At 36.8% G+C, this 121896-nt stretch overlaps 3 protein-coding genes across 4 annotated transcripts; 1 reads left to right on the top strand and 2 right to left on the bottom strand.

Annotated features, from left to right (window-relative positions):
* Window positions 1-490: 490 nt before the first annotated feature.
* LOC129777078 (splicing factor ESS-2 homolog) lies at window positions 491-2326 on the bottom strand. The gene is made up of 3 exons (XM_055783143.1): window positions 2081-2326; window positions 1870-2023; window positions 491-1754 (listed from the first exon to the last, which is right to left on the bottom strand). The coding sequence occupies exons 1-3, from the start codon at window positions 2213-2215 to the stop codon at window positions 553-555; spliced, it is 1491 nt and encodes a 496-aa protein (XP_055639118.1). The 5' UTR covers window positions 2216-2326; the 3' UTR covers window positions 491-552.
* Window positions 2327-19365: 17039 nt separating this feature from the next.
* LOC129774608 (T-box transcription factor TBX1) lies at window positions 19366-119415 on the bottom strand. Of its 2 annotated transcripts, none has more exons than XM_055778375.1 (7): window positions 118548-119415; window positions 94664-95201; window positions 94433-94589; window positions 94135-94302; window positions 35293-35360; window positions 20622-20686; window positions 19366-20071 (listed from the first exon to the last, which is right to left on the bottom strand). In XM_055778375.1, exons 1-7 carry the CDS (start codon window positions 118786-118788, stop codon window positions 19560-19562), a joined length of 1749 nt encoding a protein of 582 aa, XP_055634350.1. In that variant the 5' UTR covers window positions 118789-119415; the 3' UTR covers window positions 19366-19559. The 2 variants fall into 2 exon arrangements, with proteins under 2 accessions (XP_055634350.1, XP_055634349.1); XM_055778374.1 differs by having other exon boundaries at window positions 19366-20074.
* LOC129774607 (hexamerin-1.1-like) lies at window positions 25652-27950 on the top strand. Its single transcript, XM_055778373.1, has one exon. The coding sequence runs from the start codon at window positions 25662-25664 to the stop codon at window positions 27777-27779; it is 2118 nt and encodes a 705-aa protein (XP_055634348.1). The 5' UTR covers window positions 25652-25661; the 3' UTR covers window positions 27780-27950.
* Window positions 119416-121896: the final 2481 nt, after the last annotated feature.

Below are 121896 nucleotides of genomic sequence, written 5' to 3' on the forward strand. Positions count from 1 at the left end.
GTACATATTTCTCAGGTCCTCGTACTTCAGAGCAGATGCACAAGAAATACTCGACGGAGTTATGGATGTTACAGGGGTCACATGGTTGGTGGAAAGGTCCCCTTTTGAAGCCTTGTGAAAACGAGTAGTGTCCAGTCCTCAGTCTTGACAGTACCCGCTGCTCCCTCATTGTCTTGACATCTTTAAACCTGGTGTTGAAACCTATTTTGACTTTCAACGCAAAAAATAACTGCGAGCCACCTTTCAACTCCAAAAAGGTGCGAAAGGAGTTGGTGATCCACACAAATTTAACGTCGTCCAGTGGCACGGACAATTCCAGCAAATCGAACCGCTTCGTTACCTGCAATGCTATTGTGTCCAGGAATCCATACGAGGATAGTGTCAGGCAATAGGTACTTCTTGACCACTTGACGACTAGCAGCGGCTTTGTTGATGGAATTTAGTCTCTGCAATGCATCATCATGAGCTAAAGACATCCAGATATTAAAAATACATTCAGTGAAAAAAAAAAAATTAATCTTTATTGAATGCTATGTACATCTTTTCAATGTATTAAAAGAAATCAGAGGCTTTTTGTCGCTTGGCTGTAGAAGGAATATACAGCAGATTATCAGTCAACGTTACAGACGTTCCGGTGGAATTTGTTTTGTTACTGTCGCTTTTGTTCACATTACTGTTGGACGAAGATCCGGCAACAATCGGAGTCTTCTTTCGTACAATTCCCGCCGGTGAAGGTGTCGTTCTGGATATACCAATAGGTCTGGGTGTCTTAAGCGTAGATGCCATACTAGGGCTTCTCATCGGACTGGGAGTGTTTATAAAGCCCAGCTTACTTGAAGCTAATTTTCTTGCCGCTGGAGACATGCTTGCTAGCCGATCAAATGTATTTCGTATTGCTGGCGAAGCAATGTTCCTGCGCGCAGCCTCTATTGCTTTAGCTTTCTTTGAACGTGACTGTTCGGCTACCTTTTCTGCTAGCTGAAGAGCCAGGTTTTCTCGTTTTGATGTCTCCGCTATTCTGAACGATGACCCTGCTGTAGACGGATGTAACGGAGTGTCTCCGCCATCCAGGCGGAAAGGAGTTCCTTCAATTTCACCCCAAGTGAACAAGGGGCTGTCAGTAATCCCCGGACAGGGCGAGGGACTCTTCACGAAGCTGAAACCCCGAATATCGGGTGTGAAGGATGCTTCGATCAGTTTTCCGTCAACACCAATCTTTTCCGGAAGGCATTTAGCTTGTGATTTAGCCGCTTCGGTAATGGCTTGTTTGCTTTCCTGGTCATTAAAAGGGTTCACTCTAAGTCTTGTGTTGCTATGTTCGATCTCCTGTTTCTTGTTCGCCAACTCTATCTCCTCTTTCCGACTGATAGCAACCCCATCCGGAATATACATGATATAATTCTTGTTCTTGTATGTCCACATATCCAATTGCTTAGGTTTTTCTTTGTTATCAAATTGACTTTCTATGCTTGGCAACGCTAAACTTCTGCTCATACTATCCATGGTGGTTTTCTCTGCCTCATAGAGGACGGAGAATTTTTGCCTCAATTTTTTATCCGCTGCTTCTATTATCTCTTGGAAGCTATCGTTATCTTCGCTGGTAAAATTTTGTAGAAAACTATCCAGCGAGTGTTTATCCGCGAGGGATTTGCTACTTTTGTTGGTTTTAACACTTGTTGTCGATCGTATGGAGGGAGGTTCGTCTGGTCCAAGCGAAGCGCTTGGGAGTGGTGTTTCGAAGGTCGCTGGACTTGCTAGAATTAATAAGAAAATGAAATTCAATCATTAGAATTCCCCTGTTTAATATATATAATTCGAAATTGGATGATACATTCATTCCGTAATTGGATTTGTGAAGAAGGTACTTACGTTCCCGAACAAGTGGTGACTTCGAATTATATTTAGAGAATATTTGCCTCAGCTTTATAATATCGTTGCTAGCCACGGCATCCAGGTATTCGTTCTGGGCTTTGAGCTTTTGTAGATCCGGAAAGAAATCCCTCTGAATAATTTTGGCCATTTCCTGTACATGAAGAAAAATGAGCAATCGCATTACACTTTACTATTTACATCAACATACCTCCAGATAAGTTTCCTCGTTGAGTATCACTTTATTCTCCTTCTTCGTTTTTGGAACAGCTGGTTTTTTGAAAACGACCATTGCTTTATCTAATTCCTTCATCGCAAGGAGAGCTTTTTCACCAGGTTTGGCCATGTTTACGATGTGTATCCGAATTTGTCTCAGGTTGGTGATACGATTTGTTTTGTTTCTGATTTGACAGCAAAAGTTAGTACACTGAAGGAAATGTGCGCTACAACACTGCTATCTGTTTCGCGCTAGAAGTACTTGAATGTACAGTAGAATGTGAAATATTTCACTCGTATTGAATGTGAGGTTTAGGCCATGTTCTCAATGAAGCCGGGCGTCAGCGTGACATGGGCGTGTGACGCTTACAATTAATCGTGTGTTCTTACCGATGTGTTCACACTAGGCTGACGTGCCGTGAGCGAGCTTTTGGCGTGTTGCTGGTGTGCAAACGAAAACATTTCACGTCGGCGATATTTGTACTTCTCCATTTCTCTCTTGCGTATATGTGTATGTTGTAGTGACATAATTTATAACAGCACGCATGTGGGAGGTGTTCTGACCCGGGGTTTTGACTAGAGATGTGCCATCCGCTCATGAGCTGTTCCGAAGAATCGATTCTTTGAAGTGAGTTGACGCGGAACAGCTCGCAAAAAAAATCAAACAGCTCTTCAGCTCACTTTGATGATGATGAAGGAGAGAAAAGAGCTGTAGAATTGAAGAGAGTGTGTGAGCTGTAAGATTCAAATGAACTGACCGTCTCTCGCTCTTCGTGTTAAGACATCAGTTTAGTTTCATTTGTCCCTCGTCTTTTCAACTGTTCTATTCGCGTTGACGGCATTGAGCTTTGTTTACCAGTTTAGGGGGCGCCAAAAATAATAATTGGCTCTCAGGCAGAATGAACACGTTTTTAAAATTCAAATTATTAATGAAAATTAACTTCTGTGTATCAAATGAGTATTCTATTTCAATGAAAAACACTTTGTTTGCAGGCGGTGCAAAAATCTCATAAGATTTTTTTTTTTTTTGAAGAAAACTTTCTATTGTAATGTAAAGCCTCAGTAAAAATGTCGGAAATGTTGTACTCGCCGAGTCTGTTGTAAATAATAGTCTGGAATACGTGTTTCAAGTAATTAATAATATGGTGTGAAAAATTTAATTTGAATTTTAACATTTTCAAACTGGCTTCGTGGCTATCGAGTTTGGGACCCAAATTGAAAGTCGGCACTGACAACTGAGCTGAAGAGCTGTTCATAAAGAACAGCTCATTTAGATGAGCTGATATGATCAGAGCTGTTCATCATGATGAGCTGATTTGCACACCTCTAGTTTTGACCCGGGGTTTTGACTCGGATATGTTCAAAGGTGCTGTTATATTTTAAAACAAAACCAAATTACATTTTTTCATTCAAAAACCCTCGTGGCGTTTACAGTTTTTTTTAAATTTATATTTAAGTATATATTTTAGTTCTAATAAAGGCACGTTAGCGCCGTTTGCGTCGTAACACAAAATGATTATCTATCGTTTTGCGAGTAAAGTAATCGAAGCGCATGACAAATTCGAATTACAGATACATTCGCTGAATGCAGATATGTTTCCCGTGTGCTTTTTATTAGGGTCGAAACCACTCGATTTGAGGGTTTATTATATGGAAAATATATATCCATTGTTGTGCTGCTGTATGCCAAAAAATAATATTTGATAGGCTCCTTTAGTGTTAACTCTCCTGGGTCGGGATTCTATTGCTTCTCTTTAAAAAAAAAAAATAAATAAATAAAACTAAAGTCTCTGGTAGCCAGTGGCGTCGAGTGAAGCTTTTGCACCCGGGGTGAAAGAGTTGATTTGAAAAGAGTCTGCGTCGCACCCGGGGCGGAAGAGCCGAAAATGAACTCAAAATCGATCTTAGTCGAGACCAGTATTTCAGTAAATGACATAAACGCGAACGCTGATGCGAATCATCATCACAAAATTAAACAGTTAGATCTCTACATTCCAGACTTTGGGCCTGATCACGAACATCACTGCCACGTACGTTTTCACGTCACTCACTTAATCTTTTTGTGTCTATCATCATTGTCACGAACAGTTGCGTGTAAAAATGAACTCCGTGAAGTGAAAGTGTGAAGCATAATTTCGGACGTTTGAACGTTATGTAGGTAAAATTAATACAGCGTATGAGATAATATTCCATTTTATTAATCGTATATTTTAGAATGACAAGTTTGCAATTATACCTCGATGATTAACTTGCTGAATCAAATGCTGGCTCAAAGATGAGGAGGAATACTTGGTTGCTCGGGAATAATGTAGTTGTTGAACATATGGGAATGTAATTTTACGCTAGAGAGAAAACATGACTATTATGTTTAATAATCGAAATCTCGCATACTCTTGTACTTAGCTCTGTCTTACTCGTATGAATAGTGAGAAATATTTGAAATCATATTTTATGAACCGTTTCTACAATTTTGATGCATAATAATATCTTCTATATCTTAGAACACACCCGAGTTTATCAACTTCACGATCAGTATAGTCTGAACTACTCCCATATGAGATTCTGAATTTTAATCCTCTTATCCTTCCCATTCTCGTGTAGTTTGATATACGGGACATGAGGTTTGATTTAATTATTTAAACAGAAACTGGTCAGAAGCATAATCCTCATAGAAAACATCTGATGGGTTTCAAGGAATTTGACAAAAGCGGAAATTGATTCAGATTTTCTTTAGACGGATATCAAAATTATGTAAGAAGAACTAGAGAAGAATTTGAAAACATTACCTTGTGAATGATTTGCAATGATAGACTCATTTTCTCTTTGTTTGAAACTGGTTATCACTTTTTTAATACTCTTTCATTCAAAGTATGTCTTCAAGCAATACCGTTGAAAATATCTATAACATAAAGAGTTATAATTATCGTCCTGATTCTGGCCTAGTCCGCCAATTGTGAATGTTTAAATTGCAAAAAACTAGCTCTGCAATGCTGGAAAATCTTTACAGTTATTATTTTATATTCAAAATATCAACAAATTAATATTATACATAATCAATCATAATGATCGTATTTGGGCCAGTGGCCTCCATTGCCATTTTATAGTGTTGAAACTCTCTCTTAGTCTAATCCTAAAAACAGAAACAAAAAATTTCTGTTCATTCAGTACAACCGGAAGTAGACCTTCGCCATGTTTCAATGGGCCTACGAGAACTACATTTTTAATCCTTAATTACATCCCATAGTGCATTTACCGAATCTAAATAAACAAATTTACGTCCTCTGGATACGTCAGAATTTTGTTCTAAAAATTCCACCAGGTGGGTAAATTGCTGTTTGTTTATCTTTTGTTTCTTAAACAGGACAAGACAAGATTCAAAATTTTAGCAAAAAAGCTAAATAAATACGGAATTAAACTTACTCCATTCCGCGTGACTAGCTTTCACCATCTAAAACACAAGTGACAAATATACCCGTTTTTTCCGTGACATGACAGTATCGTGGCATTCATAATAACACCTAGTTCATCAAAGTTGTCACGACGGATGAACTCTTCTGGATTCTACACACACGGTGACAGCCGTAATAAGGTTGTATACAATTCACTTCGTTTTCACCGTGAAGTGACGTTCGTGATCAGGCCCTTTATCGTATGCGTGATAATGTTTGCACCATCTAACAAATAAGGTTCTAGTTTCACCTGTGCATACAACCTTTGGTTTTCTTTGCTTGTACGTCAGACAAGGACAGACAAGGTCTATCGACGGTGAACATTCTCTTACGTACATTCTATCGACGTGTCAAATTCCAGAACCGATCGCTATACTAGTCCTCTCCCGGTAGAAGAAGTGGCGGACGAGCATAAACACGTGTATCTGACCAAGCATCCAGTTAGCGTTTATAGAGATCTGAATAAAACACTCCGTTTATATTTAATACAATTATTTATTTTTCCGACTTCGTATTCGGCACAACCGTTCACTTTCAGTCTCTTCTCTTTTCTGCCCGTTTATGTATCTCGCCCGCATACTTCCCTCTCACTAATTGCCATTCATGCTTCCCCGCCTGAACCAAGGTTCGTCGAATTATCCAAGGTACGTCAATTGGCAAAACCCTACAGCGTTGTGGTGTTAACTTGGTGTTCATTCCAGAAGGTGACAAAGTAAACACGGAGGTTAAAATCCGGATTTCAAGTAAGTATGTTCTTTCAAGGATCAAAGAGCAGTACGGCCCGAAGACAAGTGTTGCATTTCAACAAGATGGGGCTCCGCGCAACACCTCGAACCGCACTCAGAAGTGGTTGCAGAAACATCTGTCATTCTGGGGAAGAATATGTGGCCGCCATCCAGCCCCGATCCTCATTCACTGTATTCCCCAGTAAGGCGCTTCATGAAAGCCAAATCTGTTTTAAACTACATCCGAGTACAGTAAGCCAGACTACATAAAAATCCAGACCACATTATGAAGACCAGCCATGCGCTCCGGTAGCGTATGGAGGTTCGGGACACAGAAGGTATGGTGTCACTGTCTACCGGATATCTACCGGGAAATGTAAACAAATCGTGTGTTTTCTAATTGTATTTTTGAGAGCCGTTTTTTCATCAATTCTATTGCAGTTTATGAAACATTCAAATACGATGAGGTAGAGCCGAATTTTTGTGCTCCCGTGGCCAAGTGGTTAGCGTCAAAACCTAACATGCCGGGGGTTCGGGTTCGATTCCCGTTCTGGTCGGGGGAATTTTTCGTAAAAGAACTTTCCTCCGACTTGCACTGTGGTCACGCGTATTCTAGAGCTTGCCACTCAGAATGCATTCAAGGCGTGTTATTTGGCATAGAAATCTAGTAAAGTACTAGTACTAGTAAAATACTAGTAAAAATGACGCAAGTAATATTACGTTGAGACGGTGAAGTTCCTCTAGGAACGTTGGTGCCATTTAAGAAGAAGAAGAAGAGTCGAATTTACTGAAACGGTTTTCCCCTCATAAACCATTGTTTCATTTTCTGATACATAATACAGAACCGAAAAAGTTTACCTTCTTTGAGATTAGAATACTCGAATGCAGTTATAAAATTTTAAACATTGAATGAAAATCGTTTTGAAATGTTGTCTCATGGTCAAAACATATAGTGCTGACCCTTATGTAATCCCTACTAAAACAACTTCAGAATCTTTTTACTAGAGCTTATGAAAAGTGGACCTGAAAAGTTGGACAAATTACCATAACAGTAATTGCCTATGTTAGTGATACTGAAAACTATGATTATAACTGTCGCTCGATTTGCATCGTCGTTCTTGATTACAAATAAGGATATTAACCAGAAATATCGTAACCTTACATCGAAGACGGGTTAAACCCGGTACCTCGAATGGCTTCAACGGCTTAGGAAAGAGATTGAGCCGTTGATAACCAACCGTGGCAGAATTTTTTGTATCAACGCGTTGTATCTCCTTCCACCAAGTAAAATTGCCCTCAACGACCAAACGATTTCCCCCGGCAGCGAAATTGAAAATATCTGCCAGGCCCACAATACATTACATGTTGCATTTCCTCCCAATAATGCCTCCTGAAAAACGCGAAAAAATCATTACTAGACACTATTTTCGCTCACGATTTTTTAACCACTTGTAGAAAACTCGTTACACTTTTACAGAATATTCAATTGATCAAAAAAAAAAAAAAGATTTTTATAGATTATTTTGTTACTGAAGATGTGTTCATTTTTCCCACCGCAGAGAGAGTGCCATTTTATACAGCAAAAAAAGACGTTTGTAACGTTGCTGATTTATATATTCCAACCTTATTAGTTCAGCAAGACATTCTACTTTCGTTTAATGTTAACCATTATTAAAATTCAATTTATCATTCGTGCTAAACTGCTTGTTCAAATCCACCACTTTTTACTTTCCGTTTTGTTTATATTTGCTTCATATAAACTCGCTTTAAAACTCAGCTTCGATGTCCCGAATTACAGCAAATGGAAATTCGATCGATGATTCATATTGTTTCAAACTCTCAAAAACATCTTTTTTTTTTGAATAAATTAAAAAAAAAGAAATCGAAATTGTTAAGAATACTGGCGCTGTACGCTTCATTATGGGTTTCTGCTCATCGTGATCTTCATTTCTATGGGTATCCTCCAGCTTCCGCTTTAGGGTTCGGGGATTCGGATACGCCTTACCTGACTCAACGATATCGTCAGGCGTTGGATTGGGCATTCTTTTCGACGGGCGCTCCGAATTTCCCCAAACGTGTTACTGATCAACGATAGATGCCTTCTTCATCGATGACTACAACAGTATCACTCCCACTGTGAACTGAACTGTGAATTTCTAGAGCCGATACTTTGGCTCTAGCTTCGCTATTTCGTCGTTCCTCAGCATCACAGAGTAGCTTACCTCTATATCGGAAGGGTTAGCTGCGCTTATCCGCATAATGCTTTCTTCTCCTTTCGTGAAATCGAGGGTTTCATGATCTGTGAATATGGGCAGCCGCAGGCAAAAAAGATAAAGATAAAACTTGTCCACTTATCCAATGATCAATGGCTCCAGTTGTGCTTAAGGATACACTCTGCTGATTCCAAACCTCTCGTGGCGAAACATATACAGCCCTATTCTGTATTCCGACGGATTTCCATTTCGTTCGAAACCGCTATTTCGTTCGAGTTGTAATTTCGCATTCCCTATTTCGAACGTTCTGCCCATTTAATGTTCGAATAGAAGCAGATTGAACAAAATGCAAAAACAACTCGAACGGAATACAGAATGGAATTTTATCAAGTCGTTTATCAATATTTCGAATCGATCGAAATACAGAATAGGGGTGATAATCTTTGGCATATTATTCCTATCTCTGTAACTGTTGGTGTAAGTGCATGGGTAAGAGATGCACAAAACTAGCGCGTCTTGTGTCGAATAATGAATAATGAATATGCCCGAAGACATCGGCACCGGCCACTAGGTGGCACTATTTTTATGGGCGAAGGTCGACGGTTACCTAGTACCTAAGTACGGGCCTAGGGGGTATTTCCGGGACCTTAGCGGAATGCCCAGAAACGTAAGAACCGGGACTTCAATAGAATCCTTTGTACCGAACGGTTGTGTGGAGATCAACCAAGTGTCGCGCCAAAAGAAAAGTAACCGCGAATAGCCGCGTAACTAAAGGCGGTTTCGAGAAAGAAGTTTGGTGGTGCGATTTCGCGAGTGCTCGCGATTAAAGCAAAGGTTCGCGAGTGTTTCAAGGAGATCTTTTCGACGTCAGAGAGGGACCAGAGACGCCACTGTCCGTCGTCTATACGCTACTTTGACCCAGCTTCCCGGGAAAACGACAGGTGAGTGTAGGCTAAGGAAGTGGGTGAAAAGTAACGTGATTACACGTGTGGGTGTTTCCCAGACCGTAGTCCGATTCGTTTACCAGCCCTGAGGTGTGATTCAGGGAGTTTTGTGTGTGCCACGAGGCACCCCAAGCTGACAAATTACATCTCTTTGGAATTGCATAGCAAATGGTCCTGAAAGAAAAGCGTCCACATACACCAAACCCATCTATTTTGCCACGAAGATATTTCCTCAATGATTCCATTCCGGTAGAGAGATTCAAAATAAACTGAATTTTCTCTGCCGACGAACTCACACCAAAAGCGTTTACCTCGAAACCAAAGGTCTCAAGTTTCTCGGCTTCGAAGACATACTAACTTGTGTTCAGAAATAATGTTATTCTTCCCAACACCGCTAACAGTCGGTGAAGTCGCCTATCATACTCTTCTCTCGTCCTGCTCGAAACAACGAAGCTCGATATAATGATATGCAGACGTTTGTTCAATCGTGATTGAGCTTTGGACTCTCTAAGTTTATCCAGGAAGAATTCGATGACTGAGAATGGATCATGCTTCTTCTGGATGGTTTCATTTGGATGTTTCATATTGGTATATATTCTGACATCATCCCTACTCCTTTGCACTATCACCATGGGTGATATAAACTCACCCGGGCCTCCAACTCTGGCGGAGCATTTCTTCTATTATGTCGTCAGCCTTTCTCTCTAAAGCGGCAGGGATCCTCAAACAGGCGAGTAGGGCCAATGGATAGCTTCACTTGGATACCAAGAAATGTTGGAAACATTTTGATTGGAATATTTAAATCCTGAAGAACATTACGCCCGATTTTTAAAAGCCGTAATTCCTCCGACGTTCGCTTGCTGAGAAGCGATTTCTCTGCACTCTCGGTTACAAAAAAATCGACATAGTTTTTGGCTTGTTGTAGTGGCATAAGCTTCAAATTCACGGTCACATTGGTATCTCTTCCTGAAGATTTTGGCTCTTTTGTTATCAGTTGATTCCAGACATTTTCCGTAACGGAATTAATGGAAGATTCAGAATTAATAACAATATTTATCGGTACTGTATTGATCTGGCATATTACATAGTTGTTATGTAGGGCACATGATCTCAACTAATTTGGCACATACACTGAAATTCAACTGTTTATTTCAATTAATGTTATTAGAGGTTTACATTTTGCATAATCGAAAAAAACGAAATCATTCTACCTTCGCGGTGTCGTAAGCAGTTGAGCGGCGTGGGATATCTTCCTTTCAGTATTCCGATTCATTCACCGATTTTGCCTCACCCACCCCGATAGCTCGAATCACGCCTCGATTGACAAGTTCCACGTTGTCCGGCACCTCGGCCGCACCTATTGGCGTAGTGTCCTCGATGAGCGAAGTTACACATCGCTCCACGGGCGAAAAATTCTTGGAAATCTAGAAATTTGAAATTTATAAAAAATAATTGTATTGAAAAAAAGTTTTACATGCATATGTTCTTGGTTGTTTGAATATAGAAGAAGAATTAATTTTTGTACATTTGTGAAACATCTCAATAAGTGGATTTAAGTAACATTCTGAAAGTAAAAAAACTTAAAAGTTAGTGGTTTAAGGTGTTATTATTATTATAATCAGAAATTGCATAATTAACTCGAACTTCAAGCTCTCTAACTAGTCTACAATTTGTTCTTCAACATCCAACTCCTATCTTTATAATTTAATTTCGATGCAATATCATCTTAAAAAGTGCCTGGTGAGTCTTCAATTAGAATCTTTCAAAATCACGATTTTTACTCCACTGATCTGATAATAGCAAATTATCATTCACCTCAACGTTGAAGTGTTACATTTTTTCTTGAAATAAGTCATATTTGAAAATAATTTATTTGAACTGCATAGTATAGAGTCTAAAATTGTATATAATCGAATTCGACCTGTATTCTTCCTCAAGTTGTAATAATGGAATGGAGGAAAATCTTAATCTGCATTTTTGTGCCAAACGCTTTATAGTGTATAAGAGTATGAAATTTAAAAAAAAGCTTTATATTTTTTTCTATCAAGTACAATGAGCTCGAATTTTATACGGATTTTTTTGTGATAAATTCTACAAACTTTATACATACCAGTCAAACCGATCATTCTTTAAACTAGTTTTATTAAGCATTTACGTAATACATGCAATCACACAACAACTATGGATCGATTGGAATTACATCCTAATACTTGACGAGATATTTATATTCTCCACAAAAGCAGACTTATTATAGAACTTCGTATCGATCGTTAGTAGTGATTTCACCAAAATTCCTGATAATGGTTTGAATATTTATATATTCACTGATTAGAAAAATGAAATTTGACTTCAGCAATTTGTAACATTTTCATAATAACATTTTACAATATTTCATTATGTCCTACGGACCTACATGATAGTTCTGTGGGAGGTCTTACTAGTAATATCGATTAGCTGAACTCTCAAAATTCGATGTAGAACTTATACAGCCAGTTGTACCATCCACAAGGTCCAATTTCTCTGTATCCCAGCGGGAATCCTTTTCGAGTTCGGCTTTTAATGATGTGTCGGGACCTCTCATAGCAAAATGTCATAAGAAAAAAATACATGCATTATGTGTGACTCACTCACATGCACATTTTTTTTCCATTTTCTACTTTCCATAATCGAAGGGTTAGAAATACTTGAAGGATATCCTCGTGTAGACGACATTTTTTGACACCACTTCACTTTCGTTTTACACCGCTCTTCTCTGCAGATGCACATTTCTTCTTTCTCGCCTCTTGCGATCTGCGTGTGGGTTATGCTTCGGGAAAATTTATTACCCATTTCCCATTTTCGGAGGCATGAATTTGTAGCAATGTGGCCTGAACATTTCTTTCACTCTCCTCATTCGGGAGCAGCCGAAAGAGCTTGAACCTAATAATGAATGCTGGTTTAATGTGTCGGGTCAGTCTTAGGAGCAATGGTTGTTCGTTGGGAAGATGTTCCCGGGAGCATGACAAATGGCCCGAATAAATGTGTCAAAATAAACCATAAATAATGCGCGTTGCTGCATACCCAGCAGTAGGTTTGTTTTCTAATCGTGGTTGTCACAACTTTAGGTGTTGAAAGTCAATATCGTTTATTTGGTTGGGGCAAACTGACAGTGGAAGTAATTTCCTCTTTCCCAAATGTGGATATTTCCACTGAGCTCTGAATAGTTTTCATGACGTTTTCCTAAATGTCTTGTATGCAATTGGAAATTTGTAAGTTCCATTTCTTCTTTCATTATATTTTTGGTGACAAGAAACTCTAGTGTCTTGTGCTTGAGACTAATTCTACAATTATTGATTTTCGAAAAAAAATGTTTGAATACTAAAATACAGATCTCTGAGTTGTGAAAATGAAGTTGAGAAAACATGCCACTGAAAGAATCGTCACTACTATTTATCTAAAAAAAACTGTTCTATTGTTATCTTTGACATCAAAACTAATCAATGTCGGAACATTTTTGATACGATGTTTTGTCGCTATGGACATATTCAATATTATGAAAAGGTGTTTACTATTCCACTACATAGAGGAAATTCTAAGTTTGTTTCTAACATAAGCGCAACGAGGCAGATTATGCTCGAATATGGTTTCCCAACAAAACTTATTAAGCTGATTCGTGCGATCCTTGACTGTTTCACATCAAGCGTCCTCAGGATAGCGGGCGAAATATCAGACTCGTTTGTGAAGTTAGATGGTCTGAAACAAGGTGACGGATTCTCGAACAACCTGTTTAATAAACTTCGGAAGGTGTAGTACGGAGAGCAGGCGTGCAAAAGAGTGGTACCATGGTACCGTAGAACCTAAGTGGAGGCCTTTAGCCGTTTACCACTTTGATCGCTCCGTCACCCAGATCTGAGAGACGGGTGTATTTCCTGGGAGGCCCCGTCACCCAGATGTGGGTGACACTTTCCTCGTTGAATTTAAACAGGATTTTCAAACGGAATTTGTAGAATAGGTACTCAAATGTAAATATGGGATATGTAGAATAATAAAAAAATCAAAAACATGAAAATATAGTTTTTGTACTATACTTTTAAACGGTTTTATTTAGCATGACCTATTGTAGGTATGTTTGTATGTTTATCTGTAGGGTTGTCCCACATCAATAAAAATTTAACCCCTCTTTCTTTTGACCGATTGATCTGAAATTTGGAACACGCCTTTAACTCTGCTGTCGTTATAAAACTGCGTATTCCATGACCTTGAAAATCCAAGATAGCGGCTGCTACAAAATGCCGGACTACATATTTTATCAAAACCCCATCAACCAAATGAAAGGCTTGACTAGTATCGAACGAAAACGGGTTTGACTAGTAGAACATACTTATTTGTGAAAATGCAAATCCAAAATGGCGACATATGTTTTTATTTCAAAACCCCATCAATATGGATATCAAATGAAAAGACCTGACTAGTGACATTAGCTCATGAAAAATCCAAATTCAAAATGGCCCATTACTTTTATTTATACAACTCCCGTATAGAGCGATCACCCCGAATCAGTCGGCTGCTGACCCGACCCTCTACGATTTTTTTGAAACTTGGTACAAATTATGGAAACCACCAAATATTATAATTTTCATTATTATAAGACCAATCTAAATTACGACTGTTTTTTTTAAAAGGGCGTAATCAAAGTGATTGATCTTTCTTTCAAAAAATTGTAACTCAAAAACCAGATGTCTGATTAAAATATGATGCTCGACAAAGTTATTGGAAAATCAATAAACCGTTACATTTTAAATGTACTGTTAAAAAATCATTCTCAAAAATTAAAGTTAATATTAAATTTTTTTGTGTATCTTTATGTCGTCTATAGTCGTCTATAGTGTCTATAGTTCCAGGTCTTCACTTTATATAGTTCCTCAATATTCGAATCGGGGACCGATGAGATAATACTCGAAACATTTCTTCGAGCGCTTCGCACTATTTCGTCGTGACTACTTCCCTCGCTTTCAGATTTACTATTACGCCTTCCGGTGAACATTTTGGAATGAAATAAACACATGGCGTCTAAGAAGAAACTTTTTGGCAGAGATCGAAATACTTGGAATCACAGGAAATAGATCTCTTGACATGAATGTAAACACAATCTAAACGTATTTATGAAGCTTGAAGTGAAGAACAGATTTGTGCTTCATGCATATTTCTGTTGTTGTGCTGCTCTCTCCTAGCGTTGTATTAGCAGCGTTTCCACCATTTTACGAATTTACAAGGCCTGGAGAATTAATTCTGTACTCTAAAAGTAAAATTGCTCCGAAAGGAAATCACAGTTTCAGAAAACGAACATGGTTTGGTGGACAAAAATTGGATGTCCTAAAAATATTTGACGATTCACTCGCATTTTCTACATTTCGGTTCCGATCGGTTTGATCAAACATCGTGGCGGCATTTTATTGAATGATAATATGCGGAAACTTTATTGAATGATAATATGCGGAAAATTCATTCAATGATAATATGCAATCTAAATTAAGAAAGACTATGTATAAACATCATCAAACACATCATGAATGAATATGAATGAGTATTTTTCATACTTCATGATTTTTCTCTACAATGAATATTTTTTGAAGAAAAAGTACAGATGAGAAAGATTTTTCTTCTTCTGGTACAGATTAAAATGTGGCAACGCTGCTTGTTACTTGTCTTTTCTTCTCGTTTTTTCTACCAAGCGGAAAGAACAATGAAAACGAATCACGTGGAAAGCCGGCTCTGGGCGAAAGTGTTAAGAGGGATGCTAGGGGGATTGTACTCATAATCAACTCTACCAAAACGAGGTACACGGCTGCTGGTAGAGAGTGTAGTAGTTTGTAGTAGTTCGTCGACGGTTTCTTTGCATATTAACCCATGCTTTCTTCATTTCTTCTACATTCTTCACCACTTCAGGTCGTTTTGAAAGGTGACCCTTCATACTGGCCCAGTATTTCTCTATTGTCGCAGTTCCGGAGTGTCGTGAGCCTTCGGGAGACGGAGAAGCCGCTTTTGGAGACGCTCTTCCAAAAACACCTGTCCATTTATGGTGCTTGCGGTAACGAAAGGTGTATGTCACTTTCCGCAAGTACAAATCGCTTGCCAAATTAAGAACTTATTGGCGAACTTCGACATCTTCTGTGTCCGGAGGTTCTCGGGAACATCCATCTTTTTTTTGGCATTCACGTGAAGTTTTCCTGGAATCTGGTTGTAGTTCTCCCTCACATATGTCTCGTCATCCATTACGCTGCAGTGTGATTTCGTGAATTTCTGATCGTAGAACTTCCTCGCACGGATTTTTGCAACCGTATTCCGTTTCTCGTCACGGTTTGGCAACTTCTGAACCATAAACGTACGTAGTCCAGCTCGAGTGTTGATATTCTGGACGAAAGTTTTGCTCACATGCTACTTTTTAGCCATATCTCGAACTGAGATGTTCGGTTTTCATTTAAAGGCCCCATCCACACGTTTGTGTTCGTTCTCGTTGACCTGACGGCTTTATTCTCCGCTTCGGATCAACAGTTCTTCGAATCGTTTTATGACTCCAGACACCGTGGAATTCGCGATATTTTTTCCGATGGCACGATGTGACAGATCCTTATTCTCGAAATACAAAACTGTCATTTCGTCGCAATTTTGACAGCTTTTGAGCACCTGATGAAATGTAAATAATGAGTGTAAAATATTTACACTGTAAATAATACACATTGAACTATGTCTACGCAAATTTTCAATTAATTTTACTCAACAGATCAAAGGTTAGAGCAATTTGAGTGTGTCCGGATTTTAAACGGTACACCCTTTACTGCGATGGTGTTGGATGGAGATACTTATGAAGAGGTCGATGAATATTGGCGCACTCGTAACGTGTGACAATGATGTAAAGAGGCGGATAGCCGCTGTGAACATGGCATTTTACGGATTGTGTAGCCAGCTGAGGTTCCCCAGCATGTAACTCCACACAATATACGCGCTGTATGAGATGCGGTTTTACGGCCACGGAGCGTGGACGCTGGAGGAAGCCGATCGGTGGGTGCTTGAAACAAAAGCATCCCGGAAAGGTAAAAAATTTGAAGATGCAAAATTGGAGAAACTTCTTCATGGGAATTCAAGTCAAGCACAACAAGAACTAGGTTCGATATGAATTGTTACCATGACCATCAACCAAGATCGACGTCCAAGCTACACATCCAATGTTTGAAAGTCATGCGGTGTATTTTGTGGGGCTAACTTGAACACATAAAATCCGGACATGAAAATCTTGTTGGGGTTTGAAAATGCGCTTCATTTTTCATAGTTCAAAGTAACAGGTATAGAATAGTAGGTATTACGATTATTGTAAGACCATTTTCCAATATTTCTTCTTACTATTGACCATTGCTAAGTTTTGCTAGCTTTGGAGCGGACAAACCGGGATTTTCGTTCGATGTTCTATACACTCTCAAGCTATGAGTGAAATATTTGGAAAAATTACTCAAAAATGCCTTAATCCTTTGTGGTCATATTTAATTTTGATGGGTGTCGTACTGGTTGGAATTAATTTTCCTTGCGAGAGCAGTGATCGCGAGCACGCTAATAATCTTTTGTTTATACCGAGTACCGGGAATAGGTTCACTAGAAATCAAGATTTGTTCGAAAAAAATGTGAACTGATACATGGTTGAATAAAGTATAAGATAAGAATGGTTCCATGTTGTGGTGACTGAGAGCAGACATACGAACGGAGCGGTAGAAAATGTTTGGTGGTTGTAAACCACGCCCGGCCAAAAGGAAATGATCCGCCCTCTCAAACTACTCGGTGAGCTCGAGGCAGATCTATGGAACAAGGTGCGCCCATTCGCTAACTAAGAAAAGAATTGAATATTATTTCTGATTTGCGAGGAAATATATTACTCTATTACATAGAATACAGATTCGATACAGAAAAGTAAATTCTCATTCATTATTTTTCATTTTAGAAGTATGCTGATTTTATTCTGAAAAAGCATTAGCAAAGCATTTCGTAGACGCTTGGAGCGTAAAACGTAATGAATGTAATGAATATAGTAAAAAATATGTAATGAAGTATTGAAATTGTGGTTAATCGTCTTATTTTTGCATAGTTTTTAGATGGATACAGAGTGACATTTTGACCAACCTAGCAGTATGTTAAGCGCCTTGAATTACACCAGCTTGAGAGTTTGGCAGTTCTCGCGGGTTACAGTGGTCGCAAATTGCATTTTGACATGTTTGACGCTGTCAAATGCTGTGTATTAGTATACGGATGCCCTGAGGGTGTTGTAAACAGCCAAACGACCGCAAAGGGCAGCTTTATAATGTGTTCGGTTTTGTTCATGTTGAACTATTTCAACAATTTGAAACCAGGAGCTCGCTACCAAACACAACTAATGCGTGTGGGTCGAGCATTGAAGGAAATACGACCGCAATATGACCAAAGAAATGGATGTTGATTATGATGATTTTGCCGCATGTAAACGCACGGCCACAAGGTTCTCAACTCGTTGAATTCTACCTGGGCACACTTAAATCGGGCGTCCTACCCCACCAACCACATCATTCAGATATCGTTCCTTTTGATTACCATTTGTTCCGATTGATGACGCATGGTCTGGCTGGGCAGCTCTTCTGTTACGATGCGAACTAAAGCTGGGTAGATTCGTTGATCGCTTTGAAAGATCAGCAGATCTTCAAACGAGAAAATTGTACGCTGAGTAATACTTGCAAAAATGAGGCCATTATATCAATAATATCTGAACGACTTTAAAAGGATAGGATGCGCAGACGCATACACAGACATGGTGGACGGTGTCAGTTTACCGGCAACATCCAAGAAGCTGGAGTGCGCAAGTTTCTTGTGACGTGGTACGTATCAGTGACCCTGAGAGTCCAAATGCAGTGTAATTTGATAGCGAATGTTTCTTCTTTCAGTTGTTTTAGTTTGAGACGATTTGTGAAACCGTGGAATGAAATACCTGTAAACTGAAATATCGATATTTTTGAAATTTTGAAAGTGCAATGAAAAATGATGGAATCATGAGATGGAAATGCATTCTTACGATCAGATGTTTTCTAAATTGTACTGCAGTTTTCAGATTTATTTACTTGTTCTGGAGGAAAACAAAGATTCTACGTACTCATCGTGTCGATGTATTGTGCTAGTTAAAATACGATTCGGTGTCAGAAGTGGATCTTTAGAATCCCGCTTGGCGGATACAATATTCAGGTAAAGGATGGGCGTCGGACAAAGTTATCTCGACAGAGATGCATGGCCACCATTTCGATGTGCCTCACTAGGCAACAATCCGTCCAACCCTAACGGAAGAACTGTCACTCATACTCAGATTACTATTACCGGCATATCGCATCCTACTTCGACGTGACAAAAAATGCGGTAAACCAGAAAGGCACATTATGATTGACACTGATGCTCCTTCACCGTGGAATCTAGCGGGGAAACACAATGCCAGGGAACGCGGCACCAGACAGAGCATTTGGCATCTGGTTACAGTCATTCGCACCAAAACGAAGCGCGGCCGATCGGTTCACATTTGAGCATAACAAACAAGCGCTTGCCTGCGTTTGAGCCAATCAATTACAGCTTGACAGCACGTGTGCACTTGCGCCTGTAGACATTCCGGTTGCCCAGATCGTGCGTGCTAAGTTCACTTCTCACGACCCCTCACGCGACACGAGAGCAGGATTCTCAGCTAAGTGTCACGGTTGAGGTAATGAACACTAATTAAAGGCTGATTCTTGCTAATTAGTGTAGATGTGCTAGTGGGAGAGAGTTCAATGAGCACGGGAAGATGAATTCAAATTTTACATAATTTTATTCGCGCCATCTTTGAATGATCATCCATCATTTATTTACGAACATTTCAGAATCCTTATAGTTGCGGATATTTTCACACTAGAACAAATGGTTTCATACTAAATCGTCGTTTATTGCATCCAGAAATGTATTATAAATAAGGGAGGAATAAATTACAAAATACAATCTACATATGGCACTTCGATTTTGTATCTTTTGCATTGTTTACTATCCTATATAAGAGAGAAGATTTCTTGGCACTTCATATGTTTTAGTTTGGCTTATTTACAATCTTTGGTTGTGTAGCGACATTATCGCGTCTGCTTATCTTTGCACGAAATCTATACAGCCGTTGTTTTGTCTCATCAGCTGATGGTGACTTGGGTTTGGGGTACCATAGAAACCCTGGTAGTGACCGGTGTAGGTGGCGCTTGTCGCCATTGAATGACCCGTGTGAAGCGGTGGTGAAGTGGATGAAGCCATTTTGTATTTGTCGTACTTGTCGAACGAACTCACATACGACCCATGATGTGTGGACAGTGGACTGTGGGCATGGTGATGATGGTGGTGGTAAATGGGACCAAATCCGCTAGCTTCCGTTGCATACGGCTGGGTTAACATCGGGGGATTATTGTGCGGACTGATGGCGTACGGAGAGAGGCCACCGGAATGGCTCAGTAATGATGATTGGAAGACACTTGCACCGGTTAGGCAGCTGGAGCCGGCGGTTGTCGGTATGGTTCCATTGCTGTTGGTGGTGTTGGGGGATAACGATGGGCCTGTCATCGATGCTGCACTCGTTGGCGTCATCGTCGAGGGATTCGCTTGCTCGCCGTCTTCTGGAAAACAGATCAAAAGCAAATCTGTCAGTTATATTACCCATTAAATGTAAGCACGAGTGGTTAAGTTATATGTGAGATGGGAAGAGTTTTTATTGGAAAAAAGGTTTCTCTTTATGAGAAGTATGGTTGGAAGAAAACGTGTAAAGGCAAAGGTGGAAGAATAGAGCAGTTTTATGTTTTCACAAGTAAGGCATGAAAAAGAGTGAAAAACCGAGAAAACACTTAATAAAATCCTTAATGCATTAACGGATTTAAGTCTGTCAACAATGTGGTGTACAGTGAAATATACTACCATTTGTTGAAGGAAAAACTTGGTGACAAGAACAGCATTACAAATAAGTTTGAGATACTTTGGCTTAAAGCTATGGCTACAATGAATGTAACATAAAATTTTCTCAGTTTCAAGACGAAAGATCTTTTAGAAAAGTGTAAACTATCGCTTCTGATAAAATAATTATTCAAGTTTCCAATAATAAATATCTCAATTTCTATACAAATGTAAAGAAATGTTCAAAGCGGTAATAGGGATACATAGCTTACTCACTTTTATAGCCAGTTCCAGGATCATTCTTCACCCGTTCATTCATCGATGATATTCTTTCTTGGGAGCTGCAAAAAGTAGAGAGAACATAGATTAGGTGCGATTATTAACCTACTTGTATGCCACATGTGTTTAATTCGCTGTAGTTTTTATTCTTGCCTTAGAACGAGTTTGACAACACTCACTTGCAGGCTGTTTTAAATGTACTCTATGAGCTCTATAAATGCCCTCGTGCTTGAATACACTTGTCTGATGCAGAACTGGTTCTAGAGGCTTGTCGTACACGGTACTTGCTACCCTGATTGTGTTACATCGATGGTTTATGTTCCCCAGAAACGCTTTTTCGATAATCTGTCGTAAGTCAGTTTAATCAAAAATACCAAACGTTTCGTTTTCTCATATAACGTTTATCTAAGGAGACTTTTTGCATTTTTAAACATTTCATCAGATAAACATGTTTAAGGTGGTTGCGCGGCTGCAGCCGCTATAGTCGCCACATTTTTCGGAGAAAAATCATTTTCCAAGATGTGCATAAATAAACGAACTCTGAATTTGATTTACCGATTGTTTATGTTCGATTTTGTGTTCCACTTGTGAAACGTCATGAGGCGTTTTTTTCTGTTTCTCATGGTACTCGTTATAAACTGCATGCTATGGGAACGCACGAAAATTGTGTTTTTCTCGTTTTTTTACGTGAAACCAGATGAAGCGAATCATAACTTACAGATTGTTTAGAGGTTCGTGAAGTCAGTTTTTTGGATTCAGCGAAAATCGCTGTCGTTTCGAATGGACGAAGATGTTCGTTTGTTTGTTTACTAACAGCTAGCGGAGCGAGATTCTTTGAGAAAGAAGTGGGTCGAAGCTACGGATGAATGAAAAGGTGTGTCATTGGGGCACGGGAGTATTGTGCGCACGTACTCCAAATATGGGGCTTCATTGAATGTATTATCTTAATAGTAGTGTATAGAAATAAGAAAATAGGTGATAATATTCGCATTAGAGTCATTAGAGTCATGACACATTCATTTAACATCTTCGTACACTTGAAATAAAAAAAAAGATCAATCTGTTTGCTCGAAATCGTCTCAATAGTATTCAAAATTACTTTTACTCTACAATACTGATGATGGTTGTGTTAAAAAATGTCGTTAATTTAGGTTTGCTTTACCTGTGAATTCACATCCCTACATCTTGGAGCTTAGCGATATGGAAATGTTTCGCGGAATCAAGCGAAGCGGGGAGAAGCGTGGCCACAGTGTAATCACTTTTGCGAAAACCTCTAAAAAGTTTTACACATTGTTCGGAGCTCAAATGTTTTACATTACAAAATTACAGGCATGAAAGTTAAGATATCATGTGGACGAAAAAGAAGTTCAACAGTTTTCTGAATACATTGCTATATTTCCCGAATCAGGAAATGTATCACCCTCTAGTTTGAAACAGAAACATAGCTCCGTATCATTTACTGTAATGATTTATGGCTACCAAAGATTAGTTTTTTACTCAAAAATTCTTAATTTCAATTATAATTTACTCAAATACAAAAAAAAAATCTAGATTTGAAAATACCATATTATGTAAAGTATTATGTAATGTGTTCTTTCAAATGCCGTCAATAAACATGTTTTATGTTTTGCTCAAAAAGAATGACAAATGGATGAAAAAGCGTTTTTTTGGGGAACAAATATCAATAACATTAAGTAGAATTGATATATTGATAAGTTCAGCATCGCAAAATGTTTGTCTTAGTAAGTTCTAAAAATCTTCTGAAGACTACTTGCATCTAAAATTTGCAATATAAAAGATAGAGCAGAAACCCGTTTTTTCATGGTGACCCTAACGCAACTTAGAAATAAAGCGCTATATCGGTTATTTCAATAGATAGATAAAAAACTTCATTCTTCAAAGTTGCTCAAAATAACTGTGACTACAACATTGTTGAACTATGTTTATCTCTATCTATAAAGATAAGAAAGTTAGATCTTTTATTTCATCGAAAATTTTGGTCACCCTATTTTTGACAACATGAAAATGAGCGCTCTATCATATGTAACAACTTTGTCGAAGACAGTTTTTGTATAGAGAAAAACTTTCGAGCTCTAGATGCTTATTTCCACTTAAATGCACTTCCTGGACTATCGTGCATTGCATTTGGTACATAACACACAACAGCCATTTAGGCGTAAGAGTATTCCTTATGTACTCCCATTATCTAGTTAGACCACCGGGCCGCAGGGACAGTTGATATGATCATTGTTGTGTTATTAATAGAACAGCAGCTCGATATTGTATGAATGGATCGATCTCCATCGCTGATGATTGTTGCGTAGGCGTAGCTATTCTGTAACAACACAAAGATGGTCAATAAGGGCCCTGAGTTCTGAACTCACGATCGATCGCTTACTAAGCGAACGCGCAACCAATGTGGTTACGAAGACCTTCAAACTTACGGTTTTGTTTGTAGACTCGATATGACGTACAGATACAGCTCTCATAGATAGCATCAAACCTCAATAGTTGCTGGTGAGTCCAGCTCGTCATTGTTAGTTTGTTCATCATCACCTTTGGCAATGAACTTTCAAGTCTGGGAGCTGTCCAAAATCCATCTTCATGTACGTTTTGTCATCCATCAGCATGCATCCTTGTTCTTCGTCATAACCTTGTTGTACAACTTCCGAGCGCGCCTTTTGTCCACCAGGATTTGTTTCAGCGTCCTGTTTGGTTGTTTGGACTTATCGATCACTTCAATTTCATTACTGTCGATCTGAACTCGTGGTGGGAAGTTTGCATCATTTTCTGGAGTCCCTTTTTCTCATGTACTTAGTTTTCGACGCGTTGGTGACAAGACCTATCCGTCTGTCTTTAACCTTTGCTCTGATGTATCGAATCAGTTATCCTATTGAAAGTTCATGCAACAAAGTCAATGCCATCGGCGAAACCAATAATTTAGAAGCACTTTAAAAAGATCGTGCCATTCGTTCTTTTATCTGCTCTTCTTACAAACAGGAAAGTTTATTACCATGTCGTAAACCCCTTTCAAATTCAAAGCGACCCGAAATTGGCTTATCGAACCTGCGGATCCACGAAGATCTGGTCCGTGATAGCATGGGCACTAGAGTGCCAATGAAAATGGTCATCTCAATTTCAAAAAGTTACCCCATAAAAAATGTTCACCACCTCGAAAAAACACCCTATGCAACATATCAGCTCAATCGGACTTAAGGAAGAGTGGCGCAAAGCGGTCAATGTTGGAGTTTTTTGAAAATCGAAAAATCACCCGGAAAATCGCGGTTTTCAAAAAAAAAAGTTTTGATGCCAAATGTCTTAAAATTGCATGAAACGTCGAGATCTAGTGTCATCTCGAAAAAAAATATGTCGAAAATCGGCATTCTGGGATTTTTTTCGGGATACGAAACGAAAAGTATGGTTTTGGGAGCTATAAAAATAGTTAACTCGATTTTTCATACGGAACTTGCTACGAAATGTTGATTTGCACGCCAGTATAACCTATGCAAAATATTAGCTCATTCGGAGACTTCATTTACTGGTGTCGCAGACGTTGACATTTGAGTTTTTTTTGAAAAACACAAATTTATCGAAAATCGAGGTTTTCAAAAAAAAGTTTGATGCCAAATGTCTTAAAATTGCATTAATTGTCGAGATTTACAGTTAACTCGAATTTTTTTTTGCAAAATCGATTTTTTTTAGTAATCCGTAAATCTCGAAGTGTCATGCAATTTTAAGACATTTGGAATAATTTTTTTTCTTAAAAACCCTGATTTCCGGTGATTTATTAACGTCTGCGGCGCCAGTATTGCCCCTTGAGCCGTTATACGAAGAGGGATGGCCGGCGGCAATATGGGATACTACCTTGTACGTGGCGCTCAACTGTGTAATTGCGCGGTAGTTAACGCAATCCTACTTGCGTTGCCACAATACCTTCCATTCGTTCCTCCGGTAGTAACTGCTCCTCCCAAAATTTCACTCAGTGAAGCGCTCTTATCATTGCATCAACACCATATTCTAACAATTCGTAAGGTAGTTGATCAACTCCAACTGTTTAGTTGTTCTTTAGTCGTACAATCTCTTACTCAACTTCTTGAAGATCGGGGGTATTCGGTCATCTTCTGCGCGTACCTCTGGTACGTTACCATGACGCCTTCGTCTTCTGTCTCCTGTCATATTCTTTTCGTGAAAACGTTCATCTGTTGGATTTATCTTCTAAAATACACAATGTTTTGTTTAATTGATTTTAACTTCCGAATGCCTCAGAATTTTGCGTACTCACACCTTTCGTTATATTCACTCTTAACGTTTTTATTACGGAACAACGAAATCGTATTGAGAATTTGTCGAGTTTTTAACTGCTGTTTCATATCCATATCCTGCAAACGAGCCGTCTCTGGTATTTTTAAAATGGTGCTTGGTACAGGAATGACGTTGTTATTGCATTGAATTGATACTAATGACGAAAACTTGATTCGTTACAACAGACAAAAGTACAACAAATTATGTGTAAAGCTCGGTCAAATTCGAAACATGAATGCTGAGACCCACTGTCAATGCCGTGTAGAATAATACGGGATTAGACGGTGTTATCTGTTATGAAGGGTGTTATCTAGATCAAACTACCGCATGGAAACGCTATGAGAAAATAATTGAATCCATTTTGACGAAATGCCCAACATTGGATGATTGTGTGCCTCGTAGTAAGTGCAAGAACAAAATTATATTGAATATATGCATGATTACGAACCAGTGGTAAAATCGATGCGTTCGAATCATACTACGAAATTGAGACGATAATGCCGAATATTTGAACTCTACCGATTGCGCCTCACCTCACCTGGTGACTGTCCATTATCGTTCAGAAACAAATGTTTTCGTTTTTAACGCAGAAAAAAAATTCACCCACAGGATTCAATAACATGCAACCAGCATCATCTGTCGAGAGATGCATTACGTTTGTTATCACCAGCATTCGGCGATTACAATTGTGCATAAAAACCCGCGCTACTGTCTCGTCCAGCATCAGTCACAACGATGAGATCGTTCGCTGCTCTTGTTTTAGCGATCACCCTCGGGGTTGCGTCCGCTGCGTTCCTGCCGACAACTAGCCAGGTGAAATACCCCGAAAAGGAATGGCTGCATAAACAGGAGGACCTGCTGCTACTTTTCCGTCATTTGTATCAGAAGGATTGGAATCCACAGCTGGTTGCCTACACAAAGAACTTCAAGGTACAGAGCAACTACCAGTTGTACAGTAATGTGGATGCTGTCAAGGAATTCTACTCTTACTACGAACATGGAATGCTGCCGAAAGGAGAAGTGTTCTCGATCTTCGAAGAGGTACACCGTGAGCAGGCGATCGCTCTGTTCCATCTGTTCTATTACGCGAAGGATTGGGATACCTTTTACAAAACTGCCGCCTGGGCTCGCTATCACCTGAACGAAGGTATGTTTGTTTACAGTTTGTCCGTAGCCGTGGCCCACAGAGAAGATACGTCTGGGTTTATCCTACCTGCACCTTACGAGATCAGCCCATACCACTATATCAATGCAGAGGTTATCCAAAAAGCACAGCAATACAAGATGCAGGGATACTACGGAATGAAAAAAGTTGATGGTGTCTATACCGCTGTCATTCCAACCAATTACACCGGCTGGTATATACACACTAACTCAGAGCAGAAGATTTCTTACTTCACCGAGGACATTGGTCTGAATGCTTACTATTACTACTTCCACATTGATTATCCATTCTGGCTGGGTGGCAAGGAATTCAGTTTGTATAAGGATCGACGCGGTGAGTTGTATCTGTATGAGCATCAACAGATCTTGGCTCGCTACTATCTAGAGTGTCTGTCGAACGATCTTGGTCACATTCCGGAAGTGTCATGGTATTGGCCGGTCAAAACCGGCTACTATCCAGATTTGCAGTACTATAATGGTCATGCTTTCCCGAGTCGTAACAACTATTACCAAGCGAACCAGGAGCATAACTATTACGACATTCAAGTAATCGATGACTATGAGCATCGCATCCGTGAAGTCATTGATCGTGGTTTCCTACAGACGCCCGATGGCAAGAAAATCAATTTCGCTACTCCCGAGGCCATCGATTATCTTGGAAATCTGATTCAAGGTAACCCTGACAGTTACGACAGCCGCTACTACAAATACATCAGCATGTTTGCTCGGATCCTTATGGGTGCTTCCGTTGAACCTACCGAAACCCATAAAATCATCCCAAGTGTTCTGGAACATTACGAATCATCTATGCGTGATCCTGTTTTCTACCAAATCTACAAGCGCATCATCCGATATTATTATCAACTAAAAAATCATTTCCAACCGTATACATACGAGCAGCTATACTTCCCCGGAGTGAAAATTGAAGATGTGGTTGTTGACAAGCTTGTTACATACTTTGACCGATTCGATGTGGACATAACCAATGCCATCGATATTGAACCAGAGCCTGTGGAAGAAGGCAAGTATAACGAGTTCGGTGAGATTGAGTACAAACCCGATCCTGTTATAATCAAGGCTCGCACTATCCGTCTGAACCACAAACCATTCAGCTACAAGTTGAGTGTTTCTTCGGATAAGGCCACCAAGTCCGTGGTTCGAGTGTATATTGGACCTAAATACGATGAGTATGGATCGCAGTACAATTTGAATACCAATCGTGAAAACTTCTACGAACTGGATTACTTCATCTATGATCTTGTACAGGGCAAGAACGTCATCACTCGCAATTCAGTGAACTTTTACGGCTATGTTAAGGATCGTACCTCTTTCTACGAGCTATATAAGAAAGTGATGCTTGGATACAAGGGCGACCAGAAGTTTGCACTGGACGTCTCCGAGGCTCACTGTGGCTTCCCAAGTCGCTTAATGTTGCCGAAGGGTAAGAAGGGTGGAATGCTGTTCCAGTTCTTCTTCGTGATCTCGCCCTATCACGGCTCTGAAGTTGCTCAGTATTCCGGATATGACACTTGTGGCGTTGGATCTGGCGCTCGATACTTGGATAAGTTGCCATTCGGTTACCCGTTGGATCGCAAGATCGACGAGACTTATTTCTACGTGCCGAACATGTTCTTCGAGGATGTGGTCATCTTCCACAAGAAGGAGGTTGATATCAACACCGTCGTGTAAACAAGAGGAACCAGCGGGCTTATAACTCTCATCGATTGCGCCGATCTGTTGATTTAGACATTTAGTCTACGAATTGAGGTTTTCCACATCGTTCGATCCTGGGAAACCCAAATTCGTTTATGCTAATGTGATATTGTTTGTAATAAAAATGACCGTATGAAAAGAAAAACACGTTCATGAGTTTCTTTCATGTAGGGAACACTTTCGATTTTAAGCACTGCTCCCGATTCAATTATAGAACATGTTTTATTTACGCGGTGAGGCCAGGGGGGATCGCTAGTTTATTCGAAGGTTCGTACGCAGCGAGATGAGGTCCGGCTCATCAAGCGCGAGCTGAATGCAATTGTTTATTTATGTTTCCAATTAAAGATTTCGAGCGTTTTTTTGAAGTCAGCTTGCCGATGATGATAGCGAAGAAATTACGGAATGGACACCAACTGTTGATCGGGAAGGTAAGGGTCAGCGTTAATTTGTTTCTCAATTGTGTAATACGATAGTGCTGTGGGGGAATAATGTCTTGAAAGAGTGTATGTGTGAATAATTCACCTTTGAATAAAATCAACTTTAATTGTCGTTTTTAATATGATGTAATGTTTTTCCCTTTCAATTTTGAATTCAAAGACAAGCAATGATGAGAATAAATCACATAATATTGAATTGTGAATTCTATGATTTTACCTAAGAATACAAAAGTGTTAATTCCAGTATATTTTTAATGTTAATTAAAATTAATTAAGTGTTAATTCCAAGATATTTTTAAATTATGGTATTCAAGAAATTATTCATTTCCGTTTGATGATTCTAGAACAAGTTCTTTCGCATGTATATTACAAAGTTCGAATGTTATCACGAGTTACACGAGTTACAAACAGCGATACGATGTTTAAAGTTTTCGATTGCATTTTTCAATTTAGTGGCTTCTATGACATATATTCCGCATTTTATCATAGCGCGATATTGTCCTTAACACATTGAGCCCCGGATTGTTTTTGCTGCACTTTCCATTCAATCTGCATCGACAACATTATCAAAATATCAATTTCGGCCCCCGCTCTCAAAGATATTTATTGTATAAAAAAATAGTCAGAGTTTCGCCTAAGAAGTAGTCACATATCGTAAAACATCCGAAATCGAGCCTTGTTCTTTTTGATTTCCTTACTTTGTAATGGTCAGTCTCAGCGATCAATGTTTTTCTAACGAAAAGATCAACGTCCGTCCCTACGGACTGACACGGGGCTCAACGTGTTAATTTACTATTAGCGCAGCCAAGGCCGTTACAACAGCTCACACGAAATTATCGCTTTATGGAGCTGGACAGGTTGATCTTGAATATGCTCTCTCTCAATTGTGACAACTTTGTTTTTCAACAATTCCATTCAATGCGAAATATGCTTCGAATATACCGGGTCGATGCAGAGTGATGTTAAAAATAGACCAATCAGAAGGTACATTTCGTTCAAAATAGTCAATATGGTTAAGTTCTAGCGCCAATTGGATTTTGTATGTTTGAAAAATCAAATCTTCGCACATAAATGTACACAAAAATCTCTAACTATTTCGATCAACGTGTTACAGAGAATTTTGGAGAGCTTCCCTCACAAAGAAAGCTACCAGCAAATATTGTTCGATTTATCGAAGATATATTTGTTCAATAGTTTAAAAGCTTACGAGGGCAGTCCGATAAGCACTTGTGGCCTTAGCCTACAAAAAAAAAAAAAAAAAAATTTGGAAAAGTGGCGATTTATTTCTGAACATAGTCTCCTTTTAGCTCGATACACTTGACCCAGCGATGCTCCAACTTCATTAATCCTTCCGAAAAATACGTTTCCTCGAGGCCTGAAAAGCGTTTTCTCGAGGCCTCCGGGGCGGCGATGACCTCCTCATTCGACTTTTTCAAGTTTGAAAACAAAAAAAAGTCGCGCGGGGCCAAATCTGGAGAAAACGGTAGATGGGGCAGTAGTTCGTAAGCAATTCGACCAATTTGTCCGTGGCGACGGCGGAATTTTCATTTTTCCATTTTACTAAAATCCGCGAACACGACCGCTTCCACACACGGTCAAAACCTAACTACGAGTCTGATTCAGCTGAAATTTTGACAGTAGCCGTTTACGAGAATGTTATACACGACAAGTAATCTCTCTTGCGATACTGACACCATCGGGCAATGAGGCTAAGTATTTATCGGACCGCCCACGTAAAAGAGGAAGTCCATCAAAGCCAACTTCTAGAAGTGATATGGCTGTCATATTAGAAGCTAATCAAAATCGAGGTTTGTCAGCGTCTAAAATTTCATAACAAATAGGGAGTGTTCTATCCATGTGTCACTTCAATCGATTTCATAAACTAGATTTTAAGAGTCGAGTAGCACTTAACACATTAAGGACCGCACGTTTTGGGGCAAACTTTAACGCCTCATTTTTTGCGGATTTCACGAAAGAGATCGTTTCCTTCGATGTGGATGAGACGAAGGCGAGCCATCGGTTAAGCCATCGCGAGCCATCGGTTGACAAACCAAGGATTGAACCTTCAAGTGTAGAAAACACGGGTTATTTCGTGATCCATCCGTAACAGATGGAATGCGAAATACGAGAAATCTCGTGAGCGGTCCGCAATGTGTTAAGTAACCATGAAGAAATTCCAAATGAAATCGACAAATGACAAAACATGAGTATTTTAGGAGTTAAGTTGAAAAACATTTGAAGACATGTGGGTTAATACAAAACGTAGCGATATTAAAAAATCTTTTTTTTATCTTAATACAAACTTTTAAAAGTTTTCGAAGTAGAATTGAAATCCCAACAAGTTAACAGTAAACAAGTTAAGTATTATGGTACAACTTGCCCAATTGAAAAGTTACGCTTGATTCAAACAATTCCCAATTGCTGTGGAAAACCCATATTTACCCAAACCCAACCGGAATACTAACGTTCATTCGAATCAAAAAGACATCGTGCACAAATTACGTAACGCGAAAAATCCGGATTTTGGAATCCCTCCCCCTTACATATTGCAATTTCCTATCTCTAATACACAGCAAGTAACGCAACCTCCCCCCTTTTGCGTTACGTAATTTGTGCACGACGCCAAATACGTGTTTTTAAAATCTGCATTTTTGTGACGATTGAATTTGGAATTGCTCCATGGCTATCAGAGAAAAAACATTTAAAAACGGCTGAAGTGGGACCAACATCAAATTAATTGGACAATTGATGACTGGAAGAAGGTACTTTGGTCAGAGGAAACTAAAATACAATTTGGGTCTGATGGTATAGCACGCCAATGACGACGAACTGGTGAAAGTCTGAAAAAGGAGCGTTTGAAGCCAACAGTCTTGGGGGGAGGTGAATTACTGCAACACCATAATTCGCAAAATGCCTCATCTATTTTTTATAGTTCAGTCATAGTTTGGGGCTTGATGGCATCGGGTGGGGTCGGAGAACTCGAAACCATTGACGGAGTAATGACAAAAGCAGTTATTAGGACATCCTGAAGTCAAAGGTCCCTAGAAGTTCGCAGAACCTGAAGCTTGGTCGTCGGTACATATTCCAGAAAGATGGAGTTCCGAAGTATACTTCGGAGCTGGTCAAAATGGTTTACGGAAGGGAAAATCAAAATTTCGGAGTTGCCAGCACAATTTTCTGACCTTAACTCTATAGAACATTTGTGGTCTATTTTGAAAGTTGAGATTTAAGAGAAGAGCAATTCCAAATGAAATCGACAAATGATAAAACATGAGTATTTTTGATTCGAATAGTCTATAACTCTTTCTAGGACACTATTTCGGTACGACTCATACTTTTTGATATATAAATCATCAAAGATTTTTCTTACTAAAACCGCTTCGCCCTTATCAAAAGTTACTTCCTTTCAAAAAAAATCCCAATTGCTGTGGAAAACTCATATTTCCTCCAACCCAAATAAAATACAAACTTTCATCTGAATCAAAAATATATGTTTTCAAAATCTGTATTTTTAGGACGATTTCATTTCCGATTTCAGAATTTATCCAGATTCTCTCAGGAGGTGACAGACGATCATATTTGATGAAAATTTTTCAATATTTCAACAATAACAGAGTTACAGAACTTTTTTTTCGGACTCTGTTACTTCAAACTGGCTCTACATACGCTACGGAAGACGATTCTGATGCTTTCATTTGAAAGATGAGAAAATTTGGTACATGATATAGTAGTGGAACAATTAAATTAGTGAATTTTAATAACATTTTGGAAGTGAAACACTTAAAAGTTAATAATTTTTAATGTGTTATTATTAATTTTATCCTAAAAATTCATATTAAACTAGATTGTTTCTATCAATTAAAATGAAGTTCTTTAATCGCTCCACAATTCGATCTTTGACGCACAACTTTTATCTTTCTTAATTTCAATATTCAAACAATTCATGGTGAAAATTCAAACAAAATCTTCAAAAATCACGTTTTTTACCCCACTGTACATGTAATAGCCGCTTGAACTTCACCTTAACGTTGAAAGGTTACATTTCTTCCTGAAATAAGCCATATTTGAAATATAAAAAATATTTTTTTCCAAACTGAATATAATCGAGTCCAAAATTGTATATAATCGAATCACATATAATCGAGTCTGTATATAATCGAGTCCGACCTGTACTGTATTCTATTAGTCAAAGCATTTAATTTGATATCAATATTGAGGGGATTGCAAAAAATACATAGTCGACCATTTTGTGGCGGCGACCTTTTCGAATTTATGTTGTTCATAGTGTAGTGCATTCTCCAAATCAAGTCATTCAACCATTTTTTTTTATGGCGGTCAACTTGAATTTTTCAGGATCATGGAATACGCAGTTTTAAAAGAACAGTAGAGTCAAATGTATGTTCCAAATTTCAGATCAATCATTCAACAGGAACGTGGTCAATTTTCTATTAATGGAGAATAACCCAACAAACATTCAAACATACACAGAAACAGGTCAAGCTGAATGAAAGTTGTTTGGGGGCTGCGGCCATCTTGAAATTGGATTTTTCATTATCTACTATGTTCTACTAGTCGAGAACTTTCTTTTGATACATTTTTGGGCATTTTTCACAAATAACTGTGTTCTACTAGTCAAGCCTGTTCATTTGATACCCATATTGATGGGGTTCTGTGAAAATAGGTAATCCGCCATTTTATAGTGACCGCCATATTAGATTTGCATTTTTAATAAATAACTGTATTCTACTAGTCAAGCCCTTTCATTTGATACCCATATTGATGGGGTTATGAAAAACATCTATATGGCACCATCTTGCGGTGGCGGCCATTTTGGATTTGCATTTTTCATAAATAACTGTGTTCTACTATTCAAGCCCTTTCATTTGATACCCATATTGATGAGGTTCTGAGAAAATATGAAATCCGCCATTTTGTAGTGACCGCCATCTTGGATTTGCATTTTTCATAAATAACTGTGTTCTACTAGTCAAGCCCTTTCGTTTGATACCCATATTGATGGGGTTCTGGAAAAATATGTAATCCGCCATTTTGTAGTGGCCGCTATCTTGGATTTGCCTTTTTTTTTAAATAACTGCATTACTGCACTAATCAAACCCTTTCTTTTGATACCCATACGCTATTCAATATAGAATTATTATACAAATTATTCAAAATTTCCGAAAATTAAAAATTAATCGAATCCCGGATAATCAAGTCTCCGGATAATCGAGTCCGACCTGTGTTTGTTTTTTATAGCTTACATCGTTTCGGGACCAAGGGCGCCCTGTTTTTTTATATATTTTCCTGAAAGCTGAGGTTTTTTTCATATAATATAACCGAATACCAGAGGTGTTATTTTTCGTTTATAAGTTATGATTTTTCGAAGTTAACATGTTTTCAGTTTTCGTTCAACATTTCTATGCGACTAGACTGGATGTATGTGACTATAATCGAATTATTTGGCAAATGTGTAATTTTTTTCAAAAAACTAGCTTTAATTTGATATAGTAAAGTAGTAGTTCAAAAGTAATAAATTTTTGAAGAAAGTCATTTTTGGGAAAAAAAGGGGAAAATGATTACAATCGGGTAACTTTGAAAAATCATAACTCAAAAACGAAAAAAAATGCCTCCCTGGTTTCGAGATATGTTATGTGAAAAATCCTCAGCTTTCCAGAAAAAATATAAAAAACTATAGCGCCTTTGGTCCCGAAACTACGAAAACAATAAAAAACGAATACAATCAATAATAACGAGAGCAAAATTCAAATTTTCTGCAGCTATTGTTTTTTTTTCAAAAGAGACCATTGTCTGATGGGCTTAAATTTGATATGTCGATCATTTGAATCGGTCTAGAAGTTCAAAAGTTATGAATTTTTGAAAAAAGTGGAAATGGTCACCCTAACAAAAAAATAAAAAAATACGGGTCTCACAATTTGCGATAAAGAACAAAACTACCACTTTTGACGAAAATCTGAGAACCACTATATCGGTTTGGCATGGAATGGCTGTATAAATAATTTTGACTCCAAATTAAAAATACATCCATAATTTATCAAATACAATCATGTCAATACAATCATGTCAATCATGTCAATACAATTATTAAACTTGAAATTATAACATCCAGAACAAAGGGAACGTTAACAACCCACCAGGATATTGTTTATGCGTGTTTTCTCTTCGGCGAACCACAACTTCAGGTGTCAAAAACCAACGGAAACTCTATAACGAATATCATAAATAACTTAAAGACATTAAAATATGCCTTCTCCAACGACTGCACGGGATGAGACATGGGAGCAGGAACTAAGGTTCGGGAACAAAAATGCTACCGTCTGAGTGTGTGGGGGTAGAAATTGTGTTATTTACTGCCCTCCCGAGAGGGGAATGTGAGTCTCATGAGTGCATTTCGTCTAGCGCATTCATACAATGAATGCGCAACTCTGCAGGCGTGTGCTGCGAAGACGACGATTGCAGCATCCAAATTGTAATACATAAATATGGGTGCTCTTAATGAGTTGATCCGACCCGCCGAATGATTGTGTTTATTGAGTCAGCTTGACCGTTAAAACAAACACGGTGACAGCGGCTGTCAAACATGGAGCTCCCTTCAGACAGTCGCACCCGTTTATGGGACCCCCGCCGATGGATGGAGCCGGAATGTTGCCTCAAGATATTCCACTGAATGAAGGGTGAAGATTTTTCCGCACTCATCGCTATTCGCCAAGAGTTTGAATAAAAAAAACATATCAATATCGTAAACTCAGACCGGTCCGGAAAAAAAAGGTTTTTTGAGGCGGTGTAATGATGCCAATTAACACGCTTTATTGCCCAATTAAGTGTCGGGTTTGTTTTGATAGTAAACTGGTCGGATTGTACGAGCGCATATCCTGTAGTAAACACTTGACGAATCGATTTATTTTTATTGACGTGGGAATAACATGTTTTTCTTAATGTTCTGGTTTGAATCCATTGTGTTTGCTGAATTTTCTATACAAATCGAGTATTTCTTTTACCATTAAGGATTTAAGACTACTGTAATAAATACTTACTCCTCATTGGTTTCATTGTCCCGGAATCCTTTCGCAAATGGATTGCTCACTATCTTAAGCTGGGTTACCTGTAGAAAAAACAGAATAATGAGAAGACTTTAACTCTTTTGTTCAAATTTGAAGGAAACAGAGTAATATATTTAGAATTAATACGCCACTTGGAATACATCGAGTAAAGCTGAAACTTGAAACTTATACACTTGTTAGTAAATATCGAAGTGGCCTTTAACGACTGTCTTGTCCAACTGAACCATAGCGCCAGGCCACGAACGTTGCTCGTGGCGATCAAGTCTGTTGTGGAGACATAGTAGAGTAAGTAAAAGTGGCTTTTGAGGTTCCTGATTAAAGGTTCATCAACAATAACTCAAAATGATATTATATATTATATCAAAATTTGAATAAGATAGGAGTTGTGTGTCAAATAACGAAATGAAGAGCAGTTACATAACTTAAGTTTGGTTGATAGAAACAATTAAGCTTGTATCTATTTTTGGGAGAAAATTGATTTTAGTCTTCATTTTTGCGACTTTTAGTCTTCGGGCTGGATCGTCCCAGCATGAAAACGTCTAGGAAAACACTAATCATCAAGTCTTCCACTCCTAAAATGTTACTCCATTCCACTAATTTCAATGTTTCACAACTGTATCATGCACCAATTTTTATTATCTTTCAGAAGGAAACAAACAAAATCATTATGGATTACGTACTTTTTGAATTAGAATCAGTTTAAGGCGGCCCATAGACGTTTAATATTATGGCGCAATATTTTGGTTTGTCCAATATAGTTGATCGTCTAGGAGCAATATTGAAGCCCCTAGACGAACAATTATCTTGCACAAACCAAAATATTCAATATTATTTATCAATAATATTGAACGTTTATGGGCCGCTTAAGGCTTGCAGAGCCCAAAAAACACAAGAAAGTTCAATTGAGATTCAATCATACGCATAGAAGGACTTTTCATCAAATTTGATCGTCTATTACCTTCTGAAAGATTGCGGGTATGTTGTCTTTATTTTGTGTGAAATTCGACGCAACCAACATGTTCTTCGTAGCCGTATTACGGTTAAATCGTAGAGAATGAAGTCACAGAGAAACATTTTTGGTGAATTCTGAAAATCTGACGTTCTAAAATCTAACTTAAAATGCAAAAACCTTCAAAACACAAATCGAAAAATTAAATACGAAAATCCAAGCTAGAATCCTTGAGTTAGAAATCTAAGATGCTAAAATCAAAAAATGTGAGTCACTAAAGTTTAAAACCCAATAGAAAAACTTTAAAACACAGATGTTCTAAAATTTTAAATCCAAAGATTTTCAGGTTTAAAAATTTAGTGATCCAAATATCTTAAAATAGAATTTGAAAATCCAACAACTAAAATATCTAAAATCAAAAACTATAAAACTCGAAAATCCAAAATCCAAAAATTTTTACACCAAAAATAAAAAGTTTAAATCGGAAACTAGAAATCCAAAAATCTAAAATCTGGAATCTTAAAATAAAAAATCCAGTAAAGTCTAATCCAATTTCTAGAAAATAATTATCTAAATACTAAAAGTTAAAAAAACAAAAACCGAGATTTTAGAATCCAGAAAAATTAAATCCAGAAATTAAAAATCTGGAAATTGAAAATTTTATTGAAAACCCAAAATCCAAAATTCGAAAATACTTCAACCAAAAATTAAAAGTTCGAAATCCAAAAAACTAAAATAAATCTAAAAAAATATCTTTGAAGCTGTAGAGTCAAGAATTTGAGATCCAGCAATCTAAAATGAGGTATCTAAAACTCAAGAAAAAAAAATCTTGAGCACCAGCTTCAGTGCGGTGTACAATGTGAACACTAAGCAGATGAGCTGGGAATTATAACACCTATCAGAAATCTAAAACCAATCTGAAAGCCATGAATATGATATTCAATAAAATCCAATAAATCTCTAATGCAGATACAGTAGAACTCCGATTATCCACGAGCGAGATGATCCGCGGTGCAGTACATCTGCGAAAGCGAGTCCCACAGTAACAGTTCGGCTGAAAAATTTGTATGGTAACACAGTAAAACAATTTTTTTTGCAAAATTCAATTTTATTATTCAACATAATTGCCTTCGAGGGCGATACAGCGATTATAGCGATCTTGCAACTTTTCGATACCACTTTCATAGTACTCTTTCGGTTTTTCCAAAATAGGCCTCAGTTTCGGTAATCACTTCATCATTGGTCTTAAATTTCTTGCCAGCGAGCATTCTCTTCAGGTCTGCGAACATAAAATAGTCGCTGGGGCCAGATACGGTGGATGCGGAAGCTGATTTGTTATTTTCCCATGTTTTTCACAATAACAAAAGTTGCTTCACTCTCAATGCTGTAACCCACAAATCTATCGGCCGATTGCTGTCATATTTTGACACGTATCCATGGCGTAAAATGGTGCTTTTTGATAGTCATGTAAATTTTTGCAAGAGGTGCCATCTAGACGTCAACCTTATGAAATTTTCAGCCGAACTGTTAATTCTATGAACCTTCTCTAAATTTGTCAATGAGTAGTAGGTTTTCGTTCTTTTGTTTTGGTCATGACTTTTACATTTTTTGACAACTGGTGTACACGAAGTTATAGATGGGTAGTTTAATGATTCATGTATTGATAAAACATAGTTTTCATGCTGAAATATCTTTTTGTGTTTGTACCTCATTTTTATTCATTTATTGTGTTATCGGCGATTTTCGTGATCCGCGGTGAGCTTGCCCGACTGTTCCGCGGATAGTCGGGGTTCTATTGTATCTAAAATTTTAGAATCTAATATACGAAAATCTAAAGTTCAAAAAATGGAATCTTAATTACAGGAATTCAAAATCTAAAACGTGAAATTCAACGTGCAACTGACATATTGTAAATCATTAATGATTTTTCGCAAGTTAATAAACATCTAAAATACATAAATTAAAATCTATGTATCCAAAAATCTAAAAATGTTAAATCCAAATAAATGTATTTCGCACATCGTTTATTTTTCACAAGCCGTAAGTCGTTCGTTATATTGTTATAAATCCAAAAATCCTAGATCCTAAAATCTATAACCAAAATACAAAAATGTAGAAACCAAAAATACAAAATCTGAAATATAAAAATATAATATGTAGAATATTTTAGAATTCGTGACGTGGTTAAAAATATATCCTCAGCCCGTTTTATTCAACATATATTGTCCTGGTTGCCTTCTCAGTTTGCTTATGAATAGCTGTTATTAATCTTCGGTGCCGTGCGCTCTCATCTATATAAGGTACACCGGGACAAGTTGAAGTACGGTGAAAGTTAAAACGGAAACCACAACTTTTACTAGGAATGATGGATTGACGTGATAAAAATATATAAAGTAAACATTATCTTTCAACCCACCTTATGACAGCCATTACCAGAATATTGGAATTCCTTAATGCATTAATTTTCCTCGTTCCGTGAAATCAAAACAATCATTTTTGCGCGCTGACTCAACACTGATTTTTTGAAATATCGTACGAAGAAACTTCAAACATATGAATACGTAGACGTGAGACAAGTCAAATTTGTTAATTTTGCATCTAGGGGTCGTTCAAATATTACGTAACGCAATTTGTTTACTATTTTAGGTTCCCTCTTCCCTACAAAACATGTAACAAATGGTCATTTGCAAAAAAAAATTAGACTTATTTGGATTTATTTCTAAACATGTTTCCACATGGCATCCCATCCTCCTTTTGTGAGTGTGTTACGTAATATTTGAATATTAGTGACCGTTTTGAGAAGCTCCACTCTGACATGAAAATGTCTAAAGTAGTATTCTTAATGTTATTGTTTCGTATATTAATTCCTGGTACTAGTTTCCATTTTGCGTGTATCAGATTACTCCCCCACCTCTCACGTGTACCAAAACAATTTTTCCAATTGTTTATATGTAATTCCTTCAATTCAATTAATAAATTTAAAAAGAAATTAAAACAATATCCCAAATCAATGACCAATGTTTTCGTAATATAGATCGTTCAACCATGTATCGTTGTATGCTTGCCAGTACCCTATTTTGTGAACTTAAAGTTCCATGTTTATTTGTTTTTTTTTTCTATTATATGTTTTGTCCTCCTATTTCATGAATCCATTAAAAAAATGTTATTTTTCACTGGGGTCCATACATTTTTGTTCTTTATGTTTTTGTCCACTCACCACGTTTCTAAATGTTTGTTTGTGTCCTTTTTTTTAAATAACTGGAGCCCAACTCTAGGATCCTCAAATGAGAGTATCTTCGAGATGGGGGTGATTGGAGGGTAAAAAAAATCATTTGTAGATAGTTCGAGAAGTGAAACCACACATTACATTCATGATAGTTCCGCGTTTCAACTTATCCCGCTCTACGGGACAAGTTAAAGCAATGCATATGGAAGCTAAACATTTTAAAAATTGATATTTTTCGAAACATTCAGTGTGAATTCCTATTTCTTGTCAAAAGTCATCCTTCATACCTTGTGTATGTTGCAAACATATCTCAATTTAGCGATTTAGTGATATTTTAAAATAACTTTCAAGTTAAACTTCGAAAAAATCGTTTCAATTTACCCTGGTGTACCTGAAATGACTTTATCCCGATGGTGATCAATGTTGTGTTGGTTTGTTTATCTATTGCAGATAGTTTCAAACATTTTAAAATAATCCTACAGAGAGTTAAAGAAAAAGCGTCTATAGATAATTGTATGTTGAAAAGTTAAATTCATCCTATTTCTCCGAAAAATATGAAGTGCTTCAAGCAGTATACCACGTTTAGATTTTAAGATATTGCGATTCGACAAAGTCATCACGTATGCTCTGTATAATAATTCAACTCATTTCGAAAGCGATTAACTGGATAGCTGATGATAGTCTTACTGCTGTTGGTCTAAAGATACAGCGCTAAGATGGAAAACACTAAATGTTAGTGTAATAAAATGAAAGAAAACAAATTTAAAATTATCACGTTTGCTTTTCACATAGGATTTTAAAAATAATCAAAATAAATATTTTGCCTCATCGGAAATCGGATCATTGTATCCTGCCACAACAATACCTTCCGCCGCCTTCCGATGACATTTTGTTAGAAAGGGAGAGTATTCATCGTTAGTCGCTATTTGTAACGGATCACGATATTTTTAGTGCATAATTTATATTGAATTGAATCATGTTTGATCCATCCTTGATTACAATGCCAATCACCAACAAATATCTGTAAATTCACATTACGCGAATTGGTTTGTGAAGTTTTCGCAAATATTGCGAATAATCACAAACATCATCATTCGCTTAGCAAGCGTACTACAACACTTGGTATACATGTTGTATTACATTCGATACTAAAAATATTTACTAAAAGTTTATTTTGCGAAATAATAAAAAAAAAATGAAAAATGTACATACAGTCACTCCGAGTGAATAAACCGATTTTTTTTATCATTTGTTATTCATTGAATATTAACGAAAGTTTGTGTAGTCTTCAAACACGGAAATTTTTACCTAGTCTCATAAATCCAGCTTACATTCAAATATACTTGAATGTTAGAATAGATAAGATAAGAAATGAAGAATTTCGCTCGGAAATATTACTATGTGGTCACCAGTGACGTCGAGTGAAGCTTTCGCACCCGGGGCGGAAGAGTTGATTTGCACCCCCTCGCCCCACGCCGGAAACAAAATTTTCATATTTATTCAGTGTATTCATACAAATTCGACTTATTCTGCACCCCTAAAATCGTGTACCCGGAGGCGGCCCCCCCCTCCGCACCCCCCAGTCGATGCCACATCTTAATGACACCGTGCACCAGAGTTAATCGTTTCCAATAAATCATCATAATATTTTACTCTATTTCACGAGCCTCAAAAACATATAATGAGATCTGAACATTTTTCATCTTTCCGTGATGGCTCAATAAATTTACGACACCGTACGACTTGGGACTGTCACCCGTCTGAAACCGTTGAGCTCTTCACTGTGAAATTCAAATCCACCGACGGAACGAACACACATTAGAGACCGCTTAGCTCTCCCGCAAGAACGCATGTTACGCTACTTAATGTCTCCAATTTATCTTTTTTATTTAGTAATATCTGTCAAACTGTGCCACATTTGGTGTGTCTAGTGGAATTAAGCATATTGTAAGATGTTTCCAACATGAATTTTCGCTAATATTTCATGTAATATTCAGTGTAAAATTTGAATCATAATCGAAGGCATTGAAAATAAATAAAAGAAGCGGTTTGTAGTTATCCTCCATTTATCCTCCGTGCTGTTGTAAGGTTTTGGAGGATAACTACAGATTCATGGAGGATGAGAGTTTGGTATGTCTTAGATGAGTGTTTGGCATCTCAAATTATAGATTTTTTGCTCCTCTTTCCAACAATGTATAGAAAGTATCGTATTTTTCCATACTTTCCCGGAAAAATTACAAAAACGCATTGGGCAAACGGAGGATAACTACAGATTCATGAAGGATGAGAGTTTCATATGTCGTAGATGAGTGTTTGGCATGTCAAATTGTAGGTTTTTTGCTCCTCTTTCCAACAATGTATAGAAAGTATCGTATTTTTCCATACTTTCCCAGAAAAATTTCAAAAACGCATTGGGCAAACGGAGGATAACTACAGATTCATGAAGGATGAGAGTTTGGTATGTCGTAGATGAGTGTTTGGCATCTCAAATTATAGATTTTTTGCTCCTCTTTCCAACAATGTATAGAAAGTATCGTATTTTTACATACTTTCCCGGAAAAATTACAAAAACGCATCGGGCAAACGGAGGATAACTACAGATTCATGAAGGATGAGAGTTTGGTATGTCGTAGATGAGTGTTTGGCATCTCAAATTATAGATTTTTTGCTCCTCTTTCCAACAATGTATAGAAAGTATCGTATTTTTCCATACTTTCCCGGAAAAATTACAAAAACGCATCGGGCAAACGGAGGATAACTACAGATTCATGAAGGATGAGAGTTTTGTATGTCCTAGATAATTGTTTGGCATGTCAAATTGTAGATTTTTTACTCCTCTTTCCAACAATGTATAGAAAGTATCGTATTTTTCCATACTTTCCCGGAAAAATTACAAAAACGCATCGGGCAAACGGAGGATAACTACAGATTCATGAAGGATGAGAGTTTGGTATGTCGTAGATGAGTGTTTGGCATCTCAAATTATAGATTTTTTGCTCCTCTTTCCAACAATGTATAGAAAGTATCGTATTTTTCCATACTTTCCCGGAAAAATTACAAAAACGCATCGGGCAAACGGAGGATAACTACAGATTCATGAAGGATGAGAGTTTTGTATGTCCTAGATAAGTGTTTGGCATGTCAAATTGTAGATTTTTTACTCCTCTTTCCAACAATGTATAGAAAGTATCGTATTTTTCCATACTTTCCCGGAAAAATTACAAAAACGCATCGGGAAAACGGAGGATAACTACAGATTCATGAAGGATGAGAGTTTGGTATGTCGTAGATGAGTGTTTGGCATCTCAAATTATAGATTTTTTGCTCCTCTTTCCAACAATGTATAGAAAGATTCGTATTTTTCCATACCTTCCCGGAAAAATTACAAAAACGCATCGGGCAAACGGAGGATAACTACAGATTCATGAAGGATGAGAGTTTTGTATGTCGTAGATGAGTGTTTGGCATCTCAAATTATAGATTTTTTGCTCCTCTTTCCAACAATGTATAGAAAGTATCGTATTTTTCCATACTTTCCCGGAAAAATTACAAAAACGCATCGGGCAAACGGAGGATAACTACAGATTCATGAAGGATGAGAGTTTTGTATGTCCTAAATAAGTGTTTGGCATGTCAAATTGTAGATTTTTTACTCCTCTTTCCAACAATGTATAGAAAGTATTGTATTTTTCCATACTTTCCCGGAAAAATTACAAAAACGCATCGGGCAAACGGAGGATAACTACAGATTCATGAAGGATGAGAGTTTTGTATGTCCTAGATAAGTGTTTGGCATGTCAAATTGTAGATTTTTTACTCCTCTTTCCAACAATGTATAGAAAGATTCGTATTTTTCCATACTTTCCCGGAAAAATTACAAAAACGCATCGGGCAAACGGAGGATAACTACAGATTCATGAAGGATGAGAGTTTTGTATGTCGTAGATGAGTGTTTGGCATCTCAAATTATAGATTTTTTGCTCCTCTTTCCAACAATGTATAGAAAGTATCGTATTTTTCCATACTTTCCCGGAAAAATTACAAAAACGCATCGGGCAAACGGAGGATAACTACAGATTCATGAAGGATGAGAGTTTTGTATGTCCTAGATAAGTGTTTGGCATGTCAAATTGTAGATTTTTACTCCTCTTTCCAACAATGTATAGAAAGTATCGTATTTTTCCATACTTTCCCGGAAAAATTACAAAAACGCATCGGGCAAACGGAGGATAACTACAGATTCATGAAGGATGAGAGTTTTGTATGTCGTAGATGAGTGTTTGGCATCTCAAATTATAGATTTTTTGCTCCTCTTTCCAACAATGTATAGAAAGTATCGTATTTTTCCAAACTTTCCCGGAAAAATTACAAAAACGCATCGGGCAAACGGAGTATAACTACAGATTCATGAAGGATGAGAGTTTTGTATGTCCTAGATAAGTGTTTGGCATGTCAAATTGTAGATTTTTTACTCCTCTTTCCAACAATGTATAGAAAGTATCGTATTTTTCCATACTTTCCCGGAAAAATTACAAAAACGCATCGGGCAAACGGAGGATAACTACAGATTCATGAAGGATGAGAGTTTTGTATGTCGTAGATGAGTGTTTGGCATCTCAAATTATAGATTTTTTGCTCCTCTTTCCAACAATGTATAGAAAGTATCGTATTTTTCCATACTTTCCCGGAAAAATTACAAAAACGCATCGGGCAAACGGAGGATAACTACAGATTCATGAAGGATGAGAGTTTTGTAAGTCCTAGATAAGTGTTTGGCATGTCAAATTATAGGTTTTTTGCTCCTCTTTCCAACAATGTATATAACGTACCGTATTTTTCTATACTTTCCCGGAAAAATTACGAAAACGCATCGGGCAAACGGAGGATAACTACAGATTTATCAAAAACAAGAGTTTAGCTCATCGCATTTTTATAAAATGGACATCAATCGATAGATTTAGTCACAAGGGTTCCAAATATATATATATTGTCAAGCAAATTACTAAGCATTGTGATAAAAGTTTACAAAATGTGTTCATACTCTAGTAAATCAGAAGCAGGGCCGCACTAAGGGGAAAAGTAAAAGTAGAATCATTTTATGGAAAAACATGAACCAATATTCGCTGCATACGAGTCAAAGCCAAATTTCATGTAAATTCAGACTACTAAACAGAAATATAAAACTATGTAATACATAGAAATAGGGGAAATATGATTTGTATGAAGAAGTTACACAAAATTTTAGAGGAAGAGAGTTACGTAAGAGGTATGGTCCAGTTCTCAGATTCAAATGATAGAGGAGATCACGCACTACAAATCTGCATCATCAAACTCAATATTTTCGTGGAACATCAGAAAAAAATTCGGAAATATGTTTTTCATTCTTTCGATTTTTCAAGAAATCGATCCACTAAATTTCGGGGGATGAGAGTTACGTTAGAGGTATGGTCCAGTTCTCAGATTCAAATAATAGAGGAGATCAAGCACTACAAATCTGCATCATCAAACTCAAGATTTACGTGTGATATCAGAAAAAAAAATCTAAAATATGTTTTTCATTCTTTTGACTTTTCATGAGATCGATCCACCAAATTTCGGGGGATGAGAGTTACGTAAGAGGTATGGTCCAGTTCTCAGATTCAAATGATAGAGGAGATCACGCACTACAAATCTACATCATCAAACTCAAGATTTTCGTGTGATATCAGAGAAAAATTCTAAAATATATTTTTCATTCTTTCGGTTTTTCAAGAAATCGATCCACTAAATTTCGGAGGATGAGAGTTACGTTAGAGGTATGGTCCATTTCTCAGATTCAAATAATAGAGGAGATCAAGCACTACAAATCTGCATCATCAAACTCAATATTTTCGTGGAACATTAGAAAAAAAATCGAAAATATGTTTTTCATTCTTTCGATTTTTCATGAAATCGATCCACCCACTAAATTTCGGGGGATGAGAGTTACGTAAGAGGTATGGTTCAGTTCTTATATTCTTATGATAGAGGAGATCAAGCACTACAAACCTGCATCATCAAACTCAAGATTTACGTGTGATATCAGAAAAAAAATCTAAAATATGTTTTTCATTCTTTTGACTTTTCATGAGATCGATCCACCAAATTTCGGGGGATGAGAGTTACGTAAGAGGTATGGTCCAGTTCTCAGATTCAAATGATAGAGGAGATCACGCACTACAAATCTACATCATCAAACTCAAGATTTTCGTGTGATATCAGAGAAAAATTCTAAAATATATTTTTCATTCTTTCGGTTTTTCAAGAAATCGATCCACTAAATTTCGGAGGATGAGAGTTACGTTAGAGGTATGGTCCAGTTCTCAGATTCAAATAATAGAGGAGATCAAGCACTACAAATCTGCATCATCAAACTCAATATTTTCGTGGAACATCAGAAAAAAATCGAAAATATGTTTTTCATTCTTTCGATTTTTCATGAAATCGAACCACCCACTAAATTTCGGGGGATGAGAGTTACGTAAGAGATATGGTTCAGTGCTTATATTCTTATGATAGAGGAGTTCAAGCACTACAAACCTGCATCATCAAACTCAAGATTTTCGTGTGATATCAGAGAAAAATTCTAAAATATATTTTTCATTCTTTCGGTTTTTCAAGAAATCGATCCACTAAATTTCGGAGGATGAGAGTTACGTTAGAGGTATGGTCCAGTTCTCAGATTCAAATAATAGAGGAGATCAAGCACTACAAATCTGCATCATCAAACTCAATATTTTCGTGGAACATCAGAAAAAAAATCGAAAATATGTTTTTCATTCTTTCGATTTTTCATGAAATCGATCCACCCACTAAATTTCGGGGGATGAGAGTTACGTAAGAGGTATGGTTCAGTTCTTATATTCTTATGATAGAGGAGATCAAGCACTACAAACCTGCATCATCAAACTCAAGATTTACGTGTTATATCAGAAAAAAAATCTAAAATATGTTTTTCATTCTTTTGACTTTTCATGAGATCGATCCACCAAATTTCGGGGGATGAGAGTTACGTAAGAGGTATGGTCCAGTTCTCAGATTCAAATGATAGAGGAGATCACGCACTACAAATCTACATCATCAAACTCAAGATTTTCGTGTGATATCAGAGAAAAATTCTAAAATATATTTTTCATTCTTTCGGTTTTTCAAGAAATCGATCCACTAAATTTCGGGGGATGAGAGTTACGTAAGAGGTATGGTCCAGTTCTTAGATTCAAATAATAGAGGAGATTATACACTACAAATATGCATCATCAAACTCAGGATTTACGTTTGAAATAAAAAAAAATCGAATATATGTTTTTCATTCTTTCGATTTTCATGAATTCGATCTACTAAAATTTTGGGGAGGGGAGTTACGTAAGAGGAATGGTCCAGTTCTTAGATTCAAATGATATAGGAGATCACGCACTACAAATCTGCATCATCAAACTAGAGATTTTCGTGTGATATCAGAAAAAAATTCAAAAATATGTTTTTCATTCTTTCGATTTTTCATGAGATCGATCCACCAAATTACGGGGGATGAGAGTTACGTAAAAGGTATGGTCCAGTCCTTAGATTCAAATGATAGAGGAGATCAAGCACTACAAATCTGCATCATCAAACTCAATATTTTCGTGGAACATTAGAAAAAAATCGAAAATATGTTTTCCATTCTTTCGATTTTTCATGAGATCGATCCACCAAATTACGGGGGATGAGAGTTACGTAAGAGGTATGGTCCAATCCTTAGATTCAAATGATAGAGGAGATCAAACACTACAAATCTGCATCATCAAACTCAATATTTTCGTGGAACATTAGAAAAAAATTCGCAAATATGTTTTTCATTCTTTCGATTTTTCATGAAATCGATCCACTAAAATTTGAAGGATGAGAGTTACGTAAGAGGTATGGTTCATTTCTTATATTCTTATGATAGAGGAGATCAAGCACTACAATCCTGCATCATCAAAGTCAAGATTTACGTGTGATATCAGAAAAAAAATCTAAAATATGTTTTTCATTCTTTTGACTTTTCATGAGATCGATCCACCAAATTTCGGGGGATGAGAGTTACGTAAGAGGTATGGTTCAGTTCTTATATTCTTATGATAGAGGAGATCAAGCACTACAAACCTGCATCATCAAACTCAAGATTTACGTGTGATATCAGAAAAAAAATCTAAAATATGTTTTTCATTCTTTTGACTTTTCATGAGATCGATCCACCAAATTTCGGGGGATGAGAGTTACGTAAGAGGTATGGTCCAGTTCTCAGATTCAAATGATAGAGGAGATCACGCACTACAAATCTACATCATCAAACTCAAGATTTTCGTGTGATATCAGAGAAAAATTCTAAAATATATTTTTCATTCTTTCGGTTTTTCAAGAAATCGATCCACTAAATTTCGGAGGATGAGAGTTACGTTAGAGGTATGGTCCAGTTCTCAGATTCAAATAATAGAGGAGATCAAGCACTACAAATCTGCATCATCAAACTCAATATTTTCGTGGAACATCAGAAAAAAAATCGAAAATATGTTTTTCATTCTTTCGATTTTTCATGAAATCGATCCACCCACTAAATTTCGGGGGATGAGAGTTACGTAAGAGATATGGTTCAGTGCTTATATTCTTATGATAGAGGAGATCAAGCACTACAAACCTGCATCATCAAACTCAAGATTTACGTGTGATATCAGAAAAAAAATCTAAAATATGTTTTTCATTCTTTTGACTTTTCATGAGATCGATCCACCAAATTTCGGGGGATGAGAGTTACGTAAGAGGTATGGTTCAGTTCTTATATTCTTATGATAGAGGAGATCACGCACTACAAACCTGCATCATCAAACTCAAGATTTACGTGTGATATCAGAAAAAAATTCAAAAACATGTTTTACATTCTTTCGATTTTTCATGAAATCGATCCACCCACTAAATTTCGGGGGATGAGAGTTACGTAAGGGGTATGGTCCAGTTCTTATATTCTTATGATAGAGGAGATCAAGCACTACAAACCTGCATCATCAAACTCAAGATAAACGTGTGATATCAGAAAAAAAAATCGAAAATATATTTATCATTCTTTCGATTTTTCATAAAATTGATCCACTAAATTACGTGGGATGAGAGTTACGTAAGGGGTATGGTCCAGTTCTTATATTCCTATGATAAAGGAGATCAAGCACTACAAACCTGCATCATCAAACTCAAGATTTACGTGTGATATCAGAAAAAAAATCTAAAATATGTTTTTCATTCTTTTGACTTTTCATGAGATCGATCCACCAAATTTCGGGGGATGAGAGTTACGTAAGAGGTATGGTCCAGTTCTCAGATTCAAATGATAGAGGAGATCACACACTACAAATCTGCATCATCAAACTCAATATTTTCGTGGAACATCAGAAAAAAAATCGAAAATATGTTTTTCATTCTTTCGATTTTTCATGAAATCGATCCACCCACTAAATTTCGGGGGATGAGAGTTACGTAAGAGATATGGTTCAGTTCTTATATTCTTATGATAGAGGAGATCAAGCACTACAAACCTGCATCATCAAACTCAAGATTTACGTGTGATATCAGAAAAAAAATCTAAAATATGTTTTTCATTCTTTTGACTTTTCATGAGATCGATCCACCAAATTTCGGGGGATGAGAGTTACGTAAGAGGTATGGTTCAGTTCTTATATTCTTATGATAGAGGAGATCAAGCACTACAAACCTGCATCATCAAACTCAAGATTTACGTGTGATATCAGAAAAAAATTCAAAAACATGTTTTACATTCTTTCGATTTTTCATGAAATCGATCCACCCACTAAATTTCGGGGGATGAGAGTTACGTAAGGGGTATGGTCCAGTTCTTATATTCTTATGATAGAGGAAATCAAGCACTACAAATCTGCATCATCAAACTCAAGATAAACGTGTGATATCAGAAAAAAAAATCGAAAATATATTTATCATTCTTTCGATTTTTCATAAAATTGATCCACTAAATTACGTGGGATGAGAGTTACTTAAGGGGTATGGTCCAGTTCTTATATTCCTATGATAGAGGAGATCAAGCACTACAAACCTGCATCATCAAACTCAAGATTTACGTGTGATATCAGAAAAAAAATCTAAAATATGTTTTTCATTCTTTTGACTTTTCATGAGATCGATCCACCAAATTTCGGGGGATGAGAGTTACGTAAGAGGTATGGTTCAGTTCTTATATTCTTATGATAGAGGAGATCAAGCACTACAAACCTGCATCATCAAACTCAAGATTTACGTGTGATATCAGAAAAAAATTCAAAAACATGTTTTACATTCTTTTGATTTATCATGAGATCGATCCACCAAATTGCGGGGGATGAGAGTTACGTAAGAGGTATGGTCCAGTTCTCAGATTCAAATGATAGAGGAGATCACGCACTACAAATCTACATCATCAAACTCAAGATTTTCGTGTGATATCAGAGAAAAATTCTAAAATATATTTTTCATTCTTTCGGTTTTTCATGAAATCGATCCACTAAATTACGTGGGATGAGAGTTACGTAAGGGGTATGGTCCAGTTCTTATATTCTTATGATAGAGGAGATCAAGCACTACAAACCTGCATCATCAAACTCAAGATTTACGTGTGATATCAGAAAAAAAATCTAAAATATGTTTTACATTCTTTTGACTTTTCATGAGATCGATCCACCAAATTTCGGGGGATGAGAGTTACGTAAAAGGTATGGTCCAGTTCTCAGATTCAAATGATAGAGGAGATCACGCACTACAAATCTGCATCATCAAACTCAATATTTTCGTGGAACATCAGAAAAAAAATCTAAAATATGTTTTACATTCTTTTGACTTTTCATGAGATCGATCCACTAAATTTCGGGGGATGAGAGTTACGTAAGAGGTATGGTTCAGTTCTTATATTCTTATGATAGAGGAGATCAAGCACTACAAACCTGCATCATCAAACTCAAGATTTACGTGTGATATCAGAAAAAAATCTAAAATATGTTTTTCATTCTTTTGACTTTTCATGAGATCGATCCACCAAATTTCGGGGGATGAGAGTTACATAAGAGGTATGGTTCAGTTCTTATATTCCTATAATAGAGCAGATCAAGCACTACAAACCTGCATAATCAAACACAAGAATGTCATGTGATATCAGAAAAAAATTCGGAAATATAATATTCATTCTTTCGATTTTTCATGAAATCGATTCTTAGATTCGAATGATAGAGTAGATCACGCATCGCAAAAAAAAATTATATTCGGGAACATAGGGCCCTATTCCAGAAAACGAGACGAGCAGACGAGCGCTCGTCTCGTTTGTTTTCATATTCCAGAATCCGAGCTCGACTAAAAACAGACGAGTAGCTCGTCTGGCTCGACGACCGTTTGGCCGCGCTCGTCGATGAATCAGTCGAATCGTCTAGTTTGTTTGATGTGTTTGTTCACCTTGTTGATTGAAAACATCGGTATTCTTCTGCTCCGCCTTTATCTTCAAAAATTGTTTCACGACTAAACTAGTATTGCATAAGCAATGTATGTTTTCAACTGCAACCATCAAATTCAATTCAGTAATTGCAAGATTTTACAGATTTTCAAATGGACCTCTCCCAAACAACACAACCAAATGTAAACATTGAACTCATCCAGGGATGCTAGATGATTGTTTTGCATATATGAACACGGCACGAAAAGGGTCTTCACATATTGAACGAAAATGAGTAATTCAAAACAACTACTTTATTGGAAATACGTATATATAGATTTAAAACATTTCTTGATAAATCGTTGATTAGGTGAACAAACATTGCCCCCAATAAATCCATAATAACAAAACGTCTGATGATAACACACAACCATATGCTCGAGGAAAAATATTAATGAAACCAAAAGATATATGAAACTTATTCCTTTTTGTTGTTTTTTTTTTAATATTTTGGCACTGAGAAAAGAGTATCGATTGATCAATTTTAAAACTGTTTGTTGTTTTTCTCAAAACAAAAACATGTCTTCTTATCTGACTTCACTGATCATACTGAGAAAAACTGATTTCTCATGAATTTGATCCACTAAATTTTTGAAGGATGAAAGTAACGTAAGAGTTATGGTCCAGTTCTTATATTCAATCTGCATATTTATTCGTGTAATATCAGGGAAAAAATCGAAAACATGTTTTTTATTCTGACCTATTCGACAAATAAAATTAAAAACATTTTGATTGTTTCTATTCGCCAAAAACAAGGAAAATGACACATTCTCCATTTATAACTTACTTTTCGAACAGAAGCAAATCGAACGAAACGCAAAAACAACTCGAACGAAAATCGGATTTCTGAAGTAACATTTCTGTTAGTATTGTAAGACTATTTGTTGTTGCAAATAAAATAACTTAGGTACTTAAGGACATTAGAGCTTTGAAATAAAAAGACGATTCGTAATATTTATTAAACATAATTTTACAAGCTTATTCGTTGAATTGATAATCCAGTGATCCAGTTCATTTCCTCGGGGTGATCCACAACGGTACATGAAAAAAAGAAATATTAGAAAAATTTAATGAAATAATAAATCAATATTATCAAAAACATAACATTAAATATTAACGTTTTAGAAAGCATTCTCGTATAAAAAAATTATTTCCAAATGATTTTTGATAGACCGCGAGATATAGAACTAGTTTTTGAAATTTCCAAATTCGAATCGATACTTTATTCGATAGTTTTTCATACCGCGACTGAAGAGGTTTCGTTATAGGTTGTCTTGAAGTAACCGAAGGACTTCCTCTTATATTTAAAACGATAACTATTTATAACGCGACCGAAGAGGTTTCATCATGGGTTGCCTCGAAAGGAACCGGAGGAATTCCTCTTATATTTGAATCGATATTTATTTATTACGCGACCGAAGAGGTTTCGTCATGGGTTACCTCGAAAGGAACCGGAGGAATTCCTCTTATATTTGAATCGATATTTATTTATTACGCGACCGAAGAGGTTTCGTCATGGGTTACCTCGGAAGGAACCGGAGGAATTCCTCTTATATTTGAATCGATATTTATTTATTACGCGACCGAAGAGGTTTCGTCATGGGTTACCTCGAGAGGAACCGGAGGAATTCCTCTTATATTTGAATCAATATTTATTTATTACGCGACCGAAGAGGTTTCGTCATGGGTTACCTCGGAAGGAACCGGAGGAATTCCTCTTATATTTGAATCAATATTTATTTATTACGCGACCGAAGAGGTTTCGTCATGGGATACCTCGGAAGGAACCGGAGGAATTACTTTTATATTTGAATCGATATTTATTTATTACGCGACCGAAGAGGTTTCGTCATGGGTTACCTCGGAAGGAACCGGAGGAATTCCTCTTATATTTGAATCAATATTTATTTATTACGCGACCGAAGAGGTTTCGTCATGGGTTACCTCGAAAGGAACCGGAGGAATTCCTCTTATATTTGAATCGATATTTATTTATTACGCGACCGAAGAGGTTTCGTCATGGGTTACCTCGAAAGGAACCGGAGGAATTCCTCTTATATTTGAATCAATATATATTTATTACGCGACCGAAGAGGTTTCGTCATGGGTTACCTCGGAAGGAACCGGAGGAATTCCTCTTATATTTGAATCAATATTTATTTATTACGCGACCGAAGAGGTTTCATCATGGGTTACCTCGGAAGGAACCGGAGGAATTCCTCTTATATTTGAATCGATATTTATTTATTACGCGACCGAAGAGGTTTCGTCATGGGTTACCTCGGAAGGAACCGGAGGAATTCCTCTTATATTTGAATCAATATTTATTTATTACGCGACCGAAGAGGTTTCGTCATGGGTTACCTCGAAAGGAACCGGAGGAATTCCTCTTATATTTGAATCAATATTTATTTATTACGCGACCGAAGAGGTTTCGTCATGGGTTACCTCGGAAGGAACCGGAGGAATTCCTCTTATATTTGAATCGATATTTATTTATTACGCGACCGAAGAGGTTTCGTCATGGGTTACCTCGGAGGGAACCGGAGGAATTCCTCTTATATTTGAATCGATATTTATTTATTACTCGACCGAAGAGGTTTCGTCATGGGTTACCTCGAAAGGAACCGGAGGAATTCCTCTTATATTTGAATCGATATTTATTTATTACGCGACCGAAGAGGTTTCGTCATGGGTTACCTCGAAAGGAACCGGAGGAATTCATCTTATATTTGAATCAATATTTATTTATTACGCGACCGAAGAGGTTTCGTCATGGGTTACCTCGGATGTAACCGGAGGAATTCCTCTTATATTTGAATCGATATTTATTTATTACGCGACCGAAGAGGTTTCGTCATGTGCTACCTCGAAAGGAACCGGAGGAATTCCTCTTATATTTTAAACGATAATTACTTATAACGCGACCGAAGAGGTTTCGTCATGGGTTGCCTCGAAAGGAACCGGAGCAATTCCTCTTATATTTAAATCGATAATTACTTATAACGCGACCGAAGAGGTTTCGTCATGAGTTGCCTCGAAAGGAACCGGAGGAATCCCTCTTATATTTTAAACGATAATTACTTATAACGCAACCGAAGAGGTTTCGTCATGGGTTGCCTCGAAAGGAACCGGAGGAATTCCTCTTATATTTTAAAAGATAATTACTTATAACGCGACCGAAGAGGTTTCGTCATGGGTTGCCTCGAAAGGAACCGGAGGAATTCCCCTTATATTTAAATCGATAATTACTTATAACGCGACCGAAGAGGTTTCGTCATGGATTGCCTCAAAAGGAACCGGAGGAATCCCTCTTATATTATAAACGATAATTACTCATAACGCGACCGAAGAGGTTTCGTCATGGGTTGCCTCGAAAGGAACCGGAGGAATTCCTCCTATATTTAAATCGATAATTACTTATAACGCGACCGAAGAGGTTTCGTCATGGGTTGCCTCAAAAGGAACCGGAGGATTCCCTCTTATATTTTAAACGATAATTACTTAAAACGCGACCGAAGAGGTTTCGTCATGGGTTGCCTCGAAAGGAACCGGAGGAATCCCTCTTATATTTTAAAAGATAATTACTTATTACGCGACCGAAGAGGTTTCGTCATGGGTTGCCTCGAAAGGAACCGGAGGAATTCCTCTTATATTTAAATCGATAATTACTTATAACGCGACCGAAGAGGTTTCGTCATGGGTTGCCTCGAAAGGAACCGGAGGAATCCCTCTTATATATTAAACAATAATTACTTATAACGCGACCGAAGAGGTTTCGTCATGGGTTGCCTCGAAAGGAACCGGAGGAATCCCTCTTTTATATTAAACGATAATTACTTATAACGCGACCGAAGAGGTTTCGTCATGGGTTGCCTCGAAAGGAACCGGAGGAATCCCTCTTATATTTAAATCGATAATTACTTATAACGCGACCGAAGAGGTTTCGTCATGGGTTGCCTCGAAAGGAACCGGAGGAATTCCTCTTATATTTAAATCGATAATTACTTATAACGCGACCGAAGAGGTTTCGTCATGGGTTGCCTCGAAAGGAACCGGAGGAATCCCTCTTTTATATTAATCGATAATTACTTATAACGCGACCGAAGAGGTTTCGTCATGGGTTGCCTCGAAAGGAACCGGAGGAATTCCTCTTATATTTAAATCGATAATTACTTATAACGCGACCGAAGAGGTTTCGTCATGGGTTGCCTCGAATGGAACCGGAGGAATTCCTCTTATATTTAAATCGATAATTACTTATAACGCGACCGAAGAGGTTTCGTCATGGGTTGCCTCGAAAGGAACCGGAGGAATCCCTCTTTTATATTAAACGATAATTACTTATAACGCGACCGAAGAGGTTTCGTAATGGGTTGCCTCGAAAGGAACCGGAGGAATCCCTCTTATATTTAAATCGATAATTACTTATAACGCGACCGAAGAGGTTTCGTCATGGGTTGCCTCGAAAGGAACCGGAGGAATTCTTCTTATATTTAAATCGATAATTACTTATAACGCGACCGAAGAGGTTTCGTCATGGGTTGCCTCGAAAGGAACCGGAGGAATCCCTCTTTTATATTAATCGATAATTACTTATAACGCGACCGAAGAGGTTTCGTCATGGGTTGCCTCGAAAGGAACCGGAGGAATTCCTCTTATATTTAAATCGATAATTACTTATAACGCGACCGAAGAGGTTTCGTCATGGGTTGCCTCGAATGGAACCGGAGGAATTCCTCTTATATTTAAATCGATAATTACTTATAACGCGACCGAAGAGGTTTCGTCATGGGTTGCCTCGAAAGGAACCGGAGGAATCCCTCTTATATATTAAACGATAATTACTTATAACGCGACCGAAGAGGTTTCGTCATGGGTTGCCTCGAAAGGAACCGGAGAAATCCCTCTTATATTATAAACGATAATTACTCATAACGCGACCGAAGAGGTTTCGTCATAGATTGCCTCGAAAGGAACCGGAGGAATCCCTCTTATATATTAAACGATAATTAATTATAACGCGACCGAAGAGGTTTCGTCATGGGTTGCCTCGAAAGGAACCGGAGGAATCCCTCTTATATTATAAACGATAATTACTCATAACGCGACCGAAGAGGTTTCGTCATGGGTTGCCTCGAAAGGAACCGGAGGAATCCCTCTTTTATATTAAACGATAATTACTTATAACGCGACCGAAGAGGTTTCGTCATGGGTTGCCTCGAAAGGAACCGGAGGAATCCCTCTTTTATATTAAACGATAATTACTTATAACGCGACCGAAGAGGTTTCGTCATGGGTTGCCTCGAAAGGAACCGGAGGAATTCATCTTATATTTGAATCAATATTTATTTATTACGCGACCGAAGAGGTTTCGTCATGGGTTACCTCGGATGTAACCGGAGGAATTCCTCTTATATTTGAATCGATATTTATTTATTACGCGACCGAAGAGGTTTCGTCATGTGTTACCTCGAAAGGAACCGGAGGAATTCCTCTTATATTTTAAACGATAATTACTTATAACGCGACCGAAGAGGTTTCGTCATGGGTTGCCTCGAAAGGAACCGGAGGAATTCCTCTTATATTTAAATCGATAATTACTTATAACGCGACCGAAGAGGTTTCGTCATGAGTTGCCTCGAAAGGAACCGGAGGAATCCCTCTTATATTTTAAACGATAATTACTTATAACGCGACCGAAGAGGTTTCGTCATGGGTTGCCTCGAAAGGAACCGGAGGAATTCCTCTTATATTTTAAAAGATAATTACTTATAACGCGACCGAAGAGGTTTCGTCATGGGTTGCCTCGAAAGGAACCGGAGGAATTCCCCTTATATTTAAATCGATAATTACTTATAACGCGACCGAAGAGGTTTCGTCATGGATTGCCTCAAAAGGAACCGGAGGAATCCCTCTTATATTATAAACGATAATTACTCATAACGCGACCGAAGAGGTTTCGTCATGGGTTGCCTCGAAAGGAACCGGAGGAATTCCTCCTATATTTAAATCGATAATTACTTATAACGCGACCGAAGAGGTTTCGTCATGGGTTGCCTCAAAAGGAACCGGAGGATTCCCTCTTATATTTTAAACGATAATTACTTAAAACGCGACCGAAGAGGTTTCGTCATGGGTTGCCTCGAAAGGAACCGGAGGAATCCCTCTTATATTTTAAAAGATAATTACTTATAACGCAACCGAAGAGGTTTCGTCATGGGTTGCCTCGAAAGGAACCGGAGGAATTCCTCTTATATTTAAATCGATAATTACTTATAACGCGACCGAAGAGGTTTCGTCATGGGTTGCCTCGAAAGGAACCGGAGGAATTCCTCTTATATTTAAATCGATAATTACTTATAACGCGACCGAAGAGGTTTCGTCATGGGTTGCCTCGAAAGGACCCGGAGGAATCCCTCTTATATTATAAACGATAATTACTCATAACGCGACCGGAGAGGTTTCGTTGTCAATCATCGAACATGAATCATTTTACGAATTTTACAATATAGCATACTCATAAAAAATGCGGTCTACTTTTGATTCAACAAGAGTTTTTTTTTTGTATTAAGCCATTTTTGGTAGACAATGGAATAATTTTAAATAAACGTACCATAATGCTACCTTATTCTAATCAGTGCCTAACTCCGTTTACTTGACATAAAATACTGTATTACCTCAACGGAATTTGACATTGGATGGAATAACCTAGCATCTGGGTGTACCAAGAGAATTATTCGTTGAGTATCATGTAACAACGATGATCGTCTTTTGAAGATTCATATCTGATAGATAATAAAATTTGGCGACGCAAAGCAATAAAAAAGGGTATATAAAATAGAGTAAATATGAATACAGTAGAATTCCGATTATCCGCGGAATAGTCTGCTTAGTTCATCGCGAATAACGAAACTTGCGGATAACGCAAAAAATTATTAAAAATTAGTTCGAAACACGAAAAGAAGATATTTCAGCATGAAAACTACATTTTATCAATACAGAAATCATTAAACTATCCATCTACAAGGTCGAGGTCAGATAATGTGAAAGCTATGACCAAGACAAAAGTGCATGAAACTATCACAAATTCCGGGAAGGCATATGGATTTACTATGTAAGTCGCTGTCGTGCATAATCCGGACTGCGGATCATCCGATCGTGGATAATCGGGGTTCCACTGTATATAGATATAAATCGTTAAATATCACCGAATTCAGGACGTTGCGCCTTTCTCCAAATTACAGCAACACCATTTTTTCTCCATCATAGGTCTTCGTTTCTGTTTCGTAGGTTGCCATAGCATATAAACGGATGATTGGATTCGAATCTAAAATGAATGGTAGTTAAAATGTGATAAAATCAATCGGGTAATTACTTTCCAGTTATACTTTATCGGACGCATCAAATTTTGTCATTTCCAAGACAAGTAATAATAACGAAGTTCAAGAAGGTAATCCGGAACCACGACAAAAATAATCCTCGATGCACAGGAAACTACTGCTAAGGGCTTGGTTATGTTATCCATCCACTAGCGTTCGCTACGCCATCCAAGAAAACTCGAACGTTTGCTACAGTTGTACATCGATACAAGTCCTGAAAACGATTTCAAAGATATAGATATTTGCATATTTTCCAATCCTTACCTTCCAATTTTTCTTACCATGATGCTAGATTCTGCCGACTCGAATTATCAATATCAAAATTGCCGTTCGACGCGAAACGCGTAACGCGAAATAATTTTTACTATGTGAGGTTTTCCATTTACAAATACTCAGCAACTACCAAAACAAATTCGCGTTGACAGTGGAATAGTGTCGACGTCTGGTGGTGACTTCCAAATAGGGGCCATAATTTGGGTCCCGAACTAGTTAGTGTAATCTCTATCAGATTAGATGACACGAAACCAGTTTTAAAATGTTAACATTTGAATGAAAATTTTAACATCATGTTTTTAAATTACTTGAAACACGTATTTCTGATTTTTTTTAACCATTTGACTATACATTTCTAACATTGTTACTGCAACATTTCATCATAATATAAAGTTTTCTTCAAAAACAATTTTCGTACGAGATTTTTCACCACATCCAAAACAAAGTGTTTTTCGTTTAAACATAATACTAATTTTGTACGGAAAAGTTAATTTTCATTCATAGTTTTAATTTTAAAAAAGTGTTCATTCCGCCTGAAAATCAAATATTTTTTAACGTTCCCCTAAACTAGTAAACGAGACTCAATGCTGTCAACGCGGATACTGAAGTACAGCTGGGCGGCATCCGAGATGGAAAATGTAAGGTGGGAAGATTTTTGAATCTGTGACGTCACACATTTTATTTATGTGTGTTACTTTTCTTATAATAATCCACTGCGTAGGAAAAGTATTGTTATTAAAAGTAAAAATAATTAGATGAAATGGACGAACTAGTTTTTTTACTTAAATTATTGCTAGCGTTCAAAATCATGAGGATCCAACTGACATTTTAGCGGAAACTGAAACTTCAGTATTATTTGAACTCTAGAATTATATTATTTGAATTAATTATTTCGTGAAACAGCTGAAAACACAAATTACACAAACTACAGTATTTATTTTGTCAAGTTCATTCAAAAGACAAAGGAAAAAAAATCAATGCATAAGATCTAAATGAACATTTCAGCTGCCACTTCGTTTTTCTCATTATCCAAGGAATTTTCGATACCTTCGTCTTTGAGCTGCGCGTAGCAAGATTCTAACGTCGCAAAGTAATTCAACAATTTTGCAGAAGGCTAACCTGGTTCGACCAAAAACGTAAATGAACAAAGTCAGAGTCACAGAATCAGCCGTATGGCACCCGCCATGTTTTTGATGCCAACATCTCACACGTCAGAAGTATTTGTTTTCTTCAAAACAGCGATCCGCGTTGACGGCAGTGAGCTTCATTTACTAGTTTAGGGGAGCGTCAAAGAACAGCTGATTTTCAGTCGGAGTGAACGTTTTCAAAATTAAAATTATGAATGAAAATTAGCTTTCCTATATCAAATTAGTATTCTGTTTAAATTAAAAACATTTTTGTTTGCAGGTGAGAAAAAGTCTCATACGAAAATTGTTTATGAAGACAACTTTATATTATAAAGAAAAAAATCAGCAACAATGTTGGAATTGTATGACCATATAGTTGAATGAAAGTCAGAAATACGTGTTTCTAATAATTGAATAACATAATGTGAAAATTTTCATTCAAATTTTAAAATTTGAAAACCGGCTTGGAACCCAAATTATGACTCAAACTTGAAGTCGCCACCAGACGTCGACGTTATCGCGAATTACCAATTTACCACCATCTGACATATCGTGATGTCGATGATGAACATTTACAGCAGAGAGATACTGAGATAGGCGGTGACGGTAGGTAGAGTGAGATAGCGATAATCGTGTCATACACCTGCACAGAATCGTTTGTTCCTTTGACGGAGAAACATTTGACAGCGCATGGGGAAAAAAGGTTGCAAGTTTCTTCATGTAAAATGCACTTCAAAAATAAATTTGATTGACTCCGTATGACCTAGATTGAGAAGCAATGTTTTCCGCTTGCGTCCTAGTTTAAGACGAATGAACTGAACAAACCCTCATTGTGAAAAATGTAATTACGATTGCTGACAAGAGACAAACTTCCATGAAGTTGCTCTAAAATCCAAAAATAGTAGACATTAGAATACTAATTCTGATATAAGAAATCAAATGTTCTGTTTTTATACGGTTTTATTTAGCTTGCCCTGTAATTTGCCGATTGATCTGAAATTCCTGTTGACCGATTGATCTGTAATTTGGAACACACCTTTATCTCTGCAGTCATTATAAAACTGCGTATTTCATTATTTTAATAATTCAAGATGGCGGCCGCTACAAAATGGCGGATTACATATTTTCTCAAAACCTCATCAATATGGGTTTTTACCAAACACCATCAATATGGGTATCAAATGGAAGGGCTTGACTAGTAGAACAAAGTTATTCATTAGGAATGCAAGTCCAAAATGGCCGCCACAACAAAATGGCGGATTATATATTTTCTCAAAACCACATCAAAATGGCTACCAAATGAAAAGGCTTGACTAGTAGAACACAGTTATTCATGAGGAATGCAAGTTCAAAATGGCCGCCACATAAAAACCCGGTGGCAATGCGATCAATATCCTCCAATATATGCACCCCGACGGAGAAAATGGCAGCTTGGTTGTGTGTGACACCGCAAGTGCGAAGTGATAACCTTGCTTGTTACGGCCGTTATATTTAACTGAATCATCCCACCTTGTATGCACACACTCGTGCGTTACGACCTTCGACAAGACACACCCTGATCGGACAGCACGAAGCTTGACGCCACTTCACACACAAACAGCGGTGCGAGCAGCAGCCATTCCACATCGCGGTTCATCAGGCTATTTCTCGGCGTTCCAGGGTACACAGGATGGTTGAAGAACTAAAGAAGTACCCGGTAGCCCACGGTGAAAGCGTAAAAAATTCAATTGATTTGGTAGACAAATTAAAAAATTTCGAGATGCGGCGGGGCGAAATACTCGTTTCGTTTGACGTCACTGCGCAGTTTCCAAACGTACCGGTTAATGAGGCCCTCCGCAGTTTACGTAGGCATTTGGAACGCTGCAGAGCACCACCACACCACATCAAGGCGTATCTCACAGTAGCAGAAGTGCATGAACCAAAACTTCTTCACGTTCAGAGGAGAGTTTTATAAACAGACATTTGGACTCAGCATGGGCAGCAAACTTTCTCCGCTTCTAGCTGAAGTATTCATGAGCGATTTTGAAGTAGATCTCCAAAAAGAAAGACTCTTCCCTTATGTTTCGTGGCGCTACGTGGATGACATTTTTGCTGCTGTAAAAGAGCGCTATCTGTCGCAGACTTTGATTTTGTTAAATTCTTGGCATATTACGATAAAATTCACGGTCGAAAAGGAGTCGGATGGACCTCCACGGATCGGTATATAACATCCGACTCCAACCATTTTGAAGCACAGAAGAAAGCCGCCTTCCATTCAATGTCTCACCGCCTATTTAACATTCCGATGGAAAAAGCCGAATTCGAAGCAGAAAGGAAGAAAATCCACGAGGCTGCCTTTCTCAACAGTTATAACGAAGGGTTCATAGATAAGATCCTCCGGTAACATAAGAGAATGAAAGAATGAAACACCGCCAAAACGCAACCATCCTTCAATCACAAAAAGAGGACATTCAAAGAATTGGTCTCCCGTTTTACCCGAAAGTGACGAATGCCATTCGAGGGATACTGAATAAACACGGCTTTCATATAGCCTACAAGAGCGCCCACATGCTGAAAAATCTCCTGTGTTCCCCCGAGGACAAGATCCCGTCGGATGAAAAGTCCGGTATCCACGAGATTATGTGCAAATCTTGCCCGGCTGTGTATATTGGCCAAACCCGTCGGAAGCTGAAAGTATGAAAAAAAAGGTGAAAGAAACGAATCGAGTGTGGCAGCTCACTCTACCGGACTGAATCATCAAATTGATTTGGACAACGTGAGACTCAATAAGTGTGTCAGAAAGGCTTCCCATCTTAATGCATGGGAATCCATGTTCATTCACACTGCTGAGTCGCCGCTTATGAATGAATTCTAAGCTCCGATTACATCATCTTTATTCAACTTGACGAAACAGAGCATCCAATGACCTGTCTTCTCTTCGATGTGTACTACACCAGTACATAGCTGTTTTTCTTTTTGCTGGAATTCAGTCGGACATCGTCCTGTAGATGGGCAGCACCGAGCCCGAAACCCCAGACTAAAACGGTAAATTTAACATCCTTTTTACGTTTGTAAAAGCAATAAGTGTTGTTTCCTGTCGCGCCTCGCGTATAGTGTTGTGAATGTACTAAAAACTTGAATCTTAAAAAAATAAAAAATAAACTTTTTAACGGTTTAATATACTAAAAGCTAGAAAATAATTAGGCAAGTAGCAGTTAGTAGTTACCACATCCCTTCCTTCATTAATCTAGGGCAATACAAACATACATACAAACATACATGCAAAAAGGTCAAGTTGAATGAAATCGTTTAAAAAAGTAGTTCACTTGTATTTGGATTTGAATTTTCATAGATAGCTGTGATCTACTAGTCAATCCCTTTAATTTGATACCCATATTGATGGGGTTTGGAAAAAATGTACTCCGCCATTTTGGATCTGCATTTTTCATGAATAACTGTGTTCTACTAGTCTATCCCTTTCATTTGATACTCATATTGATGGAGTTTTGAGAAAATATGTAATCCACCATTTTGTTGTGGCGGCCATTTTGAATTTGCATTCCGTATGAATAACTGTGTTCTACTGGTCAAGCCTTTTCATTTGGTAGCCATTTTGATGTGGTTTTGAGAAAATATATTGTAGTAGGCATGAATCGGAGTAGGCTGCAATGTAAACATAAGCAGGCGTTGAAATAAATTCTCTCTCTCTTGTATCCTACCTCTTGACCGAGAAGGCTGTGTTTTATTTAGCTCTGTTACATTGGCGACGAGGATAAACGACAGTGAAAAAAGGTGAAATACAGAAATTGAAAATATGGATGGTAAATATTATTAAAATTAATTAATTTGTTCAATCGCCTGGAAAAAGGGAAAATTTTCAGACTATTTGTGAATTAAAAAAGATAAGCGAAGGGAACTTGCAGTTCTAGTCCGCATATAAAAGACATAGGGAATGTATTGTCATTCCAGCCTGCTCTCAAATGAAGAAAGCGAAGAGGATTCATGGAATATCCTAGTCCGCTTGTGAAAATGATAGGGAAGTGAATTCCAGTCCATTTTCAAAGACGTAGAGGGTTGAAAATGATCCTAGTCCGTCAGTAGAATATCACGAAAACAAATGTTTGGAAATTATCACCAGTTCCTATGACAACATGTTTCTAGGAGCATAAAGCAATGAAGACTTGACTCGAATTTGATTGCAGTAAAATTCAACATAACCCCATTCACTGAGACGGGTGATGGATTCACATCGTCTCGTTGGGAAGCATGGAAAGACCAGTTCGTGGCATACTTGGCCCTAAAAGCGGTTGACGATCATGACGAAATGTATAAAGCGCTGATGTGTTTTGGTGGCGCAGACGTAAGGAAAGTTGCGCAAAACACCTGTACTACAGAGGGCTGTGTGCTGGATAATCGATATCGGGCAGCCATGGAAATCTTGGACAACCATTATTCTCCCCGAATGACTCTGCGCTACGAGCGATTTAGGTTTCGCCAAATTCAGTTCCTATCTAACGAGAAACTCGACCAATTTGCAATTCGGCTACGATTCCAGGCGAAGCTTTGTGCATTTGGTGAACAAACAGATTCGATGATCATGGATCAAATTGTATACGCTACCAATGGAGACGACAAACTGAGAGCAAAATATCTCGAAGCTGATACATCACTGGAAGAGTTGCTAAAAATTGGTCGGACTTATGAATCCGTGAAGTTCATGAACTACGCGAAGTACGTGCGCCGAACAAACCAGATGAATTGAATGTTGTGACGAAGAAAAAGTTTCAAACGTCATGTACAAGGTGTTCCGGAGATCATTTCCAAACTGATCGGAAATGTCCTGCCCGTAACTCACGTTGTAATCTATGCAGAAAATTGGGACATTATGCACGGTGCTGCCGTGGAACACGTAGGGAACCCAATCAATTTGAGCGGAAGGATAGAAGTTATCGAGATGATAGAAAGAAATTTGATCAGATCATTTGATTTGGGAGAGTAATCATCAGATTTGTTGTGGACACCGGAGCTGACGAAGATGTGCTTAGTGAGGAAGGTTGGAAAACACTCAAACGGATTGGGTTTGTCGCGTCTGATGTGAGAAAGGGCAGCAACAAGGTGTTTCAGGCTTATGGATCACAGGAACCTTTAACGGTACTCGGTGAGGTAGATGCGGAAGTCAAAAAAGGAGACGTCAGCTGCCATACGAATTTATTCGTGATACAGAATGGAAAATGCTCTTTGCTGTGTGGAAGTTCTGCAGAAAAATTGGGGTTAGTCAAGTTACTACAAGCCGTGTCTACCCAGGAGTTACATTATATTGAAGGTAAATAATTCGTATTTCAATAATAACATTAGTTAATATTCCATATTAATTGAACTAAATATATGTGTTTAACCATTCAGAAATGTGTGCATCGATAAAAATAGACAATTCTACCCCTCTAGTAGGACAAGCTTATCGACGTATTCCCATCCCTCTTGAAGAGCTTACGCTTCTTAATCTGAAGGAGTTAGAAAGTCAAGGAATCATTGAGAGATCCAGATCCAGAGATTCGAGAACTGATCTACTGGGTACCATACTCTGTGAAACGGTGGCCGAAAATATTGAATCGATACAACTTGATAGTGAACGATCTTTCAACCGATGGTAAAATTGTATTAAAGGGAAACAAGATAGTTATCCCTCAAATTTTGCATTGACGCATGCTGAAGCTCGCTCATGAACCTCATCTCGGAATTGACGCTATGAAGAAACGACTCAGGCAAAAAGTTTGGTGGATTCGTATTGATAGAATAATTACAGATTACGTTAATTCTTTTAATGGTTGCCTTCTTGTTTCGGAGCCAGATACTGAACCAATGTGCAGAACAATCATTCCTAATGGACCTTGGCGTAAATTAGCACTAGATTTTACTGAGGTTTAAATGGAATTCATTTACTTGTTCTAGTAGTAAATTGAAATCATGACATCAACAACTGCACGATTAACAGTTCATCGACTACGAATGATATTTGCAAGGTTTGGATATCCAGAACAAATAGTTTGTGATAACAGCCCACCCTTTTGTTCAGAGGAATTTGTGAATTTTTGCAAATTCAATAATATAACCATCAATCATTCAGTTCCATACGCGCCATTTCAGAATGGCCTGGTAGAATGATATAATAGATCGCTGCTAAAAACAATACGGATCAGTGACTGGAAAAATGATTTATATGATTATTTATTAGCGTATCGGAACACACCACATCCCATAACAAATATGTCTCCAGCTATGTTGATGTTTGGCAGAACCTTGAAGGATAAGATTCCTGAAATAAAGCATACAGAAGAAGATGTACACATTAAGGAGATGAAGGAAGCAGACAAAACTAAAAAGGAGAAAGGAAAGATATATGTTGGTCACCATATATCTTTCCTTTCTCCTTTTTAGTTTTGTACGCTGGAAGGCGTTCGAGACATTCCAGCATTGACTTTGGTGATCATGTCATTCTCAAGAATATGATAAAACGAAGTAAACTGACGACTAATTTCAACCCCCAACCAAACGTTGTAGTGCGGAAAATGGGACAAGAATTACAGTAGAGAATCTATCCACGGGTGTAGAAATAGATAGACATATCAATCATGCAAAATATTTAGTTTGTAACAAACCTTTGGAAAGTTCTATTAATACAGAATCTATCACCGGAGACGCGCTAATTGAAACCGGAAGGAAATCGAATCCGTCAAGTATTGCTCACGAGACTATTGAGGAACTTCCAAGGGTACAAGCAACACGTAGCGGCCGTGAGAACGAAGACCTGTAAATTTCAATGACTACTTTCTATATAAGATTTCACGTTTAGAGTAAATTGATGGTTTTCTGAAATTAATCGAATAATAAAATCTAATTAAAATAAGGGAGGGATGTAGTAGGCATGAATCGGAGTAGGCTGCAATGTAAACATAAGCAGGCGTTGAAATAAATTCTCTCTCTCTTGTATCGTACCTCTTGACCGAGAAGGCTGTGTTTTATTTAGCTCTGTTACATATATAATCCGCCATTTTGTTGTGGCGGCCATTTTGACTTGCATTCCTTATGAATAACTGTGTTCTACTAGTCAAGCCCTTCCATTTGATACCCATATTGATGATGTTTGGTAAATACCCATATTGATGGGGTTTTGAGAAAATATGTAATCCGCCATTTTGTTGTGGCGGCCATTTTGAATTTGCATTCCTCATGAATAACTGTGTTCTACTAGTCAAGCCTTTTCATTTGGTAGCCATTTTGATGTGGTTTTGAGAAAATATATAATCCGCCATTTTGTTGTGGCGGCCATTTTGGACTTGCATTCCTAATGAATAACTTTGTTCTACTAGTCAAGCCCTTCCATTTGATACCCATATTGATGGTGTTTGGTAAAAACCCATATTGATGAGGTTTTGAGAAAATATGTAATCCGCCATTTTGTAGCGGCCGCCATCTTGAACTATTAAAATAATGAAATACGCAGTTTTATAATGACTGCAGAGATAAAGGTGTGTTCCAAATTACAGATCAATCGGTCAACAGGAATTTCAGATCAATCGGCAAATTACAGGGCAAGCTAAATAAAACCGTATAAAAACAGAACATTTGATTTCTTATATCAGAATTAGTATTCTAATGTCTACTATTTTTGGATTTTAGAGCAACTTCATGGAAGTTTGTCTCTTGTCAGCAATCGTAATTACATTTTTCACAATGAGGGTTTGTTCAGTTCATTCGTCTTAAACTAGGACGCAAGCGGAAAACATTGCTTCTCAATCTAGGTCATATGGAGTCAATCAAATTTATTTTTGAAGTGCATTTTACATGAAGAAACTTGCAACCTTTTTTCCCCATGCGCTGTCAAATGTTTCTCCGTCAAAGGAACAAACGATTCTGTGCAGGTGTATGACACGATTATCGCTATCTCACTCTACCTACCGTCACCGCCTATCTCAGTATCTCTCTGCTGTAAATGTTCATCATCGACATCACGATATGTCAGATGGTGGTAAATTGGTAATTCGCGATAACGTCGACGTCTGGTGTCGACTTCAAGTTTGAGTCATAATTTGGGTTCCAAGCCGGTTTTCAAATTTTAAAATTTGAATGAAAATTTTCACATTATGTTATTCAATTATTAGAAACACGTATTTCTGACTTTCATTCAACTATATGGTCATACAATTCCAACATTGTTGCTGATTTTTTTCTTTATAATATAAAGTTGTCTTCATAAACAATTTTCGTATGAGACTTTTTCTCACCTGCAAACAAAAATGTTTTTAATTTAAACAGAATACTAATTTGATATAGGAAAGCTAATTTTCATTCATAATTTTAATTTTGAAAACGTTCACTCCGACTGAAAATCAGCTGTTCTTTGACGTTCCCCTAAACTAGTAAATGAAGCTCACTGCCGTCAACGCGGATCGCTGTTTTGAAGAAAACAAATACTTCTGACGTGTGAGATGTTGGCATCAAAAACATGGCGGGTGCCATACGGCTGATTCTGTGACTCTGACTTTGTTCATTTACGTTTTTGGTCGAACCAGGTTAGCCTTCTGCAGAATTGTTGAATTACTTTGCGACGTTAGAATCTTGCTACACGCAGCTCAAAGACGAAGGTATCGAAAATTCCTTGGATAATGAGAAAAACGAAGTGGCAGCTGAAATGTTCATTTAGATCTTATGCATTGATTTTTTTTTCCTTTGTCTTTTGAATGAACTTGACAAAATAAATACTGTAGTTTGTGTAATTTGTGTTTTCAGCTGTTTCACGAAATAATTAATTCAAATAATATAATTCTAGAGTTCAAATAATACTGAAGTTTCAGTTTCTGCTAAAATGTCAGTTGGGTCCTCATGATTTTGAACGCTATCAATAATTTAAGTAAAAAAACTAGTTCGTCCATTTCATCTAATTATTTTTACTTTTAATAACAATACTTTTCCTACGCAGTGGATTATTATAAGAAAAGTAACACACATAAATAAAATGTGTGACGTCACAGATTCAAAAATATTCCCACCTTACATTTTCCATCTCGGATGCCGCCCAGCTGTACTTCAGTATCCGCGTTGACAGCATTGAGTCTCGTTTACTAGTTTAGGGGAACGTTAAAAAATATTTGATTTTCAGGCGGAATGAACACTTTTTTAAAATTAAAACTATGAATGAAAATTAACTTTTCCGTACAAAATTAGTATTATGTTTAAACGAAAAACACTTTGTTTTGGATGTGGTGAAAAATCTCGTACGAAAATATTTTTGAAGAAAACTTTATATTATGATGAAATGTTGCAGTAACAATGTTAGAAATGTATAGTCAAATGGTTAAAAAAAATCAGAAATACGTGTTTCAAGTAATTTAAAAACATGATGTTAAAATTTTCATTCAAATGTTAACATTTTAAAACTGGTTTCGTGTCATCTAATCTGATAGAGATTACACTAACTAGTTCGGGACCCAAATTATGGCCCCTATTTGGAAGTCACCACCAGACGTCGACACTATTCCACTGTCAACGCGAATTTGTTTTGGTAGTTGCTGAGTATTTGTAAATGGAAAACCTCACATAGTAAAAATTATTTCGCGTTACGCGTTTCGCGTCGAACGGCAATTTTGATATTGATAATTCGAGTCGGCAGAATCTAGCATCATGGTAAGAAAAATTGGAAGGTAAGGATTGGAAAATATGCAAATATCTATATCTTTGAAATCGTTTTCAGGACTTGTATCGATGTACAACTGTAGCAAACGTTCGAGTTTTCTTGGATGGCGTAGCGAACGCTAGTGGATGGATAACATAACCAAGCCCTTAGCAGTAGTTTCCTGTGCATCGAGGATTATTTTTGTCGTGGTTCCGGATTACCTTCTTGAACTTCGTTATTATTACTTGTCTTGGAAATGACAAAATTTGATGCGTCCGATAAAGTATAACTGGAAAGTAATTACCCGATTGATTTTATCACATTTTAACTACCATTCATTTTAGATTCGAATCCAATCATCCGTTTATAAGCTATGGCAACCTACGAAACAGAAACGAAGACCTATGATGGAGAAAAAATGGTGTTGCTGTAATTTGGAGAAAGGCGCAACGTCCTGAATTCGGTGATATTTAACGATTTATATCTATATACAGTGGAACCCCGATTATCCACGATCGGATGATCCGCAGTCCGGATTATGCACGACAGCGACTTACATAGTAAATCCATATGCCTTCCCGGAATTTGTGATAGTTTCATGCACTTTTGTCTTGGTCATAGCTTTCACATTATCTGACCTCGACCTTGTAGATGGATAGTTTAATGATTTCTGTATTGATAAAATGTAGTTTTCATGCTGAAATATCTTCTTTTCGTGTTTCGAACTAATTTTTAATAATTTTTTGCGTTATCCGCAAGTTTCGTTATTCGCGATGAACTAAGCAGACTATTCCGCGGATAATCGGAATTCTACTGTATTCATATTTACTCTATTTTATATACCCTTTTTTATTGCTTTGCGTCGCCAAATTTTATTATCTATCAGATATGAATCTTCAAAAGACGATCATCGTTGTTACATGATACTCAACGAATAATTCTCTTGGTACACCCAGATGCTAGGTTATTCCATCCAATGTCAAATTCCGTTGAGGTAATACAGTATTTTATGTCAAGTAAACGGAGTTAGGCACTGATTAGAATAAGGTAGCATTATGGTACGTTTATTTAAAATTATTCCATTGTCTACCAAAAATGGCTTAATACAAAAAAAAAACTCTTGTTGAATCAAAAGTAGACCGCATTTTTTATGAGTATGCTATATTGTAAAATTCGAAAAATGATTCATGTTCGATGATTGACAACGAAACCTCTCCGGTCGCGTTATGAGTAATTATCGTTTATAATATAAGAGGGATTCCTCCGGTTCCTTTCGAGGCAACCCATGACGAAACCTCTTCGGTCGCGTTATAAGTAATTATCGATTTAAATATAAGAGGAATTCCTCCGGTTCCATTCGAGGCAACCCATGACGAAACCTCTTCGGTCGCGTTATAAGTAATTATCCATTTAAATATAAGAGGAATTCCTCCGGTTCCTTTCGAGGCAACCCATGACGAAACCTCTTCGGTCGCGTTATAAGTAATTATCGTTTAATATATAAGAGGGATTCCTCCGGTTCCTTTCGAGGCAACCCATGACGAAACCTCTTCGGTCGCGTTATAAGTAATTATCGATTTAAATATAAGAGGAATTCCTCCGGTTCCTTTCGAGGCAACCCATGACGAAACCTCTTCGGTCGCGTTATAAGTAATTATCGTTTAATATATAAGAGGGATTCCTCCGGTTCCTTTCGAGGCAACCCATGACGAAACCTCTTCGGTCGCGTTATAAGTAATTATCGTTTAATATATAAGAGGGATTCCTCCGGTTCCTTTCGAGGCAACCCATGACGAAACCTCTTCGGTCGCGTTATAAGTAATTATCGTTTAATATAAAAGAGGGATTCCTCCGGTTCCTTTCGAGGCAACCCATGACGAAACCTCTCCGGTCGCGTTATGAGTAATTATCGTTTATAATATAAGAGGGATTCCTCCGGTTCCTTTCGAGGCAACCCATGACGAAACCTCTTCGGTCGCGTTATAAGTAATTATCGATTTAAATATAAGAGGAATTCCTCCGGTTCCTTTCGAGGCAACCCATGACGAAACCTCTTCGGTCGCGTTATAAGTAATTATCGATTTAAATATAAGAGGAATTCCTCCGGTTCCTTTCGAGGCAACCCATGACGAAACCTCTTCGGTCGCGTTATAAGTAATTATCGTTTAATATATAAGAGGGATTCCTCCGGTTCCTTTCGAGGCAACCCATGACGAAACCTCTTCGGTCGCGTTATAAGTAATTATCGTTTAATATATAAGAGGGATTCCTCCGGTTCCTTTCGAGGCAACCCATGACGAAACCTCTTCGGTCGCGTTATAAGTAATTATCGTTTAATATATAAGAGAGATTCCTCCGGTTCCTTTCGAGGCAACCCATGACGAAACCTCTTCGGTCGCGTTATAAGTAATTATCGATTTAAATATAAGAGGAATTCCTCCGGTTCCTTTCGAGGCAACCCATGACGAAACCTCTTCGGTCGCGTTATAAGTAATTATCGATTTAAATATAAGAGGAATTCCTCCGGTTCCTTTCGAGGCAACCCATGACGAAACCTCTTCGGTCGCGTTATAAGTAATTATCGTTTAATATATAAGAGGGATTCCTCCGATTCCTTTCGAGGCAACCCATGACGAAACCTCTTCGGTCGCGTTATAAGTAATTATCGTTTAATATATAAGAGAGATTCCTCCGGTTCCTTTCGAGGCAACCCATGACGAAACCTCTTCGGTCGCGTTATAAGTAATTATCGTTTAATATATAAGAGGGATTCCTCCGGTTCCTTTCGAGGCAACCCATGACGAAACCTCTTCGGTCGCGTTATAAGTAATTATCGATTTAAATATAAGAGGAATTCCTCCGGTTCCTTTCGAGGCAACCCATGACGAAACCTCTTCGGTCGCGTTATAAGTAATTATCGTTTAATATATAAGAGGGATTCCTCCGGTTCCTTTCGAGGCAACCCATGACGAAACCTCTTCGGTCGCGTTATAAGTAATTATCGATTTAAATATAAGAGGGATTCCTCCGGTTCCTTTCGAGGCAACCCATGACGAAACCTCTTCGGTCGCGTTATAAGTAATTATCGTTTAATATAAAAGAGGAATTCCTCCGGTTCCTTTCGAGGCAACCCATGACGAAACCTCTTCGGTCGCGTTATAAGTAATTATCTTTTAAAATATAAGAGGAATTCCTCCGGTTCCTTTCGAGGCAACCCATGACGAAACCTCTTCGGTCGCGTTATAAGTAATTATCGTTTAATATATAAGAGGGATTCCTCCGGTTCCTTTCGAGGCAACCCATGACGAAACCTCTTCGGTCGCGTTATGAGTAATTATCGTTTATAATATAAGAGGGATTCCTCCGGTTCCTTTTGAGGCAATCCATGACGAAACCTCTTCGGTCGCGTTATAAGTAATTATCGATTTAAATATAAGGGGAATTCCTCCGGTTCCTTTCGAGGCAACCCATGACGAAACCTCTTCGGTCGCGTTATAAGTAATTATCTTTTAAAATATAAGAGGAATTCCTCCGGTTCCTTTCGAGGCAACCCATGACGAAACCTCTTCGGTCGCGTTATAAGTAATTATCGTTTAAAATATAAGAGGGATTCCTCCGGTTCCTTTCGAGGCAACTCATGACGAAACCTCTTCGGTCGCGTTATAAGTAATTATCGATTTAAATATAAGAGGAATTGCTCCGGTTCCTTTCGAGGCAACCCATGACGAAACCTCTTCGGTCGCGTTATAAGTAATTATCGTTTAAAATATAAGAGGAATTCCTCCGGTTCCTTTCGAGGTAGCACATGACGAAACCTCTTCGGTCGCGTAATAAATAAATATCGATTCAAATATAAGAGGAATTCCTCCGGTTACATCCGAGGTAACCCATGACGAAACCTCTTCGGTCGCGTAATAAATAAATATTGATTCAAATATAAGATGAATTCCTCCGGTTCCTTTCGAGGTAACCCATGACGAAACCTCTTCGGTCGCGTAATAAATAAATATCGATTCAAATATAAGAGGAATTCCTCCGGTTCCTTCCGAGGTAACCCATGACGAAACCTCTTCGGTCGAGTAATAAATAAATATCGATTCAAATATAAGAGGAATTCCTCCGGTTCCCTCCGAGGTAACCCATGACGAAACCTCTTCGGTCGCGTAATAAATAAATATCGATTCAAATATAAGAGGAATTCCTCCGGTTCCTTCCGAGGTAACCCATGACGAAACCTCTTCGGTCGCGTAATAAATAAATATCGATTCAAATATAAGAGGAATTCCTCCGGTTCCTTCCGAGGTAACCCATGACGAAACCTCTTCGGTCGCGTAATAAATAAATATTGATTCAAATATAAGAGGAATTCCTCCGGTTCCTTTCGAGGTAACCCATGACGAAACCTCTTCGGTCGCGTAATAAATAAATATTGATTCAAATATAAGAGGAATTCCTCCGGTTCCTTCCGAGGTAACCCATGACGAAACCTCTTCGGTCGCGTAATAAATAAATATCGATTCAAATATAAGAGGAATTCCTCCGGTTCCTTCCGAGGTAACCCATGATGAAACCTCTTCGGTCGCGTAATAAATAAATATTGATTCAAATATAAGAGGAATTCCTCCGGTTCCTTCCGAGGTAACCCATGACGAAACCTCTTCGGTCGCGTAATAAATAAATATTGATTCAAATATAAGAGGAATTCCTCCGGTTCCTTTCGAGGTAACCCATGACGAAACCTCTTCGGTCGCGTAATAAATAAATATCGATTCAAATATAAGAGGAATTCCTCCGGTTCCTTTCGAGGTAACCCATGACGAAACCTCTTCGGTCGCGTAATAAATAAATATTGATTCAAATATAAGAGGAATTCCTCCGGTTCCTTCCGAGGTAACCCATGACGAAACCTCTTCGGTCGCGTAATAAATAAATATCGATTCAAATATAAAAGGAATTCCTCCGGTTCCTTCCGAGGTATCCCATGACGAAACCTCTTCGGTCGCGTAATAAATAAATATTGATTCAAATATAAGAGGAATTCCTCCGGTTCCTTCCGAGGTAACCCATGACGAAACCTCTTCGGTCGCGTAATAAATAAATATTGATTCAAATATAAGAGGAATTCCTCCGGTTCCTCTCGAGGTAACCCATGACGAAACCTCTTCGGTCGCGTAATAAATAAATATCGATTCAAATATAAGAGGAATTCCTCCGGTTCCTTCCGAGGTAACCCATGACGAAACCTCTTCGGTCGCGTAATAAATAAATATCGATTCAAATATAAGAGGAATTCCTCCGGTTCCTTTCGAGGTAACCCATGACGAAACCTCTTCGGTCGCGTAATAAATAAATATCGATTCAAATATAAGAGGAATTCCTCCGGTTCCTTTCGAGGCAACCCATGATGAAACCTCTTCGGTCGCGTTATAAATAGTTATCGTTTTAAATATAAGAGGAAGTCCTTCGGTTACTTCAAGACAACCTATAACGAAACCTCTTCAGTCGCGGTATGAAAAACTATCGAATAAAGTATCGATTCGAATTTGGAAATTTCAAAAACTAGTTCTATATCTCGCGGTCTATCAAAAATCATTTGGAAATAATTTTTTTATACGAGAATGCTTTCTAAAACGTTAATATTTAATGTTATGTTTTTGATAATATTGATTTATTATTTCATTAAATTTTTCTAATATTTCTTTTTTTCATGTACCGTTGTGGATCACCCCGAGGAAATGAACTGGATCGCTGGATTATCAATTCAACGAATAAGCTTGTAAAATTATGTTTAATAAATATTACGAATCGTCTTTTTATTTCAAAGCTCTAATGTCCTTAAGTACCTAAGTTATTTTATTTGCAACAACAAATAGTCTTACAATACTAACAGAAATGTTACTTCAGAAATCCGATTTTCGTTCGAGTTGTTTTTGCGTTTCGTTCGATTTGCTTCTGTTCGAAAAGTAAGTTATAAATGGAGAATGTGTCATTTTCCTTGTTTTTGGCGAATAGAAACAATCAAAATGTTTTTAATTTTATTTGTCGAATAGGTCAGAATAAAAAACATGTTTTCGATTTTTTCCCTGATATTACACGAATAAATATGCAGATTGAATATAAGAACTGGACCATAACTCTTACGTTACTTTCATCCTTCAAAAATTTAGTGGATCAAATTCATGAGAAATCAGTTTTTCTCAGTATGATCAGTGAAGTCAGATAAGAAGACATGTTTTTGTTTTGAGAAAAACAACAAACAGTTTTAAAATTGATCAATCGATACTCTTTTCTCAGTGCCAAAATATTAAAAAAAAAACAACAAAAAGGAATAAGTTTCATATATCTTTTGGTTTCATTAATATTTTTCCTCGAGCATATGGTTGTGTGTTATCATCAGACGTTTTGTTATTATGGATTTATTGGGGGCAATGTTTGTTCACCTAATCAACGATTTATCAAGAAATGTTTTAAATCTATATATACGTATTTCCAATAAAGTAGTTGTTTTGAATTACTCATTTTCGTTCAATATGTGAAGACCCTTTTCGTGCCGTGTTCATATATGCAAAACAATCATCTAGCATCCCTGGATGAGTTCAATGTTTACATTTGGTTGTGTTGTTTGGGAGAGGTCCATTTGAAAATCTGTAAAATCTTGCAATTACTGAATTGAATTTGATGGTTGCAGTTGAAAACATACATTGCTTATGCAATACTAGTTTAGTCGTGAAACAATTTTTGAAGATAAAGGCGGAGCAGAAGAATACCGATGTTTTCAATCAACAAGGTGAACAAACACATCAAACAAACTAGACGATTCGACTGATTCATCGACGAGCGCGGCCAAACGGTCGTCGAGCCAGACGAGCTACTCGTCTGTTTTTAGTCGAGCTCGGATTCTGGAATATGAAAACAAACGAGACGAGCGCTCGTCTGCTCGTCTCGTTTTCTGGAATAGGGCCCTATGTTCCCGAATATAATTTTTTTTTGCGATGCGTGATCTACTCTATCATTCGAATCTAAGAATCGATTTCATGAAAAATCGAAAGAATGAATATTATATTTCCGAATTTTTTTCTGATATCACATGACATTCTTGTGTTTGATTATGCAGGTTTGTAGTGCTTGATCTGCTCTATTATAGGAATATAAGAACTGAACCATACCTCTTATGTAACTCTCATCCCCCGAAATTTGGTGGATCGATCTCATGAAAAGTCAAAAGAATGAAAAACATATTTTAGATTTTTTTCTGATATCACACGTAAATCTTGAGTTTGATGATGCAGGTTTGTAGTGCTTGATCTCCTCTATCATAAGAATATAAGAACTGAACCATACCTCTTACGTAACTCTCATCCCCCGAAATTTAGTGGATCGATCTCATGAAAAGTCAAAAGAATGTAAAACATATTTTAGATTTTTTTTCTGATGTTCCACGAAAATATTGAGTTTGATGATGCAGATTTGTAGTGCGTGATCTCCTCTATCATTTGAATCTGAGAACTGGACCATACCTTTTACGTAACTCTCATCCCCCGAAATTTGGTGGATCGATCTCATGAAAAGTCAAAAGAATGTAAAACATATTTTAGATTTTTTTTCTGATATCACACGTAAATCTTGAGTTTGATGATGCAGGTTTGTAGTGCTTGATCTCCTCTATCATAAGAATATAAGAACTGGACCATACCCCTTACGTAACTCTCATCCCACGTAATTTAGTGGATCGATTTCATGAAAAACCGAAAGAATGAAAAATATATTTTAGAATTTTTCTCTGATATCACACGAAAATCTTGAGTTTGATGATGTAGATTTGTAGTGCGTGATCTCCTCTATCATTTGAATCTGAGAACTGGACCATACCTCTTACGTAACTCTCATCCCCCGCAATTTGGTGGATCGATCTCATGATAAATCAAAAGAATGTAAAACATGTTTTTGAATTTTTTTCTGATATCACACGTAAATCTTGAGTTTGATGATGCAGGTTTGTAGTGCTTGATCTCCTCTATCATAAGAATATAAGAACTGAACCATACCTCTTACGTAACTCTCATCCCCCGAAATTTGGTGGATCGATCTCATGAAAAGTCAAAAGAATGAAAAACATATTTTAGATTTTTTTTCTGATATCACACGTAAATCTTGAGTTTGATGATGCAGGTTTGTAGTGCTTGATCTCCTCTATCATAGGAATATAAGAACTGGACCATACCCCTTAAGTAACTCTCATCCCACGTAATTTAGTGGATCAATTTTATGAAAAATCGAAAGAATGATAAATATATTTTCGATTTTTTTTTCTGATATCACACGTTTATCTTGAGTTTGATGATGCAGATTTGTAGTGCTTGATTTCCTCTATCATAAGAATATAAGAACTGGACCATACCCCTTACGTAACTCTCATCCCCCGAAATTTAGTGGGTGGATCGATTTCATGAAAAATCGAAAGAATGTAAAACATGTTTTTGAATTTTTTTCTGATATCACACGTAAATCTTGAGTTTGATGATGCAGGTTTGTAGTGCTTGATCTCCTCTATCATAAGAATATAAGAACTGAACCATACCTCTTACGTAACTCTCATCCCCCGAAATTTGGTGGATCGATCTCATGAAAAGTCAAAAGAATGAAAAACATATTTTAGATTTTTTTTCTGATATCACACGTAAATCTTGAGTTTGATGATGCAGGTTTGTAGTGCTTGATCTCCTCTATCATAAGAATATAAGAACTGAACCATATCTCTTACGTAACTCTCATCCCCCGAAATTTAGTGGGTGGATCGATTTCATGAAAAATCGAAAGAATGAAAAACATATTTTCGATTTTTTTTCTGATGTTCCACGAAAATATTGAGTTTGATGATGCAGATTTGTAGTGTGTGATCTCCTCTATCATTTGAATCTGAGAACTGGACCATACCTCTTACGTAACTCTCATCCCCCGAAATTTGGTGGATCGATCTCATGAAAAGTCAAAAGAATGAAAAACATATTTTAGATTTTTTTTCTGATATCACACGTAAATCTTGAGTTTGATGATGCAGGTTTGTAGTGCTTGATCTCCTCTATCATAGGAATATAAGAACTGGACCATACCCCTTACGTAACTCTCATCCCACGTAATTTAGTGGATCAATTTTATGAAAAATCGAAAGAATGATAAATATATTTTCGATTTTTTTTTCTGATGTTCCACGAAAATATTGAGTTTGATGATGCAGATTTGTAGTGTGTGATCTCCTCTATCATTTGAATCTGAGAACTGGACCATACCTCTTACGTAACTCTCATCCCCCGAAATTTGGTGGATCGATCTCATGAAAAGTCAAAAGAATGAAAAACATATTTTAGATTTTTTTTCTGATATCACACGTAAATCTTGAGTTTGATGATGCAGGTTTGTAGTGCTTGATCTCCTCTATCATAAGAATATAAGAACTGAACCATACCTCTTACGTAACTCTCATCCCCCGAAATTTGGTGGATCGATCTCATGAAAAGTCAAAAGAATGAAAAACATATTTTAGATTTTTTTTCTGATATCACACGTAAATCTTGACTTTGATGATGCAGGATTGTAGTGCTTGATCTCCTCTATCATAAGAATATAAGAAATGAACCATACCTCTTACGTAACTCTCATCCTTCAAATTTTAGTGGATCGATTTCATGAAAAATCGAAAGAATGAAAAACATATTTGCGAATTTTTTTCTAATGTTCCACGAAAATATTGAGTTTGATGATGCAGATTTGTAGTGTTTGATCTCCTCTATCATTTGAATCTAAGGATTGGACCATACCTCTTACGTAACTCTCATCCCCCGTAATTTGGTGGATCGATCTCATGAAAAATCGAAAGAATGGAAAACATATTTTCGATTTTTTTCTAATGTTCCACGAAAATATTGAGTTTGATGATGCAGATTTGTAGTGCTTGATCTCCTCTATCATTTGAATCTAAGGACTGGACCATACCTTTTACGTAACTCTCATCCCCCGTAATTTGGTGGATCGATCTCATGAAAAATCGAAAGAATGAAAAACATATTTTTGAATTTTTTTCTGATATCACACGAAAATCTCTAGTTTGATGATGCAGATTTGTAGTGCGTGATCTCCTATATCATTTGAATCTAAGAACTGGACCATTCCTCTTACGTAACTCCCCTCCCCAAAATTTTAGTAGATCGAATTCATGAAAATCGAAAGAATGAAAAACATATATTCGATTTTTTTTTATTTCAAACGTAAATCCTGAGTTTGATGATGCATATTTGTAGTGTATAATCTCCTCTATTATTTGAATCTAAGAACTGGACCATACCTCTTACGTAACTCTCATCCCCCGAAATTTAGTGGATCGATTTCTTGAAAAACCGAAAGAATGAAAAATATATTTTAGAATTTTTCTCTGATATCACACGAAAATCTTGAGTTTGATGATGTAGATTTGTAGTGCGTGATCTCCTCTATCATTTGAATCTGAGAACTGGACCATACCTCTTACGTAACTCTCATCCCCCGAAATTTGGTGGATCGATCTCATGAAAAGTCAAAAGAATGAAAAACATATTTTAGATTTTTTTTCTGATATAACACGTAAATCTTGAGTTTGATGATGTAGGTTTGTAGTGCTTGATCTCCTCTATCATAAGAATATAAGAACTGAACCATACCTCTTACGTAACTCTCATCCCCCGAAATTTAGTGGGTGGATCGATTTCATGAAAAATCGAAAGAATGAAAAACATATTTTCGATTTTTTTTCTGATGTTCCACGAAAATATTGAGTTTGATGATGCAGATTTGTAGTGCTTGATCTCCTCTATTATTTGAATCTGAGAACTGGACCATACCTCTAACGTAACTCTCATCCTCCGAAATTTAGTGGATCGATTTCTTGAAAAACCGAAAGAATGAAAAATATATTTTAGAATTTTTCTCTGATATCACACGAAAATCTTGAGTTTGATGATGCAGGTTTGTAGTGCTTGATCTCCTCTATCATAAGAATATAAGCACTGAACCATATCTCTTACGTAACTCTCAACCCCCGAAATTTAGTGGGTGGATCGATTTCATGAAAAATCGAAAGAATGAAAAACATATTTTCGATTTTTTTTCTGATGTTCCACGAAAATATTGAGTTTGATGATGCAGATTTGTAGTGCTTGATCTCCTCTATTATTTGAATCTGAGAACTGGACCATACCTCTAACGTAACTCTCATCCTCCGAAATTTAGTGGATCGATTTCTTGAAAAACCGAAAGAATGAAAAATATATTTTAGAATTTTTCTCTGATATCACACGAAAATCTTGAGTTTGATGATGTAGATTTGTAGTGCGTGATCTCCTCTATCATTTGAATCTGAGAACTGGACCATACCTCTTACGTAACTCTCATCCCCCGAAATTTGGTGGATCGATCTCATGAAAAGTCAAAAGAATGAAAAACATATTTTAGATTTTTTTTCTGATATCACACGTAAATCTTGAGTTTGATGATGCAGGTTTGTAGTGCTTGATCTCCTCTATCATAAGAATATAAGAACTGAACCATACCTCTTACGTAACTCTCATCCCCCGAAATTTAGTGGGTGGATCGATTTCATGAAAAATCGAAAGAATGAAAAACATATTTTCGATTTTTTTTCTAATGTTCCACGAAAATATTGAGTTTGATGATGCAGATTTGTAGTGCTTGATCTCCTCTATTATTTGAATCTGAGAAATGGACCATACCTCTAACGTAACTCTCATCCTCCGAAATTTAGTGGATCGATTTCTTGAAAAACCGAAAGAATGAAAAATATATTTTAGAATTTTTCTCTGATATCACACGAAAATCTTGAGTTTGATGATGTAGATTTGTAGTGCGTGATCTCCTCTATCATTTGAATCTGAGAACTGGACCATACCTCTTACGTAACTCTCATCCCCCGAAATTTGGTGGATCGATCTCATGAAAAGTCAAAAGAATGAAAAACATATTTTAGATTTTTTTTTCTGATATCACACGTAAATCTTGAGTTTGATGATGCAGATTTGTAGTGCTTGATCTCCTCTATTATTTGAATCTGAGAACTGGACCATACCTCTAACGTAACTCTCATCCCCCGAAATTTAGTGGATCGATTTCTTGAAAAATCGAAAGAATGAAAAACATATTTCCGAATTTTTTTCTGATGTTCCACGAAAATATTGAGTTTGATGATGCAGATTTGTAGTGCGTGATCTCCTCTATCATTTGAATCTGAGAACTGGACCATACCTCTTACGTAACTCTCTTCCTCTAAAATTTTGTGTAACTTCTTCATACAAATCATATTTCCCCTATTTCTATGTATTACATAGTTTTATATTTCTGTTTAGTAGTCTGAATTTACATGAAATTTGGCTTTGACTCGTATGCAGCGAATATTGGTTCATGTTTTTCCATAAAATGATTCTACTTTTACTTTTCCCCTTAGTGCGGCCCTGCTTCTGATTTACTAGAGTATGAACACATTTTGTAAACTTTTATCACAATGCTTAGTAATTTGCTTGACAATATATATATTTTTGGAACCCTTGTGACTAAATCTATCGATTGATGTCCATTTTATAAAAATGCGATGAGCTAAACTCTTGTTTTTGATAAATCTGTAGTTATCCTCCGTTTGCCCGATGCGTTTTCGTAATTTTTCCGGGAAAGTATGGAAAAATACGATACTTTCTATACATTGTTAGAAAGAGGAGCAAAAAACCTATAATTTGACATGCCAAACACTTATCTAGGACTTACAAAACTCTCATCCTTCATGAATCTGTAGTTATCCTCCGTTTGCCCGATGCGTTTTTGTAATTTTTCCGGGAAAGTATGGAAAAATACGATACTTTCTATACATTGTTAGAAAGAGGAGCAAAAAATCTATAATTTGAGATGCCAAACACTCATCTACGACATACAAAACTCTCATCCTTCATGAATCTGTAGTTATCCTCCGTTTGCCCGATGCGTTTTTGTAATTTTTCCGGGAAAGTATGGAAAAATACGATACTTTCTATACATTGTTGGAAAGAGGAGTAAAAAATCTACAATTTGACATGCAAAACACTTATCTAGGACATACAAAACTCTCATCCTTCATGAATCTGTAGTTATACTCCGTTTGCCCGATGCGTTTTTGTAATTTTTCCGGGAAAGTTTGGAAAAATACGATACTTTCTATACATTGTTGGAAAGAGGAGCAAAAAATCTATAATTTGAGATGCCAAACACTCATCTACGACATACAAAACTCTCATCCTTCATGAATCTGTAGTTATCCTCCGTTTGCCCGATGCGTTTTTGTAATTTTTCCGGGAAAGTATGGAAAAATACGATACTTTCTATACATTGTTGGAAAGAGGAGTAAAAATCTACAATTTGACATGCCAAACACTTATCTAGGACATACAAAACTCTCATCCTTCATGAATTTGTAGTTATCCTCCGTTTGCCCGATGCGTTTTTGTAATTTTTCCGGGAAAGTATGGAAAAATACGATACTTTCTATACATTGTTGGAAAGAGGAGCAAAAAATCTATAATTTGAGATGCCAAACACTCATCTACGACATACAAAACTCTCATCCTTCATGAATCTGTAGTTATCCTCCGTTTGCCCGATGCGTTTTTGTAATTTTTCCGGGAAAGTATGGAAAAATACGAATCTTTCTATACATTGTTGGAAAGAGGAGTAAAAAATCTACAATTTGACATGCCAAACACTTATCTAGGACATACAAAACTCTCATCCTTCATGAATCTGTAGTTATCCTCCGTTTGCCCGATGCGTTTTTGTAATTTTTCCGGGAAAGTATGGAAAAATACAATACTTTCTATACATTGTTGGAAAGAGGAGTAAAAAATCTACAATTTGACATGCCAAACACTTATTTAGGACATACAAAACTCTCATCCTTCATGAATCTGTAGTTATCCTCCGTTTGCCCGATGCTGTAGTATGATTTCAAATCCCATTTCCAAATCTCATTTCAAATCCCATATTTCATAGGCCATATATCATTCCATAACCCATTTTTTAAATCCATCCCCAAAACCCATCCTCATAAGCAGTTGATTGTTTCTTAATAAATGACTCATGCGTAGTCACTTCGATTTACAATTCCCATGAAACATTCCTCAAGCACAACTGCATTATTTAGTTAATTGCTTTTCCCCACATTCATCCATAGAAACAAGCCAACGTGCGCTGACGATATGAATGTACTCTTACATCATATCGCGCGCAGCTAAAGGCAATAAACCAGTAGCCAAAACAAACCTAGTTCTATTCTGATGAAATACGCGACCATATACAAAGTCGTCGTGACACTTTACGATTTCCCATGAAATCGATTTGCGCGCTTACGAGTGCAGTAAGCATTATTATTTCTTGACCCCATTCACATCGAACACTGCATTCGATTGATTGGCTATTCCCCTTTGAAATCAACTTGGCTCCTCCCAGTGAAACTCTACACAAATTGTTGTAACTACTAGCTTAGGACTTTAGTAACCAGTGTTAAGGCAGTTCTAGAGACTCACGCCACGCGATAGGTCGTGTTGAGTTTTCTTCAGATAATTTAATATAAAGAGTATCGTGTCTTTGGTAAAAAAAAAAAAAAAAAGAGAAATAAAGTGTATAGAAGTTATTTGATGTTGACCGTGTTTGTGAACTAAAAACAGTTGATGACAACCGTGAGTTGAGAATGGGTAGAAAAACATTTGATGGCGACCGTGTTTTAAAAAGAATTCATGCAATCTTCGGATGCGAGTGCGATATGATAGTGCTCGACACGTAAAACGAGCCACAGGAAAAGCGATCCGATGTAACAGCTCTAGATGTGCGACGGTATTTGAATTCATCGGAAAATCGGCGGAATTCCAGGAGATCCAGTGCAATATTATTGAGGATGAAAGTGAGCAAGAGTACTGCGGTGCAAGAGTGAAATGAAGTTCGCTGATAAGAATTAGTAATCGAAATTCTTGGTGTGGCTGAGTGAAACAAAGCAAGAAAAAGTGTGTGCAAAACCAACCAGCCGTATCACAACAATGTACTAAACTGTGATAGTAAATGTGAACCCAAAAATTGGAGTGAACAAAGCATGGACATTACTGATTATCACTTCAGAACTTTTTTATCGCAGTGCGAAACGGTGCCAGAGAAAAAAAAAGCAGCTAACTGAGTAGTGAGAGAAACAGTGCCAGAAGAAAGACTAACTGTATCGCAGTGCGAAAGGGCCATGTAAAAAAAAAAAAAAAAAAAAAAGTCAGATAACGGACTGTAACAACAATTACCGAAGTGTCCAGTGAACAACGACCTGTGCAATGAACATGGAAAAAAGCTGCCTAAGAGTTGGCTCGCAAGTGCTCCTTGGAAGGCGAGACCACTGCCAGCAGTAAGGAACTGGCAGGCGGGTAGATAGAAAACCAAAAGAGGCGCAGAAGAAAATTCCCGGCGAAGGCCATCAACTAGCAGCAGCAGCGTGAGCAGCAAACAGATGAGCAGCAAATCAACCTAGACGGTGGTCCAAAGGAAGTTTTCAAGTAAATGATTAAATCTGTTTTTTTTTATCGATTACGTCTGTAGATTATATACGATGAAAGTTCACTTCAGAAATTTTTTTTTTTTCAAAATGATATGATGAAACAAGAGTGAGTTATTTGAAAAAAAAAAGAAGACTAAATAAATGAAATGCAAGTAGATATTATACAATTAAATAATTTTTATCATTTAAATATCATCAAAGAATTAATGAAATAAATTAATGAAATAAATTAATGAATCACGAATGTAACACGAATAATAATGAAACTTTAAGGAATTCGAATATGAACTAACATGGGATTGTTTAGCTCTAAAAAGGTAACGAATACTGGAGATCCACAGGTCACAGTTCTAAATTACCTTGAGCAGCATTCTCGATTCCATGAAACTAATGAAGTTATATTGTGTGTGATTTTAATCATCACACTATTGCTTGCATTAAACAAAGTTTACAAACTGTATAAAAATTGTACGCGGACAGAAGCTTTGAGAGCCGCTCGAACTATCGCTGGTCTACAGGAGATAGCATAAAAACACATATGCGTATATACATTTTTTTTTTCTCTCTTCCTCTCTCCTCCTATTTAAAAATAAATTTAATCTTTTTCTCATCAATAATTAAATACAAATAACATACAAAATGATTTCGGAAGTCGAGCTCAAAGAATTTCTAGAATTCCTAGATGAAGTAGGAAAAGGTAAAGGAACGGGACCATTTGCTCCATTACAAACGAGCGAAGTATTCAATTCTTGGGAAGAATTGTTAACTCGAATACGTGAATTGCCTGGAGATGATCCAATTACTTGGATAGATTATGAAACTGGCAAGAGATTACACCAACAAAATGAGAAGTAGGGTGTACAAATTAAACGAACAAGTTCTCTTCAATGGATCGACTTAGAGAAATCGAATTCCATTTAAAGAAAGAATTTCAAAACCTAACCAAAAATAAACTTCGACCTAGGACCTTACAAAATATTGAAATAAAAAGACAGCAAATACAAGAAAACTTGGAGGAATATAGAATAGTTTTAAAAACATTCGAATTCAGAATCAATGCATCTAAGTGGAATGAAGAAGTAGAAACCTACGGAGCATTGAAGGTAATATACCAAAAGTGTATAAAATTACTTGACAATTCTCAAGTTATACAACGAGAATATGACAGTGAGCCGGAAACAAGCGAAAAACCTCCTGGCTTACTCCAATATTTGAAACCAGACACTGAAGACTCATTGTTAAGAGTGCGCAGTGAAATAAATCTGGTCAAGAGAAAATTTAAGCTCAAAATACTAGCAAAAATTGTAGTTTGGTATCTAAGAGCAAACAACAAAAAGATAATGGCGTTAAGTATTAAGACAGCTGCTGAACTAGCAACACTTATACCCACCTATGATGGAAGTCCAGGTGGAGTAAAATCCTTTATTGATGCAGTTAATCTGACTAGTACAATAGTACCAGATGTAAATAAAGCTGCAGCGATTCAAGTAATATTGACAAAGTTGAGTGGAAAAGCAAGAAACTTATTTTCCACAACTCCCATCGAATACGACGAGATCACAACCAAGATAAAGTCAAATTGTGAAGAAAAAGGAAATTCAGATTTAGCATTAGCTAATTTGAAAAATTTAAAATTGAAAAACGCCAATGAAATCGAGAATTTTATTAAACAACTCGATGTTTTAGCAGACAAATTGAAAGACACTTATATTAGAGAACAAATTCCTGACAATGTAGCGAGGAAAATGTCTCAAAAGGCAGCAATCCAAACACTTATCGACGAGACATCAAATAAAGAAACGAAAATGATGTTAAGAATTGGAAAATTTGATAATCTCCAAGAAGCCATCAATGTCATGGTGGAGAACGAGAAGACGGGAAATAGAGACACAAATGCAGTAGTACTGCATTCGATAAAAAACAGGCAACCAAACAATTCTGGACAGAATAATAACAAGTACTTAAACCACAATATTAACCATAGAAATTCAATGATGACCGATCGATTCAACCAGAGAAATTATTCTCAATGCGGATATCAGAATAGATACCCAAATAACAACAGAAATTTCAATCGGAATTGGCAACAATATCCCATTAACAGAAATTTCAACCAAGGGTCACAACAATATCCTACTCAAAGAAATTTCTACCAGAATAACAATAGAAATCCTAACGGAACTTACAATAGAAATAACATTCCAGCTAGGATGTACGCTGTAAATCATCAAAATATTCCTCGACGGAACGCACATACTAACAATAATCAATTTTATCCACAAATTGAATCGGATAATAATTGCCAAGCTTTGGTACCATTCAATAACAACAATACAGTACCTAACCCCAACAATCAAACGACGCAATCAGGAAATTACAATTCTGATTATTTTTTAGTCAACCAGTAACAATTGAACGCAGATGTCGACTAACTGGACAATTGTTACGGTCAGACTCACCGATTTTGACAATAAATTTAAATGCATCAAACTTTATTCAGGTCAAAGTGCACATGACTGGAAATAAAGTATGCAACCTAATCATTGACACCGGTGCAGATATTTCGTTGTTTAAAGCACGAAATATTCTCCCAACTCAACCTGTAAATAGTAACAATAAAATTAAATTAACCGGAATTACGGAAAACAGTGTAGAAACTTTAGGTATAACAAATACAGCTATGTGTTTTAATAATACTTTAACTTTAAATCATGATTTTCATCTAGTTACCGCAGACCTACCAATACAAGCAGACGGTATACTAGGAAGGGATTTTTTAATAAATTATAAGTGTTTAATAGACTATGAATATTGGCTACTTACCTTTAATATAGCTAATGTACAGATTTCAATACCAATAGAAGATAATTTAAAAGAAGGCTTCATGTTACCAAGCCGTAGTGAAGTAGTTAGAAGGATACCATATTTAAATATTATAGAAGATATGGTAGTTCATTCGGAAGAAATTTATCCAGGAGTTTTCTGTGGAAATACTATAATTTCACCAGCAAAACCCTATGTAAAATTTGTAAATACCACAAACAAACCTTTGTATATACACTATTCAGAATTTAAACCTACATTAAGTATTTTAAATAATTATACAATACTTAATAGTAATAACAAAAATAATAAGAGATTCGATGAAATTTTTAAAATCATAGATACAGAAAAAATCCCCATATATGCTAAAGACAAGTTTAAAAATTTAATTGCTAGATATCAAGATATATTTTGTCTCCCAGAGGAGGATGTGACTAGAAACAATTTCTATTCACAGAATATTGTTCTTAACGACAAAGTACCTGTATATATTCCTAATTACAAGACGATTCATGCTCAACATAATGAAATAAATAGACAAGTGAATAAAATGTTAGAGAGTAATATAATCGAACCCTCGGTTTCACCATATAATTCACCAATTATTCTTGTACCAAAAAAATCTTGTGACAATGACAAGAAATGGCGTTTAGTTGTCGATTTCAGACAACTGAACAAGAAAATTTTAGCAGACAAATTTCCTCTACCAAGAATTGATGATATTTTAGACCAACTTGGAAGAGCAAAATATTTTTCAACTTTAGATCTCATGTCAGGTTTTCATCAAATACCTTTGGACAATGAGTCTAGAAAATTTACAGCATTTTCAACACAAAATGGACATTATCAGTTTACGAGATTACCGTTTGGATTAAATATAAGCCCAAACAGTTTTCAACGCATGATGACCATTGCAATGGCTGGTTTAACTCCAGAAATATCCTTTATTTATATTGACGATATTATCGTCACGGGATGTTCAGTTAATCATCATATTTCAAATTTGACTCAAGTTTTTGAACGATTAAGATTTTATAATTTGAAACTTAATGCTCAGAAATGCAAATTTTTTAGCACTGAAGTTACCTTTCTAGGTCATAAAATAACAGAGCATGGCATGTTACCAGATGATTCTAAATTTTCAGTAATTCAAAATTACCCAATCCCAAAAAATGCAGATGAAGTCAGAAGATTCGTTGCATTTTGTAATTATTATCGAAAATTTGTACCAAATTTTGCATTGATTGCAAATCCACTTAACCAACTTCTAAAAAAGGATTCAAAATTCAGATGGACAGATAATTGCCAAAACGCATTCAACATATTACGAAATTCATTAATGTCACCTAGATTACTCCAATATCCAGATTTTACGAAGCAATTTATATTAACAACAGATGCTTCAGACATTGGCTGTGGAGCTGTATTGTCACAACAAACACTAAACGGAAATTTACCAATAGCATTTGCAAGTAAAACTTTTACACCTGGCGAGAAAAATAAACCAGTTATTCTGAAGGAATTAACAGCCATACATTGGGCTATTAATTATTTCAAACCTTACCTATACGGTAGAAAATTTTTAGTACAAACAGACCATAGACCATTAGTTTATCTGTTCGGAATGAAAAATCCAACATCAAAATTAACCAGAATGCGTCTTGATTTAGAAGAATATGATTTTTCAATTGAATATATATCAGGAAAATCGAATGTAGGAGCAGATGCTTTGTCGAGAATAATAACAACTTCTGACGAACTAAAAAATTTAAACATATTAGGAGTAAGCACGAGAGCAATGACTCGTAACATAAAAAATGATGACAGAATAGTAACATCAACAGATAAAGAGATTTCTGTACCAAGAGAACTTGATCACTTCTCTACGTACATGACAAATAATCCATCAGAAACCAACAAATTAATTAAACTTGAAACAAAAGTTGACAAAAATGAAATAAAATTTATATTAAAGAAAAACAATAAAATTATTGCGCAAGTGCATCAAAGAATTTTAAATGGGAGTCAGACATTAGAATCTGCACTTCTAAAAGTGGAAGAATCAATGATTAAAATGAACCAAAATAAATTAGCGCTCTCAACTAAAGATGAAATTTTTAAAATGCTATCAATTGAAAACTTTAAAACGTTAGCAAATGCACGAGTGTATTTAATAGAAATTATTATTTACAATCCACCAACATTTTTAACAAAAAGGGAAAATATTCAAAAAGTATTATACAATTATCATAATACCCCTACTGGAGGACATATCGGACAACATAGATTATACCTTCAAATAAGAGAGGTGTACAATTGGAGCAATATGAAAAGATCGATTGCAGAATTCATTAAGGCCTGTGAATTATGCAAACGAAACAAAATCATAAAGCATACCAAGGAAAAACAAGTAGTAACTACAACTTCATCTTATCCATTCGAAATTATTTCCATAGACACAGTTGGACCTTTACCTAGAAGTCACAACAACAATAGATATGCAGTTAGTGTCCAATGCGACTTGACAAAATATGTCGTATTGATTCCTGTGCCCACAAAAGAAGCTAATGTAATTGCTAAAGCATTAGTAGACAATTTTATTTTGACTTATGGAACATTTCTAACTTTACGTTCTGATCAAGGAACTGAGTATAATAACGAAGTCTTTGAGCAGATCTGTAAAATGCTTAAAATCGAACAAAAATTCAGTACAGCTTATCACCCTCAGACGATTGGATCGTTAGAGAGAAATCACAGGTGTTTAAATGAATACCTGAGATCTTTCGTTAATGAACATCAAACTGATTGGGATGAATGGTTAAAATTCTATGCTTTCAACTATAATACAACCCCACATTCAGACCATGGTTTTACACCACATGAACTCGTTTTTGGAAATAAAGCTAAACTACCACAGGAATTATTCAAAAATGGAACAGAACCAATATATAATTTTGAACAATATAGCAAAGAATTGAAATTTAAAATACAACGTTCTAACGAAATTGCAAGAGATAAGTTAATAAATCAGAAAGTTCAAAGAGCAACCAATACTGAAAACAATTGTAACCCAATTCATTTAAATATAAACGATAAAGTTTATTTGAAAATAGAAAACAGAAGGAAATTAGATCCTTTCTACGATGGACCATACATAGTGCAGGAACTATTAGATCCTAATTGTAAAATTTTAAACCCTAGAACAAACCATGAAAAAGTTGTACACAAAAATAGATTAATAAAAACATAAACAAGAAATATGACAAACAATTTGTATTCCATTCCAAACGAATTTTTTTTAACACAAAAAAAAAAAATTTTTTTTTTTTCCCTATAATTTCAAAAATATTTCAATTACAAGAGTATAGTAGTTAGTTAAACTTTTAATTATCCTTAATATCTTGGTAACTGTTTAAAATTACATTATTTATTAAGTATCTTACAAATCCAATATATATATTTAAAAATATTCACATGAACTTTCGAATAAAATTTATATCAATGAAATAAAAACTATATGTATCAAACTTTGTAACATTGAGAGAAGCCAAGGAACAATTATTTGAAAACCAGAATACTAAGAATGATTTCATTTTATTACATCATTCTCCCGAAGAGGGATGGTGTAGTATGATTTCAAATCCCATTTCCAAATCTCATTTCAAATCCCATATTTCATAGGCCATATATCATTCCATAACCCATTTTTTAAATCCATCCCCAAAACCCATCCTCATAAGCAGTTGATTGTTTCTTAATAAATGACTCATGCGTAGTCACTTCGATTTACAATTCCCATGAAACATTCCTCAAGCACAACTGCATTATTTAGTTAATTGCTTTTCCCCACATTCATCCATAGAAACAAGCCAACGTGCGCTGACGATATGAATGTACTCTTACATCATATCGCGCGCAGCTAAAGGCAATAAACCAGTAGCCAAAACAAACCTAGTTCTATTCTGATGAAATACGCGACCATATACAAAGTCGTCGTGACACTTTACGATTTCCCATGAAATCGATTTGCGCGCTTACGAGTGCAGTAAGCATTATTATTTCTTGACCCCATTCACATCGAACACTGCATTCGATTGATTGGCTATTCCCCTTTGAAATCAACTTGGCTCCTCCCAGTGAAACTCTACACAAATTGTTGTAACTACTAGCTTAGGACTTTAGTAACCAGTGTTAAGGCAGTTCTAGAGACTCACGCCACGCGATAGGTCGTGTTGAGTTTTCTTCAGATAATTTAATATAAAGAGTATCGTGTCTTTGGTAAAAAAAAAAAAAAAAGAGAAATAAAGTGTATAGAAGTTATTTGATGTTGACCGTGTTTGTGAACTAAAAACAGTTGATGACAACCGTGAGTTGAGAATGGGTAGAAAAACATTTGAATGCGTTTATGTAATTTTTCCGGGAAAGTATGGAAAAATACGATACTTTCTATACATTGTTGGAAAGAGGAGCAAAAAATCTATAATTTGAGATGCCAAACACTCATCTACGACATACAAAACTCTCATCCTTCATGAATCTGTAGTTATCCTCCGTTTGCCCGATGCGTTTTTGTAATTTTTCCGGGAAGGTATGGAAAAATACGAATCTTTCTATACATTGTTGGAAAGAGGAGCAAAAAATCTATAATTTGAGATGCCAAACACTCATCTACGACATACCAAACTCTCATCCTTCATGAATCTGTAGTTATCCTCCGTTTTCCCGATGCGTTTTTGTAATTTTTCCGGGAAAGTATGGAAAAATACGATACTTTCTATACATTGTTGGAAAGAGGAGTAAAAAATCTACAATTTGACATGCCAAACACTTATCTAGGACATACAAAACTCTCATCCTTCATGAATCTGTAGTTATCCTCCGTTTGCCCGATGCGTTTTTGTAATTTTTCCGGGAAAGTATGGAAAAATACGATACTTTCTATACATTGTTGGAAAGAGGAGCAAAAAATCTATAATTTGAGATGCCAAACACTCATCTACGACATACCAAACTCTCATCCTTCATGAATCTGTAGTTATCCTCCGTTTGCCCGATGCGTTTTTGTAATTTTTCCGGGAAAGTATGGAAAAATACGATACTTTCTATACATTGTTGGAAAGAGGAGTAAAAAATCTACAATTTGACATGCCAAACAATTATCTAGGACATACAAAACTCTCATCCTTCATGAATCTGTAGTTATCCTCCGTTTGCCCGATGCGTTTTTGTAATTTTTCCGGGAAAGTATGGAAAAATACGATACTTTCTATACATTGTTGGAAAGAGGAGCAAAAAATCTATAATTTGAGATGCCAAACACTCATCTACGACATACCAAACTCTCATCCTTCATGAATCTGTAGTTATCCTCCGTTTGCCCGATGCGTTTTTGTAATTTTTCCGGGAAAGTATGTAAAAATACGATACTTTCTATACATTGTTGGAAAGAGGAGCAAAAAATCTATAATTTGAGATGCCAAACACTCATCTACGACATACCAAACTCTCATCCTTCATGAATCTGTAGTTATCCTCCGTTTGCCCAATGCGTTTTTGTAATTTTTCCGGAAAAGTATGGAAAAATACGATACTTTCTATACATTGTTGGAAAGAGGAGCAAAAAATCTATAATTTGAGATGCCAAACACTCATCTACGACATACCAAACTCTCATCCTTCATGAATCTGTAGTTATCCTCCGTTTGCCCGATGCGTTTTTGTAATTTTTCCGGGAAAGTATGTAAAAATACGATACTTTCTATACATTGTTGGAAAGAGGAGCAAAAAATCTATAATTTGAGATGCCAAACACTCATCTACGACATACCAAACTCTCATCCTTCATGAATCTGTAGTTATCCTCCGTTTGCCCAATGCGTTTTTGTAATTTTTCCGGAAAAGTATGGAAAAATACGATACTTTCTATACATTGTTGGAAAGAGGAGCAAAAAATCTATAATTTGAGATGCCAAACACTCATCTAAGACATACCAAACTCTCATCCTCCATGAATCTGTAGTTATCCTCCAAAACCTTACAACAGCACGGAGGATAAATGGAGGATAACTACAAACCGCTAATAAAAGACGGTCTCACCGCCATGAAAATTATTGAGTTTCTAAATTGAGGAAGCGCAGTATAAAATTTACCCCTCCGCAAAAATGAAAACACCCAGCGGTTTGTGATATAAACAGAGGGAATGCATACGTTATAGTAACAAACGCTCCCAAAATACTTGAAGGTCGATCATTTACTTCAATTAGGGAAGTTACAACTCACCCGTTGATTCTGGTAAGCCGTTACGGCAGTGAACGAAGTTTCCGGGAAGACAAACGTCCGATGGCTCAATGTGTCCTTCTCGTCTTTGATCGATTCGTGGGAGCCGGATCGCGAAAAATGGCAGACGTGGAGGCGCGGCTGGTACCGATGCATAGAGTTGAGGATGATCTGTTTGGACGAGGCGAAGAACAGAAGGTGTGAACAAAATAGAGGCGATAAGTGCTGTGCTAAATGGTCTGTTTATATGGGTTTGATGAAATTTCAAACACCGTGAAGTGAAATAGTTTGGAAGACTTACATGTCCGTTATCGTCTAGCTGGTTGTTGGTCAGTTTGAGTTTGTCGAACGAAATGGTTTGCTTCATCCAGGTGGCACCGGTCGCAGGAGAATCGGGGTGCACGCTGATGCGGGGCGGAGACACAGGGTCGGCTTTTCCGGCCACTACCCAGCTGGAGCTGAAAGTTTCCAAATTTAAACGATAGTAAATTTGTTTGGAGTGAATAGCGTTCCATAAAAATCGCTCACTTACGTGTGGAAAGCATATCGGTAGCGCTTATCATCCAGGGGGACAAAATCCATGATCATCAGATATTCTGCCGTTAACTCCAAACCCACCACCTTCACCTGGAAGGTAGGAAACATCCGTCGCCCGGCTTTAGTGACTATCATTTCAGTGCCCTGTTCGTGAAATTTGTCCCATAAATGTTTCCCTTCGAGCATAACCATTACGGATGCCAGCGACGGGTGGTAAGGTTTTTCATCGGTAGCGTTGGATTTTCTGCTGCTGTTCGAAGATTTGCTGCCTCCTACACTCTCATTTGGACTAGTGTTCCCTATATTCGTAGCGCTGGATTTCAGTTTTCTAGAGGACTGATCACTGATCACTAGATCACTTTCACCATCCCTGAGATTTTTATTGTTATTTAATATGTTGTTGTTGTTGTTGTTGTTATTGCTGACTAGATTATTATTATTACTGTGGAGACCGTCACTATCACAGTTAATGCTGAGCTGCTCAACTTGCTTCAGAGGGTTGTACTGACTTTTGTTGACAATTTGAAGACACGCTGAAATGAACAAAAGGCATAATATATTTATAAATATTAAATTAATCAATCTAATTTACTCATAATGGATCTTGGATAATTGATCAGCTTCAACTATTATATCTCGTTATTGAATTTTCTTCGATACTCCCAAACGCTTCGTTAGTACTTGACATGAGTCTTCAGAAGGTAAATCCTTTAATTCTTTGTATACTTATGCTCTGCTCGAGAGCATTTTCGTCAATGAAATTTCTCGTGATCTGCACGCGTATTCTAGAGCTTGCCACTCAGAACACATTCGAGGCGTGTCATTTGGCGTAGAAATATCAACTCTTTTATCGAAAATATAGAAATCACTCAATTCTAGTCAAAATCACGCAAGTAATGCTATGTTGAGACGACGAAGTTAATCTATAAACGTTAGTGCCATTGAAAAAGAAGTTATAAAGAATAAAACTGGACAGACAGTTTTCACAAGCTTTTCTCTGAGTGATTTTTTCATCAGTAAAAATCATTCGCCATAGACACGAACAGGTAATAATTTCGTGATAATATCAACTAGTCCTGATGGAACAGGACTACTTCTCGTGTTGGGATATTTTGGTCATTTTTGGTGAATCGAGCTTCAATCAGTACACCTATTGACAGTAGAGGTCAGAATTTATTGTTCGGTATTAAAAAACCCTGAAATTGGGCGCAACTCCTAATAAATTACCCCTTTTCAGTCCCACCAAATGCACAGCTGGTCCTTAGCTAAGGTTAGGGCCACTGGCTTGAATTTTCGCCTTTATCAAAGAATTATCGTAAAATGCATCCACTTTGTTCTGAAGTAATGATACAATTTTTACAGTCTGATTTGCTAAAACTTACTTATAATTGACGACTCTGTCATTGGACACTATTTTTGTCGTAGAACTACGTCGAAAAATGTAATGGGACCAAATCTGAAAACAGGTCACGTTTTTTGAAATAATGTTAACGTTAATAACTTTTTTGTTGATTCACATACCAATCGAATAAGAAATTCTTTAAGATTTGTTTGCTATGATACTGCAACTGATGAATCGGTGAAGTACAATATATAAGGTAAATGATGTTGGTTTGTCCAGTCGAAAATGTGATCTTGGTTTGTCCACTTTTTGAATGCTCTAGTTCAGCACACCTGTGTCAAATCAGATATTCAATTGTTTCTTCTTCTTGAATGGTGTTTCTTCTCTGCTAGCGATAAACCGGACGAATTCCTATGAGTACACAGCTGCCGGTGGAGTTCTTGCACTGCACAACCGACCCGAACGGTAATAAAATCACTCAGAAATATTTATTGGGTTAACTAACAAGTTTATTGTACAAACGAAACTTTATTATAATTTCGGACAGAGCGTAGAACTCGCGTCTGTCTCGTTCATTGGCTGACGGGGTAACTAATTTGCTCGGAATGTCGAGCGATACTTCTCCTGATATGAGAGCGATTATGGTTGTGTGATAAAGATGATAAAGATTAGTGAGAATGAAACGTTGTAGCCTAATCTCTTAAAGTCTACACTAAGGTATCAGGTATCAGTGCTATAAAGCGCTTACACCGAGCCCGAACAAATGACGTTAACGTTCCCTGTGTAACTTTTGCCATCTCAACGTATGCATTAACTAGCGTCATTTATTAATACTTAGTTGAGATTTCTTAAGCCAAACAACACGCCTTGAATGTATTCCGAGGGGCTCTAGAATACGCGTGACCATAGTGCAAGTCGAAGAAAATTTCTTTGAAGATAAATTCCCCGGCCAGAACCGGAATCGAACCCGAATACCCGGCATGATAATATGAGACGCTAACCACTCGGCCACTGGTGCAAATGTTTCAAAACATATAAATAAAATTGTATTTTTCATTATTTACAGTAGTTTCATTGGATACTAACTGCCCGACAAACTTCGTCTCGCGTCTCGTATTTTTCGTTATCACATTCACGTACTAAGCGCACGTTCATGATTCCAATCGCAGAACTGTTCATTGATTGATCTTCTCATGTACCCTTTTAATTTACCTTTAGTATAAAATTCCTAGTACTTCTACCAAAACTCGTCGCTATTCACAGACACAAATCTTGTTCAAGGTTTATAACCACTTGCATTACATGGAATACATGTTTGATACAGAAAATAGGATAGAATAAAGACAGCCCTGAATTGAAAAATTCCTTTCTCGAGTTTTGCTCTTGCCAACACATTCGACGATCCATTTTACGTTTTATCACATTAAAATCCATTTGCACTTTCGAACAAAGATCAATTTCATTAGCGCAAACATCAAATGAACTAAGAACGCTTGTAGGTGTGTCGAAACACCATAGAAAGATTTATTGTTCCCTAAAACCTTCATATACAAATTGTGGTTCATTTTGCTTGATTAGTTCTCGTGTCATGCAATGATCCCCCTCCACATGCCAAAATTTGGTTCCGTTTGCTTGATTGATTCTCGAGTAATGCAAACCCCTCTTGGGGATGGGGTGTCACACCATCATAAACATTTATTGTCCCCCTAAAACCTCCATAATATACCAAAGTCGTATGGCAGCCCCCCTTAGAGGGGTGGGAGGAGTGTTGAACCACCATAGAAACGTTAATCGATCCCTAAAACCTCTATATGCCAGGTATAATTCTATTTGCTTGGTTAGTTCTCGAGTAATTCAGAAATCTGTGTTTCATTTGTATGGCCGTATTTTCGTCGATTTTCGGCCAGAATTTTTTTTTTCGAGATGACATCAGACCTCTTGCATTTTAAAGTTATTTGGCATCGAAAACAAAATTTCGATTTTCCAAATTTCATTTACTACCCCCTTGGAGATGACACCAGAACTCATGCATTTTTAAGTTATTTGGCATCGAAAACAAAATTTCGTTTTTCCAAATTTCCTTTCCTCTTGGAAGATTTTCTAGGATCAAAAATCAAAACTTTGAGCTCTTTGAGGCCCCCTAAATCATGTCCAATTGAGCTGAAACATTGCACAGGTCATTTTTTGGGCCAATAAACAAAATGTACATGATCGGTTTTTGAAATTTGAAATGACCATTTTTGCTGCTACCCTGATGTATATATTAGGGTGCCAATGAAAATGGTCATCTCGAATTTCGAAAAGTTATCACATAAAAAAAGGTTCACCACCTCGAAAAAACACCCTAAGACGAAATTCAGCTCATTCGGACTTAAGAGAGAGTGGGGCAAAGCGGTCAACGTTTTAGTTTTTTTCGAAAATCGAGAAATCACTCAAGGAAATCGGGGTTTTCGAAAAAAAAATCGATGTCAAATGTCTCAAAACTGCATGAAACGTCGAGAACTAGTGTCATCTCGAAAACTGTAAATCTCGATGTGTTATGCAATTTCAAGACCATCAATTTTTTTTTATTAGTATTTTTACAAACAAGACTAGCTCATTGGCTTTAATTTGGTATGTCGATCATCGATCAGAGTAATTTTTGATACTCTAGCACAAATAACGAAATTTGAATTTTTCACTGTTGTTAATTAAAAGTAAGTAACTGAATATAATTCATGGAAGTATAAAGAGCTATAAAATAATATAAAAACGTATTAATCGATTGTGGTTTCATTGGAGTAAGAATCAGAACATAGCATAACTGCATGCTAGAAACACAAACAGCGTGTTTTTCGGGTCTTTTATCGAAGAGAAGAATGTATAACGACCGTCTAGATAATTACCAGATGATAAAGGTTCTGGAATATAATGTTTGCATATTTCTAATATTCTTTATCTCTGTATTCATGGGAAACTGAGGTATAATGCCTTTTTTAGATGGGGCATAAAAATGATATAACAGGATTTCTAGGAACTTCTTTTTCTTTTTATTGTTTTCTCGTCCATATTGTCCATTATAAAAAAATATCCCCGAAACTGTAACTGCTAAAAATTGCCATAAGCCACCGATTAGTTTATAGTTTACTGTTTAAAATTCTTCCACAAGTGAAATTCTTTCACAAGTGTGTATATGTATGACCATTATATTTAGCGAATAACCATACGAAAGTCAAACATTTATATTTTGTTTTTGAACGTGTGAATCTAACGACGAATATATAATCGAATAGTTAATACAGGGAAACTTCGATATAACGTACCCTCGTTAGAACGTACCCTCGATATAACGTACATTTTTCCTCGATATAACGTACACATTTCCGAAGTGTAAAGGAAAAATTTTTTCAAGTTTTTTTTTTCTGATAGAACAATAAATTATCTGGATTGTGGTGCTAAAACAAGTATTGTACCTTCAATCAATCCCGAAATACAGCTGGTTTTATGATTCCGGATTCTAAATGAATCAAGCTTTAATCAACAGTACGAAGGGAAACATCATGAGAAAGGCTGGGTTCGTCTTCTGATTGAAGCTATTCATTAACTGTACTAAAACAGCAACACAATAATGTATTATAGACTACGTTTGTGAGTACTTTATTATGCTTCGATATAACGTACAATTCGATACAACGTACACTTTTGAAAGTGAAATGTACGTTATATCGAAGTTTACCTGTATATGGATCCGTTCAATCTAGTTACAAAAGGGACTGAAATCGAATAAGAATAGTCCGGTAATGATCTTGTGCATTATATACAATAAATATTCCACGCCACTAACATTAATTTATACATTTCATTCAACAATATTTCAAAATATGAAAAAAAGCACTTGTCCAAAAAAGTTACTCCTATACTCGCGTCGGTGTGTGAGACTGAAAGTGTTAAAAAAGTGGCACACGTTTCTTTGTACCAACACATGCGATACGCTAAACGATGAAGAACGACAAATAACGAAGCTAGATAGAATGGTAAGGTCGTTGTTTTGATATTCTCTGAGAAATGAACGAATTATTGATTTCTCGGTCTGATAGACCAATGTACGAGTATGGGAGTGTTAAAATGCTCAGGAAAAGGCAATATTCGGAAGAAAGCCTAAATCATGAATGGGTGAATATGATGACAGTGAACTCAAGCAATGAAAAATGCAACATCTACTTGAAAATTCGGATTTTTTTTTCAATCAAAACTGATGAATTCTAAATACGATTATTTCAGCGGTGGACAAACCATGATCATAATTTCTCTTAAATAAAATAGAAATATAAAAGCATGAGGCTATTCTTTAATTTTGTTTTGATTTTCACATGAAGGTATACTATTCGAGTAACGATCTGAAAAATCATATACAAGCTTTTTCCTAGAGCTATAGTGCAAGTGCAAGTAAAATACAAGTCAAAAATGATTGTTTCAAAGATTTAGATGTCGTGACTTCACTCGCCTATGTCTGCTATATCTGTCGGTCTGGAAGCAGTTTCGCTCAGACACGTGTTGGAAACTCGAGATAGCCGCTGTATGCAGTCTATTTATGTGTTTTTTAAAGGTCTATTAAAGTAAGGCGAGAAGCTAATTCACTTCAATACTAAATTGTTGGGCTGACATCAATATTTGTACAGTCAGCATAACAAGAAAACTAATTTCTGACAAAAGCAAAAGTTAAATTTTATAGTATACTTTCCAAAAATTACTACATTGGAAGAAATCACCTGTCATATAAGTGTTACTGATGTCAACCATATAACATTCATCTGGTCGATTTCTCTCAACAGTTCCTTCATTCTTGTATCCTCAAATGTGTGGCATGAGTAAAAATCGAAAAAAAATCATATCCAACTAATTATCACAGAACTCATAACTCACATTCATTATATAGGCATCCTTAATGACATCGCAACAATTTAATTAGAATCGTACAAATGAACCTAATTGTACACCACTGACACAAAGTCACTCTCAAATTCACGAGCTGCGCCTGACTGGTGAAGAAACGAGATTTATTTCTTGTTAATTTTAAATTATAGCCGTTTCATTTGCGTGTGACACTCGACATAAATTGAGCCGAACTAATTGTTCAATGTTGTCCTTTCATACCTCCTCTTAGACTGCCGGTGTGCAGTTTTCTTTTCCACTCGAGTGCAATTTTCATTCACAGTTTTCCTGTTTTTGACTTTGATGGAAGTCTGCGCGCGATTCAGAGTGACTTATGTGCTATCTTCAGGCGCTCGTGTCTTGCGCGTCGGCATGTTCGACATGGCTGGGCTCGTAAAATTAACTCGATCGTAAATTTAGAGCGTAATTTTTTATCTGAATTCTCTCGATCTGAGTGAAACTTGTTGACAGGCTTATACGTCAAGTTTGACGTGGAATTGGTGCATTTTCCCTTGGTCCTTGATAGCTAACGCCCAGCATGGTTCTAGCACTGCGCAGCTGGAATTCGTGTTTCCTCAACATTTTATTTTTTCCATATGTTCGCAACAATTGTCAGTCCCACATTGGACTGCAAACGTTCCTTGAATCATTCGAGTGTCGCGGTTTATTTTTCATTTTTACCCTGTCCCATTTTGATAAATTACCGGCGGCAAGACAAGAACTAATTCGACAAAATTGTTCTCATTCCATGGGACTTTTCTTGTACTGCCATGGTACAGAGAACAAAAGAGGAACGGAAAATCCACTCTCGGCGAAAAGTCAAACACGCTGTCACCGGCGCAGACGGGAAGCTTCTCTCAGAGGCCGAATTTGTCTCGCTATTGAAGCGTCATATATTGCTCCTACTATCCGACTGTCAAACAATTAATTTATCTTCATTTGTAGCAAGTGTCCCGAATGTATGTATGAGCGACGGCGTAGGTTAATCTCACGGTAAAAAGTGGCGAAGTGGTGGGAGCCGCTAATGTACTAATGATTTGATAAATCATTTCGTGTTCGTGAGAGTTCGAATTGATCAACTGTTGACACATAGATGGTTTCTTTTGGTTACGCATAGAATAGAGGCGAATGAACTGCAAAGTTTAAAGCCTCTCTAAAATAAAGAACGGGACGGAACGCATAGAAGGTACAACTGAGTGTAGAGAAGCAACATTTTTGTAAAAGTATTTGCTTAATAAAATTAGTTTAAAAAAAACTTGAGATGAAAACAATCTCATATTGTTTCATGTGAGTATTTTATTGTTATAATCTGATTAATTAACTTACTTATTTTTACTTATTTTACTGTTATTTTTTTAATTATTTTACAGTTATTTGATTGATGATATAAACCTTACCCTATTGTTCAGAGGTGAATTTAGACGATGGGAAGTTTCATTTTTGCAAGCCGACACGCAAACTCAACATAACCCAACTACTTGGACCACTGGTGCCACTATAAAAAGCAATAAAGCTGTACGAAAATTTCATTTCCCACGAAATAGTACCGTTATGTCGCGGAATGTGTTTTGGAGCTTGCGTCAGACAAAATTGCAATGGCTTTCTAAGAGCACATCAATGTGTTTTGCCGTTATTCATAGTTACACTAAATTAAACGGTTATTTGAGACTGTAAGAAGTATTTTTGTTCGATCACAGTTAATTTGAAAGCTGATTTTTTTTCGTAGAAGAGGCAAATTCAGCTTAACTTTGAATATCTACACTCAGTTTCAATGTTCTTCATTTCGATTGCGTACTGACAGAACAAAATGTAAAGTGGTATGGAGTGCGGCTACATCCAATTCTCAATACAGGGGTACTTCGATATAACGTACATTCCACTTTTAAAATTGTTGGTTTTATCGAAGCATAATAAAAAACTCAGGATTATAATTTATATTACTTTATTGTGTTGCTGTTTGGTAATGTTACTGAATAATGATGAAAAATTTAGACTAGAAAATGAAACTTTCTCATAATGCTTCCTTTTATACTGTTGATTAAAGCTTGATTCATTTGGAATTCACCTCAACACACACAACACAGAGAAACATTATTTCTGCTATGCGTGATGACACCATCAACAAACTGTAGAGCATCAAGCGGTTGCCATAGAAATCATGTGGACAAAACAACGTTATTGAATTGGACAACTCATGATCAGAATTGAGTTCATCAAAATGCGTTAATTTAAAGGTTGAGCTGTGTAAATCTGATACAAATGGTGTGCAAGCATGTTTACAATATTTGTAAGTGTTATAATCCAGAAAAGGACTGAATACGTACCAAATAATCATCTGGTGATTGATTAAAAGTTAGCTCAAATGAGGGGCGCATTGATACCAATAGACGGTGGATTTTATAATCCTTTAAAACATGTAAATCCGTAAAAATAGACTATAAAACTAATATAAAACATGAAAAAGACAATTTTATTTATATGTTTTGAAACATTCGAGTACCTGATTTGACACAGTTGTGCTGAATTAGAGCTTTCAAAAAAGTGGACAAACCATGATCATATTTTCAACTGGACAAACCAAAATCATTTACCTTACATATAACCCCTATTGTTTCAATTGGTATGAGACTTGATTCATCTGTAACAATTGTTTGTTGTTGGTCATTTAAATGAACTGTATAAAAAGGATTTTGCACCAATAAAATATAACAATTTTTAGATTCTATATGAAATTTACGTTCTATCCATTTCTTGCGATCTACACCTTCATATAGCAAATTGCATATAATATCTTCAAAAATACAGTAGAATCCCGATTATCCGCGGAATAGTTTGGCTAGCTAACCGCGAATAACTAAAATCGCGGATAACGCAATAAAACACTAAAAATGAGATCCAAACACGAAAAAAAGATATCATTAAACAATCCATCTAGAAGGTCCTGTACACCAGTGATCAGATAATGTGAAAGTCATGACCAAGACAAAAGTGCATGAGCCTTTCACTCATTGACAAATTCCGGGAAGGCCTGTGGATTTACTACGGACCTATGGAACCGCGGATCGTCCGCTCGCGGATAATCGGGGTTACACTATAGTAAATAATTGCTGTTCTAATTAGGCAAAAAAAGAAAACACAACTCATGTTCTTGTCTCAACTATGAATTTTTATTTGTTGTTACCGAAAACTAGAATTAATTTCTAGTTTAATGATACCCGATACGTCAAGATCCGCTAAAAAACCGATGTGCTATACATTATCTTATCCCAGAAGTCGGGGAGGTTGTCAGCAATGTTGCCACACGTACAGATTTATCTGGAAAGGTACATATTTTTCGGTTATTTATGGTACAGATTCTGTACGGTACAGATTACAGATATTCGTCAAAAAGTACAGATTGGTACAGATTTTTCCGCGTGTGAAATTTCTCTCTTTTTGTCATTATTGTTACTTGAAATCTCTCATCACATTCACCTGAGGATAAATTTCATTACGGAAAAATAAATTCATAATAAAAATTGCACCCCGGTGGTTAATACGTAAGTATTTGTAGAAAGTAAATGTAGACATAAAGTTAGTGAGTGAATATAATATTTTGTAGTAAATAAATGAGTATTTTTTCATGCTTCATGATTTTTCTCTACAATGAATATTGTCGATGGCACAGATTTTTTGAAGAAAAAGAACAGATGAGAAAGATTTTTTCCCTTCTGATACAGATAAAAATGTGGCAACACGATCAAAATTTAATCAAACAAGAATGCGTGTAAGATGATTGAATTTTTCAATTGAAAAATATTCAACTAAGCCTCCGGTTGACCGAATCCGAATTGCCGGGCCATTCGTTTTACTCCTGCCATCAGATATTGAACAGCCTTCTCGTCCATTTTGTCCACCACATAACGCCATATTCCATTGAACAGATTCTCGCTTTCAACAGTGTTTTGGACCTCCTTAAGCTGAAAGCGGACACGGTTTTCTGAAGAGCCTCGAATGATAATGAATTGTTTTTGTCAAGACAGTTGGAGAAGGAGCTTGGATTGAAGTTGTCCACATTGGCCCTTTTCAGAGCTAGAGCCGAATGAACTATCAGAGTTCAAAGTCTCTATAATTCAATATCAGCCAGTCAGTCATATATTTTTTAGCAAATTTCGAAAAGTTCCACATGCTTAAAAAGTCACCTCTTTCCCTCCGGTTGCAGTGTAAACATTTGCTCAGGAAGACACTTAAATCTGCCTTGACGTAGGTTTCGTCGTCCGTGGTATCTTCGTGTACAGTCTTCAGGATCCATTTTGGTCATCTTGTATCGTTCATCGTCGTGATTTGTAGTCGCTACCTTCTAATAATGTTATGCTCCCGTGGCCGAGTGGTTAGCGTCACACCTAGCATACCGGGGGTTTGAGTGCGATTCCTGTTCTGGTCAGAACTCCGACTTGCACTGTGTTCACGTGTATTCTAGAACTTGTCACTCAGAATGCATTCGAGGAGTGTTATTCGGCATAGAAATCTCAACTAATTACTAATAAAAATTACGCAAGTAATACTACGTTGAGACGGCGATGTTCTCTAGGTACATTAATGCCTTTTAAGAAGAAGATCTTTTAATAATAATTTGACTGTTTTTTAGTTCGATTGTAGACGACACAGTTTGTAGGTTGTAGACGATACAACTTATTTGCATGTCGCAAACTCGAACGAAGGAGTTGTCGTACTACTTGAAAACGTTGGTTATGATTGGTTAGCGTAAGTTTTCCACAATCATATAAAAAGACCCGAGCAAATCCAGTATATTTGTCTCCGTATTTCGTTGGGATGTATGTCCTCAACGCACACCATGCGTCTCGAGGTTTTGGCAGGCTTACTTCCACTAAAAGATCGCTTCAACTTCAACGGTTTTTCATCCGGTGTAAGGTTATGAACCCATTGGTGATCGGAAATTTTGAGTGCATTATCCAGACACTGTTATGTGATCACCTTTGTCTGAATTCCTTCACATTGCTCAATTCCGGGTAATGAGAGGGGTGACTCATTAGCAAAGGTATGTGCAATTGAAAGGCGATATTTATCAGCGTCAAATCACCTTCAATGAATTTTATTCTTTAGTCCGTAAAAATACCAAAATACCATCGCAAACCAGCATCGCAAATGGAACGAAGATGAATTGGGCCGGTGGCATCACTCGATTATCCCTAAGGTTAGCCACAAACCGTGGTTCAAAAGCCCGGACTTTATTCGCACCTTCCCCCGACTCACGTTCTCGGCGTTTGTGGTCAAGATTACCAGGTTCAGTAGCGTGTTTTTAGTCTAAAAAAAAATGTTATCCTACTATTTTTTCAGTAAATCAGTGTTCAAATCTGTGTACAAATATCAAGTTTATATTTTGAGCATATTCTTGGCAAAATGATTTAGCGATGTATACCATAAGCATATTTACTGTAATAAAAAACCCTCCATTGATTGATTGAAACGTAATGGAAGTTTGAACTGTTATCGGGATAAGCTTGTTTTCGCTGCGCTATTTGAATGCTCTTATGGACAACCCCTTATCTTAATTCTAAATAAGACAAATTGAGTTGATCGATATTTTGCAGCTTGGAATCGAAGCATACAAAGTAAATTCATAGTAGTTCATAGCACGCAAAAATGAACTGTTTTAGACATTTTGACAATAACCGATTTATATAAGACGTACATTTGGAGACGTACTAACAATGGAACGAATTTTTTTAAAATCTGTAAAGCCTTTGTGAAACCAAAAAAATCTGTAATCTGTAACTAAAGATTCTGGGTGGTGACTGTTCGTGTCCAGCCTCTACCAAGAAAGTGGTGATCTTTCAAACAAATTCAGCTACTACAAAGGTGACAGTCCCTCCCTACAACATGTATGTTGTAAGTCGTCAACAGTCACTTTCAATAATTTGTAAGTAATTCGGGTTTTCGTGATGCGCAAGTTCTCCCTGCTTAGGCACCTTTTGATAACTGGAGAGCAAATGTCCAAATCAATTTAGCTTGATTCATTTAGAATCCGGAATTACAGAAGCAGTTGTATCTTGGTATTGATTAAAAATTAGAAATAGCAAAATGCAAAATGTTTTTATATCAAAATGTTGAAGGGTCTCCATATAGATATTTTAACGTCCGCCTCTTCTATGGCACTCAGAATCATCTAGCCTTCTGGGTTTTTAGATTAATTGAAAATTTCTTTTTGACGGGATATAACATCATTCTACCTATCTGTAAAATGTACATCCACAACGAAAAAATAGAACAATTTTTTTGCCAAATTCACAACTTTCTATAACACCCGTCCAGCAACCGAATGACAGCAAAAAAGGACCTTTAGGTGCGTATAGACAGATTTGAAGATATGTCCTCATAATGACGACATTTGTTCTTCTGTGAAGACGTCCATTGTTGTTTAGTTGATATGTGGGAAAACTTACAGACTCTTTGAGTTTGTGTAACAATAGTCAAAAGCATTATTGGTCCCAACTGAAAAAAAAATTTTTTCATAGAGATCGGTTGAGCTTTTCTCACTGGCGGTCTTCCATTAGAGGTCAGTTACATTTCTCCTGCAAATATTCGGAACCATTCACAGTGGAAAAATATATTTGGGATCCATGATGGAAGTATGTGATGACATTTTTCGTGCTATGTAAATACATTAACAAACACAGAAATTGTCTGGCATCACTGGTGTAGACATTCGGATGAATGGAAATGTTGTGTCAAGGCAAGGATGTCACATTTGAACTGCTCGATCGTATTCGAGTCGAACAAATTCCAGAATGCAAAATTCGAGTTCGCTCAGATCGTGTCAACGGATCGGATCCTAGAGTAATGATGATTCACTTTTCTTCATTCCTAATAACGGATGAATTGCGCCACACGTTCATTGTTCAACGATAGCTGGTAGTTGACTTGAATAGAGAACAATAGCTTATTCTTTGCTAAAAAATCCCGAAGAAAAGTTACAGAACTATTCACATTTTCTTCTTGTATAGTAGAATTCTCTATCATACAAGTAAAGTTTATAACATTTATTTCAGAAAATTTTTAATCAATGGAAATAAAATTCATAATGTTTTTTTTCAAATTGTTATGGTTATGTAATTGGTTATGTTTTAAAGACATATCAACAATCGGAATGGAATTAGATTCGCTAATATAATTTAAGCCACAGGAAGAAAGGTTTGGTTAGAATAATAACAACAAAGTTATGTGGAATACATTTCTACTTTAGGAATAATATAAAAGCATAATTGTTCTCCAGATAGGCAATAAACACGAAGATGCTTTCTCTCAAAGAAGCGAAGTGCATAAGCAGATCTGCGCTTCCCATATATGAAACGCACATTCCGGGAAAACCACACGTAAAGCATATTAAAATCATCGAATATCATTCACAGCTCATAAAGTGCATCTTTTATTGACCTGCGTACGTGCCCACGTTTTACATATTTTTGCTGTTCGCACAGTCTTGACTGCTTTATATTTTACTGCTCTGTCTCAGTGACTAAATATGTATTAAATGACAAATACAAGGTGCGTTTCAAAGTAAACGAACTTATTGGAAAACTGAAAATTGGATTATTCATTCAACAAAAGTAAACAAATCTGTTAAAAAAAAACTCATCTGGATGTTGGTGGATATTTTGAAATTGGGATGTGATAGACAGTACCAAAAATTCCGATTGGTTTACGCTATCATTTGCCTATACTTGTCTCCCCAACTATCCGTAAAGGCCCATTTATACGGTGCTAGTAGCTGACTTGAAAATAAGCAGCTACTGAGCCGGTGAACTTGCTTGACAATTGGTTGACTCACCACACAGTGTGAGCAGCTGACGAGAAACTAGATACTACAGCACGGATTTACCAGGAATGCCAGGTGATTTTACAAATGTCCACCAAATAGTCAGAAATAGCAATCAGATCCGAATTTGACAGATGATTGAATATTAGCAGTTTTCCTCTAAGGTTTTTAGTTGCATTTATCATTATAAAATTTTATCGCGAAATACACGCTGACTGTGTATAAAAATACTTTGTGCTGTAGTTCATCGAACTGAAGGTACTATCCGAAAAAAGGAGAAAGGCAAAAGGATTTGGGCAATACTGAAGGAACTGGCTTTCTTCTGGAATATCGTACAGAGTATTGTCGACGTTTTCAGAATCTCGAGAGCATCCATAGCTAAGATAATTCCGGAAGAATGTGATGCTATGAATGGCAGTCTGAAGGATTGTTTTGAATTTTTTTTATTCCGCCTTAACAGCAGCTCCGTGTACCAATTTGTGAAATGAAAATGATAGTAGGTTTGCAGGTGGAATAAATACAAAAATCAAAATAATGAATGAAAATGTACTTTTATAATTCGAATATGTGTTCTGTTTCTTAGAACAATACTTTTTTTTGCAAGTTGTGAGTGAATTTTGAATGATAATTGTGTCTGATAATGATTCTATATTAGAGATTTTAAAGAAAAGTATCTCAAAAATAAAGCGTGCCCACCAGCGTGCAAAACAAAATAACAACGATTTCGTTTAGAAACTATGAGGGTTTTATTTGTTTTTCCAAAAATTTTCAAGTTTATAAATATCTTCGCATATTTTCAAATATCCTAAAAATAGAGACATTTCTTTACATTTGAAATTCAAAAAACTTTGAAGTAGCTCGCACGCCGAATCACACATGACAGTAACTGTCATGATGTGTTCACACGGTGTGAGTAGCTGCACTGCAGTAACTGAATAGACCGACTCGTATGCTTACTCGCACTGTCTGAACCCGACTTAACAGCCGTCAATTCAACAATGGTTTCAGATATCATCAAATTAAATATTTTTTCCGAAAAATATTTTCTTTTATGAGCCACTTAACTGAATTAAGCTTTGTTAACACTTTTTTTTCTATGATGTGAAAAATTCTGAAAAATCCGTTTGAGAGATAGTTTTAAAATATATTTGATTGTAAACTCTAAATATGAACAAAAATTATATCGTAGTCAAATATTTGCACCTAATTCAACACTAAAGTTATCCAAACCCTTACTAAGGGTTCGTGTTCTCCTATAATCACTGCCATACACATTATTTTCCTAGAAATTTTCAAGTAGAACTGAAAATCTCAATCACCTTCCGTTTTCGCTCCGTTACCCGTCTCAACACCATCGTATTGCGTCAGCTGGACAATCAATTAGACAATTTCAAACAGTGTCTAATTGATGATTGTTTGTATGGATCTCACAGTCCTTCTTTGCCCCGTAGCACTGGGAATGTTTCCGAATCGTGGATCAAGTGTTTTATTTGGTGGAGATGAACTCCTGTCCCTGTCTGCATGCATTCTCTGTATTGCCAGTGGTTCTGCTGGCCCTGGAGACTGTTTATTTTAGAGGACGACTTCAAACCGATACACAAAGTGTGAGAGCCAACGGCAGACAAGACAAAATCGCTTCGGGAAGAGAAAAAGAGCAACGGAGAAGAAATCTCCTAATTACAACATAAATATTAGCCCGAGACATGACATTGTGAATTACGAGCCTGGACGGCGCGGGCGAACGGGAATGTAGCAGGGATGGGAAAACGATACACAGAACTAGAACGAGATCTGCTCGGGGTGACTGCTGACGATATGAACTACCTACAAGTGCTGTGTGTTGTCGAGACTGCGATCTGATCTTTATGAGATTATCGACACACTTGAAAGCAGTGCTGATAGCAGTAGATCACAGCGTGGCCACACTCGTAAATGCATTGGCTTGGTTTGGTAGGTAGACGTAAACATTGGATTTTTTTTCTGCTATTTACCTGCGGGATAGATTCGTAGGGGGTGGATATTTTTGTTAGTTCGATTTGTGTTTATTTTATTGTTTGAAGCTGATAAATCAATTCGTAGATGTATTCAAATTTTGATAAATCCAACAATCGTGCACAGACTTATCAATGAATTCATTCAGAAAATCCTAGTCTAATGACTATCGTTTGGCGTTAGAATTGCCGTACTGCGGGAGGCAACATCAATTGCAAACTTGCTTTTCTATTTTCCACCCGCCGCTTGTTGAAAACTAACTGCCGTTGTGTCAATGTTGGTTTAATTGGAAAACAAAATAATCGATCGAACGCTAATTATTTGTTTGTAGTAACAGAAGTAGGAGACAACAGCTAATCGCGTTAATTCGAGCTAGGATGGTGATCAGAAGCAAAGTAATGTGTAGTAAATTTAGTTATGGAACAATGTGGGAAATATTGTTAACAATAACATTTTTCAATTGCATTGGAAGTTATGCAAGGGTCTGGAAATAATCATGCAAGAAGGAAAGAGAAAAATATTGTGCATACAGTGTGGTCTGTGTCTAAACTTGCTAAAATGCTGGATTAACGCTGGTATACCATATAGCGTGCACTTGAAAATATTATGGAATATTGACAACGAATTGACAATTGACAAAGAATTCAAAAATAAAACAATAACTCCTACCGATACAAACAAACAAGCAAACAACCAAATTGGTTTAATCAGAACAGCATGTTTAGAATCCTTGCATGAAAGCTGTATGATCAGCTGCTGACCAAAGTTGATGAATGTCTTCTGATGGACTATAAAACCTTATGAGAGGTCGATTTCGAGCCTACCTGGTCGCAAAAGCTGGGTCTGACAGAAGACGGACAAATTTTCGAATTAGAATTAGAATTTAGAATAATAATTAATTATAATAAAACTACGGTAATGGACTGACGAACTTCGAATCTTCGGATCTCAAACCGATCATGTGAGACATGTGAGAACATGTGAGTTGCGGGAGTTGATCGCAATCAGTGTTGCTACACATACATATTTATCTGGAATGGTACGGTTTTTTTTGTACATATTACAGATTTTTGTACAAATGTACAGATAGGTACAGATTTTCTGGAGTGATAGATTAATAACATGTGGATTTAGTAAAACTGATGAGGTGGAGATTTGATATCGATGATTGAACCCTCAAGGCCGCTACAATGTTAAATCCCACAAACAATCTCAATCGAACAAGCATCAAAGTAGTATTGGAAGCATTTTCAGGTTGCTCTGATGGGAAATGGAAACCGTACCTGAATATGAAATTGCTCCGTCGTAAAGAAATCTTTGTTGGACGAAAAACGGTTGTCTGAAAAGAAATGTTAGTTTACTCGCATATGGCTGAAAGATTTCCATTCAACCATGCTCACTACTATCTGCGAGGAATCTCACGTTGTTTCAATGTCCAATACTACTGAATTAGAAGATCATTCGAAGAACGGCAATAATATGTATGCAGCGATGGCAGCTATCAGAACAATGGATGGCGAAGGCAGATAATTTTTAAGGATATTTGTAGTAGTTTTTCGTGGAGCTGATCAAGCAAATGAGAAAAAGACTAGATTTTGATGATACGTATGCTCAGAAGGTGAAGGCAGAAATCAAAAATAAAAGATTCGCTTCGACATTTTCAAATCTAAATACAATTAAAACATACTTTTTTACTTTTTCTGGGCTCGAAAAATGGCGCGAACTATCGAAAGGCAATCATTGTCGGATATAAACTGAGTTTGTTTCGTCCAATGGCAAATACTACAAATAGGTAGCTATAACCGTTCACCTCAATGCTATTTTGTCGACCCAAAATCCAGAATAGCTTTGTGTGAGAAGATCTAAATGACACAATCTTTAAACATTGACTTGAACGTATGGAACAATTTCGAGGGAGGAAAAGAAATGCCAAGAGAATGCATCGTTACTCACTTGGTTTTTTTCTGGAGCAGTAGACTAGCACTGATCTAACACAATATCAATCGACCAACTTTACTTAAATTCAGTTTTTACGTCAGATGGCGTCATATGTTTATGCGTTGTTCTATTTAATAATACAGGTCGTATTCGATTATTCGGAGTGTTGAATTTTTTTTTCTCTCCGGATAATCGAATTCTAATCGAATCATTAATAAATCAAAAGAAAATCTCTCAGTGAACGTAAAATAACTATGATTTGCACTGATTTATTCGTATATTGCAAAATCGTAGCCAGAAATTGTCTGGCGCCCCCTGGGGGAGGGGTAATGTTTTGAAAATCGAAAAACAATATTCATTGCCTTGTTGCAGCTCATGGACCAAAATATTATTCCAACTACGAGTAAAAGCTTATACGTGAGCTTTTTGGATGCCAAGGAGAGTTCGATGACATGGTTAAGCGATTCAACATTAGGGATGTTATGTTTTAGGTAGCCGGGGCTTGGGACGAGGTACCGGCTGATTACTTTGTCAAGTCATGGAAAATGCAGATATCCTGTTGTCGGTTGTAAAAGAACGCATACTTTCGATTCTGCAGAAATTGATTGACCAGGACAATACCGTACACGACGATGATGTTGAGTTTCAGGCTCAGATCGACGATGGTATAGTTGTTTTGTATCCAATTACATTATTCTACGATGATAAAAATTCGGATTCGACTACCTTATCAATACATCATCAGTTTTGGACCTACATCGTATTGATGAAGATGAAGAGTCCGACAATTGGGTTTCAAATGAAATAGCCTTATATGGAATCCAAAAAGTTATTGGGCTAAGGAATACGGATTGTCATTGGAAAGGAAACTCCTGCTGCGAAAATTACGTAAAAATATTTTAGAGAAAAAGGTTTTTTTTTGTTTTTAATTAAATTATGCACGCCAATGAATGTATGGGAAAAAAGTGACCTTCGAATTTCCGAAAGAGACTTCCTACAAAATGTTGAATCTCGCGAAAAAATACCCTATGTAAAACTTCAGCTCAATCGGACTTTATTTACTGGTGTCGCACATCCGTCAAAGTTTCAGTTTTTTGAAAACCGTAAAATCACCCAAGGGATATTATCATAAATCGAAAGTCGGAATTTAGATGACAAAAAATCCAGATGACAGTAGATCCCGACGTTTTATGTAATTTGAAGACATTTGGCATCAACTTTTTTTTCGAAGCTCCGATTTCATGCACTCTCCTCTTGGGTGATTTACGGTTTTCGGGAGACTCAAACTTTGGCGTCTTTGCGACAATAGTAGAAAAAGTTCGATTGACCTGGAATGTTGTATAGTGTATGTATTTTAGAGCAAATTAACATTTTTCAGTAAGACCCATTCGTAAATTTGAGATGAACTTTTTCAATGGCACTCTAATGCACATCGTTACTCATGAATTTGTTCTCAAACTGAAATAAATAATACTTACAACTTACAAGTTTTACTGTTATGTGATAAAATCGTAACATATGAAGATGCTTATTAGACATCTTTTGAGAATCCAGTAAATCAAAGGACTATGTTTGCGCTAGTAAATTCCGTAAAAAATATTTTTTGTAGATGTTTTATCTATTTTGTTTGCCGTTTTCTTGTTAAGTGTGTGAAAAAGTAAAAATCTTCTATAAATGGATTATTTTTTTTTCTTTTATGCAGAAATCTCCATTAAAATTAGCATTGCAGTAATGTTCGGAATTTGAATCAGTTTTCGACGCATGCTTCAAATTCCGAACAGAAGATTTTTGAACACATTATTTTCAGGCAAATACAGCAACAGTTGACAAATTGGGGTACAATGACAAACCAATTCTGGAGCAACAATCTAAAAATACCATTTTTAACAAATGTTTGTAAGCTCTTTTCTTAGGTGGCAGGCGCAAGCCAATGAGAGTAAAATTGATTTTCTTGGTCAGGTTTTGTCTTAGAGCGGTTCCCAAAGACTTCGGACCTGGACGTCGCCTTATAGAGGGCGCTTGGGTCGAGTGACCAAGGTCTCAACCCGCACCCTCTTAAACTGTCACCTATTATATGTAGACAGCCCCTTTTATGGACTATAACTCCCAAAGGTACGAAGAACATATCATTCGCATTTTTGCTGTTCGGAATTTGAGACAAAAGTGTTCGGAACTTGAGTCAATGACATTGTTTTCTCCCATGAATATATATTTGTAAATCAATTTTTTTGTAGTCAAATGAAAAAAGGCTTTATTGTATCCAAAAGTCAAATTAATTTTGCGAAGGAGTACCATTTTGAGTAACGACACACTGTTTAATGGCCAACAAAGCTTAAGTGTTCGGAGTTTGTGGCAAAACGGTACATGATTTTCTTGTAAGCTGAGGTTTTTTCACATCGAATATCTGAAAATCAGAGATGTGATTTTTTTCGTTTTTGAGTTATGATTTTTCATAGTGAACCGTTGGTCCGAAAAATATTTTTTTCTCCTTTTTTCCAAAAATGATTTTTTTTATATTCATAACTTTTGAACTAATGGATCGATTCATATGATCGACATATAAAATTGAATTTTGGATATGTTATATTAAAAACCTCAGCTTTCAGGAAAAAATATAAAAAATATGGCGCACTTGGTCCCGAGACCATGTAAATTATGAAAAACGAATACAATCAATAATAACGAAAACAAAATCCAATTTTGTGGCAAGTATAATATTTTTTTAAGAAAGACTAGTTTATTGGCTTCAATTTGATATGTGATCGTCTAAATCGGTCCAGTAGTTCAAAAATTTGAATTCTTCAAAAAATTCGTTTTCAGAAAAATGGGAAAAAATTGATTTTTCGGACCACCCTAAACGGAAAATGGGTACCCTATTGAAAAAATAAAAAAATGCGTTACGCAAAATCCAGATATCTGATTGAAATATGATGTTCGACAAAGTTGTTGGGAAACTAATGAACTATTTGAGAAAAATTATATTTGAAATGAGTTGTTCAAAAATCTTGCTCAAAAACTTAATTTAAAACTAAAAACTTTTTTATATAAAAACTATTTTATATCACCCTCCCTTCGATATTTATTTGTACATTTTTATTGGAAAGCCCTTTCGCTTGCGGCTTTCTTGTTAGCCTACCATTATATTGAATTTAAACCGTTATTATAGTTTCAGATCTTGGATAAAGTGTAGAATTTTAACACGTTCATTTCAACTTACTTTGCACACCGTTTTCTGATCCCATATCACAGAATGGAGTCTGAATCCCCATTCCCAGTGTTGAATTCCGGAAGATGTATCCGACAACTATTTTATCTACTCAGACAGTTTCTAATTAATCGAAGCTGTCCGATCGATAAATCTTGCAGGCGTATCTAAGCTTGTACGAATTTTCATTTAGACAGGGCTCAATTATCCAAATCACTAAGGGTTCTAGGATGACAATCTGAATTACCGTCGATTGTTACTTCAATTTTATGAACTGATATCACAGTGTGATTTCCCTTCTCTAATCCTCATCTGTTGAAACGTCTTGCTTCGTCTCAGTTCCAAGCCAATTGGATTTCCCTGGTATAAGCTTTAGTTATTACAATATTATTAGTCTTAACAAATACACTTTATTTGACACTCAGGTTTTTTTCACGCGGGAGATACGTACCTCGTAAAAAAACCGCGTTAATTGGAAAATCCGCGTAAAAAACCTCGTAAAAAAACCTCGTAAAAAACCGCGTAAAAAAACCTTGTATCCTTGTATAGTAGAGATTGAATCTGTAAACGCGATTGAGTCTAATAAATAAACGCTGTAAAAAAAAGAGATGAATGATCTATTAAGCATCATGTTTGTAGAAACGGATTGTTTTTAGACAAAATTATATTGTTCTACATATGTAAATCAAATGACATAAATTCTCAAATTACACATCCCATTTCTATGCAACAAATCCACAATGAACGTAATGCGCAGAATGTGGTCAAAGCTGAATAACGATTTTTCAAATGTTCCTTGTGCTTAATTCACGACACGTGTCAACTTTATAAAATTCTCAATTAAGGAAGGACTTACTCGAGGATAGTTCACAAATCAATTCAATAATGTTATCTAAACTCGTTCTCCGTTCTCGTGTTCTCGTGCAAACTTAGATCGTTTTATGGTCGTCAAAATTGAGCTGGTAAGTGAACCATTCAAGTCACTGAGGTATGATGAGCAGCTACAGGCAAAACAAGAATTGTTTCCAGAAAAATGTACTGTTTGATGCGGTTTATGGGCCGTTGGAATCATCGATCCGTATTTGTTCAGCGTTCACGTATTTTTTCAATAGCCGCCACGTTACTGTCATTGGAGCCCGAGAATACGCAATACAATATCATATGAGAGATATCGGACGATGTTTAAGGGAGTATTCTAGTCTAGAAGTTTGAAAAAAAAATTTGTTTTTCCCTTCATATTTCTGTAATTTAGGCATTCAAGAATACACCATAGAAAGACCTTATCGAAAATCCCATTATTTACCGAGTTAGAGCCATTTTAGTGATGCGGTATTTAACCTGGTGCGGCCATAACAATAAACTTCAAACGCGTTTTTATCGAAACTAGTTTTCCTAAGCTGGCGTACACGATATCTCAAGTTCTACTGAACCGATTCTTGTCGAAATTATATGAATACAATCTTTATGCATCTCTCTATCGCACGAACCTCTAAAAAATGATATTTTTCAAATGTTACTTTTTTTTTAAATCGGGAAACGTAAGAAAAAATGTTTCAAGTCGCATTTTTATTTTGAAACGGCCGCCATTTAGTCAAAAAAGATTATTTGGAGCTGTCCGAGGTTCATACGATAGCGGCATCTTTACTGATTTAGCATCTGTTCAATTTTTTGTTTCAGATAACCAGAATGGCTGGATTCATGTACGCCATGGCACAACTTTTTTTGAATCCTCTCACTTCATCAGCTTGTAACTATTCTAGTTATGAATATTTTTTCTTCTTTCGATTTTTGATTTATTGTTAAAAGATAGATGAACAAATAATGTTATAATGGATCGGGAGAATACTCTTTGTATTATTTTTGCGTAGTTCGAAAAAACGTCCGAAATTCGAGTCTCTACACTAGAATACACCCTTAAAAGAATGGTGCAAAATTGAACCAATCGCATGAAATTATCTTAAAGAAGTAAATAAAATGGCAGCTTTCACGTGTTTTATTTGAATTGAAAAAAACGAGTCTCCTCAAAATCACCCCCCATAAATAATATACAACAACATATAACAAAGAACGCATTGAGTGCATTTAGATCTTCCAGAAATGCACAACAAGCATACGACGGATACGAGAGACTCAGAGGCTTTCTGAGGAGCTTAAGAGAGATAGCTCGTTCAATGCTATTCTATGACCGGATGATAAGATTGGATAATCGATAAAATCCTACGAGAACTGCGAGTGAGACAATATAAAGTAGCAACTCCAACAAGAAACCTCGACATGAATAAGATCCGAGTGATCGTTCCTGCGTTCCAATGTTAGCACCATTTAATAATATGAAAATTGGTGCCACAAAAATAAATGATCAAACTTCACAACATGTTGTTCGAAAAATTATAATGCTTTGAAATGCTATTGTAATCTTAACTGTGTTAAAAATCACCAGGAGCCAGTGAATGTCAGATAAAACAAATAAGAATGTATACACAACGAATAAATATTCGTAGTCGGAAACAGCTGAAAGCCACTGAAACCATTCATTTCCAAAAAATTGATTTCCAAATAATTAATTCAATGAATCGATATCGAAACACATATTGCCCTTGATACATGGTCATATCGGTAGCACCAAAGACAATGTTTTCCGAATTGCACGTCCAACCAAGCAGCGTGTCTATTACCTTCAATCTCCTTCATCGGTGTGGATCCATTTTTGTACGGCGATGTGTTCCAGTACTCTGTGGGCGTATAGTGGTGGTGGAAGTCAACGGCCATTTCTGCAGAACCAGTGGCCGCGGTATGTAGGGCCTCATATGGCGAAGTGATGCCCATATTAGGGCCTCCATGGACGGCAAGAGCTGCTGCTGTTCCGATGCCACCGCTATCGGAATGTCTAATGCCGCTGAAGTCCAAGTGGTGCATAATTGCAACAGTGGTGTGAATATTCACACTGAATTTCCTTTTTTTCCACGGGAATATAAATCAATCGACACAAATTTTCAGCACATTTCCATTGACACTCAGAGGAGGTGTTATATTTCTGTTATCAAAAAATATTACGCTTTGGCATCGTTGAAAATCAACACTATTCGCTTCACCGTAGTACTAGGATGCACCCAAACAAACCATTTGGGCAAGTCGGACCGAACGACGCGATGGATCATAAGACACTAGAGTGAGCACTTTTTTCACGGGTAGAAGTAATCAACACCTAATTGTCTCTCACTTTCACATAAAATTTCACGCCTTTTCGACTGACGGTTTGTGGCGTACGACCAGCATAAGATACTGAGCGCCAAGATCCCGAGGGCCTCCGCGTTGATGGTCTCGGGAGAATCCAAAGCGCCAATTTATTTCGGCAAGTAAACACTCAATTACCGGTCGGACGATAATAATCAAACTTTCAACCGGTAGCGTAGATTTTCCTCATCTGACCTAGCGAAAATTAAGGACAAGATGGGTACATGAAATAGCACTACCGACGCGAACCGCTGCGAGCCGTTGATCGTACAATAAAATAATTGGGAATAACCTTCCGTCAGAAACACACAGCGCACGATCCCATTCGGCAATACTTTGCACCGCGGTGATACGGATCGGAGGGCGGAAAAGAGAAAACAATCAAAACGTTCTAAATGAAGGAAAAACGCGTTTTCCCTCAACAGCCACTGGCACTAGCACTGCGAGAATCTCGTGGATCCGATCACACAGGACTAAGAATAAGATCATCGCGCGAGTGTGAAAGTGAAAGACGGAGGAGAGAGCAGAAAAGCGTTAATACAGCAGGGCGGTACAATTTTCATTCACTGCGGGTGAGTTCATGCTTGTAAATGGTAACAAAATTCTTGGCATATGTTCGGGAACCGTCGAATCTGTCTCGAAATATGCCCAGTAGGCAGCAAACGATCCCACTATTCCAAGAACAGGAAACCTCGAGGAAGATAATCAGAGAAGACAGCAAGGAGGCGCGATCACGTAAAACAAATGTGTGAAAAAGAGTGAAAGTGGGAAAACTTGTACGATCGTCGTGAGCTGGTTGTTTTTTTTTGTGGGAAAGAGATGCGTGATTTCAGAATGAGACAACTAGCCGAACATATCTTCACACCTAGCAATGAACTTCGAGCTTTCTTTTTAGTTTGTCGTCGATTTTCCAAGTTGCGAGTGAATTGGATATCAGTTGTACCGGGATTTTTGTTTCGGGGAAGTAACGTATGAGTGTTTCGTAAGAATTATTAATTACAGAGAACTATACCAGCTTTGAAAAACTTGATTAATCTTCATTAGCAAAGTATTAGATCCCATAATAACTTCATATTGCTGTTACGGATATTCCTTAGCATGGCAATTGGGTATCGATGTACCTCGTTTTTTGCGCCTGTGCGCTAATTTTAAATGAAAACAAATACTTCTCCTGACAACGGGACAATTAAAATTTATTAAAGAGTTCAATTCTTCAAGAGCAACAATCTGGTCCGTATCATTGCCGTGGAAACTTCTTCAGATTTTGTGCAATAATTTTGAATTGCAATGAATGATATATTTCAAAATAAAAATTAACCGGGCAAATGTAATGCACCAGGGAAACGTATGCCGTCTGATGCTCGCTAAAGCTCGGTCGGACCCTATTGACGGATCGTATCCTATGTTTCAAACTAACCGAGCTATCAGTGGACCACAAGTTTGCTTGCGAGAGACCGCCGCTTCTGACGGAGGGCCGGTTGCCGACTTGGATCGCGTCACCTCGACAGCTTGGGGCCGCCTTGACTCCTTATCCTCGTTGAATGGGGATTACATTCCCATTACATTAACCTTTGAATAGATTTCATTACGAAAAATTAAATTTACAAAAGCAAAAATTATGCTTTTTCCGTGTGACATAAAATAAAGGATAACATTTTAGGGAGGAATAAACAGATTTTTACACGAAAAAAATTAACGATGCATCAATTCTCCGTTTGAAATGAATATCCTATCATAGAGTATCAAGTATTGCAGAGTATTATTTTCCGCAAGAAATCTTGAACAAATTTTTCTTTCTAATAAAAGTAAGTCCTACGAATTTGAATAAGAAATACAATCAATTATTTATATTCAAGATTAAAAAATTAGAACTTTCTTCAGGGTTGATAATCTGAGAGAGTCACACACATTAAAATGATTATAGACGGCTACACGTTTCTAATTAGACGACACACCAAAGGGGCGTTAATGGAGAAGTGCGTAAGCCGTTAAACCCATTTGAAGAAAAAAAAACATGTTCTGGGCTCTCCTGTATACCTGAGGTATTTTCTCATGTTTCTGCATAAAAAATAATTAGGACGGATCGAGACTGCACATTGAATACCGAACTTACCTCGCATGAGAGCATCTTAAAATGCTAGATTTGGAAGTTCTTTCAACTACTTAGAAGAAAATCCAAATCGAAATTGTAAACTTTTTATCTTTCAGCTCTTTGCAGTTGTAGTTTGTTCTTTGAAGCTTACATGGTTTACGAAGCAAACTGTGATCGGTTGTCACCATTAGCTGCTAAAAAATTTATTTTTATTCATCATAAGAACTCATACAACTCATAGAACACCGAACTTATTTCGCATGAGTGCATCTTAAAATGCTGGATTGGGAAATCATTGCAACTACTTAGAAGAAGATCCGAATTACCTTATTGTAACTTTTTCGGACCTGAAGTTCAAATCAGACTGTCTAGATAATCTTTTTGGATTATACAATAATATTTTACGACATATCTCCTGAGAGTAACAGCTCATCGTCGTATTCAACACCTGTTAAACAAACTGGATCAACCGTTACACGCGAAGCTCACGACACCTTTTGGGACTGTTTCAACGCAGTGGCAAATGAAAATAAAAGTCAGTGTCGCGTTCAAGAAAAATTCTATTGTTAGGGAATCCGACTGTTATACTGCCGTAATTTCGCAAAGTGACGCAAGCACCAGATGGAAGAATTTTCAGTACGAGACTTTTTGTAAAATTGCATGTATAATCAGCATACGCGTACATTACGAAAATCTGA

This window comes from Toxorhynchites rutilus, chromosome 3 (assembly GCF_029784135.1).
Source record: "Toxorhynchites rutilus septentrionalis strain SRP chromosome 3, ASM2978413v1, whole genome shotgun sequence".
NCBI classification, from domain to species: Eukaryota; Metazoa; Arthropoda; class Insecta; order Diptera; family Culicidae; genus Toxorhynchites; species Toxorhynchites rutilus.

What these genes read in the sequence shown, in the direction of transcription:
- LOC129774608 (XM_055778374.1), bottom strand. Translation starts at nt 118,788, where the DNA reads ATGCACCACTTGGACTTCAGCGGCATTAGACATTCCGATAGCGGTGGC. An exon ending in TACCGATATGCTTTCCACAC is followed by an intron (nt 94,590 to 94,663) that starts GTAAGTGAGCGA and finishes GGAAACTTTCAG; the next exon opens with CTCCAGCTGGGTAGTGGCCG. An exon ending in GACAATGAAACCAATGAGGA is followed by an intron (nt 20,687 to 35,292) that starts GTAAGTATTTAT and finishes TACTTTTTGCAG; the next exon opens with CTCCCAAGAAAGAATATCAT.
- LOC129774607 (XM_055778373.1), top strand. Translation starts at nt 25,662, where the DNA reads ATGAGATCGTTCGCTGCTCTTGTTTTAGCGATCACCCTCGGGGTTGCG.
- LOC129777078 (XM_055783143.1), bottom strand. Translation starts at nt 2,215, where the DNA reads ATGGCCAAACCTGGTGAAAAAGCTCTCCTTGCGATGAAGGAATTAGAT. An exon ending in ACGAGGAAACTTATCTGGAG is followed by an intron (nt 2,024 to 2,080) that starts GTATGTTGATGT and finishes CTTCATGTACAG; the next exon opens with GAAATGGCCAAAATTATTCA. An exon ending in GTCACCACTTGTTCGGGAAC is followed by an intron (nt 1,755 to 1,869) that starts GTAAGTACCTTC and finishes TATTAATTCTAG; the next exon opens with CAAGTCCAGCGACCTTCGAA.